We start from the raw sequence: 137,783 nt of genomic DNA, 5'->3' as shown, positions 1-137,783 counted from the left end.
TTAATTTTCTAACCTAAAACCTATTGACGATAAGGTGATTTATCTCTCTTCATATTATTTAAAATCATTTTCGACTTCCAATGTCTGACTCTGTCCGGAATAAATGATGAAAAGAAACTTAAACAGAGACACACCTTAACACCATCCAAGACCTCTTCAATCGTGCTGTAAGGCAGGTTAAGGTCGGTAAGATTCTGGGGTCGAAGTCTTTGGGAAGGTTCTTGAAAGGAAATTCAGCCAGTAGAGATACCGTATCTATCTAATGGAAGCTCAAGCTCATCAGGGAAGTTTAGTTTGCAGTCAGCTTTGCATTGTCGATGACAGTGAGAACTATACAACTTCAGATACCTAAGATTACGCATGTTGTTGAAGGTACATTTGTCCAAAGAAAGTCCTTCTCCATTTCAGACATGTCAATAAAAATACCTCTCACAATACCTCTCACCATGTCGTCTCCCTGCTTGACCAATAAAGACAATAAGTTAGTAAGTTGGCAATTTCTTAAAACAGTCGAGAGCTAAGTGAGCTTCTAGTTATCATGAAAATAAGTTTATCTTACCGCTGTTTTCTTCAGAGCATGAAGGCCTTTATGGTTGAACAGCCTACGCGATCCGGGGAAGCAAGTTCCTTGCCAAATGTATACAGCAATCGTGCATCTCCACTCGTCCACCAGAAATGTTAATCAAAAACTTACTGGCAAGATCCTTTAGATCAGACTCCACTAAACACCTCACGTAATACTCATCCCCTGATCTAAAAGAAGCACGCAACATCAAGAAACACATCTTTTTGATGCGGACTTACCTCATTATAGCTTATCTGCCAAGAAATCTTGTATCGTCTCATTGGAACTTTGTGACAGCTTGCGAAGTGCCTCTTTCCAGTGAGCCTCGTTTTTTCCATTAAGCTCTCCACCCAATATCTTGAGAGCGAATGGGTTTCCTTTGGCATACTCCGAAAATTCTTTGGAAGATCCTGAAATTTCCCACAGGATTGACGACACCAAAGGCATAATGGCTGAAGCACTGCAAACTGTCTCTGCCACTTAATCTAAGAACCTCATAATTTCATCAACCTCCCCTTCGATCACTGACCTATCACTCGTCGTGATAATGATTAAGCTACCTTCCTTAATCCAGTCGCCATTGCCAAGAAGAACTTCTATCTGTTTCTTGTTAGTCACGTCATCAAGAATAACAAGAGACTTATTACGGAGTAGGTGTATTTTCAAGGACTCAGCTTGCATGGAATCGACGACTTCATCCACATATTCCTTCCTCAACAACTCCTTCGCGAGATATCTCCCATTCATCCTGCCGCTTTTACTCAACTCACGCACATCTACAAGAAAAGCGTGGCGCACAAACTTGCCTTCACGCTTTTCATACAGGATCTTTGTCAAGGTGGTCTTACCAATACCCGGCATCCCGACAAGACCAAGCTTAAGAGTACGGTCTGCGTAAGAGTTTAACATCTCTTCCAACTGATTTAGACGTGTTTCTATGCCGAAGGAAGGAAGAGCCGAGTCTGAAGCAGATTCAGCCGTTTCTTCATCTCCTGCACCAGGATTGTCAATGGGGATTACTCTTTCCCGTGTTGTCGAATTGAGAGTTAGCTCTTTGGTCACTGCCTTTACAATCTGAATGATAGATTCACTTTCTTTGCTGTAAGACAAGTGAAGAGAAGGACTCATAAACATTTATAGCCAAACAATAATAAACTAGTCCAAAAACTATATATATATATATATATATATATATACTAGGTGTTTTCCTGCACCATGAGCAGTGATAAATTTTTTAAAAGTTAAATTATATTTAAAATGAAATTTATTAATATTATATATTTTATTATTTTTGACTAATATTTAATATAAAGTTGATTATTTAAGCATAAAATTAAGAAAAAAATAATTTTGTTTATTTTAAATTATATTTAATAATATAAATGTAATATATTTAAAATTCAAATCTTAGATAAAATTTTTATCTATTTATTTTGGTTAAATGTATTAAATCAACTTGTATAAAATTACTAAAAATCATATAAAAATTGTATAGTTATTAAAAATTATAACTAAACAATATTTATAAAATTTGTAGATATCTAAAAGAAACTAATGAAATTATGATTAACAATTTATTAATTTTTTTAAAAAAAGATGTAGAAAATTTGAAAATATTAGTAATAAAAATTGTATAATTATAAAAATACATTAAATAATGTATTTCGAAATTTATAATGCATATTTCAATATATTTATTTAGTGATGATTTATGAATTAGTACCATATTTTAAGAAGTTTAACAAAAATATAAATCAACATTAAATGTAATGTATTAGTTATTGTCATATTCTATAAAGTGTACCAAAAATATATGTCAGTAATAAATGTGATTGTCCATGTCATATTAACTGTAAGTCATGTCATCAATCTTGTTAGTCATGTCATCATTTTTTTGTAAAAATGATTGTAGATATGACATGTGGCAAAATCACTTCGCAAATATAGTTTAGGGGATATAAGTTGATTTATAGGTCCATAAATGATTTAATTTCTTTTACAAGTGTACTGATTTCTAAATTTAACAAATCACACATGATTATTTTCAAATTTACATCTTTGTATTTTTAACATATTTTTCAAATCCACTAGAATTTACAGTAAAATCAAATATATAAGTAAATCTATATAACTGAAAGACATTAGTTTTCAACTAGTATTTAAAAAAATCACTAAGGGTGTGTATTGAATTATGCATTTGAAATGATTTGGAATGATTTGATTTCCGGTGAGTTTTAACATGATTTTGGATGAATTATGAAAGTTATTAGGATTTTAGTTACACAATTCCAAGATCTCATCTAAAACTAACTAGGATAAGACCCGCGCCTTGCGCAGGGTTAGGCAATGAAGTTGAGATTTTTTAAACTGGACATGATTCAATATTTTGAACATCCAAAGAAACCGTACATGGGTAATGTTTTTTAAAAAAACATCCAAACCTTAACATCGCACAGAACCATATCAATGGTCTCACCACCACCACCAGTTGTTTGTTTCCACAATCGAATAACCTTCACCTTGATCGTCCAGCTGGTTTTGAACGGTTTCAAATCGACAATAGAAGTAACAGATGAAATATTTTGTGAATCGATTGTTTGTTCTTATCGGCAGTGTTGCAATATGATGTGCTCAACCAATGGTGAAAACCGATCTTTTTTTTATAGTAATATATTTTAGGTTAAATGAGTCGATGATTAAGAAAAAATCTAATATTGCATTTAGGGTTTGACTGGTTCAAACGCAGCGGTTGTGGTTGCGGCTGCGGGAGTTTGTGGATGCGGGCGGTTGCGGTTTCTAGCGGTTTTAAGAGATTTGTACGACTGGTACTGCGGTTAAAAATTGTGTGTTTGCGGGTGACTTATAACTGGTTAACTACCAAATACCGTAATAGTCAAATAATAAATTAACAATATTTAAATTTAATATAATTATAAAAATATCAAAAATCATAAAATTATAATAAAATAAAATTTCTATTTAGAAAGTTATAATTTAATTTTTGAAAATTTATTGAAATTGTTTTTATTATAAAATTTTATAATATTAATTAAAATATAATAGATATATTTTAATTTTCATAATTTCAATTTAATTTTTTTATTAAATATTTTTACTTTTGTATATATATTGTTTTAAAAAAAAATAAAAAATTTTACCCTCCCGCAACCGCCCGCAACCGCAAACGCTAGCTGGAGCCAGCTTTTGAATTTATGAGATTCGGAGCGGTTTGAGGCGGTTTAAAGCGATTTGAGTGATTGTTGCAAACCGCCGACAACCGCTACCGACCGCAAAAGCTGCGTTTGCGGGGGGGTAGCGGGAAAACCAGTCGCCCCCTTAATAAACATTAACTAAATTCCCTTAAAAAAATTGGAATGTTTTACCTTGGTGAGAAAGTTTTCCATTTTACTTAGGGACTTGCCGTCATAGATTTTTTTAGAACCCTCTAGCAAGTAAAAATATCTTTTCTAGTAAAAATCATACCATTATTATTATTATTATTTTTTGTAAAAAAGCCATAAAAATCATACCATTATTATTACATATTTAGTTTTCCGTAAGTGCTCCAATCTATATTTAATCAAGCCTTGGGGATTAAGTTTTACCATATTCAATTTATTTTTCCATATCCTTATAATTCAGAAGTGTGCATGCCAAATTTATTCAACTTTCGACGATAAACCATGTCAAAATCCCGGTTTGCGAGAATTCAAATGATACTCATACCGACTGTTTTATTTCACATATGGTTCGGTTCTAATTAAAATTATAAACCGGCCACCAGCTATACCTTGATCAAAACTCTGTTATTTACAAAACACTATTGACATAACTTCTATGGTTTCTTTCCAACTTGTTCATTTGATTGTGTATTTTTAATTAGAACCAGATACATGAGCACTTAATCCCAACGTCTGACTTAGACACGATACATGACGCCATGGCAACCAACTATCGACAGTTCCATGGTCTACGCTAATTATTGTTCATGACGTCTTCTTAGCAAATTATTCTGAGTAATAAAAGCTTCAGAACCATACGGATTACTTTCGATAGACGTGGCCACGAGACAGTATCAACTTTACTGTATGAATTTTTTTTTATTAGGGATGAAACGCTTCGTTTATACAGTGTTTGATCGTTTTTAAATTATGTGTTTCTTTCGTTATATTACATGAGCCTTTTTTTTAATATCGATGGATATGGTCACATTCTCTAGCATTTAATCATGGACTCACCAATTTCTCAATTGATTATGCAGCTGACACGTCACTTTAATTAACATCCTAATTGATTGACACCTAAGATGGGCTATTTTTTAATTAATACAAAATTGAGGTTACAATTTTTCAAATGTTCCTCAATTAATATATAGAGATACTAAGTAAACTAAAAAACTCAAATAAATAATTTAAATTCCTTAGAAATCTGATCAAATTCATTACTTAAAATATTTCTAATAACATTGAATTACATTTTAAAATCATTTGTTGAATAATCTTATAGACATTCTTACTACGAGAGAGTGAATCTTTAAAATCCATGTTTGAACGGATGATTCATCATTTTTTAATACAAATCCCTTCAAATTTGAGACTGAAACACTCTAATCAATAATGACTGATTTAAGTGATTTTGTTTCAATTTCTAAACTTATGAAAGTCCAGGAACATGGTACCTCGTTTCAGTTAAAGTGAAGCCGAACTTTCTTGAAACGACTCCTAAAGCGTCTCTCCACTTGTCGAACTTTTCACCTTTGCAAGTCCTAGCCAATTCCCAAAACTTGTTACCGAACACTCCGTTCAGATCTTTCACATCGTTTGTGTCTACCTTGTAGAAGATCGGAATGACCACAAGTTTTCCGGAGTCAACGAACTCCTTGATCTTCTCCAGCTCGTCCAAGCACCACTTTGACTTCGCATACTCAATTGAGAAGATAGCAAGCGCGATCTTTGACTCCTCGATTCTGCCAAAGAGGGTGGCGATATCTTCACCTCTAGGAGCTTTTTCGTCGATGAAGACATTGATTCCATCTGTTTCTAAGGCCTCCACCAGATGGCTGACGAAATTCGTCCGCAATTCCCCTCGAAAATTGATGAAGACTTGGTTGTGCGGCGGGGATTGCCCGGAGGAAGAGGAGGAGGCCGCCATGGTCGATTGGTCAAGCGAATTTTTACAGAGCAGCAATAAACGATGAGAGAAGAGTGCAATCATTAAGGTATTGTGCGCTTTTTAAAAGTATTTTTCATTTTCAGCAGGTGTGGAAGACAGAAGACCATTAACCAAAGAGTTTTTTACACCGCAAGTCAGTTTCCAAGTATTATTTACATGCTAAAAACCAAATCATTACAACTAAAGTCATACATCTGACTAAAGAGTTCATACTATCTTATTAAATTGATTATTTATTTTTTTGGAACAGATAAACAAAAAATTAAAATTAAAAAACTTCTTCATCACATTTCACTTTTTGGTATCTCAATCCATAGTGCATCATGTCATCTATGTTGCAGTTTTCTTCACCGTACTTTCTGGTCCTCCTCCGTCATTGTCGATGAACTTCAGCCAAGCTCGAGTCGAAGCCGTAACGGTTTGTCTTTTCCTTCGCAGCGAAATCATCAGAACATCTCCCTCCTCGACGTTCACTACAAGAAAACAACGGTATTCTGACGGACATTCCGACGGAAAATAAAATCCTCGGAATATCCCGAGGAATTTCCGAGGAAACACAAAATTTGGTTTCCTCAGAATTTCCTCGGAATATACCGACAGAATTCCGAGGAAATATCAATCCGTCGTAATATTCTTATGGAATACCGAGGAAAAATGTATTCCTCGGAAAAAACCGATGAATTCCGAGGATATATTATAGCCGTTAGAGAGCCGTTGGGGATTTTAAAAATTCCGAGGAAATTCCGAGAAAAGAGCCGTTGCCGTCGGTATTCGTCGGAATTTCCTCGGTCTGTCGGCAGGATTTCAACTATAAATACAAGCACCCCTCTTCCTCTTCATTCACTCCATATCTTCATCTTCCCTCTTACTCTCTTCACACACGAATTTGATTCATAAAAAACATGTATTCTTCAAATTATTTCGTTCTTGGATCGATCGACCTCATTTGGATCCGAACACGAGATTGCTTTTGGAAGAATACCAACGAGGTATAACCGAATTCATGGGGTTAGTTCACCGACAACCGGATGCAAAAACAGGTATGTTAAGATGTCCTTGCTCTAATTGTAAAAATAAAAAGGTTATTAAAGAGTGGGATGTTTGGACTCATCTATATTTGAGTGGGTTTACACGAAGTTACAAAATTTGGTATCATCATGGGGAAACTGATTATGAACATGGTAGTACTAGCGAACCTCAGCCAGCGGTTAGATTAGAAAAACCAATTAGAACGGATGTAGATTATGGTGTAGGTACTGAGCAGAAGGTAAATGATCATTTTAGAGGGGAAGATTTACCCAATGCATAAGCTAGGAGATTTTATGATTTGTTGGATGCTGGAAAGCAACCATTGTACGAAGACTGTGTGGATGCGATTGCTGATTTTGTAAAAGGTATTCTACCGAGGATAATGTAGCTCCTGGTTCATACTACGAGGTTCAAAAACTTGTAGCTGGTCTTGGTTTATCGTATCATGTAATAGATGTATGCAGCGATAACTGCATGATTTATTGGAGGGCGGATGAACAGCGGGTTACATGCAAATTTTGTGGAAAGCCTCGTTATAAAGATACGAGTGGAAGAGTTCCAGTGCCATATAAAAGGATGTGGTATTTGCCTTTGACGGAAAGGTTGCAGAGGTTGTATCTGTCTGAACGCACAGCGCAACCAATGAGATGACATGCGGAGCACTCAACAGATAGTGAGATCAGACATCCTTCAGATGCAAAAGCGTAGAAGCATTTCCAATCAAAGTATCCCGACTTTGCGTATGAGAGAAGAAATGTCTACCTTGGTGCATGTACTGATGGTTTCAGCCCGTTTGGGAAGAGTGGAAGACAATATTCTCTATGGCCAGTCATTCTTACACCATACAACATACCCCCAAACTTGTGCTTGCGACGAGAGTTTTTGTTTCTCTCGATTCTCGTTCCCGGACCAGAGCATCCTAAGAGATCACTTGATGTGTTTTTTCAGCCACTAATATATGAGTTGCAACAACTATGGGCTCAAGGTGCTGAAACATACGATGTTTCGTGTAAAAAAAACTTTCAAATGCGGGCAGTACTAATGTGGACAATAAGTGATTTTCCAGCATATGGTATGTTATCTGGATGGACAATGCATGGAAGGCTATCATGTCCATATTGTCAAGATAACACTGATGCTTTCCAACTAAAACACGGCAGGAAAACGTGTTGGTTTAACTGTCACAGGAGATTCCTACCACTGATCATCCATATCGTAGGAGTAGGAATTTGTTTACGAAGAACAAGAGGGTGTTTGACAGTCCACCTCCGGAAATTTGTGGGAAAGATTTGAAGACACAACTAAGAGATTTTAGTGCAGAAAGGACGCCAGACGTCGGTGGACATGAGCGTTTTCCGGTAGATGCTGTTGGAGACCTACATAACTGGCACAAAAAAGTATTTTCTGGGATCTGCCATACTGGGAGGATCATCTGCTAAGGCATAATTTAGATGTCATGCATATTGAGAAGAACTTTTTTGACAATCTCATGAACACGATCCTTAATGTTCAAGGTAAAACAAAGGATAATTTGAAGTCAAGACTGGATTTAGTCGATATATGTGCTCGTTCAGAACTTCATGTTGATGAGAATGGTAGAGCTCCTTTTTCCCATATACCGACTTGATGCAGAGGGAAAAGATGCGTTCTTTGATTGGATTTCAAACGATGTGGAATTTCCAGACGGTTACGCATCTAATTTGCGTAACTGTATCGACATAAAGGAAGGAAAGTTTACTGGCTTGAAAAGCCACGATTGCCATGTAATGATGCAGCGCCTCCTTCCGTTTGCCTTCAAGGAACTATTACCACGAAATGTTCATGAAGCAATTGCAGGGATAAGTGGTTTCTTCCGCGATTTATGCACGAGATCAGTGACTCTTGAAGGTATTAAAAATTTGAAGACTAACATAGCCGTGATTCAGTGCAACCTTGAGAAGATATTTCCTCCCTCATTTTTTTATGTTATGGAGCATCTTGTTATTCACTTGACAAGAGAATTGGAACTTGGTGGTCCTGTGCAGTATAGATGGATGTATCTGTATGAGCGGTATATGTTCCATTTGAAGAAGATGGTGAAAAATTTAAGTAGGGTGGAAGATTCTATAGTCGCACAGATGATCAATGAAGAAACTTCAAACTTTGCCGAGTACTACTTTCTAGTAGAAGTTCAGACCAAAAACAGAAGACCTGCTCGACATGATGATAGAGGCGAACGGGCAACATATCATGTTACGGTTCCAGAAATTTTCACAGACGTTGGACGACTTAGCGGAAAACCAAAGGAACGTCGACTTACTGAGCAGGAGCGCAGTAATTTGCAAACATATTTGCTCACCAACTGCGAAGATGTTCTTCAATATGAGAGGTAAATAAATTAGCTTACAAATTTTTATTTTAACAAGTTAAAATTTAAATCTTAATTAATTACATTATTGTCATCATATGTACAAGATTTTCATGGCAGAAAAGCGGTTCGAATATAGATACGCCACAGAGGACGAACTAGAAGAAATGAAGCAGAGAGAATTTTCTGGATGAATGTTTACTTATGTGAGTGCTTTAAACAAATTAAAATATCATTTATCACATATTTATACTATTTCACATTTATTGATATAACATATATATGTGCTATTAATAGGTGTCTGCTGGTTTGGCCAGAGGTGAAACATTTGACGATTGGATACGCGAGATGGTCGTTGGACCAAACTTTGTTGTGAAGTCATATCCGAGATTTTGTACTCGAGGATATGCATTCACAACTCAGAAGAGGAGACGTTCGAGTACGACTTATGATGCTGGCGTTTGTTCTGCATCAGGAGATGATGTATACTACAGACACATACATGAGATTTTGGAAATCAAGTATTTGTGCATGGTTGGATTGCGCTGTACTGTTTCTATTGTGATTGGCATGACAACACTCTAGATCGAGGTGTGAGAACAGATGCATTTGGTGTTACATCAGAAAATTCGAGGCTAAAGCTGCAATATTATGATCATTTCATTCTTGCTTCTCAGGCCGATCATGTAATTAAATGTTAATTATTCAGAATGATTCATCATCATGTGTATTAATTTATAATTTTACTAATAATTTTTTTAATGTTACAGGTTTGTTATATCAAGTACCCCCGGGTAAGGAACAGAGATGATCCATGAGTTACTGTTACAAGACTCAACCCGTGAGGCCGAGTTCAGGAAAGTTCTGAGCTGGAAGACCCACTACAACCAAGCACATCCGACAACTTAAGTGCAGCAGAAGATTTAGCTGGAGTTGGCCTTGTAGTCGATTTAACCGACTTCGAAGAGGAAGCCGTCGTTCACGTAGAGGATGAACCAGTGATTGGAGAGTTTCACCAAGATCCAGATTCAGTTTCATCTGGTGATGATGACTGGGAAACAGACTAGCATCGACTTTTTTTTTTTAATAGAAATACCGAGGAAATTCTGAGGGAAGATAGGTTTTCCTCGGAATAGACCTTGTCGATTTAGGGATTTGATTATAGAGTCTTTTTCCTCGGAATTTCCTCGGAATATTTCGACGGAATTCCGAGGAAGATAAGGGTTTCCTCGGAATTTTCTCGGAATATTCCGAGGAAGTAGGGTTTTTAAACCGAAAACAACGTTTTGCGGTTTGAATAATACTTATATAACCATTATTAAGTGTCTTAGACTGATTTTTTTTTTTTTTAACGCTTTGTGTAATATTAAATGAACCGTAAGGTTCGTAGTTCTTACCTAGCCAAAGGCTAACAAAAACAAATGCAAAAAACACCAGAGTTGCAGAAAATCAAGTAGGCATCTTATAACAAAGAAACTCTAAGGAGTCAAAGAGAAGACCTCATCAGTAACAGAAAGTGAGGATCAACGAGAAGCATTCAATGAGTTTTAGAAGAGCATAGCCCAAGCTCGAGCTATTGCAGTGTCACACACGATGAAGTGATCTACCCACTCAGATGCATTGCCTACAATATAGGTTCATTGCCACGTGATTTCGTTATGGAGAGATATAACCAAGACACCAATATGATATTGTAATCATTAGGGAGGCAGAACAACTCCAAGAAACATAACCAAAGTAACACAAACGGGTTGAAGCAGAACGTCGAAAACGCTCGAACTATGCAGGAGTCAAACCGAAAGAGGCCAGCACAGGACCGTGATAAGATGCTTGACCAAGCGAGGAGCTGTAAGGGAACCGGAAGAATGCAAACCAACCAACCAAACAGTCCTACCCCGTAAACAAAAGCAGAGGGGAGGCAATAAACGATGAAACAGATAAGAGTACAACCCAGATAAAACACATCAACGAAGACTGACAGCATCATCTCTGTGGAACCGTCAGAAGACTCAAACAAGCAAAGAGGAACAACACCATAAGGATAATTAAAAAGTAGAAAACCCACAACGAAACACCATTGATCAAAGCATACGAACTGAGATAGGAGGAAGATAAAGGCCATTGAGAACCTCAAATCCGACCCCCAACCAACACCTGTCCAAAAGCTGAAGAGACAATGAACCAGCATAGCCTTGATCAGTCATGAATGATGGAGTCGTGTGCGGGATCTGTAATAGCTATCCCACGAATAAGATCCAAAATCTGAAAAACTTCATAGAACATGCAACATCTAAATCAAAACAAAGGAGAAGAAGACGAGAATCCTCTCCGGCGCCGCCGTCGAGGAGCGATAGACACCGGAGAGGCGGAGAACTACCGAATGAAGACTTGGAGGCGTGTCTTAAACTGATTATGAAGTCAAAAATTTGTTCCTTACCCTAGTAAACACTTTTCCGATTGTATGAACGAAATCCCCACAACATATAAGAGAAACACTTATACACTTTAATGAACGGTAAAGGGAATACTTACAATTCGTTTTGAAATTTTGTTATTTCATAGTTTATGATCATCTATACAAAGATTCCTTAATGGTATGCATTGCATTTGTATAAGAAATGATATAGGGCAAAAAAAATTGATGTTTTGAAACCCCAAACATTTGTTCCTCCGAATTTCCTCGGAATATTCCGAGGAAATTTCGAGGAACAATATAAACCAACAGATATACATGCATAGGATATTTTTTTTCCTCGAATTAATGAAATATCCGAGGAAATTCCGACGGATATTTAAGTGTCCGTCGGAATTTCCTCTGAATATTCCGAGGAAATTCCGAGGAACAATATAAACCAACAGAAATACATGCATATGATATTCTTTTTCTTCGAATTAATGAAATATCCGAGGAAATTCCGACGGATATTTAAGTGTCCGTCGGAATTTCCTCGGAATATTTTCATTTAACCGGGCAAACCAGCCGCGAAATATTTTCCGAAAATTGAAATTGAAAAACCGAGGAAATTCCGACGGAAACTATCCGTCGGACCCTAGGTTTTATAACGACGAAACACTTCTTCTTCCCCATTTCTCTCTTCTTCCTCTCCGGCTCCTCTCCCTCCTCTCCGGCGATCTCCCCCTTCTCTCTCTTCTTCCTCTCCGGCGAATCCTCTCTAAACCTACACAAATCATGTAAGGACCCTATCCAACTCTCTTAAGTTCTATTTGTTAGGTTTTTGTGTAGATTTGATAGATTTTTGTTAGGGTGATTGGTTAGGATTTTGATTCGGTTGTATAATAGGTTTAGAATTGTGATTTGGTTGAATAATTTGTTTTGTTGAATTGATTTAGAATTTTTCTATCATTTTTTATTATTTTTGTATTTATAAAATCAATTTTTGTATATAATTTGATTTTTGTGTATAAATTCGATTTTTGTATTTTACAAAACGATTTTGGTATATAAATTCGATTTTTTGGATTTTACAAAACATTTTTAATATCTATAAAACTTTTTTTGTGATTAAAAACTATTATTTGGGATTTAAAAAAAAAAATATATATATATATATAATATAAATTTCTATATTTATTAAACATTTTCAATATTATTAAAACTATTTTTTGTAATTATTAAATTATTTTTTATTTATTAAAACTATTTTTTGTTTATTAAAATTATTTTTATATATTTATTAAACATTTTTAATATCTATAAAACTTTTTTTTTTGATTTAAAAATATTATTTTGGATTTAAAAAAAAAATATATATATATATATATATATATAATAAATTTCTATATTTATTAAACATTTTTAATATTATTAAAACTATTTTTTGTAATTATAAAACTATTTTTATTTATTAAAACTATTTTTGTTTATTAGAACTATTTTTATATAGTTATTAAACATTTTTAATATCTATAAAACTTTTTTTGTGTTAAAAAACTATTATTTGGGATTTAAAAAAAAATTAAAAATTTCTATATTTATTAAATATTTTTTGTTTAATTTACAGGTCTCATGATGATCAGACCCGGCCTCGACAGCGTCGTGCTCGTGGTGGTACGGGGAGATAGTCTCGGGATTCCAGCCATTTTCAGGATTCATCTTCGCCCCACAGCTCCTACCATACATCTCCCTCTGCTGCACCCGCTCCTGCTCCTCTCGCTCCCGCTGCTGCACCCGCTCCTGCTCCTCCGGGAGTGATGAGTGTTGCGGAGTTGGTTTGACAGCCCGGTCGTGACCATCTTCCATATCTCACTCTGTATCCACATGGACGGGGTCAAACATGGTAATTAAACATATTTTTTTTCATTAAAATTTGATTCATTATTAAGCGTTTGTTCTTTTTATTAAGTTCAACCGATCCGGGAACGGGATCAGCGCATGGATCAACCGTATGATGTATTCGGTCCTCGACAAGGGACATCTGACTTTCACTGACTTCCCTACCGACAAGCAGCATCTGTGGTTTCGTCAGTTTGCGGTAAGTATTCTAATTTTTTACTTATATTTTTAATCTTTAATATAAATTTTCTACTAATTGTGTTTTTTTTTTCAGCAAGAATTCAACAGGAATTCCAATGAGACGCTCTTTATTTATCACCACTTCGTCCATAAAGTTATGGACAACTATGAGAAGCAGATCCACGAGTGGAAGAAGAAGTGGGAAATCAACAAGGTTGTTTTTAATTTATTAAACAATTTTTTAATTTATTAAACTATTTTTTAATTTATTAACCTATTTTCTTTTTTTTTTTATTAAAAGGTCCCAAAGTCGATAAACAACACGGTCCGAACGGAGTTGTGTGCGCATTGGGGTAAGGAAGAGACGAAAGAAACTTCTTCCACCAACTCCACCAACCGCAGGAGCGACCGTAAAGGGAAGGGCGTCTTCAAGCATAACTTGGGTGCTCAATCTATTGTCTCTTTGGGGGATCGCATGGTAAGTTCAGCCGCTTTTTCTTCAATTATTTAAGTTTTGAAATTTTATTTTTTGTGCATTTCTTCTAATTTCTAATGTTTCTTTAATTTTTGTTTTTTTCAAGGCGGAAGAAAATGATGGCAAGCCGGTTGATGATCTCGAGCCGGTTGATGATCTCGCCCTAATGAAGAGGGCGTATACCAACAAGAAGACCGGCCAGATTGATGACGGTCTTGTGAGGGAAGTGGTCATCCTCGTCCAAACTCAGGTGCAAGACGAAGTGTCTCAGCTTCAAACCGAGGATGACGATTCAATGGCTTCGACCAACTTGTCCCGGTTTCGAATCAACGAAATCGTTGAATCCGTAAGTTCTTTTTTTTTTAAAGTTCAATTCATTTATTTCTTGATTTAAATTTGGCTATTTTCTATTTCAGTCGGTTCCAAAGAAGAAGGGACGTTTGGTCGGTTTGGGTCGTCGCACCCGATCGGTTCCTTCTTCTTCTGCACCACCGCCCTTTGTTGATCCAGAAGTACTTACGGCTCTGTTGAAGGACAAGGATGATCGCATATCTTTTTTGGAGACCCAGATGGCGGCTCAACAGACGGGCTATGAGGCACAGAGGAGGCTGAACCAGCAAATGATGGAGATGATGCAGAAAATGTACCCGAACGAGGTGCTCCCGAATGTGCAAGACCCGTAGTTTTTTTTTTTTCAAAAACTCGGAATGTTTTATTTTTATTTGTACAACTTTGAATATTATCTAATATGTTTTCAATATTAATTTTAATTTTATATTTTCGAATTTAAATTTCAAAAATTTTATTTTTTTAAAAAAAATATTTTTTTTTGAAATTCCGAGGAAATGAACCCTTGGAAATTTCCGAGGAACTTTTCCTCGGAATATACCGAGGGACATCTTCTTCGGAATATACCGAGGGACTCATTCCTCGGAATTTTCCGAGGGCTCCGTTCCTCGGAAATTCCCGATAAAAATTCCGAGGAACATTTCGTCAGAACTTCCGAGGATTGGACCATCGGAAAGTCCATCGAAATATCCCTAGGAAGTTCTCCCTCCGTATATTCCGAGGAGCTTTCCGACGAACTGGTGGTCCTCGGAGTTATTTCCGACGGAATTCCGAAGAAACGAATTTCCGAAGAGTTATTTTCGAGGACTTGTTTCGTCGGAATGTCGTCGGAATAACGTTATTCCGACGACATACCGACGATTTTTCCCCTCGGTATGTCGCTGTTTTCTTGTAGTGGTTGTTATCTGCAACTCATCTCCGTTGTACTCCGACAGTAGCTTGCATATGACGCCCAGAACAAGTCCGACGAGATCTCCAACGGAACCGCACATCTCTGAAGCCCGACGAGATCTTCGACAAACCAACACATTTCTGCAGCCAAGCCTCGTCTCAAAGCTCTACTCGGCGTCGTCCTCCGTTTCATTTTTGCTTCTGCCGTCGTTCCGTCTCATCCACATCTCTGAAGCCGACGAGTTCTGTCCAAATTTCTTTTTTGCAACTTAGGTCCTTGAGTATTCTTTTCAATTTGACACAAAATCTTTAAATGTGTATATTTCTCCTCAATTTCAGCCCAAACTTTTAGATCGTACAATCCAGCCCCCCCACAATACGTAAATATGTATGAAAATGCAATAAACACCAAAATACACACATAATTGAGTGAAATGAACAAAAAAGTTATTAAGAACCATTATAATCATAAAATATGACTATGCTCCTAATAATATGACATGATTTTAATGTTTTTTTTGCAAAATTTTTGTAATTACAAATCATGTAGACACAAAATTTTGATTAGTAATTTTAAAGCTTATAATAATTTCATAATCATGATAATCAAAATTTACTATTGGTCATGTATGTGAACATGTGTGCATATATATAAGTGTACATGTGTACATGTTTAGATGTGTACATGAGTATATTATTAAAGGCATGTATAAGTAGAATACAACGTTGAGATACATTTTTTTGTTTTTGATTTACCTGGATACATTCGGCATAATTGTTTATAAGTTTTAGTGTACATGTGTACATTAAAGTTGATGGTGTACATGTGTACAACATATATGGTAGTGTATATGTATACAAATACTTGGAAATTAGGTAGATTCCATTCAAAAATGTAGTGGCAGTAAACTATGAAATTTCTTAATTATCATTATATAAAGCATTACAAAATTGATTTTTAAGTTGATCGTGAAGAGGAATATAATTTAAGAGAGAGTTACATATTTAGACACATTTGTCTTTTTTCTTACTCAATTAAACATTTTATGTATGTAAGACACAATTGCTGATTTTGATGCAATATTGAGACCATAATACCCTTCTGCTAAAGAAACAAGATTGATTGCGGTAATGAAAGCATAAAGGGAGCTTATTAGATGTTTTATTAGTTTAGTTGACATTAATTGGTTTTGTATTTCCCCAACATATTTTATTGGTCATTATTACAAATTATAATGTATAAAATTTTATATTTATGCGTAAAACAAATTATGATTTTTTCTCTTGTACATTTTGATATCCATAATGTATATATTTCTTGTAAAATTTATAATATATATATATGGATGGTGCAGTCGTGGATGGGAGATATGTGAACTTGTGGACGAGATTTCGTGGACGAATTCTCGTGGACAAGGTTTTCAATCTTACAAGAGGTTTCGTAGACGGGATTTCGTGGACAAAGTCTTGTAGATGGTTTTAGTGGGTTAAGTTCATCATTTTCATAAAAAGATGATCAAGCTTTTCTTTCATATATAGTAAATTATCATCAAAAGAACAATAACTAATTTCAAATGGACCAAAAAATTGTAACTAAAGTTCTTTTAACAAAGTTCCATGGATGAGATTGTACGAACGAAGTTTGTGAATGAAGTTTTATCAACCTCTGTATACACTACCACCTATGTATCCATTAACACCATAACCTCCACTCATGTATCCACAACCACCTCCACTGTACCACCACAACCTCCACCTTTCGAATAACCACATCCACCACCATTGTATCCACGAGTCTCTTATATCTACCCTCACGTTTTCCATCTTCGTAACCACCTTCTCCTCCATAACCACCACAGCCTCCACTGGATCTATCTTCTTCATCATCAAAGAGATTGCTGGACATGGAAATTGCTGGATATGAAAAGCATGGGCGACATGTGAATTAAATGTTGCATTAGAGACATCGGCTTCACTGTCTGCTTAAGAAGAAAATAAAAAAAAATATTTTTTCTTATTTTCTTGTATATCAATTAAAAATAAGCATAAAAGAGAGAGAAAAAAGAAATATGTATATGAAATTCTCATAGTTCAATTAAAAGTAAACCTTGGATGTATTCGTAGTAAAGATCTGAAATTTTCCAACCTGAGATTTCAGAATAGATTTTTCTTAGCTCCCAATCTCAGGTTTCCAAGAATTTTAGATTAAAAAAAAAATAGAAAAAGATAAAGACGCGATAACAAAAATTAGTGATTTAAAATTATAAAGAAAAAGTCTACAAATTTAGCGAAGAAGAAGATTCAGAAGGATGTGTAAGATGAGAGATGAAGATGACGACAAATTGAGGCAAGATTAAGTTTATGGAATTAGAAAATATGAAACCAAAAGGTAAAAGTTAAATAGAATAATTTTAGATAATATTGAAGATAATTTTGACACATGTTACAATACTTTCTCTCTAGTTAAAGGGCAATTCAGACAAATGAACATAAGAAAGTGTTATTTTGACCCAAAGTGTCTTTATATGTAATTGATAACTCATAATGTGTCTTAAAAAGTAAATTTTTCATAATAATTTAATAACAAAAAAACTTAGTTGATATATAATTTAATACCAGTATTATAATAGTTTATAGTATTTTAATTAAGTTCATTTATGTCATTTGAAGATGAATTTAGAGATTTTAGTGCATATATGTCTTCATTTGCACAATCTAAAAGTCTGAGAAAATATTGAAGAAAAATCTGCACATTTTTAAACTTAGTGACCAAATTATAAAAGAAAAATATTTAAGGACTACAGATGCAATATTAAAAACTTGGCCATTGTTGATGAGCTTCAATTTAGAGCATAACAAAAGAGAACGATATACTGAACTTAGATGTGGTTCGCCGACGATCACGGAAGAGAAGCATAAATCGGTGAGACTGCCAAGATCGTGGCGGGTCTAAAATGAAATCAAGTCGATGTAATTGAGGGTTTGACGGACGCGGATGAGCTGCGGTGTAGACGAAGTCGACAGAGACGCCGTAGGGGATGAAGGCACGATGGCGAGGATGACCACGAATGGAGTGACGAGGCATCTGAGCGCAAGGAGAATGCCGTAACACTTTAAAGTTTGATGGAATGTGAAATCACGGAGGAGTTGTCGTGCTTTCGCGGTGAATAAGGAAGACACAGACATCGCGACAATAGTGATGTTGTGGTGGACGAGAGACTCGCAAACGACGACCAACCATGGATTTATGTTGCTTCAAGTTTGAGATTCACAATATATTTGAGTTTACCGTGTTTTCTGCAACTATGGCGAGGTGAATAATAATAATTTACTATTTAGTTAGATTTTAGTTAGATTTCAATTGTTAGGTGAGTTGGGAGATGTGAAAGGTGTATTGAGAGAAGTAAAAACGTGTGAGGAGCATAAACTGATTTATAATCAAACAAGTAATAAAAGAGGAATATGAGTTTCAGGGAGGACGTTTACGTCAATCGTTCAATAGGGAGGTTACGTTTTTGTCACGTCACACACGGATCAAAGTATTATTGGGCTTTTCTTTTTTTTTACGAGCCCAAATGTTAATCTGAATGGCCCTTTGCTCTCCCTCTTCTTCATTTCCGGTTGACGATGTGAAAATATATAACTCTTCGGCTCTTAAGCACTCCGACCACCGCATGTGTAACGTCATCCGCTTTCCCCTTACATCTCCTTTAATCTTAACCTTTACGTCGAACCCACTACTATTCCGTTTTCAATCTTTTAGGAACATAATCTTTTCTAATTTTCATTTGATCTGAACCAGAGAGGATCAGCAGAAGGACGGATCGGAAAGAAGTTGAACATGAACGTGAGGCTCAATCATCAAGTTAACAAGTTATTAAACTTCAGATCAAGGTCGATGATAAGACATGTCAATTGTCGATGAGAAGACAGGTCAAATCGTTGGATGCTTTCTCAGTTTAAACGGCTATGGTGACTATTTTATGATTCAGTTATAATTTCAGAAACTTTGTGTTTCCCCCAAAAAAAAAGAAACTTTTTGAAATATTTTTCCTATTCAATGATATGTCCTTTATGTTTGTGATCTTCAATCATGACCGATGATTTTAACGGCTTCCCCCCTGATATTGATGATCCTCTTTAGAAAGCTCACAAAACCTGATCTTCCACAATCCAATCGACAAACCAAATCAGAATATCAAAAGATCTACATGTATTGCTTCTTTCTTTCTGGAATATCTTAGTCCTAAGGATTTTTGGTCAGTTTGGTATTGATTCTGTGTTTCTCGCCTTTGTCAGTCTTCAGAAGACACAGAGATAGGCTTCACTAACTCACACTATAGTCCTAAATGTAGACCTTTAGGTGATTTTAACCAATTAATTAATTGGAATGTTTCATTGACAAGAATCGGGAGAAATAACTTACCACCATAAAAGTGAATCTGTCTTTGCAGATTTTAGTGGGGGGGGTGGTTTAACAAAAACAGTGCTTAATGGTAAGAAATGTGAATAGTAGTAAATGTTCATACATATGCTTTTGATACTCACTGACTTAATATAAGAAACTTTATTACATTTACAAGACTCTAAATGTATACTTCAACAACCTTATCGCAGTCAACCTAGCTTCGGAGCTGACAAGAAGGCGGATAATAACTAGCAGTGGCTGTCGACTAAAGGTGCATCACTCGGTTGATACAATGCGAGTTGCAAGAAAAGTTTCACGTTAAATGTGCAAAACTGATGCCAAAATGCAGATGGGACCATGTAAGTGTTGCATAGATTATATATATGATAGTTCCTTTTTAACACCTTTTCTTATCAATAGATGAACTTTGTAATGCTATGCCCTTCAAATGCATCCTCTAAGTTCCCCTGTGGAGAGACTAATCCAAAAGAAATAAAATGCAAGCGTATTCCCAGTAAAGGGTATTGTCATTTTCATGTGTTGATAGGAATTATAAGGTGATTCTTATTTTTGAAAATAGATTGCTTACAATCACTTTCTCTAGGCCACAACACTCTCAGCCTAATCAAGTATCCAAAAAGACTGACATCATTTAGCTCCAGAGCAAGCCTGTTCATGGATTACCCAAGAAATATGTTCTATGTTGTTCATGACTTGCAAATGAAGAGAAATATGGTTGTTTTTACTCTTTTGTTTGCGATTTTGATCAAATCACAAACTTTCCAAAGTGTCTCTATATCTTTTCTTGCAGGGATCAATGCATGTCTGAAAAACATAGCCTTGAACAAGGTTAGATTCGTTTATCTCTCTGTATATATGTTCCAACAGACTTGAGAATATGAACATCGTAACAGTTTAATTTACCAATACATAGAAACCAAAACTTTATAATGGACTGAAGTTTTACATTATTGGATATTTCAAGCTTGCTTACAAAGGATATCTTCAAGATATAGTAGCAGGAGGAACAATGGAGGCGATCCATTTCTAATGATGACTTGAACGGTTATAGTGTGTAGTTTTGAGCCAAGCAAGAAGAAAACTCTGACACAAAGACGAATTGATGTTGAAGTCTTGGAGAGCAGGAGCAAGAACTGCAAACAGTTCATGGGTCTTGGATTCTATTGCAGATTGCCAAATTCTAGACTTGATATAATAAATTTGTGAGATTACATCTTTGGGTATTTTGTTTTAGTAATTTCATTTGTTTCCTTGCCGTTAATGCTTGCAGATCTTAGATTTGTAGATGAAACTGAGAGTGTTGACTCATATAGTTTTGCATCATAACTCAGCAAAAAAGTTATATATATATAATTTACGATTATGATGCAGTACTCACTTAGCGAATGAATGCAATAAGATGTAATACTCATTTTTATTTAAATACATAGACTGCAAGTAAGTGTTATTATCTAAAGATCAACAGATCGGGACAATGGGAGCGGCTAGGGTTTTAGGCGACAAAAGAGGCGACTTCCACACCTAGATCTCCAGACCATCGACGACTTCTCCTGGCGACTTCTACTCAAAAGGTTTGTATACAGGGCTACCGAGCAAGGAAACTCCTCGCAATCTTGGCTTGGAGAGGTGTTTTGACGAGATCCAAAAGGGTTTCTGACGTAACGTACCGACCAAGTTTCACTCCCCTCCTGTGGATCTCCTTTTCATAACCTTCTAGTGTTTGCTAAGAGTTTCGATATTGTTTTACTGTACACGCCCGTGCTGTTTGAGATCTATTCTAGAGGCTCGTCTAGCATCCTGCTAAGTTCACATCGCTCATCCATACCGTATCTCCACCTTCTCCAATGGGTGACCAAAGAGATCTGAGTCTATCATTAGGAAAGCGCAGGCGGGGTTCAAGCTCTTCCCAAGCAAAACGTCGCATTGACGTTGAGGAAGATGAAATCATCAGACTCCCTGCGTGTGACCTAGAGGCTGCTGCAGAACGTTTCAAACTGACCCTTATTGGTCGTGTGTTCCAGGTGAAGAGTAGGAGCATCGATGCTATGATCAACCTTCTCCCGAAGCCAAGAATCTGGAATGTGGAGGGCAAAGTCCGCGGAAACAATCTTGGTGATGGCCGTTTCCAATTTGATTTCGATAAGGAGGAAGACTTACTGAAAGTACTGAATAAGAGACCTTGTCATTTCAACCAATGGAGCTTTGCTCTAGAAAGATGGGAACCTTGCACCCGTGAGGATTTTCCTAACTCGATTCCGTTTTGGATAAGTGTTAAGGGTGTGCCTGTCCACTTCTGGAATGACGGGACTTTCTCTGAGATTGCAAAAGCACTGGGAAAAAAACTCGAGGTGATTCAAAGCGAGCAAAGATCCAAGTCTCCATCAACGTGGACAATCCACTGCAATTTGAGAGGAGAGTGGGATTCCCGAATGGTGACATAGGTCGAGTCACATTTGTGTACGATGGTCTTCATAGACACTGCTTCAACTGTAAGCATATTTCTCACGATGAGAATTCTTGTCCTCTTCTGACTGAACAAGAAAGAGAGATTAGACGTAAACAAAGGCTGGAAAACAATATTAACGGGGAAACGAGCCTCAACTCCATACAACCAGCAATGAGAACGCCTGAAAAGAGCCTTAAACGTCCTCGTTCACCCTTGAAGGATAGTAGAGTTCGGTCCTCGTCGCCTCAGGCCGCATGGCGAGAGGACAGGAGAGATGATAAGAGACAAAAAAAAAATCTGGCTCATGACCAAAAGGAGTACTCGAAATCTTATTATGGGAAATCAAAGAATGCTGATGAGGTAAATTATCCCCGATCATCGGGTAGGAATCTCACTCGACACCCAGAGGTCCGACACACTGATGTGTGGAATAGAATTGAGAGACCCCCCCGAGCCCATGCTCAGGGCCCATGGTCGAAGAGCCACGACACCACTAGGGGCCGGTATAGAGATCGCACGGGGGAGACCGTGCAAGCTCCTAAGGCACAGTCTCATCTTGTGTGGAGGCCCCGCCCCCACCTACGAGCAAATGCTTATGATAGAGAACCCCGGAGTGCAAACTCAAACGTAAGAACTGTAAAGAACATGTTTTTGGTAGGTACAAGAAGTTGTATCAAGAACATGTTTGTTGATTAATTCAACAACACATTTCTTTTGTGTTTTTGGTAGGTGCAACAAGAAGTTTCACCAACTCCTCATAATCTCCTATAAATAACCACACAAGGAGAAGAAGAAATCCATCCCAAAACAAAGAGAAAACAAGAGAAGAAGATAGTGAGCAAGAGAGAAAAAAAAAAAAAAAAAAACTTTCTTGTGAGAAAATTTTTCTCTATAAGAAATTAAGTGTAATTTCTTGAGTGTATTTGGGGTCGGGTGTGAGTTGAGAGCTTGTAAAAATTTCCCGGGTTGATAATAAAAGATCTGTAGCAGGTCCAGAGACGTAGGCAAGATTGGCCGAACTCCGTTAACAATTGTGTGTGTGTTTTCCCGCTCCTATAAATTCGGTTTTCCGCAAAAATTTGACCGCATATTTCCTAACAACTGGTATCAGAGCTTGAGTTACGGTGATCAGTCAAAAAATTTTTTTGCGGAGTTACTATTCACATGAACAGTACTTCGTGAATAGTAAATTTTGTCGGTAACATCGGTTTGTCGAAGTAGGTGTTCTAATACACGGTGGTTCCAGAAACGATGGGAGGCGAAGACGGTTCAGCGCACAGTATCAGGAAATTTGACGGTACAGATTATGCATTTTGGAGAATGCAAATTGAAGATTATCTGTACGGAAAGAAGCTTCATCAACCGCTGAGCAAGAAGCCTGAGAAGATGGATCAGGATGAGTGGGAGCTCCTTGACAGACAAGTTCTGGGTGTTATAAGGTTAACACTGTCGAAAAACGTTGCTCACAACGTTGCGAAGGAGAAGACCACAGAAGGGCTCATGAAAGTTCTCTCTGATATGTATGAGAAACCTTCGGCAAACAATAAGGTGTTTCTCATAAAGAAACCTAGATAGAAATAACCGGAGTAATGGCAGATCGAAGTCAAGGAATGGACGGGGAGGCATCAACGAGCTGAGGAAGTTCGAAGGATAGACTCTGGGGAGGCATCAACGAGCTCTGCTTTCAACGTGGAAAACAGAGGGAGAAACCTAGATAGAAATAACCGAAGTAATGGCAGATCGAAGTCAAGGAATGGACGGGGTCAGTCCAAATTCCGACAGCCTGCAGAGTGCTGGAATTGTGGAAAGACAGGTCACATTAAGAAGAATTGCCGAGCACCACCGAAGAAGGAAGACAACACTAGAGGCGGAGCCAATGTAGTGACACGTGAAATCGCTGATGCATTGGTAGTGTCTATTGATTCCCCGAGGAAAATTGAAGCTCATGATGCAGCTACAAGTACCACCAAAGCGTCAATATCCTATGTTGATAGCCCAGTCGATTCATGGGTTCTTGACTCAGGAGCGTCATTCCACACCACACCGCACCATAACATTATGGAGAATTATGTTGCGGGAAATTACGGAAAGGTATATCTTGCTGATGGATTACCTTTGGACATAGTTGGTATTGGAGATATCAACCTGAAGATGTCAGACGGACGTGTGTGGAAGATTACGAAGGTCAGACATGTGCCAAAGTTGATGCGAAATCTGATCTCAGTAGGTCAACTTGATGATACGGGGCACGATGTTAATTTTGGTGGTGGAGCCTGGAGAGTCAAGAAAGGTTCCATGGTGGTGGCTAGAGGTCATAAAAGAGGCACTCTTTATATGACGACGAGTTATCAAGACACTGTTGCTGTTGTCGAGAATGCCAAACAGACCAAGTTGTGGCATTGTAGGTTGGGACACATGAGTGAGAAAGGGATGAAACTCATGGTGGAAACTGGCGCTCTTCCGGATCTGAAGACGGTGGATCATCAGATGTGTGAAAGCTGCATCCTTGGGAAGCAGAAACGAGTTAGTTTCTCTAAAGGAGGAAGAGAGCCAAAATCTGAGAAGTTAGAGCTGGTGCACACTGACGTGTGGGGACCCGCTCCTGTTGTATCGCTGGGAGGTTCATACTACTATGTGACCTTTATCGACGACTCCACAAGAAAGGTGTGGGTTTACTTCATGAAGAACAAGAATGAAGTGTTTTCGGTTTTCAAAATATGGAAAGCCATGGTTGAGATTGAGACGAATCTCAAGTTGAAGTGTTTAAGGTCTGATAATGGTGGAGAGTACATCAGCGACGAGTTCAAGAGATATTGCGCTGATAATGGGATCAAGATGGAAAAGACTATTCCTGGAACGCCTCAACAGAATGGAATAGCTGAAAGGATGAACCGAACCTTGAATGAGCGTGCAAGGAGCATGAGATTGCACTGTGGATTGCCAAAGACGTTTTGGACAGATGCAATCAATACCGCAGCCTTCTTAATAAACAGAGGACCATCTGTACCGTTGGGATTTAAGATCCCTGAAGAAGTTTGGAGCGGAAAGAAAGTAAATCTTTCTTATCTAAAGGTGTTCGGATGCTTAGCTTATGTTCATATTGATGATGCTGCAAGAAGTAAACTTGACTCGAAGTCTAAGAAGTGTTACTTCATCGGTTATGGTAACGCGGAGTTTGGTTACCGGTTTTGGGATGATGAAAATCGGAAGATCATCCGCAGCAAGAATGTTGTGTTCAACGAAGAAGCGTTGTACAAGGATAAGCTAAGAGAAGGCTCGGAGAAGAAAGAGCCTGGAGCTGTTGACTTAGAAGATATCCTGACACCAGAGTTGCCACAGGATACCGCAACAGCAGAAGAAGAAATCTCTCAAGACGAGAGTGGTGAGGCTGAAGAAAGTGATGATTCTGAAGTGGTCCCATATACACCAGTCACGGAGTTACGACGGTCAAGCAGAATCATCAGAAAGCCAGTAAGATTCTCTCCATCGCTCAACTACATTCTGCTCACAGACAGAGGCGAGCCTGAATGTTATGAGGAAGCTATGCAAGTTGATGAGTCGATCAAGTGGGAGCTTGCAATGAACGACGAGATGGACTCGTTGTTATCCAATCACACGTGGGAGTTAGCAGATTTGCCTAAGGAGAAAAAGGCATTGCATAACAAGTGGGTCTACCGAATAAAAGAAGAACCTGATGGGAGTAAGCGCTATAAAGCGAGGCTTGTTGTGAAGGGATTCCAACAAAAAGAAGGCGTTGACTACACCGAAATCTTCTCTCCTGTAGTCAAGATGGTGACCATTAGAACGGTTCTTGGGCTGGTAGCACAAGAAGATCTGCATCTTCAACAGATGGATGTGAAGACGGCATTTCTTCACGGTGATTTGGATGAGGAAATTTATATGAAGCAACCCGAAGGCTTTGAGATCAAAGGGAAGGAAAGCCTTGTTTGCAAGCTGAAAAGGAGTTTGTACGGCTTAAAACAAGCTCCAAGACAGTGGTATAAACGGTTGACAACTTTATTAAAGGCGTTGGTTTCTTGAGGTGTGAAGCTGACCACTGTTGTTACTTCAAGACGCTTGAAGAGTCCTACTTGATATTGCTCCTATATGTCGATGACATGCTGATAGTAGGAGCAGACTTGCACGAGATCAATAGCTTGAAGACGAAACTCTCAGAAGAGTTTGCGATGAAAGACCTTGGAGAAGCAAGACAGATTCTAGGGATGAGAATCAGTAGGAGCAAGGAAGGTCTTAAGCTATCACAAGAGGAGTATGTGAAGAAAGTCCTCAAGAGGTTTAACATGGATGACGCGAAGCCAGTTAGTACTCCCCTGGCAAGTCACTTTCGGTTATCCAGAGAACAGTCTCCAAAGACGGAAGACGAGATGGCATGTATGGATAAAGTTCCATATGCTTCTGCTATAGGAAGCCTGATGTACGCGATGATATGTACAAGGCCAGACATTGCACATGCAGTGGGAGTCGTTAGCAGATTTATGAGCAATCCAGGGAAGGAACATTGGGAAGCCGTTAAGTGGATTTTCAGATATCTAAAAGGAAATCCAAGTTTATCGCTATGTTTCACGAAGTCTAAGACGGGATTGCAGGGATATGTTGATGCTGACAATGGAGGTGACATTGACAGCACGAAGAGCACAACCGGGTATGTCTACACCTATGGCGGTACTGCAATTTGTTGGGTTTCAAAGTTGCAGAAAATTGTATCTCTATCAAGCTGTGAAGCTGAGTATGTTGCTGTAACAGAGGCAACAAAAGAGATGATATGGCTACAGTCTTTTCTAGAAGAGCTAGGCCATGACCAAGGGAAAGGTGTGTTGTACTGTGACAGTAAAAGTGCCATCGATTTGGAAAAGAATCCGGTTTACCATGCTCGGACGAATCACATACATCGTCGGTATCATTTCATCAGATCAGCGTTGGAAGATGAAATGTTGGTGCTTGAGAAGATCACAGGAAGCAAGAATCCGGCAGACATGTTGACGAAGGTCGTGCCGTATGACAAGCTGAGGTTGTGTGCAACCTCAGTAGGCTTGTTGGAGTAACAAGCTGGGAAGACCTGCTACATTAATCAAGGTGTGAAGACAGATTAAAACCAGTCTTCAAGTGGGAGATTGTAAAGAACATGTTTTTGGTAGGTACAACAAGAAGTTGTATCAAGAACATGTTTGTTGATTAATTCAACAACACATTTCTTTTGTGTTTTTGGTAGGTGCAACAAGAAGTTTCACCAACTCCTCATAATCTCCTATAAATAACCACACAAGGAGAAGAAGAAATTCATCCCAAAACAAAGAGAAAACAAGAGAAGAAGAGAGTGAGCAAGAGGGAAAAAAAAATCTTTCTTGTGAGAAAATCTTTCTCTATAAGAAATTAAGTGTAATTTCTTGAGTGTATTTGGGGTCGGGTGTGAGTTGAGAGCTTGTAAAAATTTCCCGGGTTGATAATAAAAGATCTGTAGCAGGTCCGGAGACGTAGGCAAGATTGGCCGAACTCCGTTAACAATTGTGTGTGTGTTTTCCCGCTCCCATAAATTCGGTTTTCCGCAAAAATTTGACCGCATATTTCCTAACAAGAACCAGTAGAACAAACTCTGAATCCCTTTTGAACTCGCAAAGGACGATATCAGACATTAGGGATGGACTGGAGCCAGGTTAAATCCCAAGGTCAAATCACAGATCTGATCCCACCCATGATGCTGAGATGGAACGTCGGAGACTACTTAAAGGGAAAGCTATTGCCTCTGAGACGCCGACGTCCAAAGAGAAATATCTGCTCGCCATGATAGCGGCTACCAGCCTAGCTCCGCTCTCAATCCGAGACATCTCTGATCCCATACTGCCGCCTGCACCAAGGTATTCTAATCATGAGCTCCTTCTGCTAAGGAAGTTAAGGGTATCGAAAATAGGGATATGGACTTGGATAAGATACCTGATGCAGATTTAGATGCAATGGTAATGACAGAGCTTGATTATTAAAATTTAAAGAAGTCTGTTAAGGAGTTTGAAAATCTGGAAATGGATGAAGAAGTGATTAACAGTGATGATCTGCTTGGAGACGCTCCTGGTCTTGATGCAGTCCAGATTGACGCCCTGACACAACTCTCCCCTACACATGCTATGGAGATGGAGGAACAAGAATGCGAGAAGAACAACACGGCAAGGGAGATGGAAACTGCAAGTGGAACTATCTCGCCAAATGCGAAGAACCAGGAAGACAAGGACAAGCCAGCCATCTCTGTCTATAGCCGCAAGGCATCTGGAGCTCTGAAAAAGAGGTATCCTTAGAGTCCCGATACCAAAGGTACCAGAGCATAAAAGAAACTCAATGCCATACACGGACGATCCTCGCCAAAAACAAAGTCTGGAACTACAATAAGTAAGAACTCAGCTCTAGGCTCTCAAAAACTCTCTCGTACTGAGGTGTACCCTTCTGCTTTAAGCAAGAAATATTCTTCTCTTTTCGGTTCGATGGTGTCCCAGAAACCACCCAGTAAGAGAATATGAGTGCAATCGCATGGAATTGTCAGGGGGCTTGCGCGTACCTGACTAAGCAGCACCTTCGCGAGCTGCACCGTTGTTTTACTCCTTCATTTCTTTTTCTTTCTGAAACAAAAAACAAATTTTCCCTTTTGCAAGACTTTCAATTTGAATTTGGTTATAATAAATTGTTCACCGTGGAGCCAGAGGGCAGAAGCGGTGGACTAGCATTTTTTTTATTTGGATTCTTTTGATGTAGAGATAGTTTATTCCAACAATCATATGATAGATGTTGGGGCGACCGTAGAAGGACATAAGGTTTTCATTACCTTCATTTACGGAGATCCGATGGTAGAATGCCATGAAAATGTATGGGAAAGGCTTTCCAGGATGAGCTTATCGAGAAATGGTGCCTGGCTGATCTTAGGAGATTTTAATGAGATAACAGGCAACCATGAAAAAAGGGTGGTAGGAAAAGACCGGAAAGCTCTTTTCTCCCCTTCAAAGCTATGCTAGCCAACTGCGGTATAATTGATTTCCCATCCAAAGGTAACTCGTTCTCTTGGGTAGGAAACAAGTGCTCTTGCAAAGTTCAATGCAAGTTGGATAGACCAGTTGGAAACGAAGATTGGCACCACCTATTTTCCCACACCAGTGTGGAGTATCTACGGCTTTGGGGCTCAAACCATAGGCCCATTATCACTCGGTTTCTCTCCCGTAGAGGTAAAGGTCGACGGGGCTTCAAATTTGATAAGAGATGGATCGACTGGCGGTTTCAGAGAGGCGATACTGCAGGGATGGAATGATCCAGGCTCTCTGCGTCCTCCTGATCTCTTTGAGAATATTGCGAGATGCCGTAAGGCAATATCACAGTGGAAAAAGCTGACCCGACGAACTCTATTGCAAAAATTGAAGAGATCAAAGATCAATTAGAGAAAGCCCAGGTGGATGACATGATCTCAAATGATGAAAATCTACAGCTGAAATGGAACTTGTGCTCGGCATTTCGGGATGAAGAGTTGTATTGGAAACAAAAAAGTAGGGCGAACTGGTTGAGGGCGGGAGATAGAAATACAAAGTTCTTCCATGCTACGACAAAACAAAGACGGGCTAGGAACACACTAACCAAGCTCAAGAACCCACTTGGCGGATGGGCTGAGTATGAAGAAGATATCGAGCAGGTGGCCGGTGCGTATTTCCAGGTCCTATTTACCAGCTCCAACCCGGGTAACTTTGAGGATGCCCTTCGGTACGTTTCTGAGATAGTTTCTCTGGATAGCAATGACTCTCTTACTCGTGCTCCATCAGATGATGAGATAAAAAAAAATGCACTCTTTGATATAAACCCGGATAAAGCCCCTGGCCCCGATGGCATGACGAGCCTGCTTTTTCAAAAATTCTGGGGAATTACTGCAGGTGAAATCTTCTGCTCGGTGAAAGATTTTTTCTCAGCTGATATACTCGATGCAAGGCTCAACCAATCAGCTTATGTAATGTAAGCTATAAAATCATCTCGAAAATTATGAGCAAGCGCCTGAAACGTTTTCTCCCGACTTTGATTTCGGAGACGCAATCAGCCTTCGTGGCTAAGAGATTGATCACAGATAACATACTAGTGGCTCAGGAAGTCTTCCATGCCTTGAGGACTAACCCGAGCTGCAAGGCCAAATTTGTTGCTATCAAAACCGATATGAGTAAAGCATATATAATCGAGTGGAATGGTCCTTTTTGGAAGCTCTGATGCGTAAACTAGGCTTCTGTGATAGATGGATATCGTGGATACACATTTGTATATCGTCTGTATCATACAATGTGCTTATCAATGGAGAACCAAAAGGAAATATCACACCCTCTAGGGGTATTCGTCAAGGAGACCCGCTCTCTCCGTTCCTCTTTATTATCCTTACTGAGGCGCTCATCTCCTAGATTAATGGGGCGGAAAGAGAAGGACGAATTACATGACTGAAAATTGCGAGGGATAGCCCACCGATATCTCACCTCCTCTTTGCCGATGACAGTCTATTCTTTTGCAAAGCAGACGCAAACCAATGCAGAGAACTTATGCGTATAATCGAAGATTATGGCAAAGCGTCGGGTCAGCAGCTAAATGTTGCTAAATCTTCAGTCTTTTTTTGAAGTAAAATCTCTGCAGAGCTTAAGGCCGAAATCAAAGGAGCACTAGGTATTTCGCGGGAGGGAGGTATGGGGATGTACCTCAGACTGCCTGAAAAAAGTTGTGGCTCCAAGCAACAGGCCTTCGCATTCATCCGGAGCGACTAATAAAGCGTTTAAACTCCTGGTCCGCCAAACTTCTGTCTAAAGGTGGCAAGGAAGTTCTCATCAAGTCAGTTGCACAGGCTCTCCCATCTTATGTGATGTCATGCTCCCTCTTACCGCATGATATTATTAAAAAACTGACCAGCGCAATTGCAAGATTCTGGTGGAGTACCAAAAAAATAACAGTGGAATGCATTGGATTGCGTGGAAGAAAATCTGTATACCCATGGAGAAGGGTGGCTTGGGATTTAGAGACCTTAAAAATTTCAATCTTGCTCTGCTTGCAAAGCAGCTATGGAGGTTAATCCAATATCCCTCCTCCCTCTTGGCGAGAGTCTTGAAAGGTAGATATTTTCTCAACACTAATCCGATAACTGTCGAGAAAGCGAGCTCGCCATCGTATGTATGGCGTAGCATGATGGCGGCCAGACCCTTACTAAAATCAGGACTGAGGAAATCAATCGGCTCGGGGTACAATACTCGGGTATGGGATGAACCTTGGATCCCTGGAGTTCCAGCCAGACCCCCCTTGTGGAGTAAGACCGATACAGAACCCGAATCTGCTGGTCCACGAACTGATTGACCGCGATACTAAGACATGGAAGAGTGATTCGTTGAGAGCTTTGTTTGACCCTGAAGATATTCCGCTGATTCGCAGCATCAAAATCAGTAGGTTTTTAAGGTGAATAGCTACTGTTGGAGCCATACCAAGTCGGGAGCTTACTCTGTTAAAACTGGATACGTTGAAGCATGTCGCCTTGAAGAGGAACTGGAGCCGCAGATCGTCTCTGAACCCAGCACCACCGGACTGCTAAGGAAAGTCTGGTCGGTGAAAACAGTGAGAAAGATCAAATATTTTATGTGGCAAGCTATATCGAATTGTGTTCCTGTGCGCAGCCGCCTCATAGAACGCCATTGCAGCTCGGACAGGACGTGCCCAAGGTGTGGGTATGAGGACGAGACGACAAAACACATGCTGTTTGAATGTCCGTCAGCAAGACAAACCTGGGCTCTCGCAATGCTGCCCACCACCACTCCGGGAGTATTCCCGAGCTCATCTCTGCTCAGTAATTTTTACATCCTGTTGAATAAATGGCAGAACCAGGATAGCTCAGCGGAGGACCTGACGCGCTACCCATGGATCCTCTGGTTTATATGGAAGGTGCAAAACGACATTGTGTTCGAACTGAAAGATATATCACCTACGGAGATCTTGCAATCTGCGACATCAGAGGCAGCTAGCTGGAGGCTTGCGAATGTTATCTCAACGGTGATGGATGAAAATGAAGGCCACCAGCCCCTAGCACATCACTCTATCCCACAGCGGCCGTGTTGCAGGTTTGATGCTTCTTGGAAGGATAACAATTTACGTTATGGAGGAGGTTTTGTGATCGAGAACGAGGATGGGAATACAATTTTTGGTTCATTTGCTAGTAATCGAGTTTTGTCCCCTCTACACGCTGAGTTTAACGCTCTGCTGTGGGCAATGAGATCCTCACTTGTTCTCGGTTACATTTCGATGGCTTTCGTATCAGATTGTCTTCAACTGGTTAAGCTTATCGAAGGAGAAGAAGAATGGCCTGGTCTTATGGCCGAGTTTGATGATTTTATCGAGCTCCGTTCTAAATTTATTTGTTGCTCTATATCTTTTGTTCCTCGTTCTCAGAATTTCCGAGCTTATCGCCTTGCGAAAGGTGCCTGGTCTCGCGGTCTTTGTTTTTCCCAATGTAAAATCTGAGGTCCCAACTTGGATAGTGCTTGACACTGCTTGGTTGGAATCATCGTAATAAAGCTATGGAGTTTTTGATGCCAAAAAAAAAAAAAAAATCTAAAGTAAGTTTCCGGAGAAATTTTTCATATTAAATAAGTTCAAACTAATATGTACATTATTTCTTTTTACACTATCACTTAAAATATTTTTGAATTAAAAGAAAAAAATTTCACTTTGATTATATGTTTATTTTTCCTTAACACTTTAATTATATGTTTGTTTTCAAATAATAGATATCTCTGTCTCTATATACAATCAAAAGAGTTACTTGAAATTTGCTTTTGTAAAAAAATTAACAATGTTGACGACACAATACAAATCCAAATGATCAAAAAAAATGTTATCGATATAAACCCCCAAATGTGTAAAAAAAATTATTCAGACTCCCAAACTATTAAATTCTTTATTAAAAAGTTTACAACTTTCAAAGCCTCCAAAATTTCGGGATAAGTTTTTGAAGGACATTAACACTTATCCAATAACAACTCTCCCCTTTAAACAAACGAAAACGATATGAATTGAAATACCTAAAATATTTTTTTGTTAGATCAAGATAAGTGTTAAATTATAACAAAAAATATTATAAAATTAACAAATGTTCCACACGAAATGCAGAAAAATGAATTATCAAAATAGATAATATATACAAATGTACGATTTCAATATTAAAAATTTGAACACGTATAATTGTAATTTTTGGTATTACAATTTAAAGATTACTTACAATTTAAATAAACTATACATTTTAAAATATTTAATAAAAAATATGATACATTATGTACTTTTTTTAGTTACTATCCCGCCCGTAGGACGGACCAAATCTTAGTGTTATTAAAAAGTGAAAATTGTCTTGTGTGTAATACTTTCTTATCGAAAAGCGTTTGGACGGTGAATAGTTGTTTTTTTAGCGCTGGATAATTATGCTATTACAACTATGAGAAATATTACAGACGATTCTACAGCCGTTAATTCTAACTGTCGTATGAGGATGCACGCATGACTGCATCATCTGAGCTGCCCTATAGGATCCATGATTGACGATACTCCTTGCGCCATGCTGCAGATCTCTTGTAAGCTGTTTCTCCTTTAATTCGTATAATTCCGTATTTTCCGGGAATTGAAACTCAGACTTCTTAATGTAGAAGCATCTATGAACCATTGGTCAAACCGGATCGTGGAAGCTTCCACAATAGTTGTTTTTTGAATAAATGATTTGTTTACAGAATCATAACTACCCCTCGGTCTACTCTATATAATTGTCATTCCATTGGTTTTATTTATATATTTAATTTTTTTAAAACCACGGGGATCTTAAATACTATCTAGGTTTAAAGACAGGAAAAACTTTTTTTTTTACTTCAGCAATTTTGGTCGTACTTTTTCGGATATGAGAAAAGAGCAGTGTGATATTATACCCAAACCGAACAATTTAATGAAAATATCTGAATTTTACAATTCAATGCCAAAATGTACTTTGACTAATTAACTATTAGTCAATTGCTATTAACGTAATCTAAAAATATTTTGATATGGTGAACGATCTGTAAAAACATGTTTTTTTATGATATAGTGGCATATTTTATATCACAATGTAAAGTTAATATATTATGGAGTGTTTTACGTGTAACATAGAACAACATGTACAACTTCGGCAAACAATAATTACTATTTATTAGAGAATTTATTTATTTACTTATTCACTTTTTATAGAGAAATTACCTAGGGTAAATAGAGAAGTTTTATGTGTTTTACCTTAGAGAATTTTTCTATTTACTATTCACTATTCACTCGTTATTCAAAAGGTTGATATTTAAGACATTTTGTATATGAATAAATTATGATTCAAATTTGAATTAATAAATTTAGTTATAAATTAAAATAAAATTTTAATTACCAAAATAAAAATGGTTAAATACAATTAAAACAAAATAATATATACAAATATTAGTTAAGTTTATTTTGGGTAAAACTCTAATAAAATATAATCTTTCAAGGAGATCAGTGTTTATAGACTACTTAATTGATAGATTGAGTTTAATATATAAACACTTTTTAAAAGAAATTTTGGTCAATCAACAAATATTTCTAATACCCACGCGGATGTGAAATTTCCGAGAGATTTTTTTAAAAAAGTAATGGAGGAGCGTACCATGATTTGTCGTTGGCAATTATTTTGCTGATGGTAGCATTATAATATTCTATCTCTGCTCAATGTTCTAAACATCCTCTCAGAAGCACACAAATCTCTGAGATATTGATCCTCCTCCCTAATCGTAATGGATTCTTCTTTCTCCCTACTTGTAATCTGTACTGCTGCAATTGGATTCCTCTCGATTTTGGGTACGCTGCTTGTGGTTTATAGAAAATTCAGATCCAACACACAAAATAAAACAATGGCTTCTTCTTCTTCTTCTTCTTCTTCTCCTTCACCATCTTTGCCTCACAATTGGAAACACCATGTCTTCCCAAGCTTCCACGGGGCTGATGTCCGCACAAACTTTCTCAGCCACTTTGTCAAGGAGCTCAGGAGCAAAGGAATCGACCTATTCACTGACAATAATATAGAGAGAAGTGAGTCGATTGGTCCTGAGCTCACAGAAGCTATTAAAGGATCTAGGATTGCTATTGTCGTGCTCTCCAAGAACTACGCCTCTTGGACATGGTGCTTGAACGAGTTGGTTGAGATCATGAAGTGCAGAGAAGAGTTTGGTCAAACAGTGATGTCCATTTTCTATCAGGTGGAGCCAACTCATGTAAAGAAGCAGACTGGTGATTTTGGGAAGGTCTTCCGAAAAACTTGTAAAGGGAAAACAAAGGATGAGATCCAAAGATGGAAACATGCTTTGACGGAAGTGGCCCTAATCGCAGGTTACCATTCAACAAACTGGTTAGTCGGTCATCTTCATTCTCACTTACTCTTAATCTTTCTAACATATCAACTACCTCTATATATTTGTAGCTTTTAAACAAACAGACATCCCTGAAAGTTCATATTTTTTTGAAGAAAAAAGTGTGTTAAAATCCGAATAGTAGTATGTGCAATTTTTCATAACATAACAGAAATGTTGACCATTCCCTTGTTCAGGGAGAATGAAGCAGAGATGATTGAAGTTATTGCCACTGATGTTTTCAACAAGTTGAACCTTTCCGCACCATGCAGTGATTTCGACGGCTTAGTTGGGATGGAATCCCATATGGTAAATATGGGACCATTGTTAAGGCTAGATTCCGACGAGGTGAGAAAAATAGGGATTTGGGGTCCGCCTGGAATAGGTAAGACAACCCTTGCTAGACTTCTGTTCAACCAATGCTCCCAAGTTTTCCAGCTGAGTGTCTTTATGGATAATATCAGAACAAACTACCCGGCACCAGCTTGTTCCGATGACTATAGTGTGAAATTGGATTTACAGAAGCAGTTTATGTCTCAACTAACCAATGATAAAGGTATCATGATTCCACATTTGGGAGTTGTCAAAGACAGGTTGAAAGACAAGAGAGTTCTTGTCGTCCTTGATGATGTAGATCGGTCAGTACAACTAGAAGCCATTGCGAAAGAAACTTGTTGGTTTGGTCCTGGGAGTCGGATTATCATCACCACACAAGATCAAACGGTTCTAAAAGCAAGTCGGATCAACCATTTATACAGGGTGCCTTCACCATCATATAGTGAGGCTCTTGAAATCTTCAGCATGTATGCTTTTGGTCAAAAGTCCCCATATGATGGTTTTGAGAAGATTGCTCGGGAAATTGCAACACTTTCTGGTGAATTGCCTACGGGGCTAAGGTTTATGGGTTCCTACTTTCGGGGGAAGTCCAAGAAGATGTGGGAAAATGAACTACCAAGGTTAAGGACTAGCGTTGATGGAGGATTAGGGAGCATTATAAAGTTCACTTATGATGCCTTATGTGTTGAAGATAAAGAAAGAGCTCACCATTATGTATCTTCTTTACCCGATGTTGAATTGACTGAGAGAATGGAAACGGTTTTAGGAAAGGGTCTCTCGGAAGTGAGGCCAAAGCTTACCATCACAAACCAAGATGTGAAGGCACGAGCATTTCCTTTCATTACATTTGCCTTGATTTCTGCATATTTGAATTCATTTGATAACTAACCATCTAACATTTGCTTCGTTGTGTCAATCTTCAGGAAAATGTTAATACAAGTGAAAGAGCTTCCAGAGGAATGTCTTCTAATGGATTAGTACACACCGTATATATCTACTGCGCAGATAAATTACAGTACTCTTTTGCCAACCACCTCTCCTTGGATTTCCACCGGAAAGGCATTTATGCATCAGTAAATTGCAATGAGACTCTGGATAAGATAGAGGAAGCAAGCGGCTTTGTGGTGGTTTTATCCAAGAATTACCTGTCCTCCCCCTCGTGCCTGGACAAGCTCGTGAAGGTTCTTCAGTGCCGAAGGAAACACGTCCAGCTGGTGGTTCCAGTGTTCTATGGTATTAGTCCATCAGATGTGGCGGTGCAGGAGCAAGAGTCAGATGATCGGATAAGAGATTGGACTAGCGCGCTCCAAGAGTTGAGAGAATTACCAGGCATACACTCTAGGTAATTGGGTATATGTTGCTCTGTTGCTTGCATTTTTAGAAGAATATAAGTTTATGATTTACCCTATCAAATCCAACACTACAACAAAAAAGTTGCACTAATCTGGATATGAAACTAGTAATGCTATTGACAAAATGTTAGGCAATTTTACAATTACAGCTGCAATTAGTATCAATTACTAGTTCAAATTTGATCTACAATTATAGGTAGCATTCATACAAGTATGAGAATATCCATATAATATGTGCAACTTTCATGACTATATAACAGAACTATTGATCATCCCCTTGTTCAGGGAGACTGAAGGAAAGATGATTGAAGATATTGTCGCTCATGTTTCAAACAAGTTGTACAACTCTGCTCCATCCAGTGATTTTGGGTGCCTAGTTGGGATAGAATCTCATATGACAGATATGGAATCATTGTTACAGCTAGATTCTGATGATGTGAGAAGAGTAGGGATTCTGGGTCCGCCTGGGATTGGTAAGACCACCATTGCTAGATCTCTATTCAACCGACACTCCCGAGATTTCCAACTGAGTGTCTTTATGGACAATATCAAACCGGAGTATGCAAAACGGAGTGTGTTGGATTTACAGAAGCAGTTTATGTCTCAAATAACCAGTGAGATGGGTATCAAGATTCCACATTTGGGAGTTGCCAAAAACAGGTTAAATGACAAAAAAGTTCTTGTTGTCCTTGATGATGTGGATCAGTCAGTACAACTGGAAGCTATGGCGAACGAAACTTGGTTTAGTCCTGGGAGTCGGATTGTTTTCACAACACGAAATCAAGAGGTTTTAAAAGCAAGTGGGATCAACCATTTACACAGCGTGAATTCACCATCATATAATGAGGCTCTTCAAATCTTCTGCCTATACGCTTTTGGTCAAACGTCCCCATGTTACGGTTATGAGAAGCTTGCACAAGAAATTACAACAATTTCTGGTGAATTACCGGCAGGTATAAGGTTTATGGGCTCCTATTTTCGGGGAAAGTCCCAGGAGGAGTGGGAAAATGAACTACCAAGGTTAAGGACTAGAGTTGACGGAGGATTGAGGAGTATTATGGAGTTCACTTACGATGCCTTATGTGCTGAAGATAAAAAACTAGCTCACCATCATATATCCTCTTTAAGCGATGGATTGAGTGAGAGAATAGAAACGTTTTCAGGAAAGGTTCTCTCGCAAGAGCTTACCATCACAAATCAAGATGTGAAGGCACGTAGGATACGTGACACTTCCCTTCATTACATTTGCCTTGATTTCTGCATATTTGAATTCATTTGATAACTTACCATCTAACACTTGCTACGTTGGGTCAATCTTCAGGAAAATGTTAATACAAGTGAAAGAGCTTCCAGAGGAATGTCTTCTAATGGATTACCACACACCGTGTACATCTACTGCGCAGATACATTACAGTACTCTTTTGCCAGCCACCTCTCCTTGGCTTTCCACCGGAAAGGCATTTATGCATCAGTAAATTGCAATGAGACTCTGGATAAGATAGAGGAAGCAAGCGGTTTTGTGGTGGTTTTATCCAAGAATTACCTGTCCTCCCCCTCGTGCCTGGACAAGCTCGTGAAGGCTCTTCAGTGCCGAAGGAAACACGTCCAGCTGGTGGTTCCAGTGTTCTATGGTCTTAGTCCGTCGGATGTGGCGGTGCAGGAGCAAGAGTCAGATGATCGGATAAGAGATTGGATTAGCGCGCTCCAAGAGCTGAGAGACTTACCAGGCATACTCTCTAGGTAAATTTGTATAATATTAGTCTGTTGCTTGCATTTTAGCATTTATAAAAGAATATATGTTTCTGATTTTACCCATCAAATCCAACACCACAACGAGAAAAGTTGCACTAATCTGGATATATAACTCTAGTAATGGTGTTCACAAATGTGAGGCAACGTTTTTAATCTTCAGTATTCATTTATGTTTTTTTTTTCAAACAGTTCACTTATATTAATGCAAACAGGGAGGAATCTAGTGATTGCGAACTTGTGAAAGAGATTGTCAAAGACGTGTATGAAAAACTCTTTCCCACGCAGCAAATTGGAGTTAACTCGAGGCTGCTGGAGATAAAACAGTTGCTTTGCAAGCAACCATGGGGTATCCGTCACATAGGAATTTGGGGTATGCCTGGCATTGGCAAGACGACTCTTGCTAAAGCCTTTTTTGACCAACTCTCTGGAAGATATGAAGCTTCTTGTTTCATCACACACTTTGACAAAGCTTTCCATGAGAAGGGACTGTACCGTCTGTGGGATGAACATTTTGGGAAAATTCTGAAAGACATTCCTGGTGTATGCAGCAGCATTACAAGACCAAGCCTCCCCGGGGAAAAAATAAACAAGAAGAGAACTCTTATTGTTCTTGATGACGTGCAAAATCCTTTAGTAGCCGAGTCTTTCCTTAGAGGGTTTCATTGGTTTGGCCCAGGAAGCCTAATCATCGTAACTTCCAGAGATAAAAGAGTTTTCCGCCTTTGTCAAATTAGTCAGGTGTATGAGGTTAAGAGATTAAATAAGAATGAGGCTCTGCAGCTGTACTCTCAGTGTGCATTTGGAAAAGATATAGAAGAACAAAAACTCATGGAGCTACCAATGGAAGTGATTGACTATGCTAATGGAAATCCATTAGCCCTCAGTTTTTACGGCGAAGAGCTTAAGGGAAAGAATCTGTTAGAACCAAATATGATTCATGATTTACTCAAGAGCAGCTACGAAACACTTAGTGACGATGAGAAGGACATTTTTCTGGACATTGCTTGTTTCTTCCAGGGAGATGAAGTTGACTATGTGAAGCAACTGCTTGAGGGATGTGGTCTGTTTCCACATGTTGGGATTGATGTTCTTGTGGAGAAGTGTCTGGTGACCATTTCAGAAAACAGAGTTGAAATGCATGGAATAATCAAAGATTATGGCAGAGAAATAAACAACAAAGAAACAACATGGATCAAGAGGGGTCGCAGGCTGTGGGGAGCTTCTACCATCGAATTTCTACTTCAAGATGAAAATCTTGAAGCAAAAGGACATCCCGAAGCAACCTGTAAAGGGGCTCTGGTCTGTCATTTTCTGATATTTTCATACAAAAATTAATAATTTGGATATGAAGGAACTTCTTGATTTATCTGCTTCGCTTATATTTCAGGTCACTGAAGACATCAAAGCCATATCTCTGGATACAACAAATTTTCGCTTTGATTTGAATCCCACTGCTTTTGAAAATATGCTTAACCTTAGGTTCCTGAAGATTTATAGTTGCAATGATAAAAGCATTTCCGGAGTCCACCTTCCAAAGGGACTCGAGTCTCTGCCTAACGAGCTAAGACTCCTCCACTGGGAGAACTATCCTTTGCAATCCTTGCCACAAGACTTTGACCCAGGCCACCTTGTTGAACTCAATATGCCTTACAGTCAGCTTCAGACACTTTGGAGAGGAACCAAGGTAACCAAACTCCTACCCGCTCTCCTCCAGGGAGAAGCAATTACTAAACATATATGTTTTTACATCATTTGGGAAAAAAAGATATATATACATATTAACCTCTGGGGCCATGAAAGAATGTTATCTAGATATGGCTAAAACCGGTTTTTGCCGCTCTCGCACACCTATTTTCTTTTCAAATCTATATTCTATCATTATCATTTTCATTTTCTTTACAGAAACTTGATATGCTGAAGATCGCTAGGCTTTCTCATTCCCAGCAGCTGACTGAAATTGACGATATTTGTAAAGCTCAAAATATCGAGCTAATAGATCTCCAAGGCTGTGAAAAATTGCAGAGTTTTCCAGCCACAGATCAGTTACAACATCTCCGAGTTGTAAACCTCTCAGGTTGCAGTGAGATCAGAAGTTTCCCAGAATTGTCGCCAAATATTGAGGACATTAATCTCCAGGGAACTGCCATAAGAGAGTTACAAATATCCATTGGAGATGCCACCAATCTCAAGAAATTATATCTTAGTGGATGTTCAAGTCTGGTGCAGCTCCCCTCCTCTATTGGAAATGCATCTAATCTCCAAATATTGGATCTAAGTTTTTGTTCAAGTTTGGTGGAGCTCCCTTCTTCTATAGGAAATGCTACTAATCTTGAGAAAGTGAATCTTGAATACTGCTCGAGTTTGGTGGAACTCCCTTCCTCCATTGGCAATGCTATTAATTTGCAAGAATTAAATCTCAGATATTGTTCAAGTTTGTTTGAGCTCCCCTCGTCACTTGGAATTGCCGCTAATCTAAAGAAATTATATCTTAGTGGATGTTCAAGTCTGATGCAGCTCCCCTCCTCTATTGGGAATGCACCTAATCTCCAAATATTGGATCTCAGCAATTGCTCAAGTCTGATAGAGCTTCCTTCTTCTATAGGAGATGCCACTAAACTCAAGAAATTGTGTCTTCGTGGATCCTCGGGTCTTGTGCAGCTCCCGTCTTCCATTGGGAATGCCATTAATCTTCAAGAATTAGATCTTGAATATTGCTCAAGCTTGGTTGAGATCCCCTCATCATTTGAAAATGCCACTCATCTCAAGAAGTTATATCTTACTGGATGCTCAAGTTTGTCACCCGTGGAAGAGGAGAGTGTTTATGGTGCGTCGGCTAGTCACTCGTGGACCTCAGATTCCTCACGATTAGGCGAGAAAGGTAAGCAATGTTTCGATGAGATTGAAGAAGAAAACGAAGAGGAAGAGGGGAGCTCAAGTCAAGAAGCAAACGAACCAGTGAGCTTGGAGGAAGAAGAGAGATTACGACAGGAATTGGAGGAGATAGAAGCTAAGTATCGGGAAGAAATGAAAGAGATTGAGAGGAAAAGAGAAGAAGCCTTAATGGAGACAAAGAAAAAGTTGTCTTTAGTAAAAAAGACAAAAAGCTGAGTAGGTACAAAGAACACTTTGAACGACAAGGAATTCATTGGTTTTTCTTTTTTTTCTGTGTTAATTTGTTGGTTGAAGAAGAGGTCTCCACTATAGAACTTCCCTCATTACTGGAAGTGCCACTAATCTCCCAGGAGCCGAATCTCAAATTCTGTCCATGAAAGTCGCAGGTGAATTCAACACAGCTAAACACATGGAATGTGCATGGACTTTAACTCCATATACCCCATACCCCTCACAAAAATTCCCCTTTGACCTTTTATTATAATATATTATATTTTTCATTTATTTTTAAATAGAAAAAGTGGTTAATTACGGTTATATAATAGAGATATGAAGTATTTACATGATCCAACCACGAAGATCCGACCCAGACCAAGCAAACCGGACAGATCCGACCCAGGTAGACCTAAACGTCATCGTTTTTGTGTATCTTCAACTCTCCTTATTTTTTTCAACTCTGGAAAACTACATTTCTTTCGCGATAGAAAGGAGCCTTCAACGGCGACAAACCCTAAAATCCCCGACTCCTCCATTTTCTTCGTTTCTTCTTCTTTCTCTGTGATAATCGAGTTTGCCCATCTCCGAATTGACTTCATCCGTATTTGTAAGTGATTTATTGTGGTTGATTCTCTGTGATATGTATTTTAGGTTAAAAAAAATTGGGAAAATTGGGAAAAAATTATCAATAGACGAAACTAAAGTATTGTGCTAGTTTGTGGTATGAAATTGGGAGAGACATGGTGAAATTGTGCGATTTATGTTATGAATATGTTATGATAGAAACTATTTTGGGGATTGATTTTAGACTCCTATTTTAGATGAAATTGTGCGATTTTCATATGTTTTTTTACTGAATAAGTTGAATTGGTAAGATGCTTGTTAAACCCGAGACTATAAATTAGGGATAAAATATATATGAATCGGATATGTTTGGTTTTAATGGGAGTTAATTGATGTTGTGTTGTTGTTTGCGGTTTGCATTTAGAGTGATTAAGTGTTGTAATGTCTTGTACAGGAAAGTTATGAAGGGAAATAAAAAGGTGGCAAAGAATAAGGGAGTCCCCAATGAAAGGCGTCGTCTATCTCTTAGGCCGAGAACGACCCCAATTGCAAAAACACCAGTAATTCCTGAGGGTAGTAAGAAGAGTAAGAATAGTAAGAAGAGTACGCAAGAGAGAGAACCGAGTCACATTTCGCTCTCAGTCACAGATGAGTCCGAAAGGGAGGGGTCTGAAAGTGAGGTATATATTTTGTATTCATTGTAACTGCATTACTAGACTTCTTGTAGTACTAGCATTACTAGACTTCTTGTATTACTAGCATTACTAGCATTACTAGCATTACTAACATTACTAGCATTACTAACATGTATATATGTATTTTCAGAGGAGTAAGAAGAGTACGCCAGAGAGAGAACCGAGTTACCAATCGCGCTCAATCTCAGATGAATCCGAAAGAGAGGGGTCCGAAAGTGAGGTATATATTTTGTATCATTGTTACTGTTAGTGAGAAATGATGACTTGTAATTAGTAGTACTAATAGACTTCTTGTATTACTAGCATTACTAAGTACTAGCATTACTAAGACTTCTTGTATGTATTTTCATTGCAGGAGGAAATGCAACCACCGCAACCCCTTGAGTTATACTTCAAAAGCAGTGAGTTCACGAAGATTTGCAAGATACAAACCAAGTGCTATGTGAGCGCGACAGTAAAAGTCATCAAGGAGACGCTTAAGAAGGATCAGGCCGAATGGTTCACGAGCCATTCCCAGTTTCGACATTTCTTTCACATGCCAGAGGAACCAAACCTGAAGCTCCAAGGGATGTGGATGTTACTCCTGCACACCATTTGTACTCCAGAAGATGATGTTGCATGGTTTGCGGTTAATGGTGTACCCATCCGCTATTCTATGAGGGAGCACGCCCTCATCTCTGGCTTAGACTGCACTGAGTATCCGAGAAAATATAAGAAGATCGGGGGTCATGAGTTCGTGAATTACTACTTCCATGACATAGAGAAGATCACCATCACTGATGTGAAGCAGAAGCTGTTGTCTATGCCGGATTGTCCAGATAAATTGAAGATGGCTGTCTTGTTTTTTCTTGGTACTGTTATCAGAGGAAAGCCAAGGTATGAGGGAAATTTAGACTCCTTCATATTGAGGATGGTGGATGATTTGGATGCTTGCAAAACATTTCCCTGGGGTCGTCTAACATTTGAAGATTCAATAAGGGAGATTAAGCGTGTGATGAACCAATTAAAGGGAGAAGTGACAAAAGATGCAGTCTCCTTTCCTGGTTTCATAGTCCCCTTAGAGGTAAGCATATAATTTAGTAAAAGTTTTAGTTGTTAAATAATTGAAAATCTGACATGTATGTGACACTGGATTCTATAGGTTCTGGCTTTTGAGTGTATTCCTGCTCTGGGGAAAGAGTTTAGAATCTATCAAAAGAATCCTTGTGCGGACTGTCCAAGGATGTGCAAGAGCCGGTTTACAAAGACCAGTATGAGGGGCTATCCTTTGGAAGACATATACCGAGCGCTTGGAGACACAAAGGTACATGTTTACAGTTATAGTAGAAGCTAGTAGAACATAAAATTTAATTAGTGTTATTTTTTTTTCAGACTATTCACAGTGTGTTGGAACCAAATATTGGTGAGGAAATGTTGTTGGCTCGTATCATTGACTTGGAACGAGAGTATGACCGTCAGGGCAGCCCAAGCGAGACTTGGAACCACTGGTTAACTGTGAAGCAGAAGAGTATTTGGTGGGAAGAGCTGTATGATTTAGATCAAGCTGCACGAGTGTTTACAAAAAAGAAGGACAAAGAAAAGGTGACGTTTGCAGAAGCATCATCCTCTGATTCGAGCTTGCAAGGTCTGGAAAATAGGCTTTTGGATTTCATGGGAGAAGCATTTGTTGGACTTAACTTTACGGTGGAGACAAAGCTGGAGGCTGTTGATTTGAGGCTGGGTGGAATTGAAAAGAACCAGCGGCTGTTGAGATGCAGGGCTAAAAAAATAGAAAAAAGGCTAACATCTATCGAGAATAAGGTGAGTGAGAAGCCGAATCGTGGTGAAGACATGGATTTTGGACAGTGCGATGGTACGGATTTTGGACAGTGGGATGGGAAGGAAAAAGATGATGCTGAGGAAGAAGAGAAGGAGAAGAGTGGCAAAGAGAAGGAGAAGAGTGGAGAGGTTGATAAAGATAAGGAAAACAGCGAGACTGATGAGGAAAATGATAGTGAGCGAGAGTTGAACGAACTGAAGGAGAGATGTAGAGTACAGGCTGATGAACTATGGAGGGAAGTAGAGGCAGCTGAGGCTGAAGAGGATCAAGCAAATGACGAAAGGAAAGAGGCTGCAACCAATGAGGAAAGCATTGAGAATAGTGAGGATGATGAGAAAGTGGAGGCATCTGAGTCTCCAAACAGTGAGCCTCGTTTTGAGTCTCCGATCAATGTGCCTCGTTTTGAGTCTCCGATCAATGAGCCTCGGGTTGAGGCAGATAAAACTCCAACACCACCATCTGGTGGTAGGACTAAGGCAATGGCTGCGAGGAGAGTAGTGGTGGTGGAAGCCAAGGAAAAAGCTATTGAGAAAGCTGTGGAGTTAGAGAAAAAAACTAGTGAGGAAGTTGTGGAGGCAGAGGAAAAAACTAGTGAGAAAGCTGTGGAGGCAGAGGAAAAAACTAGTGAGAAAGTTGTGGAGAGGATGGATGGGACCAAGGAAGCTACGAGGCCTAGGATCAGGCATAGATGCAAGGAGAAGACAATGACGTCTGGCAAACCGACTCCTAAGAGAAGGGGCAGACCAAGGAGGAGTATTGCTGATGCTGCACCAAAGAAGAGTGATTGTACACCACATGCATCTAAGGGAAGAGGGAAGAGGAAGTGTGAACCATCACAGTGGGTGCAGACTCCTTTCACGAGGGGGAAGAAGCCTAAAACAAAGGCTTAGCCTAGGAGAAGCCTTATGTATTTAAGATGTTAATTTAAGTATTTTGGATGTTTAAAACTTGGTAGGAGAATGCTTTATGTTTGGATGTTTAAAACTTATAATGCTTTTGAATGTTGGTATGTTGCAAAAGACAGGTTTGGAAAACTATATTTACAGATGTTACTATGGCCAAAAATGAATTAGTTGGATAACTGGATTTAATGGGGGATTATTGAGACCAAACCAAAATATGTAAACATGTAAAATGCCAAAAAATAGCAAAAACGGAAAACACATGTAAAATGCCAAAATATTTAATATTTAAAAAAGTAAACACATGTAAAACGTGCAGCCGTCATATTTATATTTAGTATTATTTTAACACTTAGTAATACACGGTAATCTTCAAGGTATCAGTAATACTACTATCCACATAGTAATACTTTGGCAATTTTAACGTTTATCTAGTTAAACTATCACACAATGGAAGAATTCGTAGTAAAACCAATGATTTTACGCCATAACTATCATTAAGAAGGACATTTACATAAATAATTTACCAGAAAGACGTACTTTGTTTGATGCTCCTTACTCTACTTGAACCATTCACACACTAACATTGAAAGTTAAGGAAGTTTTCTAAGAAACTGATAAGCTTTTCTTAAACTATTGAAAACAAGCATCAAAAATAGTTTGAATCTACGTAGTTATCATATACACGGTCTATGCATTGAAAATAATCACCGAAAATAGTCTGAATCTACGTAGTTCTCATATACATGGACTATATATAATGGTTTAAATAACACATAATAATACAAGTAATTCTCAGTAGTCCAAATAACACATAATAACACCAGTAATTCTCAGTAGTTCAAATAACACATAATAATACAAGTAATTCTCAGTAGTCCAAATAACACATAATAATACAAGTAATTCTCAGTAGTCCAAATAACACATAATAACACCAGTAATTCTCAGTAGTTCAAATAACACATAATAATACCAGTACATCCTAGTAGTCCAAATAACACATAATAATACCAGTACATCCTAGTAGTCCAAATAACACATAATAATACCAGTACATCCTAGTAGTCCAAATAAAACAATAATAAATTTCAACAATCAAACACCTGAACCCGAACCACTTCCACATTCAAAATATGCTGCAAGACCTTCTCCTCTGGCTCTGCCCGTGCCTCTGCCATTCCCTCTACCACTCCCTTTGCCTCTTTTTCCTCTTCCACGAGATTCTCCTACTGATGGAAACCTTGTTTGTTGTGGTTTTCCTTTCTTGACTTCAAAATCCGGAGGAAGTATTTTCTTTGCTCTAACTTCTTCTGGTATAACCCAATCAGACATATGAGGAACAGGATATATTGTCCTGTGATAAGCCAAAGCCCATTGCTCTACCAAATAGTACTTAGAACAATACTCAGATAGATGGAGTTCCTTTCCTGCTTTATGTGTCATGAATGTGGCAGCCGCGACTGCATGCACACATGGGTATTTGTCTTTATCAAATTGCTCACAGCTACAAGTGTACATAGCCATATCAACGGTATAAACCTTCCCGTCAGCACCTTGCACACTGTACTCAAGATGGAAGCTGTTTAACTCTTTAACTGTGAGAAACCCTCATTCAACACATCTTTTAGACATTTCCTCTTCCACAATAGGCACAAGCTTCAGGTTGTATGGTATTTCAGCTGCCTTCTTCCTATACTTGTTAAACCATTCAGCCATTTTTGCAATGATTACATCAAACATTGACAGTAAGGTGTACATTCTCGCTCCCCTAATAACACCATTAAAAGATTCTACTGAATTGGTGGTGTCGACATTGTATCTATCTCCTTTAAAGTAACATCTAGCCCATTTCTTCTCTTCAACACTTTTGTCAAGATACGCCGCTGCACTTGGATACTTCCTGCGAAAAGCATGATAAAGGTACTGGAACTCAGCCACTGTATAAGCATGTGCACATTCTCTAAACTTGAACGCACAAGTATCTTTGTTGTTATGGACGTGGCCTTTAACATTCTGAGATAAATGCCATATACAATACCCATGTTCGGCCTCAGGGAACACTAGACGTACTGCCTTGATTAAGCTTCTGTTTCTATCTGAAAGAAACACCAATCCGGGGACATCAGTTATCGCTAATTTCAACTGTTCCATAAACCATATCCAGCTTTGATCATTCTCACCATCTGCTACACCAAATGCAATTGGGTAGTGGTGATGATCGGGATCTTGAGCTGTCGCAACAAAGAGAACTCCACCATAAACATTCTTGAGGTGTGTTGCATCCACAATGAGGACTTTCCTCATTGCACGGAACCCTTCTACGCTAGCTCCAAGTGCAAAAAACAGATACTTAAATCTTTGGTGCTCATCCACTTCTACAAGTGTTCTTGTGGCAATATTGGTTTGTTCCAGCATGTGCATATAACAGTGTAGTAAAGTAAAACTCTCTTTTGGATTCCCTCGCACTTCATTAGCAGCTTCTCTTTTTCCTCTCCATGCGGCGGTGTATGATACTTTCACACCAACTTTGCGATGAACCAAATCGATCAGAACTTTGGGAACTGGTGTGTCAAATGTACCAGGATAATCTTGAGCCAAAACAGATGCAACGATTTGTTATGTGCCTTTCCTTCTATCACGCAATGTTCTAGTAGTAACAATAGAACATGTATGCTGCTTGATATAACTTCTAACCGTCCAGAGATCTGAATTCTCTAACTTTGCAACTCGCACAAACCACTTGCAACCTTCTTTGGCTCCTCGACATTTAATCACAAATCTCTTAGTATCCGACTTCTTTATATCAAACTCAAAACATTTCTGATGTGAAGCTTTCTGAATATGAACTTTTGCTGCCTCCTTGGTGGTAAATTCTTGACCTAGAACCATATCCACACCATCATCCCATGGCTCATAGTTAGCTGCTGGTCTTACTTCTGTATCTTCAAACTCATTGCCATCTTTTCCGTTGCCATTCTCATGCATCTCAATGTCTTGGTGATAAGTGAGCACACCACCAAAAACGTCATTATCATTTGCATCATTCTCAGTACCATCTTCATCACCAACCTCTCTTGTAACGACAAAACATGTATGCTGCTTGAAATAACTTCTAACCGACCAAATATCTGAATTCTTCACCATTGCAACTCGCACAAACCACTTGCACCCATCTTTGGCTCCTCGGCATTTAACCACAAATCTCTTAGTATCCGACTTAATTATATCAAACTCAAAACAATTTTGATATGACGCGGTTTGAATAAGAACTTTTGCTGCCTCCTTGGTTAAAAATTCTTGACCTATAACCAAATCCATACCATCATCCCGTGTCTGATTGACACCATCATGCATCTCAATGTCTTCGTCAAAAGTGAGCACACCACCATTACCATCTTCATCGCCAGCCTCTATAGTCTCTCTATCAGATATACCAACATAGGCATCAGTTTCATCATTCTCAGTACCATCCTCATCACCAGCCTCTATAGCCTCTCTATCAGATAGACCGACATAGCCATCAATTTCATCATCCTCTTCTGAAAATTTCACTTCTTCATTGATGAACTCCACATGTAGAACACTTCTACACTTCTCATGGTTTACTTGCAGTAGATAACCAAAGATTTCGTCATCATTCCGGATGTATGATGGCTTGTATGAATACAATACCATTGGAAAGTAACTAATCTTCACTTTCACCTTAGATTCATCTACCTTTATCTTTCTGCAAATACACTCAACCAAACCAGAGTAAGTGATCTCCTCCATTGACTTCCTAAACAAAATCGTGTGAATTTCATCTTCTCCTTCACCATCTCCTGAAATCCATTTTATTTCAGCCCCATCTTTCATATAATATCCCCCATAATCAAAACAAATGAATGTGCACTGCGGATTTTGCATTTTCCTGAGATAAAATAGAATACCATTAGTATTATCATTATTAGAGTAATTCCAGTAACTCTAGTAATTCAAGTAAATTCTAGTAAAACTATTTTGCCTTAGTAATGCGTAGTTCTCCTAGTAATACCCAGAACTTGTTCTTCCACAAACTAATCCGTTTTTAGGACGTTTTTGTTAGGATTTTACATTGACGTAAATTATACTTGTTCTTCCACAAACTAATCATCAAAAACGGACGTAAATTATACTTATAATCTCTTACCACAGTTTTTAAATTCGTTTTTAAACTTTGTAATTATCATCAGAATGAATATCTCCATGATATACATGACATTTTAAGGGTGATTTTACAAAAAAAAAATCACCTAAAACGAACAATAATTACCTTCTTTAGGAGCTTCCAAAATCACCAATGGAGGATGAAGAGGAGGAGAGAGTACGAGGAAGAAGAAGAATATGTGGACCAAAGAATTTTGATTGGTTAAGGTTAGGATGTGGGCTATGTAGGTAGTTGAATTGTGGTTAGTTTTTAATTGAGGAATAAATGGACAAAAGCTAGTTTAGTGAGTGCAACAATATAGGGGTGGGATGAATAGGGTTGGGGTAATAAGCTTGAGTTTAGGAAGGTATGGGGTATATGGAGTTAAGGTCCAATGTGCATGCACCGAGATAAATCTGTGTTCATATCTATGCTTCAAGTACATTTTTGTTTGTCATTAATTTGAGATTCCATACAAGTGTTTGAAGTAACAACTTAATCTTTCGTAATGATCTCACATTCTGGATTAAGCTTGCAAAGCTGAAGTAGAATATCAAAGAGACTGTTTCTCTCAAAATTGCCAGAAATTAGATCCTATGCTTAGATATTAGTTAAAACATTAAAACCGTGAACAAGTCAAGAAGTCATTAAAATCCTGACTTAATGTTAAAACCGTGAACAAGTCATGTCATTCCAACTTAGATAAGACAGTCGGATAATGAAGTAGGCATGCAAAATGAAACTGGAAACCAATATACTGAAGAAATAGATTGAGAAAGGTCTCAAAGAACAGTGTAGTAGAATTTAAGGTTTCAAAAACATTGAGCACTTTCATCCTCAAGCCTCCTCTCCTTATTCTTGCTTGGAAGCAAGAGCAGCAGCTTGACCCCTGAGACGACCAGTCCTCCTTGCAGCAATAAGACCAACCTTTTGCCCAGGTGGCGCATCACGACGAACAGTACTAGCGTGACCAATATGCTGATGGTTACCTCCTCCGTGAGGATGCTCAACCGGATTCATAGCCACACCACGAACCTTAGGCCAGCAGTTTCTCTTCACACGGTACTTGTGGTAGGCATTACCCGCCTTGAGCATCGGCTTCTCAGTCCTTCCACCACCAGCAACTTGACCAATCATGGCCCTGCAACCACTCGGAACAATCTTCTTCGAACCAGATGGCAATTTAACCCTGTCAAAAATCAATGTTCAAATCGTTATTGTAAGAACGAAACTATTCCATTAAAGCACTAACAACACACTAAAACTATAAAACTATAAAACACACAAACACTAAAACTATAAAACACACTAAAACAAAACACTAAAAAAAAAACCACTAAACCATACTAAAACATTAAAAGACTAACACATTAAAACACACTAAACCAATAAACAAATAAACCAATAAACCACAAAAACACACTAACACATTACATATTAAAACACACTAACACACTAAAACACTAAACCGTATGTATATCAAAGGAACAATTCATTAAAACAACAAAAGACATAACATTTCAATACAACAAAACCAAACCTTGTTGTGTCGTTGTCGGGATTGTGAGCAATAACGATAGCAGCCCTGTTCGGGAGGAAGACGCAGAGCGTCAGCGACCGGTGACCAGAAACAAACGCGAACAGCGGCAAAATGGAACACGGATGTGAGAGAAACTAGTCGCTGGCGTTTAAAAGTCGACTCCGCATTCTTAAAACGCTGACGCTATGAATTCCGGCGACCTGAAGTCTATTAAATCTAAAGCATTTAAGAATCGCCGCATCTAAATCCAACTAAGCTTTACTTAGTTTCACGTTCTAATTTGGATCGCTGACGCTAGTTTCGGCGTCTTGACAACGAACAGGGCTAGCGTAATCACCAGAAGCTCTAGCGAACACCCCACGATCACCGACATGGTGCTCGACGTTGCAGACAACAGCTCCTTCAGGAATAGATCTGAGAGGAAGCACATTTCCGACGACGAGAGTTGCTTTCTTACCGCAGTACAGAAACTGCCCCGTGTACATACCCTCGGCGGCGACGAAGAGCTCCTTCTGCTTCTTGTAACGGAAAGGATGACGGAACGCGACGCGAGCTAACGGAGCACCGCGTCCTGGATCGTGGATGATCTCTGTGACGACGCCCTTGAGGTAACCGTTTCTCTCGCCGAAATCGAGGCTCCTGAATTTGGCGGGACCCTTGCGGTGGTGAGTGTGGGACTTGAAGACGGAACCCGCTCCCTTACGTTGAGCTCTGATGACACGACCCATGGTGGAAGGATGGTGGTGTTCCTGAGAGCCTACGGCGGGAGGAAGGAAGTAAGGGTTCGAGATCTGTGACGAGGAGGAAATGAGGTTTTATATGTGGAAATGTCTTACAAAGCCCTAGTGGGATAAGATGGGGTTATCTTAAATGGGCCTAATATAAGCCTTTTTAAAGCCTAAACTAAAAGACCTTGGAGTTTTTTTGTTACCTTGGATGAGTCAAACTCAAACCCCATCAAAAATCAAGAAGTAGACCATGCTAGGTTTTAGCATTTTAACCTAAAAATATCTCCACTATTTTCTGAATCAAACCAAGTTAAATATTTTTAATTTGAGATCAAAAAATTTCCATCAGTTTCTCATGTCCTTTACTAAATTGAAGAGACAAAGAAAATTAAATCTAAATCTAGTGAATCGTTTTTTAGGAAAGGAAGTTTTTAGCTTTTCTAATGATGCATCAAAATTTTAAGCTTCTAGATTTATTAAATCCTATTATAACTAGATTTGTCTGAAACTAAAATACCTAATCATTTTGCAATATATCATCTCAGTTCCGTATATTCATCAAAAAAAAATGTATTTAAATTCATAAGTTTCAACATCTCGATTCAAATCCAAACATTGTTTATATTAATATCGAATTAGTGATAACATATCAAAATTCATATTCCAGATAATTTTCTCACCCTGAGATGCTAACAGAGTGAAAATTATTACTTTGATTAGATCACAATTTCATGCAAGTAGATTTTACTCTAATTCCTACCAGTGGCGGATGTAGAGCCAACATTATAAAACTTTCTAGATCTGCCACTGATTCCTACAAAACAAGAAAAAGAAAGAAAAAAAACAAGAAGTTTTTGTTGGCAAGTCTTCTTATTATTCAAAGAACAGAATGATTATAATATCATTTGCTTCTTCTAACTTCACAACTCAGTTAATAACTTCACAAGTCTTTTTTTTTTCCTCTTTTGACTGATCCTAAGAAGCTAAAAACTTCATACATATCGGAGGTTTTACACCAGCCAGTGCAAGTACAGCCGCAGGTAAAGTCCAAAGCCCTTCCCCGCAGATCAGCCCCGACGCGACCGCCGGAACCATAACCTCTGCTTTCCTCCTATTCCTCTTCTCCCAAATAAACACAACCAAAGTCCCAAGACACATATCAATCGCAAAATACGCTCCGACCAGAAACGGAACCGCCATGGCCGTCGGAAGCGGCATGAACCTCCCCACCTTCTCCGGAGTAAGATCCCTGACCACGTTGACCAAAACCGCAAACCCGAAAAACCCGTAACACATCTGGAGACAATGAAGAGGCAGAGCAGAGAAGCCTTGCACCCCAAGTATCGCCATGTTCCTGTATATCAAAGCGTAAGGAGCCTTAAACTCGCCGTTAGGGTTTCCGACGTCGAACGCTCTGTAGAACAAGAAGAAACTTAACGGCGTCACGATGCATCCAACGACCGTCCCGATCATCTGGCTAGCGAACATAGCCTTAGGTGACGTCATCGTGTAATGAGCCGTCTTGAAATCTTGCATCAAGATACAAGAAACCGAAACTACCGATTTGATCAAACCACAACCGGCTAGTCCGGCCACAACTCCGTTCTCTCTTCCCGTCACCGCCGCGAGAACAAACAGACCGATCTTACCGTAGTTATAAGCCATGTTAATGTCCGTAAGTCCAGCTCCGTAGGCGTTACAGAAAGCAAGACACGGTGCGAAAATGTAAGCTACGATAACGTAGTACCATTTGAGCTGTGGGAATATCAGAGGGACCACGATGGTTGAGACCGCGGCGAAGATAAGATATCCAGAGATTCCTATCCACATGGGGATTTTATCTCTTAGGAAGTTCTCATCTTCCTTGCGAAACTTATGTTGTTTCTTGTCTCCCACGGAATCAAGATCATTAGGTTTGTTCTTCACTCTTGCGTTGATACTGACAATGGTGACATAGAGGATCTTAACGAAAGTGTAGAGACCATCGCCGAGGATTAGAGCTACGGATAAGAAGACTTTGTAACCGTATATGCTCTTCATGTTGTGCTCGTCGAGATTATCAGGGAACCAAGAGCCTTTTAGTTTATCAAGAAGAGGCCACATTAAGCCGTAAGAGAGAATAGCTCCTAAAAGCAAAGAAAGGTTAACCATATGTGAACATATCATTCCTGCTCCTACAAATGTCATGCTAAAATCGAAGAAGAACCTGAAAAGAGGAAGATTTTTTTAAGTTTACTTAACCATTAATCTCGACAGAATCCATACGAGAAAATGTCTTTTTCAGTATATATTATTGATGCTTACGTTTGTTTCCAAGCTTTCAAACCAAAGGTTGGGAACTGAGCAAACCCACAACCTTCTATGCCAGAGAAAAACCACTGGAAAAATCCCCACAAGAAACTAAATGAGAAGTATTTCATGAAGCCACACACTTGTTTCCTGCAAATCAATTTCATTTTAAAGATTAGGAAACTTAAAGTAATCGTTTTTTGCAAAGTAGGTTAACTAACTTACTGTGTTTTACCTAAACAAAAAAGGTTAACTAACTTACTTGGCTTGTGCATCTCCTTGTGTGTGGAAGCCGTTGATGAGTACAGCAGTAGCTAGACCACTCGGATATGTTAGCTTAAGGTCAATAATCATAACCTTACGGAGAGGGATTAAGACGAAAAGACCGATGAAACACACTGCAAAGAGATAAGCAGTCATCCAACCAAGGCCTGGTTCTTTCACACTCTTCTCAGAGTTACCTTCCATGTTTGGACCAGATAACACATATGTCTTATGGTTTAACCCCAGAAGATATGAAGCAAACCCACCTGAAAAAAAAAAACACAATAAAAAAATTTTAAATTAGTTGCTCAAAAACACTTTAAATCGAAAATCCTACAAGTTGATTATATATTATATACACTCCCCAAAGTAAAAGCAATATCAACCCTTTTGTTGTGACTTACCAAACTCAAAAGTTTATCATAAAAGTTATATTTTTAAGAGGTTTGGAACTGTTTTACAATTCATTCATTAAATCTTTGCTTGTTTCACAAGGAAACAAAAAGAAACAGGAAAAAAGGAGAGAGAAGAAAGTTATGTTCTTAACCTCCGACGGCGATGCCGTAACAAGCAACAGCAGATGTCTGAATCATTGTGTTCTCTTGTCTTGTGAATGGTTTCGAGACAAATCCTGATTTCTTGAGAATCTTAGTCCATGTCTGGACGAAGACAAAAGCCAGTAAAGCTGCAGAGCTGTTGAGGTTGGGAACAATCCCTGTCGTAAGATTTAGCTTCTGAGCTATCACACTGAACACAACTCCGATCACTATGCTCACTAAAACTCCTCTCACCGTTATCTGCTTCGTCCACGGTTCGATCGTCCTCCCAGACATTTCTTCCTCTGTTTCTTGTTCTTCTTCTTGTAGTGACAGTTGATTATCGTTCTCTTCGGTATCAACTTCTTCTCTCTTCATGATCTTTCTCTGCTCTATCTCCATGGAAATCTCTGAAGAAAAGAAAAAATGGATTTGAGCTATGCAAATGAAAATTCTTTTTACATTGGATCTATCTTTGATATATATATATACAATAATTTTTATGAATATATTATTAGATTTAGTTTTAGGAATATCTTTGATACTTGTATATACCATAAATAATTTAAGCTTTGCAAATGACATCTTCAATAAATTTTTAAATATATAACTAATTTTTATTATTATTTGCATAAACATATAACTATAAGTCTAGAAAATTTTAATGCAAAATACTCGAAACATAAATACATCATAGAGAATACCAGCTTTTACCATAAAACTCTTATACCACACAATGTGGCTTCGAATCCCAGCGGGTACTTTTAATCTGATTAAGAAATGGATTGAAATTTTTTTTTTTTTTTTTTTTTTTTGTTTAACCAGGTGGTGGGTTCGGGCCTTCGGCCCTACTCCCTCCCCCTAGGCCCGGAGCCAGCCTGCGTCTGTACCGGTTAAGGCCCTGGACACTCCTCCCACGGTGGATCGAACCCAGGAGCGCAACAACACCAACGCCTGCGCTTAAATCAACTGGGCTGCCACATCTGTGGTGAAATGGATTGAAATTGACTTAAGGCTTTGTCTAAAATTGGTCAAAAATTTTTTTTTGAGAATATGGACTAAAATAACTTAATAGACCCATAATAAATTTAAATGATTTGAGTCAAAGAACAAAATAGGACCACCCAAATCAGTTTTCAACCTAGGATTTTCATGAAATTCTTAAGCAAAAGATTTATACCCATCAAAACTGAAAACAGATTTGAAAAATGGTTCTACCAAAAAAAATTGAAAATTTTCAACAAAAATTTCAGAAAACCAAAATATTAAACACAATATTTCAAAAATCCATAAACTTTATTTGGATCTGAATTTTTTATCTTTATAGAAACCAAATATATAGATCTAAACATGTAAATATTCATATTTACCATTAGATCTAAACATATTTTTCAAGATAAAAATCAAAAACTTAGATCTAAACATGCAAGGATCATATGTAATACAAATGAAAAATGCCACAAATTGTATAATATTTTTTTCCATTATAAACTAGGAAATCAGATTCCACAATCTAATCTTTACACAAAATAAATCCTAAAATGGTTTCATTAAACATCAAATAAATGCAAATTCTCATTAACACAATCGTAGATCCAAACATAAACTAAATATGGTGCTCTGATACCAATCGTTTAATTTAATATTTAATTTGTAATTCATTATTTAAATTAGTTTCTGAATGAATATACATAAGCGGAAGTATACCTGGTGAATTTATTCTAGATCAGGGGTTAAGAAATCTGGATCTTCCAAAGCAAAATCTATATGATTTAAGATCTCTGTTGATAGAGATATAGAAAACAAAATTCTTTACTAAGGTTACTTTGGAATCAAACCTCTTTTTATAGAGTATTAATTTTTGATTCAATTTTCATCAAACTAGAAATTTTCAAATGTATCCACTTTCGTAACACTTATGTTAATAATCTTTCATTTATTGACTGAAGTGACCATTTCTACATATGTTAATTAATTAATTACTCTATCACAGTCAAACTTAACATATATGACTCCATCAGATTATCTTTTTTTTTTGAACAAAGACTCCATCAGATTATCTTACTATGTATGTATATATAGTTTCATTTGTGAATAAAAAATACTTTATTTGTTTGGAAAAAATAAAAAGAAAGCTCATTTTCACTTGCGCGTACCCCCCATCTCATTTTTTGTTTTTCATTAGTAGTTTCTAATAGCTTATGTAATTCTCTCCTAAACAAATAATTATACATACTGAAAAAGATTATGTGCTCCATCTACATTTAGGGGGTTATTGGAACCAGAATTTGGAAAGAGTTTAGTGATTTTAGAAGTTGACAGATTTTTAAAAGTTTAGTATATTTAACAAATGTTTTCTAAATTTCTATCAAATATTTTGTATTGATTTCTATAGATTGTTATTGATTATTAAGTATTTGCAAAATGTATGTTTTCAAAATGTTTCTCCTTCTAATGTAATATACAAAATATTGTAGAAATTTTCAACAATGAATCTCGACACTAGGGTATTATTGTTTGGTGTGTTCATATAGGCAAAGGTATTTTATAGTATTGGTTCTTTATGTTATGGTTTGTTCTTTGCTTTGTTATGAAAATAGTCATTTTTATCTTCATATTACGTGACAGATTTTTATCAATCTTATTTTCATTGACATTTTTTTGAGGCACCACTCTTACAAACGAAAAATTATGTTTGAACACGCCAAATACGAAACTAACCGACAAAGAGATCTTCTGAAAATCACAGGTCAAACAAGAAAAATATATCATACGGTATGTGAATGTTTTTATTACTACATAGATTTCAGAAATCTTATGAGTAGACATGATATTTTCAAAGTCTAGGCTTATGAGTAAAAATATAAAGAATTTAGCTCCCAATAACCATAAAATTTAATAGAATAGCAAAATCAATAAAAACTAAACTTTTTGAATAACAAAAGATTTGAATAGAATTTAAAAATCTTTAAACCAATAACAATGGATTTTGGAAAGATTTTAAAAATTCATAAACCAATAACAATGGATTCTTAAAATTTTATAATTCCTTAAGAATTCCCCCCCTTAATCCTAGATCCGCCCCTGTCACTGTCAATAATCTCTTCAGTGCGCATGTCCGACACACGCATTGTCCAACGTAAACGAATCCGTCAAAACTTCAAAGGCAAAAGTAGCAAACGAATAACGTGTGAAAAAAATAGTTGGTGTTGTGAACTATTAGCTCATATGTATATCTTTGTGTATCTGTATATATGTGTTATATGTATTATATGCTCTGTAATGTGTGATTGGAGAAAGATGAACAAACGAGAGAGAGAGCTAAAGATAATAAAATTCCTTCTTATTCATCTATTTCTTGTCTTATGACAAGCTTTATATAGGGCATGAAAGTCGGTTTATATGAACCGACTAAGACAAAAAGACAAAACTATAGGATAAGTATTATCACCCATGTTTACTATAAAAAGGACAAGAGTCCGAGATGAATAATCATCTAATTTTCTAACACTCTCTCTTGATTGTTCATCTTCAATTACGTAGTGTCTCGTTAAAAACCTGGTCATGGAAAACTCATTGGGACAAAAACCATGACAAAGGAAAAAGAGTACACTGTCGTAATCTCCCCCTAGAAATAATGGACATAGCTTTTTCTTCACAAGTCACGCAAATGCCGCATTCCGATACCGTAGACATGTTTTCGAAATGTTGTAGTCGGAAGAGCTTTGGTGAACAAATCAGCCGGATTTTCGCATGACTGTACATACTCGATGTCCACTTCTTTATTTTTCTCGAGCTCCCTTATGTACGAAAAAAATCTTGGAGGGATGTGCTTTGTTCTATCGCTCTTAATATAGCCTTCCTTGAGTTGAGCAGCACAAGCCAAATTATCTTCAAATATTTTCGTCGGCTCTTTCTCGTTGACTATTCCGCTTGATTCTTATATGTGATGACTCATTGACCGAAGCCACATATATTCTCGACATGCTTTGAAGAAGTCGAAACCTAGGATCGTTTCTCGGAACACTATGTAATCGCGGTTTTACCAATTGTAAAACCATATCCAGTTTGTGTTCGACTTTATAAATAGCATGTATCTTGGAGAGAACGGATATTCTCGACGCCGTTCTAATTTCCATGAATAGGAAATGAGCAGGATCTTGCAAAGACATTAGTGTCTAAAAGTATATTTAATCAAATACAACTCGCAAGATATATAAGCTCACATATGCTTTATTACCATTAGCATCTCCAAGGTACTTATTTATGTAAGATCTTACCAGGATCTTTTAAACATCTTTTTCAACATCGAGAGATCTATTTATCATTGGAGTACTCAAAGGAGTCGCTTTATTCATACAAAAGCGTTTCAATAACATTTTCGTATGATTTGATTGATGCACAATTATTCTGTCTCGGAGATGCTCTATCTGGAGCCCAAGACAAAACTTTGTCTTGCCGAGATCTTTCATTTCGAACTCATTCATATGAGTTCGAGCATCATCAACCTCCTTTTGAGTTCCAATTATGTTCAGGTCATTTACATATACAACAATGATCACAAAGCCAGATGACGATTTCTTTATAAAAACGCATGGACATATCGCATTATTCACATATCCTTTACTCAAGAGATATTCACTTAAGCGATTGTACCACATGCGTCTGGATTGCTTTAATCCGTAAAGTGATCGCTGTAACTTGACCGAACAAATCTCCCTGGATTTTTCTTTCAATGCTTCAGGCATTTTCAATCCCTCAGGGAGCTTCATATATATATTGTTATCCAACGATCCATACAAATATGCAGTCAAAACGTCCATGAGATGCATTTCAAGATTTTTAGATGCCGTTAGGCTCATCAAAAATCTAAACGTAATTGCATCCATTACCGGAGAATACATTTCCTCAAAATCAATTCCCGGTCTCTGAGAAAATCTTTGGGCAACTAATCAGGTTTTATATCGTGTTACTTTTCTCACGAATACCCACTTATACCCAACAAGATTTATATTCTCAGGCGTTATGACTATAGGTCCAAAGACATTTCTTTTATTCAGGGAGAATAATTCAATTTGAATGGCCTTCTGCCACTCCTCCCAATCATGTCTTTTTAACATTCCAAAATGGACCTTGGATCGGGATCATCACTTTTATGATCGATCTCTTTGGACAGAAAAGGAGAACATTTCATCAACATCTTTTATCTTATAACTTTTTCATCAAGGGTGTAGTTGGTGGAAATCTCATACTTTTCTGTTCCCTTTTCGTCATCTGGATCATCTTTATTTGGTTTATCTTGACCCTTTTCATCTATGCCTTCTTTCAGACATTTTTCAGTATCAGGTTCTTCTGGAACCTTTCCACTTATGCCTTCTTTCAGACATCTTTCAGTATCAGGTTCTTCAGGAACCTTGCAACTTTTCTCAACCAATTTCTTTCGGGGATTTTTATCTCTAGAACCCGCTAATCTCCCCCTTTTTAACTGAATCCTAGGCTCATTCATTTTGTTACCATCAGTTTGTTCTTTAGGAACATCAACTCTTGATGGAACATTTTCAGCGGGTATATCATGTCGTATCTGTGAACACCTTTGGTAACTGGTTTGCCAAATTATGCAAATGCACAATTTTCTGAATTTCCAGCTCTCATTAATTCATAGGGGAGTCAAGGTGTAACAACGACTATGTTCACCATGTAATCTCTTTGGGAATTTTTTCTAATTCCTCCCCCTAACGCTAGAAACTCATCCTCATCAAATGGCAATCGGCAAACTGTGCCGTAAACATATCACCAGTTACCGGTTCAAGATACCTTATATACGGCTTGTTCTAACTCTTCCAGAGTTCCTATACATTCCCGAGAGCATCTTTAACTCTCCAGGGACTTCTAAGTATCAAGATGCGACTTGTCATGCCAGACATATCAATATTGCATCTAGTTTAAATTTTCTCCAGTGACCTTGGAACAAGCCGTTTTTCATACCTCAAGGTCATCTTTCATTTCATTCTCTGGAGAAATATATACCTTGGACTTTTGGTCCAAAAATCTCTCGTTTTTCTAACGAGCTTTATATCGAATTGATGGCCAATCAATTCACTCTATCCTCACACATAGAGGTAGATTCATAATCCTTATTTATATAGCGCTTTTTTTTTTCATTTTATCGTCGACAATCTATTTTCTCTTTGGTTCCATCTTTTTACCCGTACTGATATGGTTAATCGAGATCTCTTTATCATCATCAATGATTTATCCAGATACCTGACTATTATATTAACCATATCAACGGTCTCATCATGAGATTCATCCTCTATTTATATTTTTGCTCCATTTCGAGGACTCTTTGGAACCAAAGTGGTCTATCACGTCTCTAGCGTGCCGTAGACTCATATATCATCCGTTTAGGACACTATTTTCTTATTGGAGCATTTTCAGCTGGAATATGAGATTTCATTATTTCATCAAAATGTCTGGCAGGCATTTTGTAAATGGATTATTCTATTTTTTATTGTAATCCATTTCGCATATCTCATTCCACCAGCTTATCATATGCTTCTAGCAAACTTGCGAGCATATTTCTAATTATCCATATACTTTATCCCTTTGGATTGTATATGTCGTTATTACATATAGTTGTGCATGTTTACACCCGATCATGGGGATCATCTTACTTGAATTTACTTTATCAAGTTCTTTTTCAAGTGCGAACATAATTTCTCAATGTTCCACTCACTAGGATTCTTTAATTCTCCCCCTCGAGATGATGACACTCCATGTCTAAAATCTCGTACTGAATCCCACTCTGAAACCAATAACATATCCAATTTTTCCATTTGGGATGAATTATGTTTCAAATCCTTTAGAGTGAGATCTTAATTTGGGGTGTGCTTAAAGAAATCACATATTGTGAACTTGTTTGATGATTCATCACCGATGATGGTTTCCTTTATTTTCTTGACATGCTATATGTGAAAAACTTCTGGTTTTTCAACATTTCACAATAATGTCGATAACATTATTGGAGATGACTATATATCAGTAAACTTCAGGTTTACCACTCATTTATAATTTGCCATCTTTTTCTTATGCATGTCTTTTTATCATAAGCTCTTCTAGAGCCAATAATATGTTTATATTACTAGATACTATACTTATTTAATTTGAAAAAGGAAAGATATTTGTTACCTTTAGTAGTCATGACGATGACCCAATACCTGTCAGGTATATTTTTCTTCATCCAGAATCTCAAAATCTTATTCAGGAAGATAATTCTCATATCACATCGATATTTTATTTTCATTTTCTGGACCAACCAGAAAACTGAATCATCAAGATGAGTATTCAAGCTATGAAAAGATGGTCCGGGCTCATAAGAGATGAAGTTTATTTCACTTCCTTTCTCTTTTTCTTTTTGAATCTCGATATAGATCGGCCAAATATTTGGCGTACGAAAACTACGTACCCAATTTTCTTTCTGGCCGTATCTATAGCAAACCTTTTCTGTTTGCCTTTTATCACCCGACCACTTTCATTTTTCGTGGAAGTTTCCATTATTCTCATAGGGACAGAATCTTTTTTCCTCGTCCTCTTCCACGACCACGATAGCGGTTTCAACCGCATCCACACCCTTTTCCTTTTCAAGAAGGACCGACTTGATAGTTTAGTATCATGAGTTTCTTTTCTTTTCAATTCTCACGGAGGATTTACATCAACATTAACAATTTGGTGAATCCTTTCTTTCAAGGATTTGATTATTCAAAGATATTCTAGATCTTTCTCATGATACACCTTATCTTATAAACCATCATTAAAGTGGTGTAAATTATCATGGCTTTATCTTTTTCTCATCCGATATAGTTTCAACTTATCGATGATTTCTCAAAGCTCATTTTCTCTCAGGTGCATCTTTGCACCCACTGCCCAGGTCATATAACTATTTTCCGTAATATCAAGGGCATTTATTTTGAGCTTTGTCAAATTTGATATGATAACCGAATTCATAGAATAATAATATATAGACGGAAATTGAAATGCAGAAACTAAAGGCATAAATTTAAATTGCAGAAATTTAAAGAGCATAAATAAAATTGGAGACTTAGCCTACCACATGATCCGAGGAGTCTTAGACTACCATATTGATCATTTTTCAAATTCCGAGGAGACATGGTCTACCATTTTGACTTTTACTTATTTCAAGGTCCGAGGAGACTTAGTCTGTCATTTTTGACCTTTTATTTTTATTCACGGAGGCAAAGCCTACCACGTGTTTCTCTGATCGTGAAGGCATAGCCTACCATAACGATCAGTCGGGGAAGACAACGCCTATCATCCCGAAAAATAAACGGAGAAAGTCCAGCCTTTCACTCCGAAATAATAATAAAATTTAAATAAATTAAATATATTGAAATACATAAATTTAAACATTACCTCGGCTGGTTTAAGAACTTTCGGATTGATAAGCTTCAGTTGGTCAGGGCCTCGTGCTGATAACGTGTTGTGAACTATTAGCTCATATGTATATTTTTATGTATCTGTATATATGTGTTATATGTATTATATGCTCTGTAATGTGTGATTGGAGAAAGATGAACAAACGAGAGAAAGAGCTAAAGATAATAAAATTCCTTCTTATTCATCTATTTCTTGTCTTATGACAAGCTTTATATAGGGCATGAAAGTCGGTTTATATTAACCGACTAAGACAAAAAGACAAAACTATAGGATAAGTATTATCACCCATGTTTACTATAAAAAGGACAAGTGTCCGAGATGAATAATCATCTAATTTTCTAACAGTTGGGAGATATTTGGTACATAAGTCAGGTGGCGAAGTAGTTTCTTTTTTTTTTTGGCCAAGTAGTTTGTTGCTGGCATCTTGTTCCAAAGGACATGAAATGATATTTCACTTGTTTGTGTAATAAGGTGCTTTTATTTTTCTTTACAGCCAAATGAAAATATGTGGTTCGTGCAAGTGTAATGATTTAAGTGTCCTAACCAAACCAAGTTGCTTTGGTCTAGTAGCATAGGAGCTCCAGTTGGAGTGCCCGCCCCTGGGTTCGAGCCTTGGCCACTGCGGAATTTACATGTGGACTGCAGCACCCGAGACCGAAAACCGTTACACGGTGAGCCACATGGTGACGCCCTGGCAGCGTCCATGCTCACTTCGGTCTCTAGTCTGGACCATCTCGATGGGGCCAGGATACTCGGTTAGCAAAAAAAAAAAAAAAAGGTGTCCTTTATAATCAAAGGTAAAATAAAAACAAAGAAATTCGATTTGATCAAAAAGAAAAAACAAAGAAATTCGACAACCACATCATCATAAATCATAATATATGTCTCGTACAACATGACGTCTAGAATTTCCACTCTCATTAGATTTGCAAATATCAAAGATAACCATTATAGGTACTTTGACTTTGAGTGCAAATTTTCGACCCGGGCCTAGGTTTGAGTCATGCAAATAGTCACCCTGAATAAATGTGACTACTGAGGACAGTTAATTCATTTTGATGAAAAAATGATGGTTCTTTAAAAAAAAAAGACTAATAGTTACCAAATCCAGAGTTCATTTTGATCATACAAAAATATAATACCTCCGTTTCAAATTAGATGATATTTTAAAAAGTTTATATTGTTTCAAAATATAAGATGTTTTGAGATTTTATGGTTAATTTTATTTTTATTGAAAACTGTTCAACCAATTACATTTTAAAATTTTTTTATAATTGGTTGATTGATTTTTACATTATATATTTTAAATTGCCTTTTAGAAGAAAATAAATTCGGTAATCTTTATGCACACAACTAAAACATCATATATTATGAAACGGATGGAGCATTAATTAAGCAGATGTTATGATCCAACTGCCAATAATTTTGGAATTTATTTGAAGGTCAAAACACACAAAATACATTCTAGGCTTCATCATCAGAGGAATTTTGACAATTATTTAGAAGTCTAGAAACTTTATCTAACAGGAGGATGTACACTGTTTAAAACTATATAATGTAACTATCATACATATATCAATAACCTTAAAACATATTCGACATTTGCTATTTGTCTAAGTCTTTAAGAGAACTATAAAATGTATGTTCTGAATAATAAAAGATGTATATAATATATATATACCATAATTGCGTATAGATCGATGTAAATATGATGAAAGTAGTAAGATTCTAATTGATGTGGCTCAATGGACCATAAGACCGATACTACCACAAACCACGACAACGACAATGCACTTTCTAGTTAATTCTTCATTCTTTTTTCGTTTCCCTTTCTACGCAATCATTCTTCTCAATTATTCTATGGCTTTTTAACAAAAATATTCTACTAAATCCATTTTATATCTTATTATTTATTTTCACGGATGAATTCAGGTAACTCTACATATTATGTTACATTAATATCTCACCAATTAGCCATTACATATAACAGTGTTAAAAACTTCATAACAAAGAGCCCTTAGTACAAATAAAAAACTTCACAACGAAGTTCTACAAAATAAAATATCTACGTGAAAGATGAACGTTAATCATAACTAAAAGCAACAAATAAACCACAAAGTACACTTAGGAATTAAAACCTAATAGTGGGTAAAAAATGTAACGCCTGACTGTCCATGGTTATGGGTCTCCCACGCTCGCTCACTTGCCCCTTGCCCCATGGATTTTACTCCGTGCGATGGATAGTACATTAATATTTTTTGAGGCTCGAAAGTATTGTTTATTGACATTCTGATCACCACATGATATTTTCCGTGCTTTACCTTCGCTCACACGATATCATATCGCATCATTTTCAATAGGTTATTCATCCTTACACTATTCCTGATTAAACACATTTAACACTGAAGTTTTAAACAGATGTATATGAACGAAAAGATAAATGCAATTTGGTGACATAAATAGCCAAACTAATCTTTTAAATATTTTCATGTATCGCAAACCAACCGGGATATTACACAAAATTGAGACCAAATACTTCTAAATTTCAACTCCAATGTTGATTTCTACTCTGAACTAATTTGCGTGCATTTCATAGAGATCTATTATTAGGCGTAGTAGGATAGATTCGCTGAGTTATTGTCTAAAAATCGAGGGGGGAAACAAAACATTATAGAGTGGGGATATTGATAGGTGGATGGCGACAGAAGAATAAGAAATGAATACTACTCCTTGACACCATCCATTTGAAAGAGAATCTCATTCACTCTTAAAGTCACAGCTTATCCTCATATTTCCCTACGTTGACCCCAAACTAAGACAATTACTTTTAGACCATTTGCTAAAAACCTATGTCGTTTTCTCTCTAACTTATATGTTTGCGTCAAAACCTACATTGACCCCAAACGTGTACCATATTCTTTTACTTTCATTGACATGTTACCTAAGTTTTTGTTCGTTGGAAAGGCTAGGCTATGTTTTATTATTTGCGGTGACTAGTTGGGAGAGAGAGAGAGAGAGAGAAATGACTATATATGCTCTTATGCATACTCATGTTGCGCGAAAACATCAGATACATGCATCTAGTTTCTAGTAGCTTATGAGTTCCTTTTTATGTAAAAATTCGCTTATGTGCCGAATTTTAGTCGGTATTAAATTCATATTCCATAAAAACTCTATAGATTAATAATATTGAAACTATGATAATTTATTAATTTATAGAGTTGGTAGTTTAAAAATAATTATCTTCTTAAATTTATTTTATTAGAATATTTTTAGTTTAAAAATGAAAAATATTGCATTCGTGATAATGATCGCTAAAAATTATAGATTTGAATTTTAACTATTTTATTGAATTATTTGATATGTTTTATGTATGATGAATACATATCATAGAATACAAAATCAATTTTATTGGCACTTCAATAAAATAAAAATAAATTTAGAGATGAAATTCATTTTTAAGAAAGAAAATAACAAAATGCTTTATGTATTTTTATATAAAATTTATATATATGTGATTGGTAATTTGTGAATTAAATGGAACCTCTAAGAATTTCTAAATATTATTATTATTTTATAAAATTATATCATATCTTACACTAGCCCAATCTACTATTAGAAATATGTATTATTTTATCGTTTTATTTATTTATCGAATATTTATTTATAGAATTTCTAAATAAGAGAAAAATTACATATTTGCTGACACTGCGATACACGCTCTCGTTATAAACCACTACCGTAACTGCAACTATATGTATATTTCTATTTGATTGTATAATCAACTAAATTAATCATTTTAGTACGAATAATTTTAGATCAATCAAAATCGTTGGTTAGTACTCTATTACTGGCAAATTAATTGATCTGAACAACCAAAGTCAGGACAACGATGAAATTAGTCCCTTTCTTATACTCTTTCCCTTGAGCTTGTGGAAACACACGATTCAGTCGCAAACGTTTTTAACCAATTCAAAGAAGTAATCAAAACAAACCCAAAAGTAGCGAGGGCTGCGGATTTTAGATGAGTAAAGAGCTCTTTTGGTAATAGCATAAAAGGCCGGCCCAATTATTGATGGATTTGACTTTAACGGATCTATTTGATATTTATAAATCGTTGGTGATTTAAAACCTCTGCGGTAATTAGAAACAAGTTCACAAAAATTCACATAAGTTTATTTTTAGATCGAAGGTTTATTATTCAAACGACAAAAAAAAATAAGATTTTTACAAGTCCAGCCCGAGCTATAAAGTGATTGACGAACGTGTCTTTTTTAATCAAAAACGAACGTGTCTTTATTGTTCGAAGTTGTTAAGCTACAACACGAGAGAAACTTAACGTGACATATATTTTATTGAAATTAAGAGTTCCTTTCTTCTCCACTTATCCGTAAGATCACATCCATATCATACCGAATTTAAAATCTTACTGTAGAAGGTCGAGTCATTGTCACATCCAGACAGAATTGTTTAACGTTGGTCGGATTCTTTAATCTTTATTTATATATTGGCCACCATGTCCATAACGCACCACTTAGAGCATCATTATCGGTAGTTATTAGTGGGTATCTTAGGCCCTTTTTCAATTAAAACAAAATCAAAAAAGAATTTAAGCTTAAGAGGCGTATGCTAATTAGGGGAAATAACAAACGTCGCTTAGCGCCACGTGTTGAGAAAATAGAGGAGAGAGGAGAGGTGAAGACGAGTTCGATGTTTCGATGCTTCGGTTCTTTCTCTCTCTGTCTCGAAACCGGTCGAGAGAAGGCGAATCGCTCTGCGGCTCTCTCTCTCTGTGGATCCTCGACGCGACGACGAGCTGTCGACGAGAAGAACTGTGATTCTCTCCCTCTCCGTGGCTCTCCTCGACGGCGACGAGAAGCCGCTCTTTCCCATGCGGCTCTCTCTCTCTCCGTGGCTCCGACGAGACGGCAAGCAACCGCGTTCTCTCAGTGGCGAGCTGTCGACGACAAGAACGCTGATTCTCTCCCGCTCTGTGGGTCTCCTCGACGGCGACAGACCGCTATCTCTCCTCGAATCTAAACGGCAAAGGTATTGTTGTGTTCTTTTATATTATGCATGTCTTAGATTATGCTTAATCTGGTTCTGATCGCAAGTTTTGTGTGTTTGTCGGCTCGATTATGTCTCTCCGTGGCTCTGGTCGACGGCGGCAGAGGTCTCACTCGGTGGCTCTCCTCGTATGGTTCAGGTAAAGCTTCCGTTGTTTCCTCTTTGATTGTTGTTTTGGATTTTAGGTAGAGATCAAATATTTTGTCTGGTTTTGTTTTTGATTCTCGTATGTTCTTTCGATTTGTTGACCAATTGTGATTTGTTTGATGGAAGTTTATCAATTTTCACTTGGTTTGCTTTCTGTTGATTCGATTTAATTGTTTCTATCTTTGCGTGGTGAGAGGGAGGGATCAAATGGCTATTGATATGTTCTGTGGAAAGAGACATGAAGAAGATTCATCAAACAAAGGTCTTCAATTGCTTCTCAGGTTAGTGTTACTCTCGCAAATGAAATGAAATGAATGGAGAATTAGCTTCTGTTATGAAAAGAATTGAATTGCCGGTTAGGTTAGTGTTACTGTCGAGTGTAATTAATGCTTTGCTTAGTGTAAGATTATGGTTGTGTATAATAAATAGATCTGATGCTTAGATAGAAAATCGTAGTTCAAGTGTGTTAAATGTGGTGGATAAATGTCAAGTCGTTTGTGGTTGGTTGTGATGAATGCATTTGATTAATTGTGATGTATGTTTAGAGTTAAATATGAGCTTTAAGTTGCATTTGCCTTCCTTCTTCATTCCTTGTTCTCTTTCTTGTTCATCTTCTTAAGTTTAATCTCTGCCTTCCTTCTTCATTCCTTCATCTGCCTTCCTTCTCATTCTTTTCATCTTCTTCTCTCCAATTCCGGATATGGATTTTACTCCACATGCGCACACGGCCAACTTTGTTGAGCTTCTTAATAGCCAACAAGACATTGTCTTTCATTTAGTAGAAGGCAGTGTCGAACCTTGTTCATCACAGGTTCCTGTCTTCGGTGGTTCTTCTTGTAGTTTTGGTTCGAAAGATGGTGCAGAGAAGCGTACAGAGCGTAGAGAAAGAAGGACCTGGACGCCATCAGATGATGTGGTGCTCATCTCCTCCTGGTTAAACACCAGTAAAGATCCTCTAGTAGGGAATGAGCAACGTTCTGGTGCCTTCTGGTCAAGGATTGCCGCATACTATGCAGCCAGTCCGAAGGTTGCACCCGGTGAAGAGAGAGAAGGAAGCCACTGCAAGCAACGTTGGCACAAGATCAATGATCTTGTGTCCAAGTTTAGTGGAGCGTACGAAGCTGCAACAAGAGAGAAGACAAGCGGCCAAAATGAAACTGATGTTCTGAAACATGCTCACGAGATCTACTACAACAACTATAAGAAGAAGTTTACACTTGAGCATGCGTGGAAGGAGCTTCGGAATGACCAGAAATGGTGTGCCAATGAAAGCAGCAACAAAAGGAGGAAGTTTGATGATGGGTCTTATTCAGCAAGCGAGTCTGTAAAAGATAATGATGCTGCTGTAGATGATGACGGAACGACCCGCCCCCCTGGTGTTAAGGCAGCAAAAGCCCGGGGGAAAAAGAAGCCGGTGAGTGAGGGGAAGGAGTTCTCTGAATTCCAGACGATGTGGAGCATCAAGAAGGCGGATTTGGATACAAAGGAGAGGCTTGGGAAGATGAAACTACTTGACAGTCTGATTGCAAAGCAAGGACCACTAGGTGATGAAGAAGAAGCTCTGAAGAAGAAGCTCATTCTTGAGTTGATGGCTAATTAGGTTAAGTGATCTAGTTCTCTGTTTGTTTTTGGTTAACTTAATTTGTTGTTGCTTGTGCTCTGAACTTGTTCTCTGTTTTATGTTAAGTGAACTAGTTCTTGCTCGTGTTCTATGCCATGTTTGTTGCTTGCTTGTGTTCTATGTTCTTGTAATATTTATGTCTCTGATTTAAGCAATCTGGTTATTGATTCATCTTCTTGTTTCTTTCAGGCGTGGAGCATTGGCGTCGCTTGTTTCTTTCAGGCGTGTAGCGTTGGCGTGTAGCATTGGCGTCACTTGTTTGTTGTTGTGTTGTTGTTTTGACACAAGAGTGTCACGGGTCAAGAAGAGTGTCGGGTCATTGAGTCATGTTCTTGTTGTTTAGTGTATCACGGGTTGTACTTGTGTTTTGTGTATTATTTTCTTGTTGTGTTGTATCAGGGACTGTTTGTTGTTGTGTTGTATCACGGACATGGCTAATGTTTTATATATAGTTTGCTTGCTTTGCCATCGTTTGCAACATCTCATTCTTATTATCTCCTTCTTTATTCTTTATTATCTCTTACTCCAACATCTTATTATTATCTCCTTCACGTTCTCATCAAACATAAAGTCATAGCCAAACACAAAGTCACCACCATCCTCAAATCTCATTCTCAAAAACAATTCCATCTTTGATCTCAAATTACTCGCCAAATCACAAAATAATTACCCGGCTTCTTATCAACCCAAGATCAAAGCCATTTACCCTCTTCTTACCAAACCAAGATTACTTATTCAAAAAAAAAAAAAATCTCTTTTCAATCACAAATATGGCATCTTCTTCTCAAAACCCTTTTGAAGAATCACTTGATGATACATTTGATGAATATTTTGATCAATATTTTGATCAATGTTTTGATCAAACCTTTGAGAATTTAGCCATTGGTCATCAAGAAGAAGCAAGGAAACAAAGAAAAAAACGAGCTACTTTTATCCAATCTGTTTTTGATCGCTCACCTGTTTTTGATGACATAATAAAAGGTCAAGCTCCTCAAGTCACTTTCTATGTCAATGGAAGAGAGTATCATATGACTTACTATCTCACCGATGGTATTTATCCGAAATGGGCTACTTTTATCCAATCTATTCCACTACCACAAGGGCCGAAAGCAGTTTTATTTGCCCAACGTCAAGAAGCTGTCCGAAAAGATGTCGAGCGTGCTTTTGGAGTCTTGCAAGCTCGCTTTGCCATTGTTAAAAATCCGGCGTTGTTTTGGGATAAAGTCAAAATTGGGAAGATTATGAGAGCATGTATCATACTCCATAATATGATAGTAGAAGACGAACGAGATGGATACACCCAATTTGATGTTTCAGACTTCCAACAAGCAGAAGACAACGGAAGTTCACATGTCGATCTCACGTATTCTACAGATATCCCTACAAATATCGCAAATATGATGGGTGTTCGAACAAGAATTCGTGATAGACAAATGCATCAACAGCTGAAAGATGATTTGGTTGAACATATTTGGCGAAAATTTGGACGTGATGAAGACAACAACTAATCTCCCATGCTTCTCTCAAATAATTCTCGTGTTTTTATTTAAAAGTCTTTGTTTAAAATGTTATCTTTTATTATGTTTTATGTAATTTAAAATTTTAATAAAAATGTTTAATATTATTTTATTTTTAAGAAACCAAAAATAAGAAACTTGCAATGGACGCATAATAAGATACAGTTTCTTAATCAAGTCTCTTAATCAACTTTATTCATTAAATACAATTAAAAAAAAATAAGATAGGAGTTGAGGGATAAAGATGGCCTTAAGCCCTTTGACCTCGATGTCTATGTTGTTCGACGCCAGAATCTCATTATTTATTTATTTATTTTTATTTTTTTGTAACAGGTCATTATTTATTTTTGTAAACCTTGGATGATCCAAATCGATGTTGTATATTTATCTTCTTTTTTGTGCTTAAATGTTGTATATTTATCTTTGATTAGATAATGATCATATGGTAATCATTGGTTTAACTAAAATCCAGCCATTTATAGGGGAGGGTTATTGGGTGTGATTGAATGACACTTTTAGAGTAAATATTTTGGAGTAAATATTTTTTACTCTATATTCCACTTAATTACTATCAATCAAGTTGAAAACAATGAAAATAATTTTCATCTACTTTCAGCTGAATAAAGCTGAATAGGGTCGAAAGTTTTCCACTTGTTTTAACAAGAGTAAAAATTGACGTTCTCTCACATAATTTTTTCTGTTCATTTTTTTAAATTATTCTTAATTTTCTCTTTTACTATATTTATTATTTTTCTTTTCCTCCCAATTCATCCACTATTTTTACTCTGTTACACTTCTTTTTACCAATCACATTCATTATGTATGCCTAAGCATATGAAGGCTATGACCGAAAGGTCCTTTTAAAGTAAATATTTGAATGGAAAATTTAGTTACTCTTAATTACTCTCGTAAATCACCAATCGTGTCAAAACATACTTTTATTTATTTCCTCCCATTATTAATAGAGTAAAATGTTACATTAATCTACGCATGAGTAAAAACTTAATTTTTTTTCTCCCATTTACTCTACTTTTCTCTTTCTCATTTTAACTTTTTCACTACTTTTCACCTTTTTATTTTCCTCCCATTTACTCCACAATTACCGATCACACTCCCTCAGAAATAAAAGTATTCGTTGTAATAAAGTATTTTATATGCAGCTAATATGTTTCACTGTCGTTTGACCACCGATGTGCCTGTTAAACATAAAAGTTCGAGTCTTACTTTCTTTTTTACCGTGGAATTTCAAATTTATCGAATGTCAGCAGAACTATTTTTAATGTCAACAGAACTTATAGCGTGAGACAATTCTCTCGAAAAGTAATATTGATATCAGTGCAACTAAAAATTCTCTGTGTAGACAAAAAAATAAGTTGCTGAAATATATATTCATATTTCATATCACTTAAAAAATTTAATACTGAAATTTAAAATACAATTTCTAGTAATAAAATACTTGTAGGTGGTTTCAAAAAAAAATAATAATAATCGTTCGTGCTTTCGGTAGAAGCAGCTATGAAATAATGAAAAAAGAATTTTTTTCAAAAAAGCTAACCGAAAAAAAAGAAAAAAAAACAGACAAAGGGTCAAGATCTAGATTGATGGAGCTGAAATCATAGTGGGATGAATAATTTCAAACACACAGATTTCAAGGAGAATGTTTTGGTGGGCCCCACCTTCAAAGTCACCAGTTGGGAATTCATCACATTATTCTTCCCTCTCCTCAATTTATTTTTATGTAATTTATTAGTTCCTCCTGCCTAGCACATCGAAACCTAACCATACTATATTACATTTCAGTGTTTTCCTAATAAAAGCAATTTAGAACAAGTGCATTTTTTTTTTTTGAAAAGGATTTAGAACAAGTGCATGAAATCAACATTTTCCAAACTTTAGCATTCCGTAAGACAATCAAAATTCATCAAGTTAATTAGGTACCTTTCCCAGCTATTGTTAAACTAGTCCAATCAATCGTTTTTGTTGTCAGGAACGAACCCATTCAGTAAATGGATTATCATGGTTTCATAAATGGATTAGTTGGAATGGTAGGGCTTTAACCGTCTTTGGCAACTAATTAAGTGTATTTAGTGAGGACCATGTGAAAGTCATCAGAGCTTACCTGTCTCTTAAAATTTAATTTTCTCATGATATTTTTATTAATTATGTGCATTATTTTAAGTTATGACATCCATGCGTTGCATGACCAAATAAACAAAACATGCTATGCTGCTGCAGATAATTAGTCACACACTATAAATACAAATGTGTTTATACTTATTTAATTATAACGTCTTAAATTATTAGTCGAAAAAGACATGAAAACAGAAACAATAAGAGAAGGAACGTTAAACCAAAAAACAAAAAAAAGAGAAGGAACATCAAAAGACCAGCCAACGTGTCATTTATAACCTGTGTTAGTGAGCCATAACAAAACTCAAAAACAATTATGCATTCAATATGCATGCACCCCCAATAATGTCCTTATATCCAAATTAACCCGAAAAACAATAAAAAAGAAAACCCACCAATAAGAACATCAAAGTGAAACTGAGAACACATTGATTAATTAAATAAATAGCAATAATTAACCATTAATGATAGTACTGTTTTCATCACCAAACAGAGAAAAATTAGCACCATGATCCTCCACTCAGCATCCCAGTCCAATATCCACCAGAAGTTGCAGCTGCATCTCCACCACTTGCTCGCTTCTGATGATCATTAACGTCGATATTAATTGTTGCTGATGAAGACGAAGAAACTGGCAATTTCAAATCTTCAAAAGGAAACAAGTGCCTTCCATTCACATCATCACCAACTTCTCTTCCTTCTCCTCCTTGAAATCCTCCGTGGAATTCACTATTATCATGATGATGATCTAGTGAAAATCCTAGCAGTGTGGTGTTTGAGTTACTAGGCTTGTAATGATCTTGCATTGAAAATCCTTCAGATGTTGGACCTTGATTATGAACTGGAAACCCCATGAATGAAGAATTCGAAGTATTCCCATTGTTACAATTGTTGTTTCTTATGAGATCCAGAGGGGAAGTTGCCAGAGCTGACGTGGCAGAACATGAAGAACCAAGAAATGGATTGTTAGTGCTCGTGTTGTTGTTGCCAGTGTTGTGGATGAGGTCAGTGAAGTTGGTCCTGATCAACCCATGTGGTGGAAAACCTAAATTGAGATCTTGTTGAGTCGTCTCAAAGATTTTAGGGTTTTGACCGGTCAACCTTTGTTGAGATAGGCTCATGAGGTGGTGGTGAGGATGATGATCAGAGTGATGCTTCTTTGTAGCTGGTTGTGTAGAATCCAAGTGATTTTTACTAATATCCGAGGAAGAAGAAATTGAAGAAGAGTGAGATCTCTTGTTCTTTCTTGAGCCACCACCTACAGGGATATTCCTAAGCGAACCGCCTTCCGTCCAATACCTTCGACAACCTTTGCAGAAGAATCTTGGCTGCGTCAAGCTATAATTGTTGTAGTAACAAAACTTCGTGTTGACTGAGTTACATCTTGGACAGTTTATAGCTTGGTCTTTTTCTGGCCGTGTCTTCCTCTCAGCTACACCCGCCGCCCCAACCGATGGTGGTGGTTGCGGCTGTGACGCTTGCGGCGTTGGGCATGTGTTTGTTACTATTTCTTCCAAGGGCTTCACTACAATCTCCTGATCATCAAAATGACAAAAGCAGATCTTCCAACCATTAGCACAAACTATAGACTTATATATGTAAAAATATCATTTAAAATATTGTTTAATTATGAACAATAAATGGTTTTTCATCAAGACATAAATGATTGGAAATTTGAGAAAAAAAACTGTAACCAAAAACATAAAAGAAAAAGCAAATTAATAAAGGTAAAGTGGAAAAATACATATATATATAATATGTAAAACCTGTTGAAGAGAATAGAACCATCAAACGAAGAAGATCCGGAAACATTAAACTCTAAGCTAAATCAAGTACCACGAGTAAGAAGAATCAACTGATCTAATCTACATCGATCAACACATACATAGTGAGTTGTAATATATATATGTTTGTGTGTATACCTGTGGCCATTGAGCCGTATCCATAGATGAGTTTCCTTAAATCAGCAGATATGAAACCTAATATTTTATTTTCTTGGTTTGACTCTAGATTCGAAACGAAACAAATCTCTGTGTGCTTGTTGGATGAAGAGAGGAAAATTTGATGGTTTAGAAAACTTTTTTGAATGCAATTCGTTGTATGCTTTTGTCTGATCACATTTGCTTTATGAGAGAGAGAGAGAGAGAGAGAGAATTGTATAATAAAAGAACTAAAACATTCCGAGTGGGAATCTTTGTCGTACTGAAAATAAACAAATACTTTTATACGCATCCATATGATAAATCATATATGCATCATGCATGTATGTAAAGGGTTATATATTGCCAGGGAACTCTCTAACATCATTTAGAAATTAATGGAAGGATTAATGTGACAAAGATATAAACATGTGTATTATATATGTTATTTGGATATACTTGAAAATATATGGACGCATCTTAGTCGAATTGAATTTTTGGTCATAAGTTAGGTATTGGATATCTATGTCTTAACTTACACAAAGATTTCAATTGAGCTTACATTTAAATTCCAAAATACATACATCAAAATTTCTTCGTTTGATTTGATCATTTGGGCTCCAACTGGAATGAACTTCCGGAATGCTTAATTCCTATGCATTCCAAAAATTGTTCACCATTTACAAAAGAAAAATGGAAAGGGTATTCCATTCAATTCCACAACATTCCATATTATTCCAAATAAAATTTTAACTATCATTTGAAAAATCATTCCAAATCAAAAATGTTCATGAACAAATGGAATGCTGATTCCATTCCACAAAATTCCATAAATAATGATTCCTATCATTCCATATATTCCTTTTATTTGTCACCAGTTACACCCTTAAATGCCTGAGCCTAGAAGTGGGTAGTTTTCTTCTTTTGTTTCAAAAGTCGACTACTGCTCTTTTCATAGTAAAATGATGGATAGTGGGTTCTTTACCCAAAAATTTCGTTATTATGGTTTTTAGAAAGTTATCAGGGGCAATAGACGTTTTGCACTATTTTGATGAAAAATATAATCAATATGCATCAAGTATTCCGAATTTATTTAATTTTATTAAAATATATGTTTGTAATAGCATGTTGATTTATGCACATCTCTCTCTCTCTAAAGTTGAATTAGTAGATCTTGAATGTGCAATATTTTGATGAAAAATATAATCAATATGCATCAAGTATTCCGAATTTATTTAAGTTTATTAAAATATATGTTTGTGTTGATTATGCACATCTCTCTAATAAAGTTGAATTGGTAGATCTTGAATGCTGAAGCACGAATATATTTTTTTTTTTGTTAAGTATGTGAATTTTCATTAGAAACTAATGACAGAGGGAATACAAAGGTTTTGAAAGATCAACTCCTAGCATCTAAGAAGCTTATCAAAGCAAGCTGCCTAAAAGAGCCACAAAAAAAGGTAAAAAAAACTCTTCTAGGAAAATGAAAAGTTTGATCACAATCAAAGAATGTGACCAAAGCTTGGCAATTGAAGATACCAGGAGCAAACATTTAGCTTCAGTAGATCTCGGAACAGACATGATGCCGGGACCTGCATCAAACAACAGAGATCAATGGAGGATTCAACCGGAGAATGGTCCAAGGACCCGCAGACCATCCCGAAGGCGACTCCAACAGGGGCGACAGGCGAAGCAAGGGAGATCAAGCCTTGGTCCGGCCATCAAGACCCATTGAAATCTACTCCAGACGTTGTCCACTCCAGAAGACGACAAGGCGTGTCCCTGTGAGTCCCACCCAACACAAATAAGCCAGGAGATGAAGAGCAGGTGAGGGACAGGCTGATGGAAGCGGAGGTTATACGGCTCAGCTCCGGTCCCATCACGCAAGTACCGCACAAAAGGATTGGCTGCAGAGCATCGGAAAAGCAGGTAACGACTGACGGCTTCCTTCTGAAACTTGAAGGGCGGAGGAGATGAAAGCTCCAATCAGCAGGTGGAAGAAAGGCTAGACCCGACTATGGAGATCTGACGAAAGAGAGAACGGCACGAACCCTAGACCATCTTGAACCCATCGAAAGGATCACCAACCAAACACCATGGTAAATGCTCAGACATCAGAACGGGAGGAGGTCCCCAGCGAGTTCCTCAGACTCGCCTTTACATCTCGGACCAGAGTACGTAGATGGGGAAACACCTGCAACAGCAACCGAAGAGAGAGAGACATGGGAGAGCAGAGGAGGCGATAACCCGGTGGAAGAGAGGCAGCGACGCTCTCGGTCCGGCAAACCTCCGACGCAGATCTGACCCAGAACCGCGACGAAACAAACCCTAGATCTACAAAACAATTGGTGCCTCCTGTAAGCTTCCGGACAGACATGACCTCGCCCTCTCTCCAGAGACATTGGGGACACAACCAAAAATCGATTTGGTCACCGGATCCGGCCGCAATCCGGTGAAAACCAGAGAAGGAAAAGCAAAGAGGAGGTGAAGTGACCGTATCTTGACAGGGAGAGGATTGGACACGGCGGAGCGAAGTGGGGGTGGCGGCCGACGGGACGAGACCCACCATCGGCCACCGGAGAAGATACAGAAGAGGGACGGCGAGGGAAGGGGCTTGGGGGAAGAGATAAATACTTTCTCTCACCTCTCTCTAACAGAGATACTATTGAAATGACTCAAGCACGAATATTTACTTTAGCATGAACAAGAACATCTGCTTATTACATGTAGCATTACGTAGCATATTACTTTACAAGTACAACGCATCAACACATCTAGTATGATATGCATCATCGCATAATTGAACGTAGAATCAATACTTTTTTCTGAAGACAAAATCGATATCTGTCACTCTTTTTAACTATCTTGTTAGGAATATTATCTTTATAAAACAATTATCAGATGAAAGAAAATACAATAAGTTGTCCAAAAGCTATATAAAGTATAAACTTTTCACGAAATAAAGCGTGTTTAGTAGATCATATATCTGTACGGAGGGAAAAAAATTCAAGTACTTAAAAAGTTGACCTTCCATTGACGTACGTATGAACCTTTTTTTATTCTAACTTAATTGGTCGACCTCTTTTTTTTTGGTAAAAATTGGTCGACCTCTTTATTATTAAAACAAAACAAAACGAACACATTTCATATAACACATTTCTTGACACTTATCTACTACGACTACACGTACAAATATTATGTGTAAAAATGTTAAGAAGAGAGAGCCAAAACGCACCCTCAAAGGTCCACATGCTCCAGATTAAAAAAATAGCTCAGCTATTATTCATTCACTTATCCGTCTTTCGCGTGTGTCTTAAGATTCCGATTAGGTCGTAGTTACATGTATCGCACGATTTTAAGCTAATTTGTGGACGGTCAGGATCTACACAGGATTTTCCCAAGAATGTTAATCATGACGGTGTATACGATTAATCTATGTCCTATTATTCAACATGGCCTATGTGTCATCAGAACGTGAGCTATCTTAGTGTACAAAACAGCTCAGGAACACCTAAACTCCTTCACTTCATGTGTCACGCTCCCTTATTAGTTATCTTCTTCCCTCTCAGTTTACCAACAGTACATTAAGTATATTATGAAATTAGAAAATAATAACCAGCACAAAATGCATGGAAATTGCGCAAGTAAATCTTATTCCTAATTTTCTGTCTACAATGTAAATTTTTTACAAAATTGTTGATGTTTCAATATGTAAAATATTTCTGTATTTTTAAGTAAATTTAAATCAATTATATTTTATATTCTATTTTATAAAAGGTTAAATAATTTAATTTCTACTTTTATCGATACTTTTTATATAAAAATCAACTTTTTAAATATGTATATTTTTACCTAAAACATCCTATACTTTAGAAGTATTCGTTAGTTATTGATCTTCAGTTCTTGATAACAAGTGTTGTAACCTGAGTTGACCGGGGACGATTAATGAACGGCTATAATGGACTTGTGGGCGGTGAAGTTGGGTCCCATGTTTCCTCATGCGCATGGCTATTGTGATTATTATCGCCGAAGAAAAGGTCCGCCGAATCTCAGCCGTTGGATACTTATGGATCCGACGAAGTGCGTAGATAGCATCTTTGAAAGTGCGGTCCATGTCATCGCATGTGGACAAACCTGCACCCTTAACAAGTTGCCATTAAAATGCAAACCAGCAACATAACCAACTTTCACCAACAGTATATCTTTTTGGAGCAAGCTAGCTAGCAATGCGGCTAGGCCTTTTCATTTAGATAAAATGTAGAATAGCCGGTATAGACGGAAATGGATAATTAAGGTATTGAAAACTATTACCCAAACTGTATTTTTGAAAAAAAAAAAAAAACAATCTCAATATTATTTGTAAGCGCATACAACAAGTGATAGTTTACGAAACTTGGGAAGAAACAAATGCAAGACTGCATAGATCGAAATTGACCTTGTATGTATCTCAGCACATAGAAGGATATTTAACTTACTGTAAAGATGTAAGATTTGTAAAATTTGATAGAAAAGTCATTTAGAATCATGCTTAAACTATTCTTGGGCATTTCACACGAGTACTAAAATTTAGACTTAAGCCCATAATGATTCATAGTTTAAAATACTAAACATTACAGTTTGCCAATAAGCTATTATTTTGGGCGCCTGAATACATTTGGGTTCGCCCAGATAGCTCAAGAACCGCGCGATAACGAGGAATCCGTACGCCTAACCTCTCCCCAGCCTGATACCGTGGATCTCCAAAGGATCACCTGCAGAGTCGACGCCTCGTGGCGCAAGCTCGAATCTTAGGAGGAGGTTTTCATTTCAAAGACAAAGCAGGAAGAGAATCGTTTGGTTCATTCGGTAGTAACCAAACAGTCTCTCCAATCCAGGCAGAATTTCGCACCCTCTTCTGGCTATGAACTCTGTCTTACTTCTAGGCCACCAAACCATGTCTTTCAAAACCGACTGCCTTCAGCTAGTCAAAACTCCTCCAGGATGAACAAGATTATGAAGAATGGCCAGCATTATTGGCTGAGTTAGATGAATTTCGCTCTATTAGTTCTAAATTTTCATACTTTTCTATCAGTTTTATTTCTAGAGATTTAAACTCACGAACGGACCTTCTTGCGAAAGAAGCCCGATCTCGTCAAACTGTTTTCTTCCATGTTCACTCTCTTCCAACCAGGTTGATCTCAAGAATCAATTTGTTAGAAAGAAGTTAATAAAATATGGAGACTTTTCCGCCAAAAAAAAAAAAAGAATACATTTGGGCTTTCTGTATTTAAAATTAGAACATTGTCGAGACATAAATTAATAAGAGTTTAATTGACGATTTAAATGTGGGTTTTCTGTAGTACATGAATTTCCTCAATTCCCTTGTAAAATTTGAGGTTCTTATCAGCATTTCTTCATGTGTTTGTAAAGAAAAATTAATGCAGAAAAAGGGAGAGAATTATAAGGAGCCATTATAGGTTTCGTAGCCGTAAGGATTATCACTGGCCTAGTTCCATAGATTGACAATGTTGTGCGTGTATTTGAGGCATTTGTTCATGTTTTCCGTTCACAAATCTAACAACTAGATTGTCATATCTTCCGAGTTATTATAATTCCTCTACTTTATATAACTGTTGACAAAATAAAACTCTAACTTACTTCCAATTTAGCTCTCGTTCTGCTTTCTATGTAGAGGAGTAAACAAATTGAGCGTCTCCAGGACGTCGTCCGACCATCATTTTCTAATAGAAAACAAAATATCAAGTTAGTGCACAAAAAAAAAACAAAGTATCAAGTTGAAACCGACGAACGATATGATAGTCAGGTTTTAAAGGGCCAATAACATCAGCGAGCATTTGTTGTACTAAACAAACCAAATAATGTTTTTACCTTTCCTGATGCCTTCTCAAAGGCAGAGACCATTTCTAGAACCGAGGTGCCATTACCCGTTCCAAGATTGTATACCTCACAACATGACCATTATTCCAAGAAATATTCAGATTGGACTTGGATTCAATGGAAAATCATAAGGAAAGGCATTGTTAGTATAGGCATTGTTAGTATAGGCAAATGGAAAGAGAGAAAAGTTCCCATTTTCTTTCGCCTGAAGTAACTAATACCCTCTCTATAAGTCTAAAACAATGAGCAAAATTGCATTTAAAAAAATGGAGGTGCGGGATATCGAACCCCGTGCCTCTCGCATGCAAAGCAAACGCTCTACCATATGAGCTACACCCCCAGATTTGTTAACAAATACGTCAAACAATTATTATAATCGAATTGTACTGATACATTTCTAACACATAAGCCCAAGACCACGCATGTTGTTCCCCCTAACCTCCAACACAAAGAAGTTCAGTTCACCAACTAACTCATAACAAAGTAGTAACATATAGTCTATAGCTACATCTGCAGAGAAGCATTTTGTACACAGTACATAGAACAATGAAAACTATAGAGAGCAGTGTACAATCCTCAATCTACCAACAGTCATGGCGCAAAACCGACAACCAAGAATCCACCTGAAATCAGGAAAAACCGAAGAAATCATCAAGATTACAATAGTGCAAGATCTCTCAAAGACGAACATGTGCGTTAACATGTCTGAGTTGTAGAAGTGCTTGAGCACTCAAACCTTAGACCTTGACGGGTTAAGATATAAAAGCAATGATGTGTTTCATCGAACTCTCTTGTGTAGCTTAGCAAAGAACCAACTTCAACAGTATCCGCTAGCAAAGTAGAATCTTGAGGGCTCAAGTCTACTGATACAGAGTTTCAACTAACATGATGAGAGGAATATAACATTTTGAATCAAGATCGTCCAACACGTGGAAATGAACTTACCTGTTGATAGTAAATAGAAGAAAAGACAAGGTCCTTGAAGGGCAACAAACCGAGGAAGCCAGTCATCTACTTCAGCATCGTCTACTGGAGGTGGTTCAACAGGCAGAGCTGCCCAACCCTGATGTTAAGGGGTAAAATTGTCAATAAGAATATACACTAGTTTGAGCCTCATGGATCAAAATGGAAAGTTCCAACCTTATATAATGACAAACAAGAAATGAGATTTGATATGAGTATAGGGGAGAACAGTTTTGGAAAAGAAAAAGTTTTGGTGAGAATGTGACTTACTGGGCTTTGAGGTAAGCTTCTCTTTCTGCAAACTCAGAGAGTTCTGATCTAAGTGACTCTAACCCTGCTGCGGATAGCTCTACCTGCCCAATAAATGGGCGTATTCGGCTTTGTTTTGAGGTTTTCTACAATGGTGAGCCATTTTGAGGTGGTTAGTCTCACCTAAGCATACGGCTCATTTATAATCCATTCTCCGGTTTTGCAATTGTGAAATCAACCCCGGTCCGGTTAGTGTTCATGTAAAGCTCCTACTGTAGGTCCAGTGGTTTAAGTGACACTGCATTGGTTATCTATCTCTCACTCTCCCAAATTCCATCATCTGAATTTTAAACAGTTCTTCAAGTGTTTTTAACAATTTTTTTTTATCAAACAAACTTTATTAAAACCAAATTAGTGATTGGTAAGAACATATTTTGGTATATAGTATGACACTTTCCCTAAGATAATTAGTGATAGAAAAAGATGACTAGTGTTATTATTGGTATTACTTACAATGAGAGATTACAATATGAGTGTCTGATGGGAAAAGTTATGGAATCATGACTTGGTCAAGCACCAAAAGAACTTTTTAAGTAGTTGGACTTCAAGCACCACTTTTCTTTTCTTCAACTCTAGTATATACCGTTCACTTCTACGTATAAAACTCCATATTGTAATTAATTTTATAAAATATACCAGTTTCCCTTGCTAGTGATGCTTTTAGTCGACGGTCTATTAATTAAACCACAATCTCATATGCAGAAATTTCTCAGGGCATCTTAATCAGCTATTAAATCAATAATTGATAAATTATATAAGAATCTGCGGTACACACGTGTCATATTTGTTTGGTTTTGCTACCTGTGTGTGTGGATGTTACTGAAACATTAGAGTAGTATGAACGCGTATTTTTCTTAGTTTGGCTAATTAAAAACAGAGCAAATGACCATTTAATAAAGAATGCCCCTAGTAGCACGCCATCATTTTTGTTGTGGAATTTGTTTATTTTTATATGTATTTCAAGGACTGGTAGCTGATGATATTTCATATAAATAATGACTGAAAACAGGATAAATGTGACATATTCTTAATATCACTTTCAGACGCGTAAGAGATAAAAAAAATTGAAGTCATGGTAAAACCGTTAAGACTGGTTAATAATGATGTTTGTTACATTTGCTTCGTTTACCTCGACTCTACTAAACAATGACACGTTTAAATTCATCCTAAAGCTCATGAGCAGACACAAATATATACACACAACCAGTGGCGGAGCCAGCCAAAAAGTATTTACCAGGGTCAAGTTGAGAATCAACATAAAAAAAATTATAGGTCAGTCATGCTATTTTACTATATTTTCTCAATTTTCTCTATAAAAATACAAGTAAAAAATAAATTCTTTGATTTCACATGGGTCATATGACCCCCTCATTATTAACTACCTCCGCCACTGCACACAAGTACTCTGATGATACTCAGATGATCATTTTCAGTAATTATTTTTACCCTTAATTTTTTGAAATTTAACCAGTTATCTTTAGTTAAACTTATCCTTTCGTGACAAAACATGGACTGAGAACTAATGAACTTGTCAAATGTTTTGTATTGTTTAGTAAATCCTACACTATTTCCATTGTAGAACAAAACAAGTTGAATAAATTCTAGTACCCCAGTCCCCAGGGTAAAGCGACGTCATCCTTTTACCCCAAAACACACTCCACTACGTATCTTATTAATCGTTTCGTACTCTCGGTCTCGGTCCTATATACATATACTCGGGTCTCTCATTAATTGTATTTTGTATATACAGAAAAACAAACTTGCAATTCTACAAAAACAAGAAGATAACACAAAAATTTATTTTCCTTTGTCACCAGAGAAGAAGAAGAAAAATATGATGGATTCTTTAGCTAAATGCTTCAACGGACTTCAAGAAAGCTACGAGAAAGTTCTAGAAGCAAAACCCATTTACAGAGACGACTTGGACATAGCGTTGCCTCTGGATGGCTCAGTGGTTTCAGTAGAGTCCACCAAAAAGTCCCGTTGCTTGGAGAGAACCAAGAGGATTGACAAATCCTTAAGGTTCGAAGAAGAAGATGAAGACATGGCAAAGCCTCTGGTTAATGAAGAAGGTCGAAAGCCACGTAAGGTTGTGAGGTTTCAGTTAGAGAATAATAAGATATTCGAACCAAAGAAGCCGGTGAGGTTCGATCCTGATGATCATGAACTGGAACCAAAAGAGAAGCTTCTGGAAGCAAAAGAGGGTTTGAATAAGGCTGAAGGGAAAGAAGAAGTTGTGAGGGTTAAGATAAAGGTGACGAAGAAGGAAGCTGACAGGCTATTAGCGAACTGGAAAAACGACAGTGTTTTAGATCTCAAGGATGTGGTGGACCAGATCGCACACGTTTCGGTTCATCAACTTCAAGTCGATGTGGTTATGGTTGCTTGTAACAACGGGCGACAAGGAAATGGCTGCTTGTTATCCCAGACGGAATAGTTTTGTGGAATTTATTCTCGTTAATTTTTTTTTTTTTTGTAGTTTTAGGGTAATATCTATTTATCTATCAAGTCGTCATGTGTATGTATTTTGATAATACAAGTTTTTATAAGACGTATGTATTCATCATTTTTCGCACAGTATGCATTGTTTGTTGTAGGGTATGTCTCAAAGAAACTTTGAACGTATAGTAGCATTGAATAATCAAGACAATGATCAACCCCACACCATATAGTATTGATGTTCAGTCATACCTAGTTAATGTGGTTGATAGACTTTATTTGATGCACAAAACCACATCAAATTAGGTTATCCGTCCATCTATGTACTTCCTTATCACATTGAAAAAGAAAGTCTTAACCACATTTGGTCAAGGCTAGTTTAATAAAAATTAGATTTCTATTACATGTTGACAATGTTCTAAAGCAACACAAGGATATGCAATTTGACACTTAATGATCAAAAGGATTAAGGAAGTGATTACGCAAGTGTTTCTTCAGGCCATTCAATGATTCTGTTGAACACGGTCTCCATTTTCTACTTCTCCGGCAAGACTCATCCTCTTCTTCTACCGCCTTTGCTGCGGCTCCACCGGCAGATCTTTCCGCCTCTAACTCCTTGAGAAAATCGCCTAAAGAGGCCAAAGTTTTTTCTCCTTTTCCAGCGTTTAAATGGAAGAGAATGAGTTTCTCATCTCTTCTCAAAACAATCTTCACTTTCCGGTTCTTTCTGTTGTCAACTTTCTTTAATTCTTGATCTTCTTGTACCATTATTTCCATGTTCTTTCCTCCATCCAAACAGTTTCCCATTTTTTATAGATTTAAAACAAATTGTGAAACAAACACTTTTGAGAAATGCCAACAAAAAAAGTTTGTTGAAGAGAAAAGAAAACTTGGGAAATGCCCAAGGAAAACTATTTCTTCTTCTCTTTTTTTTTCCTGTGTGGGTCAACTTGATGGACGTTGGAGACTTGCATGGATCAATTTGTGATATGGAGTTTATATATAATGTTGAATGTGGTCTGGTCTGTCTAACAATAGATGCATGTATGACTCATAGATGCTTATCTATTGGATATTAAAAAATACACATTATCGTTAGTTTTCTATTTAAATTCAACCAACCAAACAATTTGTTATATATTAGGATAACCGGATTAATAAATAGAGCTCAAAGCTAAACAAACCTAAACCTTATAGTTCAATATCACTAACAACAACTGGATGTTGCTTGACTAATACAGCTGACATTCTTCTAAATTTGCGATGAATTTTCTATAAACACTGTTTATGATGATTATGAAAGTAATAAAAGTTCTGTTTCCATTCATTTGCTATAATATTTTCATAGAAGCTTATTTTGTTAATCTTCTCGTGTAATTTTAAAACGGTCTGAATATAACTCTATCAGGGAAGAATAACTTCTCTAAAATCAAGTTAAGTAAAGTTATTGTAGAAGACACAAAACCTCAAGTTAACTGTCCTCTGTGGTTAATAGGTGACTTTAAACAAACCAAAACCGTTTTAAAACCTGGCAAACATATTAATTAAATATGTGTTACATGATGATAGCTGGTACATTCATCTTCGTTTCCCTCAGAACTCAATCATCAATAGAATCCAATAATCCATAGTATGACCTGTTTCTTTTTTTTTTTTTGTTCAACAGTATGACCTGTTTCAAACAATGTCAAACCTCGATACGGTGGGCAAATACAGTTGAAACCGTTGTCTTATAGCTATATCGTATGAAATAATGAATTAGTACGATTGCGATGCGATAACCATAACTATTGGTATTTAGTCCTATACTAATAACGTACATATGAACGCGAAATAATTCAGAACACTTTTTTTTTTTTGTTAAAGGGTTTTCATTAATTTAAATAGAAGAAGCAAGCAACATAAAGAGTTGATTGTATTTTACAAACAGAAACAAGTAAAAGAGACCCGGTTAGCATCATGGAGGGTTCCAAATGCGGAGGAGGGGAGTTCCTAATGTTTGACCAAGAGCGACCATTGCCATGCACTTTTCTGAGACCATGCGATGGATGTTCCTACCCAAGACAGAGGATGGAATCGTTAAACCTGAATGGAGTCTGAAATTACGCTCTTGCCATAAGCTGTAAACAGTTGCTTGCCAAGCTTGTAGTAGAGCAATTTTGATAGAACGATCTGAAGAAGCAGTTGGTAACCACGTCATAGTCGCATTCCATGAGGTTGGAGGAGATGTAAAATTGAGACGAGCACAGATAGATGACCAAACTTCCACCGAATATTGACACTCAAAGAATAAATGATTCCTTGATTCATCAGCATTACCACATAGGAGGCATATAGTATCAACATCTAGACCCCAAGAAAGGAGACGGTCTAATGTAGGATTCCTATCAAGAATGAAGAGCCAAGTAGTTGTTGCATGGCGTGGGATGAGTCCTTTGTGCCAGAGGAGGGGAGCCCAAGCTTTTACAGGAAGGTGCGGCCGAATAGCCTCCCAAACCAAACACGATATGAAAGATTTTTGAATATTCCCGTTGATGATCCATTTAGGAACATCTTGTCCATTAGCTGGGGAAATTGTGGTAAGAAAAGACAATAAGTTAAGCTGACGATTAGACCTTGCTGCAGAGAAGGACCAAGAACTCCCATTGCAAACATCTGAGACCATCGCAAATAGTGGGATCCCAATAGGGTTGGTCCATCTTGACCAAGATAGCTGTAAAGGGGGCCAAAGGGAGTCCATGGAATTTTTTTAATTCAGAACACTTTATTACTATTATTTATGGAAAATACTATAGTACTTGTCAGATGACCATATTACTAAGCACTACGCGTACATAATTATGGATCGCATCAACTCTCATCACCGGAAGAAACTTCGGGGGAAATTGCATAAGGACAACAACTACGTGCCCGTGTCACGGGGGCTGTCGTTAGTTCTTATTTCTTACATCTTTCTTCAAGGGGCCAAGTCGGCCACAAGCTTGCAATTTTATTTAAATATTTTATACGTTTTTATAACGAAAACACTTTGTAATATCCTAATCAGCGTTAAAAAAAACGAAAAAACTAAAAACTGAGGTGGAATATTCGGTTATCAATCTGCCAAACAATGTTTTATGTTGCTCAGGCAATATCATTACGTATCATCATCATAGTTTTTTTAAATTCTTAACAATATGAAATTGTCATCTTTTAACAAAAAAAAAATGTAACACTTCCATGTTATCTTAATATCTTAGAGCATCATTATCCCTAAGAGATACTTAGGGGCTCTTAAGCTTTTTTTAATATTTTTAAGTATTAAAAGTGAGTTAAGAGACAACATTAAGAAACTCAAATATTTTTATGCTCCATTGCAAAGTTCTTAATTAAAGGGTTTTAAAAAAAAAATATTATGGGAAGAAGGTACCATGAGATGAAAATTGTTTATAAAACATGAATCTTTACCAATACAATGTCAATAATGTTCAAACTTCTGCTACAAAGTACCAATAAGAAGACCTACATGAATTCAGGTTAAAAATCATCAGTGTCCATCAATCACTGAACCCCTAAGACTCAAAACGCTGAGAGAGATGCATAGGGTCATAAGAACTTACTTTCCATTAAGTCCCAATGAAAGACCAGCAAGAACAACGTACGTACCAAATGCCATAAAGGGAATGTACAAGTCTGGCGCATTGATATCATAGATGGGAGGCTTGTATGAGAGCCTACCCCCAACTGGTTCAGAGATTCTAGCCCAATGTCCCTGAACGTTTGAAGCAAAACACGAACTAGTTTTACTTAATGGCTGGTCTGAGAAAGTCTCAAACAGAAAGAGGCAAGAGAAGACAAAGCTCATCCGGTGAAGGAAAGGAAACAGAACAACCTTGAGTTTGTTCCTAACATACTGATCATTCACTTGGAAATAGTATCGAGGATCAGAGAAGTAACGAGTAATCTGTTCCAAATTTCAAGACGAAGACAAACAACTTCAAAATTGATGTAAAGAGAGATGTGGAATTCACCAAGAAAATAACTCTTACAATGCTCTGCACATACTCAGAGCTTGATCCTATAATCATCTCCCCATACGTACATCTCTCTGCCTATCAAAACAAAATCAACACATCTTTAATCTCATATGAACCAGAAGTATACCAAACAATTTGCATATCAATATTCTTACAAAGACATATTTGCTTCTTAGATTCAACAAAACTCTCTTCTAAAGTCAACCATTCCCCATGAGAGACCTCTCCATGACTCATAACCCTTTCTTTCTGAACAGATATCAAGAACTCGAGAAACCCACAACAGAAACTACTATCTCACATCACTATAGATCAAAAGTTCAAAACTTTTCTAAGATGAGAGTAGAATCAATTAAAGCAAGGAAGAAGGGAGAGGAACCATTCGACAATGCTGGAAACATGAACAGCCCAAGTGGGTACAGACAATGCGTTAATTGATTTAACTACCACACCAAACAAACAAAATAGCAAGGTCCGCTCCACAATTCACCTTGAGGTTTGATAAGAAACCATCATTACAAAACTCAAAGATGATCTAACAAAAGATATTTATTGCTTTGTAATAAGAGAACAAACCAGTCTGTGCTCTAGCTCAACGCATGCCCCTGAGAAGAGGATATCAAGAGCTTCAGAGATTGATCGGGACGGAGGAGGCGGTGAAGCGACTGAGACGGCGGCGATTCCGGTGGTGGAAGTTTCGAAATCAAACCGAATCAGTCCTCTCGGGAGAGAAAGAGAGATGAGAGAGAGACAGAGACGTCGCGTTATGGTGACACATGTCACTAAGAGGCGGGCCTTCCAGGCCTTGAGCAAGAGGCGAGTCTTGGGCTTCTGTCTTTTCTTAATTGTTTTTTAATTGGATTTAGGAGAAGAGTTGGATTAAGAGTCAGCGATAATGCTGCTCTTATATGACCTTACATTTAAAATGTAGCTGGTCTTCCTAAGCCCAACACCAAGTTTTGTTTTGACTGGCCAATCTGACGCGGAATCAACAATTTGAAGTTTTTTTTTTGCTTATTCTTAACCAACCTTTATATATAGATGTAGGAGGATCATATAACGAATTTCTTTTTTTATTCACTCTCTTTTGATTATTTAATAATATTCTACTCTTCTTTCTAGTAAGAAAATGAAAGAGTTGATTAATTCAAGATTCTAGTCTAATATGCCAGCAAACCTAGTTGGGTTCGATCTCGAAAAGTTGTCATAAAGGTTTATATTCGGCTCGGTAAAGCCTAAAATTTGGCTGTAAAAAATCGATTGGAAGTGGAGTTTCACTATAGTCAGCAAACAGGTGAAATAGCTATTAATTCATGTTATAAATTTGAAATAGGTATTTTAGGGAAGCGTAGAATTAATTTACGTCAATAATTAATAATATTTTGTGACCCAATGGAAATAATTCTCATTAAATAGTAGGTTGGAAAAAAAAGAGAAGAAATACACGATAAATGTGTTTGTGGCCATGGTTATCTTCTAAATGATGATACCTAAACAATAATGCTATGGAGAAGTTGGCTACCCATGAAAAGTTAACATTTAATTTATATAGCTCGTTAATGCTATTTAAGCAGTGTCGGATGAAAAGGGTCAAAAGTGTGACAACCCGCCCCGTGGGAACTACCCGTCCCGTGGATGCAGTTCAATTGGTGACAGCTTGTCCTGTGAGAATGCTGTTAAATGGTGAGGTCCTGGGTTTAAGGCCCACCAACAACCTAATTATGGAGTTAGTGAAAACTCATAAGAGAGAGGTTGGGATCAGTGCGCTGCAGTGCTGTGAGCCTGGGGCTCACGGGACGGGTTGTCACAAAAAGATTCTATCATTGACTATCAGATAGTTGATCGAAGCATTATTTACCGTTACGTTCACTATATGACCCAAAGAAACCACAAGTGTTATTCATCAACCCAAAAAAAAGTCGAAGCTTTAAAGCGAGAGAGAAAAATGGCGACGTCGGGAACATACGTGAGGGAAGTTCCCTTAAAAGGGTCTGCGGAGAACACTACAAGAGTGGAGGAACGAGAAGCATGCCTTCCCTGACGCCGTCGGCCACCACGTTCAGGGCATCACCATTCACGAAGGCGAATGGGACTCTCACGGGGCCATCAAGACTTGGAACTACACATGCGGTATTACTTCTACTTTCTAATTCTGTCTATATATTCCAACACTTCATACACATTGTTGAGTTAAATTATAGCCAATGTGTGAAACTATTATTTTGGTTATACTATATACTAAGCTATGAATTATGATTACTATATAAGATTATATAAGACAAATGAAAAAAAGGAATGAACAGTTGTTTCAGATATGTCACAAGTAGCTCGAGAATACATATGAATATATATAGTACTATTAGAGTATCTAAGTATGTATAGTTGGTTTGGTTAGTTAGATACTAAACAAACCAACTACCCAACTATACATACTCTAATATATACGTCTTCATTTTTCCAAGTCTCACCATTTTGCGTTTGCGTTTATATTGAAAGCAAAAAAAAAAAACTCTTTAAAGTACTAAACATATTTATTTTAACAAAAAATACAAATATTTATATATAGTTTACACGCAAATACAAACATGCTTTGCCTCTAGGGTTTGTGTTTACTGTTAACAAAAAAAACTTGCTTAAGATGCTAAATGTTATGGATGCATCCGGGAAAACACACAGATATTAACACAAAACCAAATGCAAGCAAACAGGCTATATGTACCATTGTCACGACTCATGACATCAACTAGATGAATGAGGATTGGCTGGTGCAGTTAACTAGTAACGTATCAGTAGTGTGAATTTTGATCTCTCTATGAGTCTAAGTTTGATTTGATATGCGTGGCGACCCGAACAACATATCTATATTTCACATTAGTAATTAAATATGAGTACGTATCATGATTAGTCGGTATTAACATAATGTGATAAATTTGACCGATCGAAATGTAATAAAGATGGAAAGCAGGTATATAAATGTGAAATAATTCTGACTATTTTCAAGAGTTGTCGAAAACCATTTGTCTCCTTCACAGTTTTTACAATACTGCTGAAGAGAACTATTTTAAATCATGTTTAGTTAAAATTAAATAATTCACCAATTGAGAAAGAGAAAAAGACAAAAATAGCACTAAATCAAATTTTTGTTCCCAAACTAGCGTTCAAGGTCAAAAGTCACAAAAATAACACTTAATGTTTTATCAAAAGTCACAAACTTAGGGTTTAGAGTTAAAGGATGGGGTTTAGGATTTAGGGTTTAGGGTTTAGAGTTTAGGGTTTAAGGTTTAGAATTTAGGGTTTAGGGTTTAGGGTTTATAGTTTATAGTTTAGGGTTTAGGGTTTATAGTTTAGGGTTTAGGGTTTAGGGTTTAGAGTTTAGGGTTTAGAGTTGAGAGTTGAGAAATGAGGTTTTGAGGATAAGATTTCAAATTTTGAAAAATAAAAAAATTAAAATTTTCAAAAGGTAAAATGCTATTTTGGTCATTTTAGTTTTTGAGTTCTATTTTTGTGATATAAATTTAGAAATGTGATATTTTAGAGATTTGCCCATCGAGAAAGGTCATTTTACATATAATTCTGTAAAGTTTTATATATTAATCATAAAAACATTATAATCGTTTCTGGTTGTCAGCATAGTATAAGTGGGTTTGGGCCGCTTGGCTTGGGCTAGAAACGCATAATTAAGGCAAGGTTCGATTAAAATTAAATAAAAAGTTGCATCTTCTTCTTCTGCATAACACTCGTGTCGCTTGAGTTCTTCAAACTGGTTTAAAAACTCGTTCTAGGTAGAGCTAATTTTGTTAATTATTCAGTTTTATTCCGTCTTGAGTTAGCAGATCTAAGATTTGGGGGTTTAGGGTTTCTAATTTTAGAAATAGTGTTTTTTATTTGTGGTGGTGTTCCAGTTTAAGACATCAATGTCTGGTGAATCAGCAGCTGGTGAAAGTGTCTCGTTCGCTGAACACGAGATTCTGAAAGGAAAGCACGAGACTTTGTCGAGCGAGCATGAAACCTCAATCTCAACAATCGAGCTTCTCGAGAAGAAGCTGAAAGAGGCGTTGCTGGTTGAGCAAAAGGGTGAGTATTGGGAGAAGAAGTATCTTGAACTGCTGAAGAAGCTAGAGACCGTTGAGAACAGTATCAAAGACTTGATGTATTCTGAAGTGGCCGGCGAGGATTCAGGGGCTGCAGCACTTGGAGAGGATCGTAAAGGTGTGTTTTTATCTTTCTTATGTTTTGGTGTTTCTCACTCAATAGTGTGTATGGTTTTGGGTTTGGTAAACATGTTTTTTTTTTTTGGCTTTAAACTATATGCAGTTGTGATTGTGCTCAGTGATGACGATGAAGGGGACGGAAGCGAGAGCAGTGGAGGAGACAGTGACTCTGAGAACCAAGAAAATTTATCCTTCTATCTTTGATCAAGAACTTGGAATGATTGTAGGAGATGGAGAAGTAGAGAGTAAGTAGTAGTAGTAGTAAGTTGGCTGTTTAGTTATGACTATCAATCTCCGATGTGTTGTTGTTGTTTTCGCTTTCGGAGTTAGGATGTTAAGAGATGATAGTTTGTATGTTAAGTGGATTTTTAGCCTAACAAAAGGTTGCAAGAGAGGCAGCTTCCATCCTCAAAACTATGTTCAGACTGTTCTAGTTATAGCAGTTAAACAAGAGATGAGATCAAGAAACTTGTTTATGCAAGTGTTTGAATCTATTAGGCTGTGTTCTTTAAGAGACATCATCAGAAAGTAGTTTACAGTTTTTGTAAATTCTTCACATTTCATTCGGAATGGAAGACTCTGCGGCTCCATTTTCGAGTTTGGGTTTAGGCTCAAGACTGGCTCTGCGGTTTCACGTTCTCCATGAGCTTAACAAAATCCGACATCCTCGGCCTCTTGTCCGGTGCTTTGACGACGCATGTCCTTAAAATCCCCTTGCTGCAGTCCATTCCTCTCTCACTACTGAATGTACACATCGCACCAAATGGATAACCTCATCTCCTGCGGCAGTGTGAATGAACAAGTCTAATTTATATTCTGTAAAATGAAAAAAAAAATGAAACTCCTCGCCTTTTCCTTTTAAGAAAATCCTTTTAAAAAATACAAACTTTCTACAACAAAAATCCTTTGACCCTACACCTGGAACTGGAAGGCAGTAATGAAGTTTTAACTGGGAAAAGTTCTTCAAAAGACAATAATAATGAATGATGAATCAAAATCTTTCTTCTAAAAAAAAAGTATAGATTTGTATTTTTCAAATATTCATGGCAAACTCTGTCATTTGGAGATTATCACACAGAGGAAGTCATAAAATGAAAATTTCTCATTCCTTATAGACAATCTGTTGAAATTCATCAATGAGATATTTTTCAGTTTCTTTTGATGTTGTAGTTTTGAAATTAGATTCTAGGTTGTTGTAAAAGGTAGAATTATAAGTTACTGAATGGTCGCATCAAGTAATGGAGAAAACTGAAATTACTCTTTTTTAAATACAATAAATGAAATTGATGAAACGGTAAGAAGAGAGAGTGTGTGTCTGCTTAACCATGGATTGTGTTTCCATTTCACCCCTAACAAAAAGCCATTCACGTTCTATGCACAAATTGAGATATGAACTTCGTTTCTCCTATATTTCCAATTTTTAAACAGCAACAAATTTGCACAATTGTTAATACTAATAGTGATCATGTACGGATAACAGAAACATAAGGAATATTTCATTTCCCTATTATATGGTCTTATTTTCTATTGGAATATTGATATTCCTTAGTATATTTATTGACCAATGAAATTGGAAATAAATGAGTAATTTTTAATTTATTTCTATCTTGATAGACGGTTGAAATTAATCTAAAAGAAACCCTAAAGAGGAATTAGGTCATCTCTCCACCTATAAATACCTATCTTTAGACCATCATCAAAATATCATAAAAGCAACAACTAACGTTATAGGCGAGGCGAGAGAAACCTAAGAGTTCCTAAGAAGATATTGAGCTGTTCATCTTCCATTCAGGATTCAATCCATTCAAGAAGATTCTCAGGCAAAATGAATCCAGGTAACTCTATAAACATTCATATGATTCTATTATGTGATTAACCTAGATGTTTAAAGATCTTAGGGTTCATGTAAATTTAACCTACATGTGGTATCAGAGCATGGTTATGAACATTCGTTTAATCCATTAAGAATAATAGATCTATGAAATTGATAATTGAAATTGATAGATCTGAGTATTAAGATTTCTAGATCTGCTTATTATGAGTTTTATTTTCGTATGTGTGCGAACTTTGTGCATCTGAAATAATTATTTTTCTATTTATGAGAGTCGTGCATAGTTTGTGCATCTAAAGATTATAATTTACTGTTTAAAAGAATCGTGCATAGTTTGTGCATACCCGAATTATAATTTTTCGCAGTACAGAATCCGTGCAAAAACGGTGTTCTGCAAATTAGGGTTTTTCCGCAAACCTTTTTCCGTGCAAATTTCGGGATTATGTAAATTAGGGTTTTCAAAGACCTATCCTGTAAATAATGATTCGTGAAGTTTTTGTGCAAAATTAATAATAATAATTGGTCTGTGCATAATTAGTACAGCGTGTTTTGTATATATTGCAGAATTGTTTTGCGCAAAATTCGTACAAAACCGGTTTTGCGCAAAATTCGTACAAAACCGATTTTGCACTTAAAGTTATAAACTTTTCTATTCATAATCCGAATATAAATAATTTATATATTAAAACACAATTAGTACAAAATATTATTTCACATAAAGTGCTTATTAGGGTTTAGATATCACCACAATGACTTTACCTTAATAGTTGCAACTAAAAATCATTATTTAAGCCAAGTTTTTGATCTTCTTATGAATTATTTAGCTACCCACAGGTAGACTATAATCATGAGAATTGATTAACTACTTAAGAGCGTATGTATTGTGTAAACTAAAGACATCCACAGATGATTTGGTTTGAGTAATTCAATACATCACTCAATAATGGAATGATTGTTATCGTGAAAGCTAAGGATATCCACAGATAACTTAGTTTGAATAATTCGGTACATCATTCAATAAAGTTCCATGAATCTGTGACCTTATATGAGATTATGTGATTCCCATATGAACATTATAATTTCTTGTCATATACATTCAATTTTTTCGTGTTGATTAAGTTATGAAGCCTAATTAATACTTGTTCTATCTCTAAAATGCAGCAACTTCTTCCTCTAGTTTATCATCTATGGTCTCTTCTGTCCCCATCCTCATTGGAACCCAACTTCTCCGAATGGAAAGAGAAAGTTGAGTTCACATTAGGTGTACTAGATTTGGACTTGGCACTTCGTGAAGAAGAGCCTAGCCAGCTCACTAATGATAGTACTGAGGAAGAAAAGGCTTTCCATAAAGCGTGGGAGAAAGCTAACAGATTGAGCATCATGTTCTTAAGAATGACAATAACTAGCAACATCAAAACTTCCCTTCCAGTTGCGGAGAAAGCTAAGGCTTATCTAGCGGCTATAGAAGAACGGTTTAAGACTGCAGACAAATCCCTTGCTGGGAAACTTATGGCAGATCTTACAACCATGAAACATGATGGTACAAGGTCTATGCATGAACATTGCATTGAAATGACCAATCTTGCGGCTAAGCTAAACGGTTTAGGAATGAGTGTGGATGATTCATTTCTTGTCCAGTTTATCCTAAACTCTTTACCTCCTCAGGATGGACCATTCCAAATCAATTACAACGTCATTGTTGAAAAGTGGACGTCGATTGAATTGGCTAACAAACTGGTCCAAGAGGAATCAAGGCTTGGTCGTGAAGGTATTATGGTTACCCACTATGTCCAAGGAGCTGGACCTAAAGCTGGAAAAGACATCAACCAAGTCATAAAAGAACACCACCCAGGATGAATGATTCTAATCAAGTCAATGAGAAGAAGGCAAGAAAAGATGACCGATACAACTTTTGCAAAAAGTCTGGACACTTTCAGAAAGATTACCCTAAAAGAAAAGAATGGTTTGAAAAGAAAGGTAATCCTATGGGTTCAGTAAGCTTTTTCGAATATAACTTTGCTCATGTTTCTTCTGATACTTGGTGGATTGATAGTGGTGCTAATGTACATGTAACTAATTTCTTGCAGGGATTCCTTACAACCCAGACCATAAATCCAAGTGAAAATTATATACTTATGGGGAATCAAGGCAAAGAGCCAGTTGAAGCTATTGTCACTTATCATCTCATTTTAGATAGTGGATTTTGTTTGGATTTATTTCAGACTCTTTATGTTCCATCTATTTCCCGTAATTTAGCTTCATTAAGCAAACTTGATTTGGCTGGTTTTAAGTCTTCTCAAGGAGATGGTTGTTTCAATTTATTTCTGAACTCTAATAAAATTGGTTCTGGAATATTAGTTAATGGTCTTTACAAATTAAATTTGTCTGATCAAAATTATGAAACACATCTCACCCTGCAAGATAAACGTAAAACTAAAGCATGTGCGAATGATTCATATTTCTTGTGGCATAAAAGACTAGGACACATTTCTAGTGAAATAATCAAAAGATTGGTAAAAGATGGAGTCGTACCGAATCTTGATTTTACCAACGGTAAAGAGTGTGTAGATTGCATTAAGGGTAAGCAAACTAAATACACTAAAAGAGGAGCCACAAGAAGTACACAACTTCTTGAAATCATACATACAGATATTTGTGGACCTTTTGACGTTCCAACTTTTGGAGGTGAAAAGTACTTCATTACTTTTATCGATGATTATTCACGTTATTGTTATCTCTATCTATTGCATGCAAAGTCTCAATCTGTGGATGCTGTACAAGTATTCATTACTGAAGTTGAGAGACAATCAGATAGAAAGGTGAAAATTATTAGATCAGATAGAGGTGGTGAATTTTATGGCAGATATGATGAAACAGGACAACATCCTGGACAATTTGCCAAACTCCTCCAGAAATTAGGAATCGTTGCTCAATACACAACGCCTGGTTCTCCATGGCAGAATGGTGTAGCTGAAAGGCGTAATCGTACTTATATGGGAATGGTTAGATCCATGATGAGTCATGCTAATTTACCTATATCCTTGTGGATGGATGCATTACGAACTGCAGTCTATATCTTGAACCGAGTTCCTAGCAAGGCAGTTCCAAAGACTCCTTTTGAACTGTGGAAAGGCTGGAAACCTAGTCTGTCACACCTCCAAGTTTGGGGATGTCCAGCTGAATCAAGAATATACAATCCACATGAAAAGAAATTAGATTTCAGAACGGTCAGTGGTTTCTTTATTGGTTACCCTGAGAAGTCTAAAGGATATAGATTTTACTGTCCAACCCATACTACAAGAATAGTAGAAACTGGTAATGCCAGATTTTATGAGAATGGTGAGATTAGTGGGAGTGATAAAATTCAAGATGTGATCATTCAAGAAATTAGGGTAAATATCCTTTTACCCTTAGTTCTGAATGTTGGGAATCCTCCTGTTGTAGAACCGTTGCACAACGAGGAAAACCAGTTGAATGATCCACCACTCCTTAATGAAAATATCGCCAATAATGAACATGAAGCACACGAGGAACCATCATTAAGAAGATCAACTCGTGAGAGAAGATCAGCTATTTCTGATGACTATGTGCTTTATCAAATAGAATCTGGAGAATGGGATTTAAAAGATCTGGTTTCTTATTCACAAGCCATGAAAGATGTTAATTCTGATCAATGGATCGAGGCCAATAAAGATGAAATATACTCAATGGTTAAGAATGAAGTTTGGGATGTTGTTCCATTGCCTGAAGGACACAAAGCAATTGGGTGCAAATGGATCTATAAATCCAAGCTCGATCGTCATGGCAATGTTAAACGACGTAGATCCAGACTTGTAGCCAAATGGTATAATCAGAAAGAAGGCATTGATCATGGTGAGACTTTTTGACCTGTGTCTAGAAAAGACTCTCTCAGTATTATAATGGCATATGTAGCTGAATATGATCTTGAGTTACATCAAATGGATGTGAAAACCGCCTTTCTTTATGGAAACTTAGAAGAAGAAGTCTATATGCGTCAACCTGACGGATTCATAATCGAAGGTCAGGAAGATATGGTCTGCAAATTGAAGAAATCAATATATGGACTGAAACAATCTTCGAGGCAATGGTACTTAAAGTTTGATGAAACCATTACGAAATTCGGTTTCAAAGAAAATATTGTGGATCCATCTATATACCTCAAGATTAGTGGGAGTAAGTTCATATTTTTGGTTTTGTATGTTGATGACATATTATTAGCCAGCAGTGATCTTGGTTTATTACATGAGACTAAGAGTTATCTCTCTGAGAACTTTGAAATGAAAGATATGGGTGAGGCATCCTATGTGATAGGAATTGAGATATTCCGTGACAGATCACTAGGAATTTTGGGATTGTCTGAGAAAGCATATATTAATAAAGTTCTTGAGAGATTCAGCATGATGACATGTTCTTCTAGCATTGTTCCTATGCATAAAGGTGACACGCTTAATCTTAAGCAATGTCCGCAGAATGAAATGGAACGTAATAAAATGCAAAAATACCCTTATGCATCTCTTGTGGGAAGTTTGATGTATGCACAGGTTTGTACCAGACCTGATATTAGCCACGCAGTTGGCATGCTGGATAGATTTCAGAGTAACCCAGGACTCACTCATTGGCAAGCTGCAAAGAAAGTTTTGAGATACTTAAAGGGAACAAAAAACTACATGTTGACATATCGAAAATCAACACATCCACAGATGGTTGGATTTTCGGACTCAGATTTTGGTAGATGCAAAGACTCTAGACACTGTACTCTCGGCTATGTGTATCTCCTTGGTGGAGGTGCCATCTCATGGAAAAGCCAGAAGTCAGAGTTGATATACACATCCACTATGGAAGCTGAGTATGTTGCATGTTATGAGGTTTCTATTCAAGGAACATGGTTGCGGAATTTTGTGTCAGAGTTTGGGGCTTTGAGTTTTGTTGACAAGCCTCTTACTCTTTACTGTGACAATCAAGGATGCAATCTTCTTCGCTAAGCATGATAGGATATCTAAGGGAGCCAAGCATATGGACCTCAAAAATCTATCACTGAAGCAAGATGTCAAAAGAGAAAAGTTTGTTATTGAACATATAGACACTGAACTTATGGTTGCAGACATATTTACAAAAGCTTTACCTCCAAAGACTTTCATGAAGCATGCTGAAAGTATGGATCTTGAGGATAGTGCCTAATGTTGTTTGTTTACTATTAGCCTATGTATGACAATTATTTGAGCTCTTTTATGACTTTTACATCTTTTATATATTCTGTTTCCAATGTGCACACACATTATTGTTGGTTGGGTTTATGATAACAAAATGAGTCTCTCGTTAAAGACATTAAAGGGACCATTATGATACTCCTACTTATGTTTATGGTCTAACTATGAAGGTGGTCAATGCGGTAGTACATGGAAGGGATCATGTTGCAGAATGATGTGCGACCGCCATGACTCTCATTGATTACTAGATTAGACAAGACACTTATGATGACCAAATGAAAAAAAATAAAGTTATAGCATATTATGCCGGCCTTATGATTTCATAAAGAAAACATTAGTGGATCTCACTAACGACCAAGTGGGAGATTGTAAGGAATATTTTCTTTCCCTATTTTATAGTTATTCGCTTTCTATTGGAATATTGCTATTCATTAATATATTTGGTGACCAATGAAATTGGAAATGAATGAGTAATTCCTAATTTATCTCTACCTTGATGGACGGTTGAGATTAATCTAAAGGAAACCATAAAGAGGAATTAGGTATTCTCTCCACTTATAAATACATATCTTTAGACCATCATAAAGATATCCTAAAAGCAACGACTAACGTTATAGGCGAGGCGAGAGAAACCTAAGAGTTCCTAAGAAGAGATTGAGATGTTCATCTTCCATTCGGGATTCAATCCATTCAAGAAGATTCTCAGGCAAAATGAATCTAGGTAATTCTATAAACATGCATATGATTCTATTATGTGATTAACCTAGATATTTAAAGATGCTAAGGTTCATGTAAATTTAACTTAAAAAACACACTTGCACATCTGCATTGATTGAGTTTTAATAGAACTTCTCATATTATAAAACAGAAAAGGTATAAAAAAAAGAAAGAGAATCAATTAGGCGTCTATGCCAAAAAAATAAAACTAATAACTTTACCATTGAACTATCATGGTGTCAGTGAAGACTTTACAAAAATCCAGTCTTTGTTTTCAGGATTTCTCGTCTTTTCTCTGATCAGTACAGATCTGGTTATGAGAAAACTACAAGAGGACTGAAGCAAGTAACAAAGAGACTCATGGAATCTCTGCAGTTTTTTTACCATTTCTGTTTTATATCAAATAATAATATTTTTTGTAGAAGATGAGCTAAGAAGGCTGTAGAAGGACAGTCACATCATAGTATGTCCAAATAAGGCATTGGAATCCTGTTGCACTCTTTCGGTTAACATTATGAATAGAATTCTTTTATATTACTCTTATTTTTATTGGAATGTCGATAGTTTATTTTCCTTTATATAAAAGAATTCTATTCATAATGTTCCCGACTCTAAGGATCAAGTTATACACAGTCTGTGTAACACAGACTTACAAAGTTACAATCTAACTGGGAAGAATTCCATGTTCGTACATCGAAATCTAGATGTACCACTTGGTTGGCTAGGTAGGTTTGAGCAATATAGTAAAAAGTTTTTGTATCTTAAATAAAATGCAAATAAGGAAAGATATTATGAAAACATATATTCGACAGTAACACAGAGGGCAAATCTCCAAAATATCACTTTTCTAAGTTTATATCACAAAAATAGCACTCCAAAACTAAAATGACCAAAATAGCACCATTCTAAGTTTATCCTTTGAAAATTTTAATTTTTTTATTTTTCAAAATTTGAAATCTTATCCCCAAAATCTCATTTCTCAACTCTAAACCCTAAACCTTAAACTCTAAACCCTAAACCCTAAACCCTAAACCCTAAACCCTAAACTCTAAACCCTAAACCCTAAACTCTAAACCCTAAACCCTAAACCCTAAATCCTAAACCCCACCCTTTAACTCTAAACCCTAAGTTTGTGATTTTTGATAAAACATTAAATGCTATTTTTGTGACTTTTGACCTTGAGCGTTAGTTTGGGAACAAAACTTGATTTAGTGCTATTTTTGTCTTTTTCTCTAACACAAATTATATGCTATGTGTATTGGACGGCAAAAACCTGTCAGCTGTTAAAGAAAGAGTTAACAATTACATTCTACAGCTGTTTTAACAAATACCCAAATTATCCAATCCAACTGTTACACCAATGGGAAACAGTATTAACGGTTGATTTCTAAGCAGGTTCGTTGATTACAAATTATATAATGGCACATCTATTGTACAAAAGAGTTTTTTTTGTCTTGAATAACATTCATTAAAAAAAAAAAGATTACAAATTATATTTCTTCTTATGGTAAAATTGAAGGGGCAAAAACTATTTTTATGCTTTTCAAAAAAAAAAAACTATTTTTATGGAAAAAAAAAGATAGCACTATAATAAATGATGAAGGAGAAGAAAAGAGTAGCATTATTAGACTAGATGTGCCGACGGACAAATGCGAAAAAGTTTGATTAAACTAAATTGTTCTTTTTGTTAAAGTTGCGAGTCTTGTGACACATAACCGAAGCTAGCAGGTAGACTGATGTGATGATATTCCCATATTTCTTCTAAGAAGTAGTTTCATACTTATAAATTATAACAAGTTTGATTTGGGGTCAACTTTGTCACGTGAATGAAGTTGTTAGTGATGGATGGCTTATACATGAATACTCTCGCAGTCAGGCAAAAACATTCAGGGCATCTCCAACAATAACATCAAATTTGACGCTAAAATTACACCAAATTTAATGTTGAAATAGCACCAAATTTGGTGTTTTGGTGTCAAGATTTTTTTGTCATCTCCAACAATGACACCAAATTTTACACCAAAAATAATATTATATATTATTATTTGATATTTTTAGTTTAAATTTTTTATATTTTTATTATTTGTGATTGATAAATAATTATTTTATCGTATCTAGATTATTATTTATATTTTTATTATTTTGAGTGATAAATGATTATAGTCATTAAATAATTTATTTTGAAAATAAATATTAAAATACAAATTTAATTTTTTAATTATGTGAAAATAAACTTAAAATATAAATAATACAATATATATTTATTTAGTTACAAATTTTATAGCAGTTGAACTATATTATTAAAAGAAACATATTAAAATACATATTTTAAATATTTGGTGTGATGAATAGTGATAAAGATACAAATAATACAATACATTTTGGTGTGATGAATACAAATAAAACAATACATTTTGGTGTCAATTTTTTTTTGTCATTACCAGCAATGACACCAAAAGTAATATTATATATTCTTATTTGATATTTTTAGTTTTAAATTTTTAAAATATTTTTATTTGTGATTGATAAATAATTATTTTATCAGATCTAGATTATTATTTATATTTTTATTATTTGTAAGGATAAATGATTGTAGTCTTTTAATAATTTATTTTGAAAATAAATATAAAAATACAAATTTCATTTTTTAATTATGTGAAAATAAATTTTAAATACAAATAATACAATATATCTTTATTTAATAACAAATTTTATGGCAATTGAACTATATTATTAAATAAACATATTAAAAGATATATTTTAAAGATTTGGTGTGATGAATAGTGTTACACCAAATTTAGTGTAATACTATTCACATTACACCAAATTTGGTGTGATAGTGTTATTTTTGGTGTCTTGTTGGAGATGAAATTACACCAAATTTGGTGTTTTGGTTTCTCGCTGGAGATGGCTTTAGGGCCCCTGGCCGAAAAGAAATAATGTTAGTTTACGTGTCGCGCGACCTGCGACCTGCGACTAAGATTATGTTCGTTTAGGTGTCGTGCGACATGCGACTTGCGACCTGCGACTAAACCTGCGACCTGTGACTAAAACTATGTTCGTTTACGTGTCGCGCGATCTGCGATCTGCGACCTGCGACCAGTCCCGCGATCAAAATTTTCTTAATTTTTAGTCGCTGTTTTTTTGGGCGACTTGAATAGGAACCCGCGACTGGTCGTGCGATCAGTCGCGCGACATCAAAACAAACAACAACCTGCGACTTGCGACATGCGACCAATCGCAGGTCGCATGTTACGCGACATCAAAACGAACAACAACCTACGACCTGCGACTGATAGGTAAATGAACATGGCCAATATAGCCTTTTGGCAAAAAAACAATTTTAAAAAAAAGGGTTTTTGCCAAAACTAACCCACAACTTGATTTTAACCCCAAACTTATACCCAAACTTGAATCAAATGCAAAACTAACCTAAAAGCCTAGTGAAATTACAGCTCAGCCCCTTGTGACCAAACAAAAAAACAGAAGCCATTTTTACGAATATAGCCCTAGTAAATCGTCTGAGTCGTCTGAGATGTTGGAAGTCGTCTGGACGACTGAAGTGTAAGTCGTCTGGTACCGGTTTATTTTAAAAATAATTTATAAATCTTGTAAAAAAATATTTTGATGCGTGAAAAATAAAAATCAAGTAATTATAAACAGTTTTAAGTGATATAAATTAAGATATGATAAAATTGATTTGTTTTGAAGATAGATGAGTGGAAGTAGTGAATCATGAAATACTTTGGTTTAGGAGTTTGGCAAACATATGTTGTAGTATTGTATGTATTGTTAGGGTTAGATTTTGGAAAACTAAAATGTTTTTTTCAAAAATTAGTTTTCACCTATATGTGTTTATTTATGTGTATAGTAAACACTTTTCAAGTTTGATTTGATTTTATGAAGTCTTTAATTAGATAATTAAGTTTAGGGGTTATGTTTAGGGTGTGGACGACTTATATTTCAGTCGTCTGTTGAATAATTTACTCGGACGACGTATATTTCAGTCGTCCACATCGTACCGAACCTTTAATTTTACCAATGTACGTTTTAACCTAACCGGATCATTTTACACGGACGACTTACATTTCAATCGTCTGGTGAAGAAATTAAAACAGAAGACTTACATGTAAGTCGTCCAAATATTCCGCCTAAAATTTTTTTAAAAAATTATTTTCCCGCTTAAATAATTTAAACCAGACAAGTCTTCTATTTTAGTTTCCCGCTAAAAATATTTAATTTCATGCTAAAAATATTAAACTCTTCTGGACGACTTACATGTAAGTTGTTTGTTTTAATTTCTTCACCAGACGACTGAAATGTAAGTCGTCCAGTAAGTCGTCTGAGTCAAAAATATTTAACCTAATTGGATATTTTGTCTCCCTATATAAAGAAAATTTTACACATTCTCTCTCCTCCTCTCAAATGGCTGCAACAAAAATGTAATGTTCATCATTCTATAACTCTCCAACCTCTCTCTAATCTCTTTGACTTGAAAACACCAAACTTTATATGAATTTTTCAGTTTTGTCTCATGTATTTCTTACTAATCTATCTCTTTTGCAGGTTTTTAATCAAATGGTACTCATCTTCCACTAATTTAAAGGTAAATCTATTAATTTTAGATATGTATTTTTGTGTGTTCTACAAATGTAGATTTATCTAATCTTCCACTCATTTTCTCTATTTTTAAGTCATTTGAACGTTTTTGGATATGCAGGTTTTTCAGATCTGGATTTGATATGCAGGTTTTTCAGATCTGGAAGACTTCTTGGACGACTTACCTGTTAGTCGTCTGGAAATCGTCTGGACTTCTTGGAAGTCGTCTGACAAAGTCGTCTGGACTTCCAGGAAGTCGTCTGGACATCCAGGAAGTCGTCTGGACTTCCAGGAAGTCGTCTGGACTTCCAGGAAGTCGTCTGGACTTCAGGAAGTCTTCTGACGAAGTCTCCCTTTCATAATAGATCTGAGCGTTTTGGTAAGTTCTTATGTCTGATTTTTCTTCATTTGGTAACTTCTTGTTGTATAAAGTTCTTACTTTTTTTCCAAACTAAAACTCTCCAAACCCACTCTAATCTCTTTGACTTGAAAACACCAAACTTTATATGAATTTTCCAGTTTTGTCTCATGTCTTTCTTACTAATCTATCTTTTTTGCAGGTTTTTAATTAGATGGTACTCATCTTCCACTAATTTAAAGATAGATCTATTATTTTTAGATATGTATTTTTGTGTGTTCTGTAAAGGTAGATTTATCTAATCTTTCACTCATTTTTTTTGTTTTTAAGCCATTTGAACGTTTTTGGATATGAAGGTTTTTCAGATCTGGATTTAATATGCAGGTTTTTCAGATCTGGAAGACTTCTGGGACGACTTACCTGTTAGTCGTCTGGAAGTCGTCTGGAAGTCATCTGGAAGTCGTCTGGACTTCTTGGAAGTCTTCTGACAAAGTCGTCTGGACTTCATGTAAAGTCGTCTGGACTTCATGTAAAGTCGTCTGGAAGTCGTCTGAACTTCCTAAAAGTCTTCTGACAAAGTCGTCTGAACTTCCTGGAAGTCGTCTGGACTTCTTAGAAGTCGTCTGGACTTCTTAAAAGTCGTGTAGTCTTGTCTACTCAAGTGGAATCCAAGCTTGTCTTTGTAGAGGAATGATCTATAATAGTTTTGTTTGTGGTCTGTTTTGTGAATTGCATGTCTACTCTTTTAGTTGTGATTTTTTTTGTAAAATCAGTAATAATGTTTTCCAAGATGTATTAAATGTGCTAACAATGTGTTTACACATTTACAAATCAATGAAATAATAGACTTCAGTAGCCTTTTTCTTATCTTTGGATCTCTCATATGCAATAATAAACTCCAATGGCCTTTTTCTCATCTTAATAAACAAGAATGTTGGTAGCTTTATATTGATACAACATTTTAAGAAGCATTTTAACCCTTCTTCCAACTCATAACAATAGTCATCATTATTGTCTATAACAATAATACTTAAGAGATGGAAACAAACAATAGTAACTAGTCAAAGCATATCATATTTTATTATAAGTTTGCGTTGAAAAACTTAGTCAAATTTAGTAAAACTAAGGGAGAGAACATATTTTGTAAATATGAGTTTTACATATCTTGAAGTTACTTATCACTCTTAAAAATACAAGTTATTCAAAAACTAACGTAGAAGACTTAAAAACTAGCGGAGAAGACGCGGACGACTTCAATCTAAGTTGTCCAGACGACTAAACTATACGTCGTCTGGTCAACGCAGAGGTTATTTTTGCAATTGACTTTGAAATCTGTTATTTCGGACGACTGAAAAATAAGTCGTCTACTATTGTTTGGCTAAAAAAAACTCCAAAAAAGCTAGACGACTTACATTTCAGTCGTCATAGGTTAGTTTTGCATTTGACTGGATATTTCAGAAGTTTGACTTTTCTGGACGACTTACATTTCAGTCGTCTAGTGAAAATTAAAATAATAATATTTTTTTAAAAGTAGACGACTTACAGTTAAGTCGTCATAGGTTAGTTTTGCAATTGAAAAAAAAAACTTCAAGATTTAATTATATACAGACGACTTATAATTCAGTCGTCCACGAGACGACTGAAATGTAAGTCGTCCAGGATTTACGAGGTTTGACCAGAATCTCGGAAAAAATCCTGGACGACTTACAAGTAAGTCGTCTCGTGGACGACTGAATTATAAGTCGTCTGTGTATAATTAAATTTTGAAGTTTTTTTTTTTTTTTGCAAAACTAACCTATGACGACTTAACTGTAAGTCGTCTACTTTTAAAAAAGATTATTATTTTAATTTTCGCCAGACGACTGAAATGTAAGTCGTCTGGGGAAGTCAAACTTCTGAAATTATCCAGTCAAATGCAAAACTAACCTATGACGACTGAAATGTAAGTCGTCTAGGTTCTTTGAAATTTTTTTTGAAACCAAACAAAAACAGATGACTTAACTTTCAGTCGTTTCAGGTTACAGATTTCAAAGTCATTTGCAAAAATAACCTCTGCGTTGACCAGACGACTTCCAGGTAAGTTGTCTACAGCCAGACGACTTCCCAAGTAAGTCGTCTGACGAACAGATCTGAAAAAAACTCGATGTCATACCTTAAATTGGTGAGATAAGTTCCTTAGCATACATAAGGCTTCTCCAAGCACACAGAATCACAAACGAAAGTAAGCCACCCAGAATCGTTAGCTTCTATGACTCTATGAACCATAAAAATTAGAATCAAAATCTTGGTTTTTTTTTAGCTCATTGTGGAGAGAAAGTGAGAGATATGTTGTGTTTAGTTCACAAGAATGGAAAAAGAAGAAGGGTAAATCGATTTTGGGAGCATTAAGAGCTTCAAATTGGTTGTTCATGGTGGTTGTGGTATTGATGACAATGGCAATCTTGTAATTACTTGAAGATGATGAGGGTGAGAGAGTAAAAATGTCATTTTCGAAAAAAAAAGAAAAAAAAATTGATGGCATTTTCGTAAATTATATGAACTTGTGGGGTGAATAGGGCAAAACCAATTTTCAAAAAAAAAGGAGGTTAGTTTTGTGTTTGACTTTAAGTTATAGGTCAATTCTGCAAAAAGCCCTTAAAAAAATTAGTTAAAAATTAAAATTTAATGTAAACATATAGCTATTTTATTATTTTGAATGAAGATTTTCAAGATAAATTTCTTTTTTAAAATATGTAAAACTAAATTTGCTAAAAATATATTTATATTTTTGTTTATTTAAAATTTTCAGTCAAATTGTAAAAAAAAAAAAATTAAATTAAAAAAGTGGATCAAGTTAAATATGCCTGGACACAACATTAAACTAGGGGGAATATAATTAAACTAGAGTAAGAAATCTTTAAAACCGTGATATGTGGTAGTTTAAGGCCGGGCTTGTCTTAAAGCAAAAGGGTTACCTCAGTGTATCTATAAATTCCAACATGTAAATGTATTTTATATCCCTAGGCATCGTATTTTCAACGAGAAAAATCATTTCTTTAAATTGATGCTTAGCAAAATCGACATACTTAGCTCCTAGAACGAATAATAAGGAAGAACTATTACGAAGGTGATTGGTAGTTGCTGTACTTTCTGTCCAAATTTATTTCTATTTATTTCTACGACACCAAATTCAGAGCAATCAAATTTTAATTTTTTTTTGAAACCACAGCTCTTAAAATAAGCTATAGCTGTACAAGTGCTCTGCAGAGCCAAATATCCAAAGCAATTATTTAGTGCTTTCCATAAAATTTTACAGCAATAAAATCTAAAGCCACAGCAAAAAGTATACAAATTTTTTTCTACAGCAAAAGTTGTAAAGATACAGCCATTACCAAACGGACCTCACGTTCGTAACTATGTATTTTTCACCAGACCTTTAACCAATAGCACCATGAGTCATTCATTTAAAACTGATGATTCGATCCTGTTGATCATAGGTGACAACTGGCAATTACACTTTCTCATTTAGCTTGGTTACCGATTTCCATCAAATCATTTGTAGAGAAGAGGATAGATTAAGATACTATAGCATCAAAATAAATGTTTCCTATAACCATGGTACGATCTCCAAAACTTTCTAGGTACAAAACTAATTACCGATTTCCACGAAATTTATGCATCTATGACCAGATTTGAAGTAAGATGATACGTTTATATGCAGGGACAACGAAAATTCAAGATTGATCAAGAAAATTGGAATATCAAAAAGGAGAGGGAGCTACCTTCAGTCCAATCATAGAGAATCAATAACCCAATTTGTCTACCGCATCATACATTCATTTAACGAGTTTAGTTTGAATTTTGGTGACTCGGTATTTGGATGAATGATTGGGAAGCTAATTGGATCATATCACAACCTGTGAATGGACTCAAGGAAGCTCTCTATCTATCGATTCCCTACATGTATGTATTAGTATCTGAGTGTCAGTATATGTGTTTGTTTGTGTGTGTGTGTATGTACGCTATATATGGATGGATTTACAAGTCTAAAACACTAGCAAACCAGAGAGCATGATTTTGATAAATATTATGCAGCAAGATTTGATGGAAAATAAACAAACCCTAGATCTCATCTAAAAGTTAAACCAATCGTAAATAAAACGTTCATTACAATAAGAGAGTTTGGAACAAGAGAATAATGAAAAATAAGAGATGAAATTTTGCATGTTTGAATGGATGCCTTATGCATATATGGATGGAGAGAATTGATGTGAGAGGTAAAGAAGAGCCTAAATAAAAGAAGATATACTAGACAGAGAAAGAAAGAGAGTAAAAAATGCAGATTGCGAGGAAATACACAACGGCAACAACAAGCATGCAAACTAGTGACGGTTTTTTTATAACTCCAAATTTTGAACCTTTTAGAAAAATTGTAGGAAAATAAGGAAAATTCTCTAATTGATTACATATATATTTTTCTTAACTTCATTGGTACGTGTACCTGGACAGAAACAAAGATAATGTTAGGAATCTGACAACTATATTATGTGTATAGTGTAGTTTAGAGCACTTGTATTCCTTCAAATTTTATAAAAGTTCTTAAACAAAACAATATTAATATTTTAATACAATTTAGTTATATATTTAAATTTTAATTAAAAATAAAATTACACCTATAAAATAAATGTTTCATGAATTTTAACTTTTCTTCACTCTTTTATTATTCTTTACCATAAGTGGTTATTTCAAATAGACGTTTTTTTTCTGATCAACCCAATAGACGTATTCTTAAACCTTAATAGTGACCTTTCCTCATCTACAAACCTTTATACCTATAAAATTGAAGTACTTACACTACAAGAAAACACATGCTTAACGACGAAAATTAACGAGGAAAAACAATCCTCGTAAATTTGCGTCGAGTTTACGACGAATTTACGTGAAAAACTAAAGTCATCGTTATTTCCTCGTAACGTAACGACAAAACTGTTTCGTCGTAAAGTGGATGTAACTTTACGAGTATTTTACGAGGAAAAACTATTTCCTCGTAAATACGACGTAAACTTTGCGTGGTATTTACGAGGGAATAGTTTACGTGTATTTAGCGAGGAAATTTTTGAATCCACCAACTTTATAGGTGTTACACGTTTTTTTTTCCCACCTAATTAATTTTCGTCGTAAATTCATAGCAAAATTACAACTACCAGATTCGAATTTTCCTATAAATATGGATGTTTAAACATCATTTTAAACACACCAACAACAAAAAACGTGAAAGAAAAAAAAATGGCTGGCTCCGGGAATATTTACGAGTTGCGGAAGTGGATGTATATGCATAGAGATGCTAACGGGAGAGTGACGAAAGAATACCTTGCGGGTCTGGAGACATTTATGCATCAAGCAGATTCAACACCGCTCGCCCAAGAAAGTGGTAAGATGTTCTGTCCTTGTCGGAAATGCAACAATTCGAAACTGGCAAACCGTGAAAATGTTTGGAAGCATTTAATAAATAGAGGTTTCACGGCAAATTACTATATCTGGTTTCAACATGGAGAAGGTTTTAATTATGATCAGAATGAAGCTAGTAGTAGTAATAGCAATTTTCAGGAAAAAGAACCGGTTGATCATCATTTGCATAATGAACATAGTTACCAGCAGGAGGAGATGGTAGATTATGATAGGGTTCATGATATGGTAGCTGATGCATTCGTAGCTCATGATGGAGATGAAGAACCTAATATAGATGCAAAAAAGTTTTACGAAATGTTAAACGCGGCGAATCAACCACTTTACAGTGGTTGTAGAGAAGGTCTCTCTAAATTGTCGTTAGCTGCTAGAATGATGAATATTAAAACTGATCACAATCTACCTGAAAGTTGCATGAACGAATGGGCGGACTTGTTTAAAGAGTATTTGCCGGAAGACAATGTGTCTGCTGATTCTTATTATGAGATTCAGAAACTGGTTTATAGTCTTGGGTTGCCTTCGGAGATGATAGATGTTTGCATCGACAACTGCATGATCTATTGGGGAGATGATGAGAAGCTAGAAGAATGTCGATTCTGCAAGAAGCCACGATTCAAGCCGCAAGGACGGGGACGTAATAGGGTACCGTACCAAAGGATGTGGTACCTACCAATTACAGACAGATTGAAAAGATTGTATCAATCAGAGCAGACTGCTGGAAAGATGAGATGGCATGCCGAGCATACTCAGACGGATGGTGAGATGACTCATCCATCAGATGCAAGAGCCTGGAAACATTTCAACAAAGTACATCCAGATTTCGCTAGCAATATCCGGAATGTGTATCTCGGATTATGCACAGATGGATTTAGTCCGTTCGGAATGTCAGGGAGACAATATTCATTGTGGCCAGTCTTTCTTACTCCATACAACCTGCCACCGGAGATGTGCATGCAACGGGAGTTACTATTCTTGACCATATTAATACCTGGTCCGAACCATCCAAAAAGGTCCCTGGATGTTTTCCTACAACCACTGATAAAAGAGTTGAAGGATTTGTGGTCAACAGGGGTGAGGACGTATGACTGTTCAACGAAGACGAATTTTACGATGCGAGCGATGCTTTTGTGGACCATAAGTGATTTCCCTGCCTATGGGATGTTGTCTGGATGGACTACACATGGGAGATTAGCTTGTCCATATTGTAATGGAACGACAGATGCGTTTCAACTGAAGAATGGTAGGAAGACAAGTTGGTTTGATTGTCACCGTCGATTTCTTCCCATTGGCCATCCTTACCGAAGAAACAAGAATTTGTTTAGGCACAAAAGGGTTGTGAGAGACACTCCTCCTCCATATCTAACTGGAGAACAAATTGAAGCGCAAATCGACTACTACGGAGCTAACGAAACAGTTCGTTGGGGTGGTAATTGGCATGTCCCTCGTAATATGCCAGATTCTTACGGTGTTCATCACAACTGGCACAAGAAGAGTATATTTTGGGAGTTGCCATATTGGAAGGATCTTCTTCTGCGCCACAACCTCGATGTGATGCATATAGAGAAGAATTTCTTTGAGAACATCATGAATACAATATTGAATGTCCCAGGGAAGACAAAAGACAACATAAAATCGAGGTTGGACTTGCCGGATATTTGCTCAAGAAGCGAGTTACATATTAAAAGCAATGGACAAGTTCCCGTTCCGATATTCAGATTATCTTCAGAAAAAAAGTCGGTGTTGTTCAACTGGGTGGCATCAGAAGTGAAGTTCCCCGATGGGTATGTTTCGAATCTCTCTAGATGTGTTGAAAAGGGTCAAAAGTTCTCCGGGATGAAGAGTCATGATTGTCATGTATTTATGCAACGACTACTGCCCTTTGCATTTGCGGAGCTACTTCCAACAAACGTACATGAAGCACTTGCAGGTACGTAGTGTATTATATCACAATAATTTACAAAATAATATATGACTAACAATGTGTTTAATTTTTTTTTGAATATAAAAGGCATTGGAGCATTTTTCAGGGATCTGAGCACACGCACTCTTAAAGAAGAAGTTGTGGAACAGCTTCAGGAGAACATTCCCATCTTATTGTGCAACTTGGAGAAGATATTTCCTCCCGGATTTTTTGACGTCATGGAGCATCTAGCTGTCCACCTCCCATATGAGGCATTGCTTCGTGGACCTGTACATTACGGATGGATGTATCAGTATGAGCGAGCCATGAAATATTTGAAGGGAAAAGCAAAGAACCTCGCCAAAGTTGAAGGTTCTATAATTGCTGGAAGTTTGACGGAAGAAGTTTCTCACTTCACATCGTACTACTTTGCGTCAAAAGTACGTACACGGAGAAGAGCTCCAAGAAGATATGATGATGGTGGTGTTGCGCCAACATATGCAGTTGCTGGTGTTCCAGACATCTTTAGCCAGATTGGGCGACTCGGTGGGAAGTGTAAAGAGGTTTGGTGGTCGAGTGAAGAAGACGCTCATAGTGCACACACCTATATTCTACTCAATTGCGAAGATCCATTGATGCGTTATTTTGAAAGGTAACATATATTGACACTTCGAAACACATATAAGTATAATTAATTGTATAATTGCGAGAGATTCATTCCTATAAAATGTGATTTTACAGCCTATTTGTTTCTCAAGTCGAAGAAACATTTCCTGGTATATCCACAAGTGACGTAGACAAAAGGAAAGATCAACACTTCATTAAGTGGTTGCGGAATCAGGTATTAACTAAAACTTTTTTTTCATACATTATCTGTATTTCATTAACATTCTCTTTATTTTTGCAGGTTGATTATGACGACGACGATGCAGATTATCCTAAGTGGTTACACGAAGTAATTCAATCTCCACTTGTAAAGGTCACCACATCACAGATGTATTTCACACGAGGCTATACTTTTCATACATATGACTATGGTAGACAGCGGGCGACCAGTAACTATGGAATATGTGTGAAAGGGGAAACAGATTTCTACGGGATCTTGACGGAGATTATTGAAGTCGAATTTCCAGGGATACTGAAGCTGAAATGCGTCCTCTTCAAATGTGAATGGTTCGACCCCGTCGTCAACAGAGGTGTTCGGTCTAACAAATTCGGTGTAGTTGATGTCAACGGTGGACGAAGGTACAACAAATTCGAGCCTTTCATCTTAGCTTCACAAGCAGACCAAGTTAGCTTCCTTCCATACCCTCGGATGAGAGATTCAGGTATAAATTGGTTAGCAGTGATCAAAGTTACACCTCGAGGACGAATCATCAGTGGAGAAGAACCACCATTGCAAGAAGAACAGATAAATGAAGTCGAGGAACCTGAACAAGAAATTGATGACATCCTTCTCATTGATCCGCATAATCACGAGTACGAAGATCTTACCGATGATGCCACAGACGAAGCTGTTGAAGACGAGTTTAATGAAAATGATGATGTTTCTAGTGATGACGAGAATGTCGATGTATCCGATTGATGTATTTGTTTTATGAATAAGATGAGGGAGTTTGTTTTATGAATAAGATAATGTGGGGTTTGTTTTATGAATAAGGTAATGCTGGGAGTTTGTTTTATGAATAAGCAAATGTGGGATATTGTGGTTTGGAATGGAAATAAAGATGGAGTTTGGAATATATGAAGTAGAAAATAAGGAATATGGGGTTTCGGTTTTTGGTTTCGGGTTTTGGGTTTTGGGTTTCGGGTTTGGGCTTTCGGGTTTCGGGGTTTGGGGTTCTAGGGATATATGAAGTAGAAAATTAAAGATGGGGGTTTGGAATATATGAAGTAGAAAATTAAAGATGGGGGTTTGGGTTTGGGGTTTCGGGTTTGGGGTTTCGGGTTTGGGGTTTCGGGTTTAGGGTATGGGGTTTGGGGTTGGGGTTTCGGGTTTCGGGTTTCTGATTCTAGGGATTTAAACATAACACTCGTTAATTCTACGTAAGCACAAATCGTCGTAAAGTCCACGCAGGATGAAATCGTCGTAAAGTCCACGCAGGATGAAATCGTCGTAAAGTCCACGTAGGATGAAATCGTCGTAAAGTCCACGCATGATGAAATCGTCGTAAAGTCCACGTAGGATGAAATCGTCGTAAAGTTCACGCAGGATGAAATCGTCGTAAAGTCCACGTAGGATGAAATCGTTGTAAAGTCCACGTAGCATAAAATCGTCGTAAAGTCCACGTAGGATTAAATCGTCGTAAAAACCACGTAAGACAACGAGGAAATAATGACGAAACCTAAAATTAAATATGAGGTTTGGAATATATGAAGTAGAAAATTAAAGATGGGGGTTTGGAATATATGAAGTAGAAAATAAGGAATATGGGGTTTGGGGTTTCGGGTTTTGGGTTTCAGGTTTCGGGTTTGGGGTTTCGGGTTTCGGGTTTCAGGTTTCGGGTTTGGGGTTCTAGGGATATATGAAGTAGAAAATTAAAGATGGGGGTTTGGAATATATGAAGTAGAAAATTAAAGATGGGGTTTGGGTTTCGGGTTTCGGGTTTGGGGTTTCGGGTTTGGGTTTCGGGTTTCGGGTTTGAGGTTTCGGGTTTCGGGTTGGGGTTTCGGGTTTGGGGTTTCGGGTTTCGGGTTTCGGGTTTGGGGTTTCGGGGTTGGGGTTTCGGGTTTCGGGTTTGGGGTTTGGGGTTTCGGGTTTGGGTTTGGAATATATGAAGTAGAAAATTAAAGATGGGGGTTTGGAATATATGAAGTAGAAAATAAGGAATATGGGGTTTGTGGTTTCAGGTTTCGGGTTTCGGGTTTGGGGTTTCGGGTTTCGGGTTTGGGGTTTGGAATATATGAAGTAGAAAATTAAAGATGGGGTTTGGAATATATGAAGTAGAAAATAAGGAATCTGGGGTTTGGGGTTTCGGGTTTGGGGTTTCGGGTTTCGGGTTTCGGGTTTCGGGTTTCGGGGTTGGGGTTTCGGGTTTCGGGTTTCGGGTTTGGGGTTGGGGTTTGGGGTTTGGGGTTGGGGTTTGGGTTTGGGGTTTGGGGTTTCGGGTTTCGGGTTTGGGGTTCTAGGGATTTAAACATAACACTCGTTAATTCCACGTAGGATGAAATCGTCGTAAAGACCACGTAAAAAGATTTAAACATAAATCACGTTAATTCCACGTAAGCAAAATCGTCGTAAAGTCCACGTAAAGAAAAACACGTGCCTTTGTGATTCCTCGCCATTTCCTCGTAAAAAAAACACGGGCCTTTGTAACTGCTCGCTATTTCGTCGTAAATTTACGACGAATTTGCGACGATATGTAATCTTATATATACACCCGACCGCTCACTCTTTCTTTCCTCTCTACTTCCTCTCTACTTCCTCTCCATTTCGTAGCAATGGTAAGCCTGATTCCTCTCTAATTTGGTTAGTTTAGGATAGATTAGGTGGTTAGTATAGGGAATTTAGATAGGTTTGCGGATTTTATGTTATTTAGTGTTGATTAGGTGGATAATGTTGGAAAATATATTGTTGATGTTAATTTTAAAAATTTCATTTTTTTTCCAGGTTCGAAAAGGAAGACTTACTGCCCATTACAGAGAGATCTTCGGTGAGCCGGGTAGTCGTTTAGACCCGGCCTCTTCTTCCGCTCCCAGTTCTTCGGGCCAGGAGACTGTCCCCGAGACTCAGTACACTCAGAGAGTCTCTGGGTCTACTTCTTCTAGTGCACCATCGGCTCCTCATGTGCCTCCTCCGATGCCTCCTCCTGTGCCTCCTCCGATGGCACCTCCGATGGTCGCTGATATTCATCCTGATCTGATGGTGCCTCCGAGTGCTCCTTACTCGCAGTACACGGTAGAGGACATTCTCAGTCTGCCAGGCAGAGAAGGTTTACCAGTCATCGACCCAGACCGACCGGACGGAACGTTGTGGTATGTTGCATTAATTTTTTTAATTCGTTTAAATATCTTTTATAACATTAAAAAATAATTTATATTTTAAATTTGTATTTTCCAGGTGGGGGGTTGACGGATGTCTTGCATCGGACGTAACCGACACGATCAAGGGTTACTTCTCCATGGCACATCCAAACTGGAGTAAGACGCCTCACTACGTCAGAAAGACGTGGTTCAAAATTTACGCTGTAAGTTTCTATTAATTAATTATATATATTTTAATTTTTTCATGATTTATATATATACTTTCTAAAAAACTAATTGTTAATTTATTTTTTCCAACAGCAAAAATATAATTGGGCTTTGGGGATCACTGAGAGGGTGAGGAAGAAGTTTAACGCGAAAGCGAAAGTTCGCTTGTTGGACACGGTCTCCAACTGGAAGGGTGACTGGATCGTGAAGGGGTATGAGCGTGGCAAACCCGCTGAGCTCACCACGGACGTGTGGGATGGCCTCATCCGTTATTGGCGCCTTCCTGATTCGATTAGAATCGCCCAGGCTTGCTCTAACTCCCGTAACACGGTCGATGAGCACGGGAACGGGCCGATGCTTCACACTACGGGCCAAAAACCCCACGCCGGTGTCCGTTTGGAAATGGTAATTAAATATTTTATTAAATAATTTTTTTAATAATTATATTAATTTATTCTAACTTTCTTAACTGTTTTTTAGGCCAAAGAGACGGGACATCTCCCGTCTCTTATGGAACTTTACGAGAGGACCCACAAGAACAAGGCGGGCGTATTTGTAGATGGCAAGTCCGAGCAAATCTACAACGACGTAGTTGCTCGGGTTGAAGACCGCCAGACTCAGCTGACCCAGCAGTCTACCGACGGATTACCCGTCACCTTATCCACACTTGAAGTGGATAAGATTTACGAGGAGGTAAATTTTCAAAAAAATTAATTTTTAATTATTCATTTAATTTAACTTTAAATATTTACTTACAATATTTATTTTTTGTTTTTAAGGTTGTCCCTAAAAAAAAGGGACGGACGTTGGGTATTGGTTCCGTCAACGATGTTCCGAGAGCGACATCGTCTTATGGTCAGCGACGGGATGATGAAGTCACGGAGCTGCGTAGAGAGTCCGCTCAGCTGCGTAACGAGTTGACCGCGACAAAATCTCGTATGGGTGGAGTCGAGGGCTTCTTGGACGTTATTGCGGCCACAAATCCGGAATGGGAGTCCATGTTGAGGAACATGCGACAACAACATCCCATTCATGGCGAGTCATCCGACGACGTACATAACGAGGCGGATGTTACGAGGAGGAGTGATGAATTCTACCGGGCGATGAACGACCCTTAGTTTTTTTTTTGTTGTTGTATTATATAAATTCAAAACTTATTTATTTATAAAATATTTTCATATGAATTTATGTTTATTTTGAATTTTAATTTATTATTAAATTAAATAATTTTAATTATTTTTAATTATATTTTAAAATTCTGTAAAATAATAAAAACGAAGTAAATTCGTAGCTAAAGTACGACCTCTTTACGTGGAAATCTTACGAGGAAATGACGAAAAACAGTTTACGAGTATTTTACGAGGAATTATTTACGAGGAAATAACAAGGAAATGTTTACGACCATTTTACGAGGAAATCATTTCGTGGTTGTTACGTGTATTTTGCGAGGAAAATCTTTCAAGGTATTTACGTGTAGATTACGAGGAACTGTTTTCGAGTTATTTACGAGGAATTGTAGCGACGTCCTTACGAGGAATTGTAGCGACGTCTTTACGACGAATCGTTCTACTTCGTCTTTACGACGAAATATATTCCTCGCTAAGTTACGACGAATTAGCGAGGAAATATGTGTTACGACGGACGTGTAACGAGCAAACGCGTTTCCTCGCTAATTCATCGTAAAGCCTCTTTTACGACGAAATAACGAGGAAAACCGCCCTCGTTAAGATTATGTTTTCTTGTAGTGTTATTAGTCTCTTTGGCTTATATTACTAGTCTATATACTCTTATTCGCATACTTAGTGTTAAAATAACAAATCATATGCTATTAGAATTTTTTTTTCTTCTAATCCACTATTGTTATAACATTTACATACAAAGGTACATTGTTGATCAACGTTCATGATCACCCTTCACCCCCATTTTCTTATTTTTGAGGTCCCTTACCCATATAAATCATGTCCATTTTCTTAGGCGACTTACCTAATGAAATGAGTCACCAAGAGAGATTGGAAAACATTGCAACCTACTGACCAAAAAAACATTGAGACCTAAGGAATATTCCATTTACCATTTGTCTGAAATGGCTTAGACGTTCTTAATCACCTTTTGTTAAATCTTGTCTTTACTTTAATTCTATTTTATTTCATCCAACGCCTAGTTTTTATTTCATTTTAATTTGTTATTGATTCTCCATTTAAGTGTGTGTTTTAATTTTGAAAGAAAACATAGAGAATCTCTCTTTTATTCAGATCACTGACTTTGCAAGGAATTTGCATAGGCTTTATCGTGGACCGACTCCAACCCGTCTGAAGCCTGCCCTCGCTCACCGATCATATCTGGTTCATTTGGCTAGTACAAAATCCAATGGGGGTTCCGTTGTTCTTAGTTTTATTACAAACACAAAAGTCCTAAGAGCACCATTATCGCCGTGCGTTAAGGCGTCTCTTACGGTATTTTGGGTTTAAAAATAAATGAAAAATACATAATTATAGAGGAGCCGTGTCTTAATTAGGGTAAGGAAAAGGCGTTCCTTGTTGACACGCGTAGGCATTTGAGAGGTCAGAAGAATTGTGTTCCTTCTTCGTCGTTTCTCTCTCCTCTCTCTCTCTCCCTCGCGAAAATTCTCTCCCGGTTGGAACCTCCAATCCGAAGACGGCACGAAGAGACGAGATGAAGCTGCGGAGGAGACGAGAAGCTTCGGAGGAGAGATGAGATGAAGCTTAGGAGGAGAGAGCTTCCGGTAGTGAAAGCGGGTTGGATTGTATCGATGGTGATCTTGTTAAAGGTAATCACTTTTGTACTCTGCATCATCCCAATTCGTCTAATTTTAATTTATATTGATTCTGGATTCTGGGGTTTCATTGTCCTTAGGTTTCATGATAATGAGGCCTCTTTCGAGATTGATAGTTCCTTTTAGTCTTGATTAAGTAGCAAGCTTACTGTTATTTGACTCTCAATATCTTTTCTTTTATATGATAGTTGTCTTAGATAGCTATGGATCAGATAGTTAACGTGAATGAGTTTCAAGAGCTGGCGAAGCTCGTTCTCCCTAAGATGTACTATGAATTCTACAGCGGTGGAGCAGAGGATGAGCACACTCTCAAAGAAAACGTGGAAGCTTTCACTAGAATCATGTAATATCAGTTATCATTTTTTTGGTTTAGTGGGTGACAACTATAACAACACCTATTGACTACCTGTGTGCTTTGATGTTCAGGTTTAGGCCTAGAGTTCTTGTTGATGTGAGCAAAATAGATACGTCTACAAGCATATTGGGTTACCCTATCTCAGCTCCAATCATGATTGCTCCAACAGCTGTGCATATGTTGGCTCATCCAGAAGGAGAAACCGCGACGGCGAAGTCTGCAGCTGCGTGTAATACTATCATGGTACTACGTTGTTTATTGGAATACATGTTTTGCATTCTGTTTGAGTTCAAGGTGGTGAAGAATATAGTTTTTCTTTTGTAAATTTTCAGATAGTATCATTCATGACATCATGCACTATTGTTGTTAAATGATTTTCTACTTTTCATGTTTTTGTAGATTGATATCTCCAAAGATGAAGAACTTTGAAGGTTTATTTTCAACTGAACTCCAACCTGTGAGTAGAGCTTTCAATAAAGGCTCATGTAGAACATAACCTTTACATGTGGTTGACGTGATAACTTTTTTTTTTCTTCTCAGAGTGAAGGTTCAGGGATTGAAGCCTTGGCCTCTCGTGCACTTGATGCTTCCTTTAGTTGGAAGGGAGTGAAGGTTCAATGTTGATGTCATCATCTCTTGCATTAACTTTACACTAGCAGTAGGGTTTAAAATTCTCTAGAAGAGTATGATGGTAGTGTATCTGCATGACTTATCTCTCTAATGTCTAGAGTTTTGTTGATGTTTACAGTATTTTTAAAAACCCCAAAAATAAGAGACTTGCATTGGAAGTACTGATTGTAGGGGTTTCTTACTTGTGTCTCTTAATCTCACTTTAACTATTTAAAATTATTAAAAAAATATTAAGAGACTCAAGAAGAGGTTTTAGGATAATCATGCTCTAAGCATCTTAGGGAGATATGAATATACAACAACACAAGACACAAACAGAAAATCAATAGCAACAGTTCAAATCCAGAACCCACAAAACATTAAAATAAACGAATGAACAAATCCAACACTTTAAACCAATTTTAGAGTTGATGATTTGCTTGTGTGTGACATATATGACAGTTCTTCACTGTGCTCACATGTTTCAGAAGCATTTCCACAACATCTTTGGAAATCCTCGAAGCTTCGTTGTTCTCCGACTGCTCGATCTTGGCATCAGTTTCTTGCTCTAGCTAGCCTCTTCACGTTTACACCTGAATCTCCAGTGATCTGTTTTTGGCAGTCAAGTTCTTTCACCATGACAAGTGTTAGAAATATTAAGCACACGTGTTTGTTTTGTAATGTTACCTCTTAAAGTTTCCTCTGGAAACCATGCTCAGTACTGGTTTCTCCAATATTTCGCGAAGAGTACTTGTTTCTCACACCAAAAACTTTAAAACTTGTAAATTCATTCATTATTAGGAGTTTTTCTGCGTCATGAGTCGTGATAATAAAATTTTGAAAATATATTTTTTCTAAAGTAAAAATTCAATTTTTATATTTCTAAGAACTTTTTTAGCTTTTTCAGTATAAATGTAAGTAACTTTCATTATTTATATTCATAACTGGTTTTGAAAAATTATAAAACATTTATATATTTTTATTTTCCAATTCTAAGTTAATGTAAAAAAACTATATATTTAAAATATATTATTGGTTTAAAATTTTCATTAGTGGTAATATGTATATGTTATTGTTATATTTAAAGCATCTTGCCAAAAATGTAAAACTTCATAAATGCAATTGGGCATGTTTTTAAAAAGATTTCATCATTTTCATTAAACTATGTCATTTTTCTATCGTAAATGAATGTGGCGATGACACATAAATAAAATTCAAAAAGTCATTTTTTTTTGTCAAGCAAAAAGCCACTTTTCAAATAATGTTTAGGAGATGTCATTTACATTCTAATGGTTAATCCTACGTAAGTAACTGAATAATCTTAAAACAAGTTACAACGAATATGAAGTATTGCAGTTTAATCCATAGTTAATTTGATTTTGGGGTAAAATTTCATAGCTAATAGTTGTCCAGAAACGAATATTGTTGTGATTCATTAACCAAAGAAAATATACATTGTTCGATGGAAATGAGGATGCAGTAGAGAAAATCTCACTTGAAAATATGAAACAGATTTAAGAAATATATAAGTTTGGTTCAATCTACTTATTACCAATTGATTTTAATTTTTTTTGGAAAAACAATTGATTTTAAATTAAAACCTCAAAAAACTTAACATAGCACAACTTAGATCCTAAACACCTAAACCCCTAATTAACTTAACATTCTCTTTAATTGTTGGGAATCTCCTAAACATTAACAACATTTGTTTGTCTTAAGTTTCAACACATTTATAGTTAACTAGTATTAATTATAATGGATTGTAATGTCAACTACACCTACAAATCTGAGATCGATTGTACACTTATTGATAACAACTCATTTCAATAATCGATAATGTAATAGATTAAACCTATAAGACTGTGTAAGCGACACATAGTTTAAATTTCAAATGTCTGGTTGTTTTAATATTCGAAAGTGATCATGTATCGTAGATTGATTAACGGAGTTTATTTACTACTCGGCTAAAACACCAATTGAATCCGTAATATGATCTATGTGCATCTGTGGGATAAGAATGGGTTTCTCAGGTGGACCCAGTTTAAATACAAAAGAATAATCATTGTATAAACTACGTCATTGCCTGGAGGAAAGTCTTATGTATGTATGATCACCATGACCATTCATATATTATATATTATATATTTTCTGTTAAAATTCATTATAAAATGTAGAATGATTGCTAAGTATTTCATCATCGGTGTCTAATTTTCTTAAAAGCCGCCAGTCTTGTTTTTCTTTAAAAAAATTCTTTTTTTTGCGTGTGTTTACACAGAAAATATAGAAATCCACAGTACAACAAGAGAGAGTGAAAAAGATGAACTACTTTATTTTTCTGACGGTTTGATCCACTAATTAAAGAATTGAGTAATGCTATCCATCGGATTATCTTATGAAACTAGAAGTTGAAAGTTAACACGAATTTTTATATAGTTTAATATAGAAAAGTAAGTCAGCTAAGGTTTTATCATCAAGCTATTGGTTGACAATGTCGGATGAAAGCGATTTATATGACTAGTAAGTAATTATTCTATTAATCTAATGTTGTTTAAAGATTTAACAATGACATGAACTTTTAGCATGGCCGAAACGTTACACGTTCACGTGTCAGTGACGTTTAGTTTCTTCCCACGTATCCAAAACTCCATTATTTGTATATTTTTCGTATTTTGCCGGCTCGTAATTTCTTGAATTGATTATAGTTGTTTCTGGTTATAATTTGAAAACTAATCTTATCTAAGTTTTTAGAGGTTTACCATTTCACCATGACAGGCAAAATACTTACAGGTGTGCAATGCAGCCTGCACCCTGCACCCTGCACAATCAAAGCGTAGATCAGAGAATTGTACCACGATTTTCTACTTTATACACTAATTAACACACATTACTGAATTTGGATATGTTAGTTAATTCTTACATATTCGTATGAGTCATAGTTACAATTCAAGACTATCCCAAACTTTTGGACAACTCAAGGTTTATGATAATCTATGTAAACATTAATCATTAATATAATTCTTTTTTTATGAGACCTGGCAATAATTTGACAATAGTTTATGCACCACTATAGTTATTTTAGATATAATAATTAACTTTTTTTTTGGGCAACAATAATTAACTTTTCTAAGTGATTCAATAGCCAACCAACATTATTTTATGTTACGTTTTCAATCAACCGAGCATTGACATTAACTTATTAAATGATAATACTCTGAATCTGGAATCTGACATTGCAGCAGGTATCACTGGATTTATTTAATTAAGTTATCGAACGGATAATGCAAAGTTTTCGTTTAAAAATATATAAGGGAATATATACCATTGCATTCTCAACATTTTTATACTACCTGGATTATGATATAGGTTATATTTAGAGCAAAAATAGCCCTATCATTGAATGTTAGATTTTTGATGATTCGAAAATTGCATACATATTTATTTATACTTGTCATTTTGAACCGGAAGTTTTATCTATTTTATTAGTAGTTTTTTTTTAATCAATCTTAATATAGTATAAGGGTTCAAGTTGACCCAAAACAGATTTCCCTACCCAAAGTAAATTCAATTCCAGCCAATATAGGTCAAATTAAAAGAGTTTCTTATACTAAGGATACGTTATAACAGCCATCTTCGTTTAGGTGTCGCGCGACATGCGACCTGCGACATGCGACCTGCGACTGATCGCAAGGTCGCAGGTTGTTGTTCGTTTTGCTGTCGCGTAACATGCGACCTGCGATTGGTCGCATGTCGCAAGTCGCAGATTGTTGTTCGTTTTGATGTCGTGCGACTGATCGCGCGACCAGTCGCGGGTTCCCATTCAAGTCGCCCTAAAAAACAGCGACTAAAAATTAAGAAAATTTTGATCGCGCGACTGGTCGCAGGTCGCAGGTCGCGCGACACGTAAACGAACATAGTTTTAGTCGCATGTTGCAGGTTTAGTCGCAGGTCGCAAGTCGCAGGTCACGCGACACGTAAACGAACGTAATCTTAATCGCAAGTCGCAGGTCGCGCGACACGTACATGGTAAACATTTAACCTGAAGACGTTCAACCCGGTACATCGATCGGTTCCAAAAGAAAATAGCCAATCCATCTAAAGCCGACTGAGACCCCAATTAAATGGATCATTATTTCATCTTGACTGTGTAATTGCAACGGTGAGTGTGATTCGAACGTTTATATGTATTCACGCTTTAACCACATATGACGGGTTGAGCTACACCTGTCCAAAAAATTGAGAACATAAATCTTAGAAACTAACTGTCTTATTCTTTCACTTGTGCTACATAAACTATAATAAATTCCATTTAATTTACATCAGTTCAGCGTTTCAGTTTAATTGTCGTCGTAGAATAAAATTTTTGTTTAAAGATAAGTGTCGTTTTAGAATTTCAATATAAAATTTATTGACAATATTCTCTGATCTATTTTTTTATTGGTTGAAATATAGTTAGATGTATTAGTAATGATATTTTTATTTTGAAAATATGCAAAACTTAATGTTTTTTTAATATGTGTATATAAACCTAAAAATACAATTAAAATGAAACGGACGGAGTATGTAATAAACAAATGGTGATCGGTGTTTTGTTTTGAAAGTTTAAATCATATTCATTTTGTGTTTATGTGTATAAATGGAATTGCTTATGTGCTTCAGAGCGAGGTAAAACTCGATCAAGAAGCTTTGGTCAACTTAAGGCCGATAGAAAGATGTTTTTTTTTTTGGCACAAGCTGATAGAAAGATGTTTAATGATGGCGATAATAGAGAACTACTTTTTTTTTTCTTTGAACCAGAGAGAGAACTACATTTGACACTTTTTCACAGAAGTCTAATATATATATTTGACAAACGTATATTTTTTCTTTTAATTATTTGTTTACTTCTTTAGACAAGCAAAGCATATTTTTTGCCTATCTTACAAGTGGCAAGTACACAAATATGACTTTCAATTTTTCCCCACCTGAATGATATCCTGTCAAATTTATGTATCATCTCATTTGATTAACTTTAATGATCTAGTTTATTTTAGTAGCATCTTAGTAAGCGTTGAAATATATTATTTGTATTATTATTTTTAACCTGGCTACTTCAAATTCGTTTAGTTCTAAAATATATATTTGGTATATACTCGTTATATCTCATTTTTTTAATAAAGTGGGTGAATTACTTTTGGAGAAAAATAAATTACGGTTGGTTCCCTACGTAAAAACTATGGATTCTCAAGTTCTCATGCGTACTTATTGTAAACCTATATTTGATATAGATACAAAATCAATAAAACTAAGTATTTTATATTATATACTAGGGTCGGCCCACCGTACGGACGGGATATATTTTACTTGTGATCTATGTTATTATTTTTTATATAATTTTGTAATTTTTGTTTTAGGTTCACATTTGCAAAAAGTGCGTATGAAATATATTATTTTATTAATTTAAGTTATTGGTTAGTTAATTTGTAAATAATTTTTGTTTGACTTTTTGCTTCTATGATATTACTATGATTGAGTTATTATATCATTTTCAGTTGAGTTTTTTTTATTAAAGTATTTAAAAAATCACATTTAGTTAATGTCAGTAATTTATTACATATTAACATCTAAATAATTTATTTGTTATATCTCAATTTTAGTGTTTGGCCCTTTTAAAGTAGGAAGCTTAAGTCCGTGAACTGATCCTTAAATTTTGTCTTTTAAATGTTGTTTGGGTTAATATGACAATTCTTTTTGGTTTTCCTATGTGGCCCTGCAAAATTAATATTGAGTTTTTAGTGGTGGTATGATAGGTAGACGATTTTGAACTTTTTTTGAATGTTTTTAGTACTGTAAGTATTAACTCGGATGTTAAATTAACATGAAATTTTTAACTTTATTTGGAAAATCACTTGAGTTCAAAATTAACATGCAATTTAAGTCTCAGCCCTAAGTTTCATATTTTTCCAGTGATTTATAAGAAATATTTAACAGCCCTACTTGGAAGCTCACATAAAGATTGTCGGAGACCGTTTGTTCTCTTATTTTTAAAGGGCAACAACCTGTTTAGGACCATATAAACTCATAAGTTTGGCGCTAATAGTTTTTTTTTTGTTTGGAACACAAAAAAAAATAGTTTACTTACTAAAGTTGTGTTTAAAAAAAAATAATGTTTGTGTTTTATTGGAAGAGGTAAGAAAAAAGTAAGAGACGGAAACTACCTCACTTGCACGTGAAAGTCTGGTGCTATTTGAATTGAAACCCAAGTGGCATGTGTTTGTTATTTTCTCTTATTTTTAGGGTTTTATGGATTTACTAAAAGTTAAATGAATACTGATTTTTTTTAAGACAAATTAATGGATCAAAATTAAGTTTTTTTTTGTCACGAAGATTTTCAAAACATTTACAGACAGTATACAGTGTATAGATTAAATGAAAATGCATTATTTAATTTGTTTTCCGCAATAAATACAGAACTTAATAGGAAACTATTGTTCGCTTCAGTAAAAAAAAACTATTGTTCAAAAGAAATAATGTTTTTTAATAAAAGAAATTGCAAATTACAAAACTGGCATTTACTACTTTGTATTTGTATTTCTTTGAATCGGGCTTTGATTTAACATTACTAAATAACTCTATTCAATAAAGTTAAGAAAAATATATGATCGGACAGTCGTAAAGAAGCTATTTACTCTATTTTTTTAATATATATTTTCGTCACCATCATCTTAAAAGAAAGGCCTTGAGAAAAATCAAATGCGTCTTTATCTCTTCAGTTTATTTATTTATTTGAGAGCTGATATTCAATTGAAACAAAGAAGTGTAAAATATTACATCTCCAATGGGGCAGATTCGATTGAGACTTCAAATAAAAATCCTATTATTATAATAGCCCAGAGTTTTATATCAACGAAACCAGTTGCCCATGTTAGTATCCCATTGGATAGAATCACGAAGAGGCCCATCAAAACCCAATCAAGTAGAGGAAAAGTCAATTCTGGAAAATACATGCAGACTTTGGTTTTGTCGAAAATTGACGAAGATCCGAGAGATGGAGTGCACGAAAGAAATCATCTGCTAAATTGGCAAACCAGGAAACATCAGGAGGTAAAGTACCAAATTTGCATCAACTAAGAGGAGAGATTAGGATTAGAATCCTGAAGACATGAGATTTTATTCCTGATAGTAGAGTCTATCAATCGCAAGACATAAGAGAATTAAGAACAAAGTCTCGAAATATTTCTCGATTAGATCGGAGACTGGTTATCTGGTGGAAATAAATAACTGGAAAACAGACTCTAGCTGATTATCAAGCAAATCTACATCAACATTTGTTTCATAATCAAGCAGCTATCAACACAGAATAATCTGTTGCCGACAATCGAAAAAAGACTGTAGAAATCTACGGAATGATTTGGAAGGAAAAAGTGATGATCTTCACTGAATTGAACTCACTTATTTATAGGTGTAAATCCACAACAATTTGAGATAGGAGATGTATAGAATGAGACGTCTTGGATGAGTGGGTCGGTGATATTAATGAAAACATTAATTGTATTTAATAAATCTAACAGAGAACAGTAGCGCCGCAGTTTTTTCTTAGCGGGAGGAAGAAGAAACATGTCATAACCTAAGTCAAATAATGTTTTTCGTACAGACCAACTTTAAAAATAATAGTCTTGCTGTATGGCTCATCTTAAGTCAAACTTCTTGGTTTTTAGCAAGCCCAAATTAAACTTATCCCATTAATTGAAACGCAGCACTTTGGAGTTGACAAACACGTGTCGAGACCAGAACACTCGACTTAATGACGTGGCGCTGAGGTGTCTTCACAGGAGAGAGACCAACATTTTTTTATATATATAGATTTTTTGACAGAAGAGTTTTTTATTTTCTTTGTGCAAATCTCCAAAATAGCACATTTCTAAGTTTATGTCACAAAAATAGTCCTCGAAAACTAAAATGATCAAAATAATATTTTATCTTTTGAAAAATTTAAAATTTTTTTATTTTTCAAAATTTGAAATCTTATCCCAAAACTCCACTCCCCAGCTCTAAACCCTAAAACCTAAACTCTAAACCATAAACCCTAAATCCTAAACCTCACCCCTTTAACTCTAAACCTAAACCCTAAACCCCACCCCTAAACTCTAAACCCTAAACCCTAAATTCTAAACCCTAAACCCTAAATCCTAAACCCCACCCCTTATACTCTAAACCCTAAACCCTAAACCTCACCCCTAAACTCTAAACCCTAAACCCTAAATCCTAAACCCCACCCCTTAACTCTAAACCTTAATGTCTAAATTAATTTACCATTAGGGTATAAATGTATATTTATCTCTTTTGATAAAACATTAAGTGCTATTTTGATCATTTTTATTCTTAAAGGCTATATTTGTGACAAAAAATTTTTTAGTGCTATCCTAGTTATTTTCTCATTTTCTTTTTGTAACCGAAAAGGGCTTTCTATTTAAATGCAAGAAACAAACTAAGTACTTTATAGTACATCGCTACCTTTTATTTTACCAAAGTGTTGATGGTCGAATGGTAGTGTAAAATTAATTACTTTGTGATATAGATTCAGACCACCTTTTTGATATATAAATTTTTTATAGTAAAGATTGACACCAAAACGGAAAGAGATTAAATGCTAGAACACTAGTATTAAAGGTATTTTTTAGAAGTTCTCAAAGTAAAAGAAAATTATTGATACTTTAATTTATTAGGTTGAGTATTTTAAATTCAAGAAATCTACCTCAAAATATCTATAAATATATTGAGAATCCATGTTAAAAAAATCACTATTGGTCAGAAACTTTCACTGTTAACAAAAATAGAAATAAAAACTTGATTCTATTTATAAATGTACAACAATGTACCAAAAATATTTTGTTAAGAAGAATATAAATTAAAAGGAATGTACACTTACATATCCCATAATGGAAAAATACATATAGACTTCCTCAGAAAGCACCTATTGTCAGTTGTCAACCCTAGCCAGATAATATATTTTTCAAAAAAGAAAAGAAGAAATATTCCCGCGCAATCACAGGTAATCTCGTTAGACTGGAGGCTATATAAGGAACCCTAGTAAGAGCCAGATACTCCATCTCTCTCCCTACTCTTACTTTTCCCTCACGTTTCTGTTTTCAGATATTAACATCCGTAAGTATTTCATGTTTTTCTATCGATATTTCGTGTACTAATATGCTCTTTATGTCCAATATTTCTTTTGTATCTATCAATAAAATATGACTAAGCTTTTTTACAAAAAAAAAAAGAAAAAGAAAATGACTAACTCGTAAAAACTTTTAAATTTTCGGCAGAACTAAAAGGTATGGGAACGAACGGGACAACATGTTCAGGAACGATGAAAGCAACCTCTAATGGAGTCTTCCAAGGAGATGATCCTCTGCATTACGCGTTGCCTCTTCTCATACTCCAAATCTGTATCGTTCTTCTTCTCACTCGTGTTCTTGCTTTTCTCCTCCGCCCTCTCCGGCAACCACGTGTCATCGCCGAGATAGTGGTACATTTCTTATTATTTCATTTATCAAATCTTAACTCGTTTTGGGTTGTAACTAAAAGTCAAAGATGTTACCAGTTTGATATATAGTTCATTTATCTAAGGATTACTAACCCGAGAAAGACTTAAAAAAATTGAGCATTATTGCTAATAACTCCACACCAATCAAATCTTGAATTAGTCGTCGGGATATTCAATGAGAATATTCATTTTGATCAGAATATCCATTTTCTTCCGCAGAATTCGCTAACACGTTAAAGCCTTGAGTGTGTACTACACACACATTATATTTATAATATCCGCTCCTTGCCTTTCTTTTATACTTCCAATCTTCCACACGTTCCAATAATGTTGAAACATATGATTTCACAACATTGATTTATAAATGCATACTTTTCTTATTTCAAAAAAAAAAATACTAGATATAGTGATGCATATTTGGTGTTTTAACTTTTAACCAGGGGCGGACGGAGAGAAGGACCTACGGGGGCACGTGTCCCCCATCTACTTTTCATTTTTTCTTAACAATTAGCTTAATATTTGTATAAGTGCTTCCAACTCAAGAAATATGTATAGTGAAAAAATGTGTGTGCCTCCAATTATATTTGATCCTAGATCCGCCCCTGCTTTTAACTATCCAAAAACATACTGATATTTATTATAAATTCATTACTTTGTAATTAACAGTTTCTTATAATTTTCAACCAACAAAAATTTAATAAAATAATTGTTTTTTGCAGTTTATAGTTTACCGTAAATACCCAATACAAATGCACAGAAAATGTAAAAATTTTGAAACATTTTTTTTTAATGTTGATCTTTCTAAAAGGGTATACAATTATACAATGTTCTTTATTTGTTTGTATATGTGAAAATAGAATGTAATTTTTATTTTGTTGCTTTTGGGTTTTTAGGGTGGAATATTACTTGGTCCATCAGCTCTTGGCAAAAGCTCGAAGTTTCTCAACACAGTCTTCCCAGCAAAGAGTCTGACGGTTCTTGACACACTTGCAAACTTAGGACTCATCTTCTTCCTCTTCCTCGTTGGTCTCGAGCTCGACCCTAAGTCCCTCAAGCGAACAGGAAAGAAAGCTCTCTCCATCGCCCTAGCAGGAATCACTCTCCCTTTCATCCTCGGCATTGGAACTTCGTTTGTTCTCCGTAGCTCCATTGCTGATGGTGTTAGCAAAGCTCCTTTCCTTGTCTTCATGGGCGTTGCTCTCTCCATCACCGCCTTTCCCGTATTGGCTCGTATTCTCGCTGAGATCAAGCTTCTTACAACTGATATTGGGAAGATAGCTTTGTCCGCTGCTGCGGTTAACGACGTGGCCGCTTGGATTCTACTTGCTCTCGCGGTGGCTCTCTCCGGCGATGGGAACTCTCCTTTAACTTCTCTATGGGTCTTTCTAGCTGGTTGTGGTTTTGTCCTGTTCTGTATCTATGCCGTGCAACCGGGGATCAAGTGGATAGCTAAACGTTGTCCTGAAGGGGAACCGGTTAAAGAACAATACGTGTGTTACACGTTAGGTATTGTTCTTGCTGCTAGCTTTGTCACTGACTTGATTGGGATACACGCTTTGTTCGGTGCGTTTGTGATCGGTGTTATCTTCCCTAAAGAAGGTAACTTCGCGAACTCTCTTGTTGAGAAAGTTGAGGACCTTGTGTCAGGTCTTTTCTTGCCACTTTACTTCGTCTCAAGCGGTTTGAAGACCGATGTTGCGACGATACAAGGAGCTCAGTCTTGGGGGCTTTTGGTTTTGGTTATTTTTACTGCTTGTTTCGGTAAAATTGTCGGCACGGTGGGGGTTTCTCTTTACTGCAAAGTTCCACTTGACCAGTCGTTAGCACTCGGTTTCTTGATGAACACGAAAGGTCTTGTTGAGCTCATCGTCCTTAACATTGGTAAAGACAGAGGGGTAAGACACATATTTTTACAGCAAACTTATTACATAAATTTATATTTTCTACCACATACTTTTTACTGCAACTTACATAGAATTATAACTTTTATTAAAATTCAACGTGTCACCAATTGGAACTATAAACTATTTTGTATAAATATTCGCGCAATTACCTAATTATTTAATGTTTCTCCACAGGTTTTGAACGACCAAGTCTTTGCTATAATGGTACTAATGGCTATATTCACTACGTTCATGACGACTCCTTTGGTTTTAGCGGTGTATAAACCGGGTAAATCCATAACCAAAGGCAATTTCAAGAACCAAACGGTCGAGGAAACGAACCAGTCGAACAAACCGCTCCGTCTCATGTTCTGTTTCCACAGCATAATGAACATTCCCACCATAGTCAACCTCATAGAAGCGTCCCGAGGCACGAACCGTAAAGAAAGCCTATCAGTCTACGCGATGCATCTGATGGAGCTTTCCGAGAGATCATCAGCTATACTAATGGCCCACAAGGTCAGAAAAAACGGTCTCCCTTTCTGGAACAAAGACAAACCTGGGACTAGCTCTTCCGACATGGTGGTGGTTGCATTCGAGGCTTTCAGGAGACTCAGCCGTGTCTCTGTCCGTCCAATGACGGCGATCTCAGCGATATCGACTATACATGAAGACATATGCCGAAGCGCTGAACGCAAAAGCGTCGGTATGGTGATTCTTCCGTTTCACAAGCACGTTAGGCTGGACAGAACATGGGAGACGACTAGGAACGATTACCGTTCGATCAACAAGAAGGTTATGGATGAGTCTCCATGTTCTGTCGCGATTCTTGTTGATCGTGGTCTTGGTGGTACGACTCGTGTCGCGTCCAGCGATTTCTCGTTGGCTATAACGGTTTTGTTTTTTGGAGGGAATGATGATCGCGAGGCGTTAGCGTTTGCGGTGCGTATGGCGGAACATCCTGGTATAACGTTAACCGTTGTTCGGTTTATTCCTAGTGAGGAGTTTAAACCGGAAAATGTGAAGCTAGAGATAACCGAAGATCAAGCCGGTTCTTGCTCAGGGGAGACCAGATTGACTGATATAGAAACTATTACCGAACTTAAAGCAAAGATCAAAGAACAAGACACCTCTCGTTCTGATTCTGATTCTGTATCTCAGATCGTTTACGAAGAGAGAATCGTGAAATGTCACGAAGAAGTTTGTGAGGCTATCAAAGAATATTCAAGAAGCAATCTTTTCTTGGTGGGGAAGTCACCTGATGGTTCAGTTGCGTCGGGACTAAACGTGTTAAGAAGCGACACGCCAGAGCTTGGTCCGGTCGGGAACTTGTTAACGTCAAGTGAAAGTGTTTCGATGGTGGCCTCGGTGTTGGTGGTGCAGCAGTACGTAGCAAGATGTGATTCTCATGTCGTGGGAGTTTTGAAGAGCGTCACGGAGGAAGAATCACCGGTTAAGGATACCGAGAGTCCTTAGGGAAGTTTCTCTTTGGGATTCTAATTGGTCAAAACATTTGACTTTGTATAATAACATCTGTTTCATGTTGTAACAAAAAATTTGAATATATGATTTATATGTTTTCAAAAGAGAGAACGTTTGATTACATATGGTAGGTGTTCGTAACATTTGAATTAAATTAACCAAGAGGAAGTATAATTATAGAGACCATTATTAATCAGTGGTTATTGTTAAAGCATTTTAGGAATTAAATTTAGGTGGATTTTTAATGTGATCATCAATTCATGTTATAATTCGGTAAGAACTTGATGCTAATTGTTTAATGTGCAAGATTCATGTAGGTAGTTTGCCGATGACGATAGAAAATTAATTGGGAAAGGACTTAAATATTTCATGGAAATAAATTTGAAAATAATAATTATATATAACTGAAGATTAAATTGTAAATTTAGTAACAAAATGCCTTTTTAACAAGCAAACAAAAAAGTAACAAAATGCTTTCAGACAAAAAGAACCTTAATCACACATTACAATCCCCTATATATTAACTGAAGATCACCTTAAGCTTGTATTAATTAAAAAGAGACTCTGTTTAGGTGTCACTTAATTAGGATGGTAATTTAGATTACGTGGCAGCTTAAGAATCAATTGAAAAAATGTTGGTCCAAATCCAATTACCAGGGAACATTATATTAACCCAAAATATAAAAAACGTGTATTCTTTCCTTAAATAAAAGCTACATAATTACCTAATATGATTAACATATATATGACAATTAATGACTATGAATAATAAAATTTTGATAACAATTTTATGCATCCTTCTTCATTTTTGTTTAATTTTATATTATTAAAAATTAAACAATCACATTAATCATATAATAAAAAATTAGATTTTTTTCTTATATGTTATATTTTAATTTTTTTTTAAATGATTTTAAATTACAAAAATTAGAAAACCTTATATGTTATGGTTTTATTTTTTTAAAACGACTTTAAATTATAAAAATGAGAAAACCTTATATGTTATATTTTTATTTTATGTTAGATTTTTTCTTATATGTTATATTTTAAATTTTTTAAAACGACTTTAAATTACAAAAATGTAAGTTTTCCTTAAGCATACGACTAAAAGCATTAAAATGACATGTATCAATTCGATGGTTGATCTGAAACCTTTCAAAACCATATTGAAGATAAAAGTCAAAATAATTCAACTGTGGAAACATCACTGTTCATTTTTCCAAGAATGTGTTCGGTGGAAAAAAATAAGTTTTTTATGTCATAATTTATTTAATGTCGAATCCGATCAACCCATGATATATTAATTATAGTTTAGTTTCACAAATTTTTAATAAAAATTGATCCGGTCCATCGGAAAGAAATTATATAAAACAACAAAAACATTGTATATGTATAAATAAAACGATCAAATATAAAAAAAATCGATAATATATACAAATAAACTTACCCTGCGCCTGGTGTATTTCTTATCTTAGTAGTGATTTTAAAGTGCAAGTTCAATTTAGTATAATGTATAAATATTACGGTGAACCAATAATCTGTTGGTCTAGTGGTAAAAGAGTGTATACTAGGGTACTCCTCCACTCGAATTCAATTCTCATTGGCAGGGATTAATATTGTTTGGTCGTTCCACAGAGAAGTGAAACCACGTTTTTAGATAGAAATTATGGCATCCTAACAATTGATGAAACTCATAGTTTTTTTTTTCTTTTGAACTGTAAATTCATTAATTTGAAAAACTAGAGTACAGCAGATGCATGCAAAGCCTGCGTCGCAATGAAATCAGCTAAAGAGTTTTTTCCATGGGGGATAAAGTTAAAAAAGATAGAGGAAAAACAACAAGAGAGCTCATAGATGTCTTGGAGGATTCCCATAAGTTCCTTGATGAAGTTTTTATGTTGGATAGGTCTCATAAGAGTTTGAGAGTCGGAGTTGACGAGAAGATTTGTTACGCCCATGTTCCTTGCCGTCTCTAGAGCCTGCCGGATAGCTAAGGCTTCTGCTATTAGCGGAGACTTGACGAACACCTCTGTTTTACTACCTTGGTGAAAGGATGGCCTCAAGTGGTCAGAGAAAACCTATCCCAGTCCCGCTGTTTGTCTTGATTCGCTCCAAGCCGCATCAATACACACTTTAGTATGGTTGGTTAGGTTTCTAGTAGTGTTGAGGCAGCTGGTCACAGAGGGGACCACAATTGCATGATCTATCTCGATAAGTTGTGCCCTTTGCCATTCTGCGGCTTCAGAGACTGCCTTTGAGATAACATCTTCCACTGATGTGGTCCTATTCTCGAAAATCATTTTGTTCCTAGCTGTCCAGATAGCCCAACATAACCATGGGAAAATGTTGGCAGAAGATAAGCCCGTAGGAGGGAGGCAGGTAAATCTCTTTGAGGTTTGAAGGCAGTTAGCAAAGTCAGTGAAGGCTCCGAAGTTTGGGTTGTTAAGCAAGGGAGCTAAGGGGCATTGAACAAAAAGATGGATCGCTGTTTCGTTCTCACCACATAAACAACATCTCGTGTTCTCTCTCAACCCTC

The 137,783-nt window shown here is 36.5% G+C and overlaps 15 protein-coding genes, 2 long non-coding RNA genes and 1 pseudogene across 34 annotated transcripts; 10 read left to right on the top strand and 8 right to left on the bottom strand.

Annotated features, from left to right (window-relative positions):
* Positions 1–1,030: 1,030 nt before the first annotated feature.
* LOC125583817 (disease resistance protein RPS4B-like) lies at positions 1,031–6,222 on the bottom strand. Its single transcript, XM_048751331.1, has 2 exons — positions 5,244–6,222; positions 1,031–1,664 (listed from the first exon to the last, which is right to left on the bottom strand). The coding sequence occupies exons 1-2, from the start codon at positions 5,777–5,779 to the stop codon at positions 1,046–1,048; spliced, it is 1,155 nt and encodes a 384-aa protein (XP_048607288.1). The 5' UTR covers positions 5,780–6,222; the 3' UTR covers positions 1,031–1,045.
* A 9,971-nt stretch (positions 6,223–16,193) lies between these two features.
* LOC111215034 lies at positions 16,194–21,093 on the top strand. Of its 11 annotated transcripts, XR_007320867.1 has the most exons (8): positions 16,196–19,292; positions 19,446–19,514; positions 19,601–19,664; positions 19,756–19,797; positions 19,919–20,068; positions 20,130–20,230; positions 20,314–20,558; positions 20,695–21,093. It is a non-coding gene; the product is annotated as an uncharacterized LOC111215034 (long non-coding RNA). The 11 variants fall into 11 exon arrangements; XR_007320868.1 differs by having other exon boundaries at positions 16,194–19,273; positions 20,130–20,558; XR_007320870.1 differs by lacking the exon at positions 20,130–20,230 and having other exon boundaries at positions 16,194–19,292.
* A 481-nt stretch (positions 21,094–21,574) lies between these two features.
* Positions 21,575–22,171, top strand: LOC125583232. Its single transcript, XM_048749867.1, has one exon. The coding sequence runs from the start codon at positions 21,575–21,577 to the stop codon at positions 22,169–22,171; it is 597 nt and encodes a 198-aa protein (XP_048605824.1).
* A 12,608-nt stretch (positions 22,172–34,779) lies between these two features.
* On the top strand, positions 34,780–42,206 carry LOC106359038 (probable disease resistance protein RPP1). Of its 3 annotated transcripts, XM_048751325.1 has the most exons (8): positions 34,789–35,608; positions 35,807–36,767; positions 36,869–37,287; positions 37,583–38,507; positions 38,619–39,037; positions 39,262–40,348; positions 40,437–40,733; positions 40,952–42,206. In XM_048751325.1, exons 1-8 carry the CDS (start codon positions 34,998–35,000, stop codon positions 42,155–42,157), a joined length of 5,925 nt encoding a protein of 1,974 aa, XP_048607282.1. In that variant the 5' UTR covers positions 34,789–34,997; the 3' UTR covers positions 42,158–42,206. The 3 variants fall into 3 exon arrangements, with proteins under 3 accessions (XP_048607284.1, XP_048607283.1, XP_048607282.1); XM_048751326.1 differs by lacking the exons at positions 40,437–40,733; positions 40,952–42,206 and having other exon boundaries at positions 34,781–35,608; positions 39,239–39,540; XM_048751327.1 differs by lacking the exons at positions 39,262–40,348; positions 40,437–40,733; positions 40,952–42,206 and having other exon boundaries at positions 34,780–35,608; positions 37,583–38,511; positions 38,619–38,860.
* A 327-nt stretch (positions 42,207–42,533) lies between these two features.
* Positions 42,534–46,236, top strand: LOC106383555 (uncharacterized protein At3g43530-like). Its single transcript, XM_048751329.1, has 5 exons — positions 42,534–42,764; positions 43,176–43,401; positions 43,547–43,636; positions 43,772–44,719; positions 44,788–46,236. The coding sequence occupies exons 4-5, from the start codon at positions 44,639–44,641 to the stop codon at positions 46,123–46,125; spliced, it is 1,419 nt and encodes a 472-aa protein (XP_048607286.1). The 5' UTR covers positions 42,534–42,764; positions 43,176–43,401; positions 43,547–43,636; positions 43,772–44,638; the 3' UTR covers positions 46,126–46,236.
* Positions 46,237–50,924: 4,688 nt separating this feature from the next.
* Positions 50,925–52,647, bottom strand: LOC125583816 (60S ribosomal protein L8-3). Its single transcript, XM_048751330.1, has 3 exons — positions 52,175–52,647; positions 51,846–51,886; positions 50,925–51,494 (listed from the first exon to the last, which is right to left on the bottom strand). The coding sequence occupies exons 1-3, from the start codon at positions 52,571–52,573 to the stop codon at positions 51,158–51,160; spliced, it is 777 nt and encodes a 258-aa protein (XP_048607287.1). The 5' UTR covers positions 52,574–52,647; the 3' UTR covers positions 50,925–51,157.
* Positions 52,648–53,267: 620 nt separating this feature from the next.
* On the bottom strand, positions 53,268–56,203 carry LOC125583815 (metal-nicotianamine transporter YSL1-like). Its single transcript, XM_048751324.1, has 4 exons — positions 55,674–56,203; positions 55,125–55,392; positions 54,878–55,012; positions 53,268–54,779 (listed from the first exon to the last, which is right to left on the bottom strand). Exons 1-4 carry the CDS (start codon positions 56,062–56,064, stop codon positions 53,549–53,551), a joined length of 2,025 nt encoding a protein of 674 aa, XP_048607281.1. The 5' UTR covers positions 56,065–56,203; the 3' UTR covers positions 53,268–53,548.
* Positions 56,204–68,749: 12,546 nt separating this feature from the next.
* LOC106357942 (glutathione S-transferase T3-like) lies at positions 68,750–72,575 on the top strand. 3 transcript variants are annotated; one of them, XR_007320863.1, is made up of 3 exons: positions 68,775–69,165; positions 69,288–69,611; positions 71,141–71,421. XR_007320863.1 is itself a non-coding variant. In XM_048751322.1 (2 exons), exon 2 carries the CDS (start codon positions 71,722–71,724, stop codon positions 72,457–72,459), a length of 738 nt encoding a protein of 245 aa, XP_048607279.1. In that variant the 5' UTR covers positions 68,750–69,611; positions 71,141–71,721; the 3' UTR covers positions 72,460–72,575. The 3 variants fall into 3 exon arrangements, 2 of the variants coding, with proteins under 2 accessions (XP_048607279.1, XP_022559467.2); XM_048751322.1 differs by having other exon boundaries at positions 68,750–69,611; positions 71,141–72,575; XM_022703746.2 differs by lacking the exons at positions 68,775–69,165; positions 69,288–69,611 and adding an exon at positions 69,619–70,930.
* A 2,260-nt stretch (positions 72,576–74,835) lies between these two features.
* Positions 74,836–76,806, bottom strand: LOC125583814 (dof zinc finger protein DOF4.6-like). Of its 2 annotated transcripts, none has more exons than XM_048751321.1 (2): positions 76,521–76,806; positions 74,836–76,130 (listed from the first exon to the last, which is right to left on the bottom strand). In XM_048751321.1, exons 1-2 carry the CDS (start codon positions 76,542–76,544, stop codon positions 75,099–75,101), a joined length of 1,056 nt encoding a protein of 351 aa, XP_048607278.1. In that variant the 5' UTR covers positions 76,545–76,806; the 3' UTR covers positions 74,836–75,098. The 2 variants fall into 2 exon arrangements, with proteins under 2 accessions (XP_048607278.1, XP_048607277.1); XM_048751320.1 differs by having other exon boundaries at positions 74,836–76,133; positions 76,521–76,804.
* A 4,182-nt stretch (positions 76,807–80,988) lies between these two features.
* LOC106359855 lies at positions 80,989–83,815 on the bottom strand. 2 transcript variants are annotated; one of them, XR_002653815.2, is made up of 6 exons: positions 83,628–83,815; positions 83,340–83,457; positions 83,131–83,254; positions 82,386–83,017; positions 81,623–82,237; positions 80,989–81,533 (listed from the first exon to the last, which is right to left on the bottom strand). It is a non-coding gene; the product is annotated as an uncharacterized LOC106359855 (long non-coding RNA). The 2 variants fall into 2 exon arrangements; XR_001272643.3 differs by having other exon boundaries at positions 80,989–82,237; positions 83,628–83,806.
* A 1,571-nt stretch (positions 83,816–85,386) lies between these two features.
* On the top strand, positions 85,387–86,227 carry LOC106359856. Its single transcript, XM_013799480.3, has one exon. The coding sequence runs from the start codon at positions 85,501–85,503 to the stop codon at positions 86,101–86,103; it is 603 nt and encodes a 200-aa protein (XP_013654934.2). The 5' UTR covers positions 85,387–85,500; the 3' UTR covers positions 86,104–86,227.
* Positions 86,123–87,406, bottom strand: LOC125583813 (annotated as a pseudogene).
* Positions 87,407–88,062: 656 nt separating this feature from the next.
* LOC125583230 lies at positions 88,063–88,770 on the bottom strand. Its single transcript, XM_048749866.1, has one exon. The coding sequence runs from the start codon at positions 88,768–88,770 to the stop codon at positions 88,063–88,065; it is 708 nt and encodes a 235-aa protein (XP_048605823.1).
* An 802-nt stretch (positions 88,771–89,572) lies between these two features.
* On the bottom strand, positions 89,573–90,358 carry LOC125583229 (protein YIF1A-like). The gene is made up of 5 exons (XM_048749865.1): positions 90,344–90,358; positions 90,134–90,196; positions 89,977–90,048; positions 89,705–89,856; positions 89,573–89,606 (listed from the first exon to the last, which is right to left on the bottom strand). The coding sequence occupies exons 1-5, from the start codon at positions 90,356–90,358 to the stop codon at positions 89,573–89,575; spliced, it is 336 nt and encodes a 111-aa protein (XP_048605822.1).
* A 3,457-nt stretch (positions 90,359–93,815) lies between these two features.
* Positions 93,816–94,838, top strand: LOC125583812. 2 transcript variants are annotated; one of them, XM_048751318.1, is made up of 3 exons: positions 93,816–93,903; positions 94,024–94,330; positions 94,436–94,838. In XM_048751318.1, the coding sequence occupies exons 2-3, from the start codon at positions 94,036–94,038 to the stop codon at positions 94,534–94,536; spliced, it is 396 nt and encodes a 131-aa protein (XP_048607275.1). In that variant the 5' UTR covers positions 93,816–93,903; positions 94,024–94,035; the 3' UTR covers positions 94,537–94,838. The 2 variants fall into 2 exon arrangements, with proteins under 2 accessions (XP_048607275.1, XP_048607274.1); XM_048751317.1 differs by lacking the exon at positions 93,816–93,903 and having other exon boundaries at positions 93,931–94,330.
* Positions 94,839–97,318: 2,480 nt separating this feature from the next.
* Positions 97,319–98,020, top strand: LOC111201703. The gene has a single exon (XM_022693984.2). The coding sequence runs from the start codon at positions 97,319–97,321 to the stop codon at positions 98,018–98,020; it is 702 nt and encodes a 233-aa protein (XP_022549705.2).
* A 23,046-nt stretch (positions 98,021–121,066) lies between these two features.
* Positions 121,067–122,545, top strand: LOC106380594 (peroxisomal (S)-2-hydroxyacid oxidase GLO3). Its single transcript, XM_013820383.3, has 5 exons — positions 121,067–121,389; positions 121,584–121,738; positions 121,822–121,993; positions 122,150–122,207; positions 122,291–122,545. The coding sequence occupies exons 2-4, from the start codon at positions 121,599–121,601 to the stop codon at positions 122,177–122,179; spliced, it is 342 nt and encodes a 113-aa protein (XP_013675837.2). The 5' UTR covers positions 121,067–121,389; positions 121,584–121,598; the 3' UTR covers positions 122,180–122,207; positions 122,291–122,545.
* Positions 122,546–131,172: 8,627 nt separating this feature from the next.
* On the top strand, positions 131,173–135,351 carry LOC125583811 (cation/H(+) antiporter 17-like). The gene is made up of 4 exons (XM_048751316.1): positions 131,173–131,500; positions 131,662–131,864; positions 132,776–133,777; positions 133,961–135,351. Exons 2-4 carry the CDS (start codon positions 131,673–131,675, stop codon positions 135,239–135,241), a joined length of 2,475 nt encoding a protein of 824 aa, XP_048607273.1. The 5' UTR covers positions 131,173–131,500; positions 131,662–131,672; the 3' UTR covers positions 135,242–135,351.
* The last annotated feature ends 2,432 nt before the right edge of the window (positions 135,352–137,783 follow it).

This window comes from Brassica napus, chromosome C3 (assembly GCF_020379485.1).
Source record: "Brassica napus cultivar Da-Ae chromosome C3, Da-Ae, whole genome shotgun sequence".
NCBI lineage: Eukaryota > Viridiplantae > Streptophyta > Magnoliopsida > Brassicales > Brassicaceae > Brassica > Brassica napus.
Note: the sequence above shows the minus strand (reverse complement) of the source record. Positions and strands in the feature narration are given on the sequence as shown.

Excerpts from the sequence above, each read along its gene's own strand:
- LOC125583817 (XM_048751331.1), bottom strand. The coding sequence starts at position 5,779 with ATGATTGCACTCTTCTCTCATCGTTTATTGCTGCTCTGTAAAAATTCG. Across the intron at positions 1,665-5,243 it reads TTCACTTTAACTGAAACGAG|CAAAGAAAGTGAATCTATCA; the intron begins GTACCATGTTCC and ends CTTGTCTTACAG.
- LOC125583232 (XM_048749867.1), top strand. The coding sequence starts at position 21,575 with ATGGGTGACCAAAGAGATCTGAGTCTATCATTAGGAAAGCGCAGGCGG.
- LOC106359038 (XM_048751325.1), top strand. The coding sequence starts at position 34,998 with ATGGATTCTTCTTTCTCCCTACTTGTAATCTGTACTGCTGCAATTGGA. Across the intron at positions 36,768-36,868 it reads TCACAAACCAAGATGTGAAG|GAAAATGTTAATACAAGTGA; the intron begins GCACGAGCATTT and ends GTCAATCTTCAG. Across the intron at positions 37,288-37,582 it reads TTACCAGGCATACACTCTAG|GGAGACTGAAGGAAAGATGA; the intron begins GTAATTGGGTAT and ends CCCCTTGTTCAG.
- LOC106383555 (XM_048751329.1), top strand. The coding sequence starts at position 44,639 with ATGTGCAAGAGCCGGTTTACAAAGACCAGTATGAGGGGCTATCCTTTG. Across the intron at positions 44,720-44,787 it reads GAGCGCTTGGAGACACAAAG|ACTATTCACAGTGTGTTGGA; the intron begins GTACATGTTTAC and ends TTTTTTTTTCAG.
- LOC125583816 (XM_048751330.1), bottom strand. The coding sequence starts at position 52,573 with ATGGGTCGTGTCATCAGAGCTCAACGTAAGGGAGCGGGTTCCGTCTTC. Across the intron at positions 51,887-52,174 it reads CTAGAGCTTCTGGTGATTAC|GCTATCGTTATTGCTCACAA; the intron begins GCTAGCCCTGTT and ends CCGAACAGGGCT. Across the intron at positions 51,495-51,845 it reads CCCGACAACGACACAACAAG|GGTTAAATTGCCATCTGGTT; the intron begins GTTTGGTTTTGT and ends GATTTTTGACAG.
- LOC125583815 (XM_048751324.1), bottom strand. The coding sequence starts at position 56,064 with ATGGAGATAGAGCAGAGAAAGATCATGAAGAGAGAAGAAGTTGATACC. Across the intron at positions 55,393-55,673 it reads TTACGGCATCGCCGTCGGAG|GTGGGTTTGCTTCATATCTT; the intron begins GTTAAGAACATA and ends TTTTTTTTTCAG. Across the intron at positions 55,013-55,124 it reads CAAGGAGATGCACAAGCCAA|GAAACAAGTGTGTGGCTTCA; the intron begins GTAAGTTAGTTA and ends ATTGATTTGCAG.
- LOC106357942 (XM_022703746.2), top strand. The coding sequence starts at position 70,031 with ATGGATTTTACTCCACATGCGCACACGGCCAACTTTGTTGAGCTTCTT.
- LOC125583814 (XM_048751320.1), bottom strand. The coding sequence starts at position 76,544 with ATGGATACGGCTCAATGGCCACAG. Across the intron at positions 76,134-76,520 it reads ATACGGCTCAATGGCCACAG|GAGATTGTAGTGAAGCCCTT; the intron begins GTATACACACAA and ends TTTGATGATCAG.
- LOC106359856 (XM_013799480.3), top strand. The coding sequence starts at position 85,501 with ATGATGGATTCTTTAGCTAAATGCTTCAACGGACTTCAAGAAAGCTAC.
- LOC125583230 (XM_048749866.1), bottom strand. The coding sequence starts at position 88,770 with ATGGTCTCAGATGTTTGCAATGGGAGTTCTTGGTCCTTCTCTGCAGCA.
- LOC125583229 (XM_048749865.1), bottom strand. Across the intron at positions 90,049-90,133 it reads CTGAGTATGTGCAGAGCATT|ATTACTCGTTACTTCTCTGA; the intron begins GTAAGAGTTATT and ends AATTTGGAACAG. Across the intron at positions 89,607-89,704 it reads TCATTGGGACTTAATGGAAA|GTCTTCTTATTGGTACTTTG; the intron begins GTAAGTTCTTAT and ends GAATTCATGTAG.
- LOC125583812 (XM_048751318.1), top strand. The coding sequence starts at position 94,036 with ATGTCTGGTGAATCAGCAGCTGGTGAAAGTGTCTCGTTCGCTGAACAC. Across the intron at positions 94,331-94,435 it reads ACTTGGAGAGGATCGTAAAG|TTGTGATTGTGCTCAGTGAT; the intron begins GTGTGTTTTTAT and ends AACTATATGCAG.
- LOC111201703 (XM_022693984.2), top strand. The coding sequence starts at position 97,319 with ATGCAGCAACTTCTTCCTCTAGTTTATCATCTATGGTCTCTTCTGTCC.
- LOC106380594 (XM_013820383.3), top strand. The coding sequence starts at position 121,599 with ATGGATCAGATAGTTAACGTGAATGAGTTTCAAGAGCTGGCGAAGCTC. Across the intron at positions 121,739-121,821 it reads GAAGCTTTCACTAGAATCAT|GTTTAGGCCTAGAGTTCTTG; the intron begins GTAATATCAGTT and ends TTTGATGTTCAG. Across the intron at positions 121,994-122,149 it reads CTGCGTGTAATACTATCATG|ATTGATATCTCCAAAGATGA; the intron begins GTACTACGTTGT and ends ATGTTTTTGTAG.
- LOC125583811 (XM_048751316.1), top strand. The coding sequence starts at position 131,673 with ATGGGAACGAACGGGACAACATGTTCAGGAACGATGAAAGCAACCTCT. Across the intron at positions 131,865-132,775 it reads GTGTCATCGCCGAGATAGTG|GGTGGAATATTACTTGGTCC; the intron begins GTACATTTCTTA and ends TTGGGTTTTTAG. Across the intron at positions 133,778-133,960 it reads ACATTGGTAAAGACAGAGGG|GTTTTGAACGACCAAGTCTT; the intron begins GTAAGACACATA and ends GTTTCTCCACAG.